Source organism: Dicentrarchus labrax, unplaced genomic scaffold (genome assembly GCF_905237075.1).
Source record: "Dicentrarchus labrax unplaced genomic scaffold, dlabrax2021, whole genome shotgun sequence".
Lineage (NCBI taxonomy): Eukaryota > Metazoa > Chordata > Actinopteri > Moronidae > Dicentrarchus > Dicentrarchus labrax.
In genome coordinates this window covers 25,699,523-25,843,701 of record NW_026136719.1, presented here as the reverse complement: position 1 = coordinate 25,843,701, position 144,179 = coordinate 25,699,523, and the positions used below count along the sequence as shown (strand labels likewise).

At 42.5% G+C, this 144,179-nt stretch overlaps 1 long non-coding RNA gene across 2 annotated transcripts; it reads left to right on the top strand.

The window, feature by feature from the left end:
- The first annotated feature begins 36,460 nt into the window (after positions 1 to 36,460).
- On the top strand, positions 36,461 to 119,277 carry LOC127352141 (uncharacterized). Of its 2 annotated transcripts, none has more exons than XR_007881046.1 (2): positions 36,461 to 36,562; positions 113,453 to 119,277. It is a non-coding gene; the product is annotated as an uncharacterized LOC127352141 (long non-coding RNA). The 2 variants fall into 2 exon arrangements; XR_007881045.1 differs by lacking the exon at positions 36,461 to 36,562 and adding an exon at positions 96,574 to 96,704.
- Positions 119,278 to 144,179: the final 24,902 nt, after the last annotated feature.

Sequence of the window (144,179 nt, the reverse complement as noted above, 5' to 3'; positions counted from 1 at the left end):
GTATGTGTAAATGTAGAAATATTAAAGAACAGCTGGAATCTTTGAACACTTTGGAATCAAACATGGACCTGATTGTGTGTGTGTGTGTGTGTGTGTGTGTGTGTGTGTGTGTGTGTGTGTGTTCTGTAAATGGTAGCTGCTGTATAAGCTCAGGCTTTTAGCCAATTTCCCTACATGAAGAGAGATTTCTCAGGTGCAGAAGTCAACTTTAACCCCCCTCCTCCTGTGGGTTCACCGTCCTTTCCCTCTGAACCTGCATTAGCATAAAGGCATTAAAATGTGAATAGGAATTAATTTGGACTTTCCCCTCCATAGGAATTAATGGAAGTTTGTTCTGCCCGTACCCCTCAGACGGCTTGCGCTCCTCCACAGTCCATAAATATTAATATTAATACGGCATCGCATTTAAAGGTAGCGCTTGGCTGAAGCCATATACAGAATATTATTAGAGATCACGATACGTTTCTCATGAGAAGTACAGCTGAGTGAATGCATTGCCTTGCCGTTGTGATCTGTAAAATCCAATCTTCATACAGCACAAAAAGTTATTTTCAGAGAGACGGAAGATTAGCAGGGCCGAATGGCTGCTGTCTAAAGCCATTAGGCAGGTGGGGATTTTTCTTTCTACGCTGAGTTGAGAGAGAAGGGCCCACATCTTTTGCTCTATCAAGGTACTGATTCACAGTCACACCACTGTAGCGCTATTATCATGCCCGAGCAGATCATCTCGGCAGATAACTATTATCACCGTCTCACCGCATCGCTCCAGTCTACTCACCCACATAATACAGACCACAGAAGTTTTTGACACTCTTCCAAATCACTATATTCACCTTCTTTCTTTTCTTGCATGGTCTTTGTCACTTTCCTGTGTGTGCTGTGTGTGGCTGTATCACAGATCTTCAATAGTAGTGAGGTTACAGCAAAGCTGGGGCACCTTAACCTGGGCTTGTATATACATTTATGAATATCAATTTAAAGGGCAGTTCATAAATATTAACTTATTAATATGCAGTCTTATCATCCTATCACATAATTTCAGCCCCTTCTGTTCATTTCTTTCTCTGCCTGTCTGACTGTTGCATCAGTTTGTGAATACTATTGTTTTGGTCCAATCACTGTTGAGTTGTCTGAAACAAAGAGTGTGTGTGTGTGTGGGGGGGGGGTTGTGTCAAAATATTCAGCAGGTCCTCTCCTCTCCTCTGTTTTCCTGCTTGAGGGGTGCTGATCCTGACAGGTTACAGTGGGCAAGGTGAGACACGTTAGTTCTGAGCCCAGTGAAGGAGGGAGGATAGAGCTGGCTTCAAAGTCCCAGTGTGTGGGTGAAAGCTGCATGCTGCCACCCCGGCAAGCTCAGTCAACAGTACCCGCCTTTAATCTTTGCTCTGTAATCTTTACTCCTCTCACATTTAGTCAATACACTCTCACTTTGTTCTGGGAGGAAGTAGGGTGTGAGGCTGAGAATGTATAATGTAAAAGAAAAGAAAAGCACAACACAATACACAAATCAATTACCAGGGGTAAAATGGGTATGGCCAGCTTGACGTAAGGTCAATACCATTTACATGCTGAATGATAATAGGCCCAAGCATGTTTCTTTAAAATGCTAAGCGTTGTGACATGGTGATAATTCTGTCGACGAGAGCACAATGCAAGTACTTAAAAGACTGCACCGACAGAACCATGAGAATATTGTGTACAGAACTGAGCTGAGATGAAAGACAATATCACAAGTAGTTGAGCTCTCTATCATCATACAATAAATGCACATGAAATCATTGTTTAAATTATTGTGCTTTGCTATTAAAATTTGGAACAATATATTATACAGTAGCTGATAACAATGTAAACCAATCAATAATTGTTTGAACAAAAGTGAACTGCCTTAATCCCTAATACCAGCCTGTGTTATGGAGGCGTGCATGTTGTGGTAAGCTCTGTGAGCTCGGGTTATATTTGTGCATCAGGTCATTCCTGTAGCGGGCTGGTCTGGGTCGGCCCACTCCCCTCTGAGAGCCCTCTCATCAAGCCAGCCTCTCCTCTGCCACCCTCTTCCCCACAATCCCCATAAACTCTCATAATTGCCACATTAAACTTGAGTTTATTATTTTTCTCCAGGTGCAGGTGTGCAGATGATATGAGCCCCAGGTTGCATTTACATACAAATTGAAGGTTTTTATTAATCAGGCAGGCAGCAGGAATCAAACGGCAACACTCCATCAGCCCTTTAAATACATTTGGTGACATTTTTACCCGGCATTAGCATGATAGGGCAAGCGGAGTATAATGTACCAATGATTGCTTTTCCATTGAAAGCACAAACGGTTTCATTTTTCCTGTCATCTCAAATAAGTGTTAAAGAGGGTTTGGAGGCTATTGTGCGAGTGCCGTATGCTGGGGACTTGGGACCGCTGATGGCCATATTAAATAACCATTAGTGCCTGAGCTTAGATCATTGTGGCATCCGCCTCCTCTGAATTTATCCTGTGATTTCAAATGAAGGCAAGCTGTGCCAGCTTTCATAAAGTGCTCCAGCCCTCTCCATTTTTCCTCAAACTAAATGCATTACAACGGTAATTTTGTGACTGTTAAGATAACTAGCGTTAACAAGCACTTAATTAAAATGTACAATAAATAGCCGTCTGCAGCCTTATCTCCCCTCCAGAGCGACGCTGGTAGGAGGCTCCAATGCTCAGGCCGGCTGTTCCCCAGCTCGTTTGCAGATTAATTGCTTTTCTGTCTGGCGAAGCCTGCCTCTTCTGCAGCCAGATCGTAAATAGCCAGATAGGGAGTTTATCAATCAGGGCTCTCTACCTCACTGATCTCCCCCACACAGCCCTGTCTGTCTGTATGTACATCTCCTGCCATCAAACAGACTCTCCATAAATAAATTTCCAGAAGCTTCTGTTACACTAAACCTTCAATTACGGGATGGCTTTTATTTTCAGAGTGGTTTGTATTTATTCTTGTGTACAGCCTACGTCTCTTTAGGTGTTACTGTTTTTATTTTATTGTATATGTACAAGTGATTAAGCATGTACCTATTTCTGTCCATCTTTGCTCTGTATATAAACATAGCACAATTATCTGCATTTGCAATGTAACAAATGGAACTTTGTTGATACTTGACTTATGTTTTTGTAACCTTTAATGACACCATATTTATGTCTGTCTGTCTACAAGCTTATACCTATTTTATGGCAGTGCATTTTGTACCGTTTATGTGTATACTGGGTGCGTACAAATGGGCCTTGAGTGTATCGCGGAGGTTAATCAAACACAAGCTGCACATAAAAGTAGCCAAGGGTTGTGTGAGAGAGGACAGAAGCGAACAGAGAGTATTTACAGTAATAAAAGTTAACAGCGGTCAACCCCTTGGGATCGCATTACTCCTCAGACATGTGGCTACAGCTCTCTCCTCACAGCTTTATGGACTTAGGCCCTCGGTAAGCAACCTGCAAATCCCCTTGTTTTTCAAAGGGAAGAAAAGAAAACATGTAAAAGCAAACCTGCCTGCTCGTAGCCTGCTGCCCCCCTCCCACACTGAAGCTCCCTCGCCTCTGCTGGTGTCCCACCCTTAACCCCTGGATGATAAATCTGCCTACAGAAGCTGTGAGGAGGAAGATCCCCAGGCTGGAAGACCCCCATGTGTCCTCCATGACACATCCTGTTTGTGTAGTCAGGGCTTCAACCAGTGATCTTTACACTCATAATTCACAGAATAACAACACTTGCCCCCTTGCTATTTTTATATCTGTGGATTTTAGTATCGTGAAGGTTTGCTGTGGCCAGAAGGGGCACATTTTTCTTACATTTAAGATAGAAAAACCTGCTAATCTATCCATTAAACATAAGTTAAAAAGAATATTACAAGTAAGTTACACAGTACATGCACTGCACATACAGGTTCTTTAAATATTGCAACTTGCTGCAAAGCTTTTATTTCCATATTTATTTGCTGTTGTCTATTTTGAAAGTTGGAGTTACCCTGCAGTTACCCTGATATCAGTCAGCTGGAAATTAGTAAAGTTATGTGAAAGTGTGCTTTTGCTATGCAGCTCAAGTCTGTTGAATAAACACTGATTTTCTAGGCAGGTTTAAACAAACATGTCCATGCGCTTGTCACATAGATTTCCCACAATGGGAAGTGTAATTGTTGTGTTTCCACAGTTTCTCTTCAATCTTGACTGACTGAAGGAAATTGGAAATGATGATTGTGTAGTGGCTGAAACTCTGTTTTGACAATGTAACATGCTGTCAAGGGCCTGTGGGGGCTTTCAGGGCTCTCTGTTCATATTTTACTGTGTGAAGAGACTGTCAAATCTGTGGGAGCCGGTTATGCTAACAGCTGAATTAGTAGCCACGCAAATGTTCCCACTGTATCTCGGTGGTACCGTGTTAGGGGAGAGTGCGGATGTTCAGGGTGGTCTGAAGGCATGTGGGGCTGTCTGGCATGCATATTATGAGAGCACCCATTTGACAATGATGCTACAGTTATCAGACCCACTTTAGCCAGAATGATTTATAATGTGAGAACATGATAAATGTAGTTCTAAGCAAGGCAGAGGGTGGGTGGGAGCTAGCTGAAAGGAGGGGGCAAGTAGACCGATCTGTCAGTTTTGGCCTATGGGAGGAAAGTGTCCCAACAGCAGAAAAAAAAAGACGCACAACACGGAAGTTGTGATCAGAGAGAGCAGGGCATCCTGCGCCCTCCACCTTGCCTGTCGTAAATCAACTTATACAGGGCTCTCTGCCCTCTGGCCCACGCTTCTCTCTGTCTTAACCTCTGTCTCTCACAAAAGACCCAAATTCTGACCTAATATCTGAAAGTTTTGTATTGTGTTTTCAGATGTTTTTATCTGTAGTTGTACCCATTGTTACTCTGTAAAACACACTCTAAATAAGTCTTCCCTGACCTAATTTCAACTTTATCAACATGTAAGAGAAATGCTGTTGAGAATAGGTATTCATCTTAGGTATTAATTTCCGAGCAGCTAGGATAACTGTATGTGGTGCCTTGATTGGCTTATTCCATCCCAGCTTATCGTGACCCTCTGTTGTGACAGCCACAGCAAATACAATCAATACATATATCAACAGTGGCCTAAGTGGGTCAACAGAGGAAGATAACACACCTTTCAGGGAGCTGCAGTGGCCACAGGAGAGTTTAAGGAAAACAAAGGGCCATTGTAATAGATTTTGCTCAAGTTTTTCTTGTTATTGTTTAGAGCCCAGGAGAGGAAATTAAGTTATGAATGGAAGTTGCATTTCAGTATACATAGACAACCACACACAGGCTCGTACATCCATATCTGCCATACCTCAGAGTGAGTCACCTGTCACTTTGCAGGTGCTGGCTATGCATGATTTGCGTGGTCAGGCTCCTGTATAAATCCCTGTGGTCCCCAGCGACAGTAATTCAACACAGCGTATATTCTCCATAAATAATTTGCTGCTTATTGATTTCCAATGTGGGAGGAGAAATATGCCGGATCCACCTCAAGGGGCTTTGGATGTATCTGGTGCTCACTTTTGTGGTCAAAGTTGTGACAGCTAGAGCCCATATGTTGTGATCAAAAGATCCAGATATATTGTTCTTTGGAGGCCCACTTGTCAGGAATGGAGACATCAAACACAGTTTGGTGTACAGTGGGGCGTGTTTGTTGGGGATATTTTTTATGCTTAGGGATTGACTATAGCAGGATAAACAACTAAATATGCTTGAAGTTGCTCTTGGTATGTTTGGATTTTAGACTGCCACCCAGTTCTGTCCAGGACACATTGCAGACTCAGGGATTTCAATAATACTGACTTCATTATTAAAAAAGATTTGTCAAAGAAAGTTATACATTTTGATTTTTAATAATTGTTCATTTTTCTTCTTGCGAGAGCCAGGGAAGTTGGTGTGCATACACAAAAACACAAAGAAACCACTATAAAGTGCAGATGTTACTACAGGTACAGGTATGGAGATAAAATACAATTTAGGAAGTGCATTTGGAGCAATACATCCGTGAGTTTGAAAGCCAGTGTAATACTATAAGACAGGGAGGGGGGCTATTCTGCTCTTGTTGCAGTACTCTAATAGATGTTCTGAATGACTCTACCAAGGATTTAGGGCAAAGTTATGCTCCAACCAATGTGCTTGTCAGATGATTTAAAAGTGTCTAAAACCTCCAACACCTTTCTGACATTAGGGTTCTCGCGGTAAAGGAATTTTCCCTGCTGTGTTTTAGGGTGACTCAACAGTCTGGTATGTAGTATTACTGCCATTTTTGTTGTTTTTGCTAATTACTTTTTAAAGGGTACATCCAAACAATCTTTCATCTCTACCTGCTTGTACTAATCACCTGGACTCTTCTTCCTTCTGGGTCTGTGACTTAATTTGCACACCAGTCTGTGTTTTATACTACAAAACTATTGGTGTATTCTAACATTGGAATTGGGCAGCAGGCATTAGACAGTTTCAGTAACTTTCCAAAATTGACTGTCCAACATGCCGGGTTTGAACTTCTCTCTTAAGCTATTCTTTATACAACAATATCTGATACATGTCATATGTACAACCAAGTGAAAGTGAAAAATCTTCCAGGAAATACTCCAAAAGTGTGTAATGTTATTCCCATATTTAAATGATTAACTGTGTCTCGCCCCTCTCAGTGATGGCAGGCTCTTAAACACGCCTGAGTGTGGCCATTTGGAACAGCTATAAACACGTTTGACTTCCAACATCGTTGCCCAACACATCCTAAATATAAACCTTTACACTGCTACTTTCATTCCATTCTTTCCCATTTCTTTTTTTTATTTTTTTTATCTTTAGATGTTGATTATTTTATAATGTTTTATTTATTTATTATCAATTTTGTAATTACTTTATTTGTCCAGTCTGGTCAAGGCTATTAAACTGGGAAAAACAATGCAGTTTTCATTGATACCACGATTGGTAGCACAATTCAGTTTTCATGTCACCGATTTGAATCTTCAAATATTTGTATCACGGTTTAACTGTGTTGCGATACATCATTACATTCCTAACACGTCACCAAACGATGAAGCCCCCTCCAGTTCAGGCACGGTGAGCTGTAAGTCTACCACTATTGTTAGGTGATTTTGTGTGGCCATTTTGTTGTAGTGTCACCTATGACTGATCAAGTCGTTGATTGGGGGGTTTGCTGGCAGCTCAGAGAGGGGAACAGGAATTCATGAGGTTTAATTGGTCTGTCTCCTGTCAGCTGTCATTAGTTCCTCATTTAACACTATCTGATGGTGTGAATCTATTGCACCTACCGGGACATGAGTGTGTGTGTGTGTGTGTGTGTGAGGGAAAGAGAGAGCGCGCTACAAAGAGACATTATATATATATATATATATATATATATATATATATATGGATGTGTGTGAAACAGGTGATGTATGTGTGCCAGTGAGAGATAGAGAGGGTGTGTGTGTGTGTGTGTGTGTGTGTGTGGGTGGGGGGGGGGGGGGGTCGTGTTATTGAATTGTTATCTTGGCCTACCTTTGGGTGTGGTGGTGATTTCCTTTGTGATCAATAGGGCTCCCACCAGAGCAAAGCACACTCATTTTACCCTTTTTCCACTAAGGACCCTTGTTCAACCAGTATTTCCCAGCACACTTGGACACTTTTGTATGCCACACAAAACAATGTGTTGCAGAGACTTCATTATGTTAGGCCTGTGTAGTGTAACATATCATAACATGTCAGACACCCCGCTGCTGGGTTCCTTGTTAGAAATGTTCATATTCTCAACAAACATCTTACAAAACTGTAAAAGTATGCTTAGAATACAAACTCAGGGGTGGAATTTAAACATTCTAAGTGTTGACTGTATGCGAGGTTGAAATAAACTCCGTATGGGAGCAATATTTTCTTATGGAAGCCCTAAAGGGCCATGCATTCATACATAATTTTCTCGAGATAACGAAACTTTGTTTTCCCGAGATAACGATATAATTAATTCAAGATCTCGAGATAATGACTGTGATATGATAACTGCGGTCAAGCCAGCCGTTAATCCGATCTCCGTGGTCAAATCAGCTGCACTTAAATTTACAGTGTATTCACTTCCGGTTTTCAAAATAAAGGAATTAAGAACAGTAAGCTATAATTCGAACCTACATTTAAAATAAAATATGTTACACTAAAATGTTTCATGCGCCCATGATGAATAAAAAACATACTTAATATCAAGCATTTCTACTGCACCAATGTGAAGAAATGCCAAAACAAAAGTTCCATATTTGTATCTGTGGCATTTGTATCTCGAGAAAATTAAGTCGTTATCACGGGAAAACGGAGGAAATAAAATGGCCCTTTAGGGCTTCCGTATTTTCTTCTGTATGAGAGAAGTATTTAAACTCCCAGAAGTGTTCTGTTCCAACTCTTGGACAGAGTTCAAAGATCACGTTTCAAAAAAGATCAACTCACAGGGTTGTTTTACCTCTCGGCTAAACTCTATTATGAGTGTAAAAGAGTTTATTCCAAAGACCAGAATTTCCTGTACACTTAAAGTTGATGAGTACTTGAAAGATCATGTTCTCTCCTGTCTGCTTTGAAAGTAGTTCTGTCAGACACTCTAGTTGTTTGAGCATTCAGTGTGATTTTCTTCTAAGAGATCAGACTAAGGGCACAATTATAATAATTAATGATTATGATCATTGCCGTCTTTATTTCGCATCGTTGTTATATATCAAAGATACTGTCAAAACCGCTTGGTAATGATGATGCCATATTGTTAGCACACATTAGCATGTGTGGATACGATACCTCCCATCATGCCTTGCCCTGTGAGTGACAGCTGTTAAGACGCCTTCGACATGGTAGTGAGAATTGGTGTGGACGTGGCGGCGAGCTGTGGAATTCTCCGCTGCTGCTCGCTGATAGCTCTCCGAGGGCTTGGGTGTCACTCCGGTGACGGCCTAAGAGCCATTAATTTTAGCCTCTGGAGTGGCTGTCGTAACAAGATCCCGCAACCCCCCTTCCTCACAGCAAGGCTCCTAAATATACATTTATTTTCAGAGGGAGTCCCCCTCGTCAGGATATGATGGATGTCACTAATCAGATGGCGTGCAAGTGTATGTCCACAGTCAGGCCCCTCTACATTGGTTGAGTGGCTGGTGTAAATCTCCGCATGGGCGCTTTGTTGGGGTCTTGTCTTTGGTAAGGATCTTAGAGATATGATACCCTGTGCTGTTGCTGCCTGAGTGGGTCTATCTTAAGACTCCACATGGAGGTCTGGCATTCAACTAAGTCTCTATGGGTTGGGGGCAGGCAGCAGGAGGGCTGCCTGTGGCCTACAGTTACTCCAAGAGACACGCACCATGTGCCCTCATCTATTCTTGCCTCTGGATGGCGTAGACCCATGCACATATCTAGATAAGCAGTCCCCACACTTGGCTTTGACGCTGGTGCAAAAATTACCCTCGTCATTTACTTGCTGCTGACTGGGGATAGCCACCATTATGACATCTCCAGATACTGTATCTGTTACCAGTACAAATCGGATGTATCTGCTTGTGGACGTATGTATTACTTACATGTGTTTGCGTGTGTGAACATGTCCATATCCGTATAGTACACACACAGTATAGAGAGTTTTCCGGTCCTTGCCTTTCTAAAACACAGATCCCCCCTGACAGGCTGCTTCCTCCTGCGACTGGGTGCTGGGTGCTGGATGCTGGGTGGGTGGGGGAATAAGCAGGGCTGCTACTCAAGGGCTCTGTGGGGGTAAATCCTGGCAGCTCCTGGGGCACAGCAGATGGTTGAGGGGCAGTATGAGGCTTCCTGGCCTGGCTGTCTTTGACCTGCGGTGGGGCAGAAGAAGAAAATGATTGCTGGGAGACCACGGAATGACTCCTTCATCTTTTTCCCTCCATCTCTGCATCCTCTAAACACTCACACATAGTCACTTTTCAATGCATGGCAGACAGAGCCACTAAGTGAAAGAGGTAGACCGGTGATAGCACTGGTGCTGAAATGACTCAAACGTATTGGTATGATAATAGCTTCAATTAGAGTGTTTCACACGCTCACTCCAAGACTCTGATTTCATAAACAATATAGAAACAATGTGACACTGCTGTTCCAGGCCAAGGCCCCATTTTCACCTCCTATCTCCCCCAGCTCTGCCGTGAGATGCAGTTTTAAAGCCTTAGATGGAGGGAGAAAGAAAGAATAGAGAGGAGAGAGAGATGGAAGGGGGGGTAGGTGGTGTTGTTTAAGCGAAGAGCGTGGCGTGTCCTGGAGGATCTAATAAGCAGGTTGAAGCCTGATAAGGATAAGCTGTCCCTCTGGCTCTAGGGAGCCTTGTTTCCACCCCCCTCCTCCTCTTCTCCCCTCCTTCGCCTCCACTTTTCAAGATGTACTTCTCTGAAAACAAGGAGAGCAAAGAGTAATCGAGAGAGAGAAACAGATGGAGCGAGGGAAAGGTGGACATAGTGAATGGGAGAAGGGAGAAAAAGAGAAAGTGAAAAGTGTGAATGAAACTGGGAAGCGGAGGGTGAAAAGGCAGCAATAGAGGAAGAGAAGGAGTAACGATGAAGGCCTGAGACGACAATGGCAATATGGAAAATGGTGAAAGAAAGAAATAAAAGTGGAGGAAAGGGAACGGGGACAGAGAATAAGTGAGAGACAGAAGACAGAGGATTACAGGGGATGGAGAGGACAGAGGGTTCAGATCCAAAATGAAAAATGAAAAGAAAACTCAAAGGAAGAGAAGAGGGAAAACCAACTGTGCCAATGGAAAAGAGTAAGCAAGGGATGAAGTGAAGAAACAGTGGAGATGGGTAGAAAGGAGAGAGCAGAGAGCAGAGATGAAAAGAGGAAGAGAGGAAGTTGAGAGGACAGGGAGCTTATAAATGGGCTGAAAGGGACCTGCTGGTGTGTCAGAGCTTTAGATCCCACCCCCTCCCCTAGGGAAAAAGGAGAGAAAGGAGAGAGGAGAGACATTGACCTTGCATTATTTATGCTTAGCGCTATTGGACCAGGCAGACGCTGCTTCCCATTGTGTCTTCATAATGAGGAACCGGTATGAAGCTAAGGAAGAGGAAACACAACCGGGAGGGCAATCTGTGTGTTGTTAATAGTTAGTGTGTGTGTGTGTGTGTGTGTGTGTGTGTGTGTGTGTGTGTGTGTGTGTGTGTGTGTGTGTGTGTGTGTGTATGTATGTGTGTGCTTTAGAGATGGGAGGTCACTACAGTGTAACGTGCAGACAGTTTAGTGAACAAGCATCAGGGACACAAGAAAAAAACCCTGTATGTAGTGGGCAGGTAAAGCACACACACACACACACACACACAGAGAGACTTGTGTGTTCTGTGTGGTGATACAGGCCTCTATCTGTAAGGTGTTTTCAGTGTGAGTGAATATGAGGGGAAGGGGAGAGCAGAGAGGGTCAGCTGTTATTTCCTGAGCTCCACCCTCATTTCGTACAACAGCCACAGGCCAACAAATGCGAAGAAAGGACAGTGTTCATCTGTATAATGCTTTCTGTGGTCCACGGTCATACAACAAAGCTTTACACACTCAAAATCATCTCTGTACCAATGCAGCATATCAAAGATTTTGTCTTTTTAAGTTTCTTCTTTTTGAATTTTAATATTAATGTGTAGGCCACTGTGCACATGTTAAAGGGTCAGTTCACTAAAATCACGTAAATATATACCGATATTCTCTCATCTCAAGTTAAGATAGTTGACAAGCAATATCTGTAAGATTTCTGCCTCCAATCCTCCCTAATAGAATTTTTTTTGAAACAGTAGTTTGTCAATCATATATATATATATAGCTATATATAAGTCGACGTTTTTTTTTTCTTTTGTCAAAGTAATTAAAGGTCAAAAACCTGTGGAGTCTTAATCACAGATGGATTTTTTTAAACCCCAGAATATTAAAAAAAAACAACAATCGGCTATACCACCAGACGTTAGTAAGAAAATAGTTAATTTTTCATAATTGACTTAACTTTTGTTTAACAGCTGTATATTATCTGTCCACAACATTTCGTCATGATACAAAAATACAAAGTATTCAAGTAGGCAGCTAGCTTGGGTGCAGGGTTTTGAATTCACACATCTCAGTGATCTGTAACAAAGATGATACTCTGCCCCCATTCAAATCCACCATGGCACAGCTCACAGCTCCTCCCACTTACCTTTCACCCCTGCTGCACGTTTGTGTGGTAGTACTGTCAGTTTCAAATTTAATTACATACTACTCAACATACATAGTCCTTACCCTGTCATTACCCCGTCTGGGTCCACCCACTCATCATAGACCCACATTTACACGCCCCTGAGATCTGAGAGCAACCTGCCTCCAGACGACTGGTTATGATAGTGGATGTATGTGTAAGTGTGTTTGTGTGTGCAAGTGTGTCCCCCTCTTTCTGTTTCTCTCTGTGCCTGGGATGTGGAGATTTGTATGGCGTGTTAGTCACACCCTGTGTTATCAGCATCTCTGTGATGAGCATAAGCATAGCCTGAGGGGACTGGGGGTAGTGTCACAGATGGTACAGTGTCAGGGTCCCTGAGTGTGGTTTAGAGGATGGTGAGTAGCTCTTATCCCTTGTCTCCCAAGTCCTGTCACCTTGCTCTGCCAAGGTGCCATCTTTCCTCACACAGGGTAAAGGCCAAGCCCGTCTCACCTCGTAGCTAGCGACCCATGTCGCAACTTCTGTTTTTTTTACCAGCCGCCAAATATGGCAATCGATGCTTCCCAGAAACCCTGACCTAATCCTGTTATCCTTTTCCTTCAACAACCTGGAAGGGACAAGGGGCGGGATCCCAAAAGTCGGCAGCCAAGAGAGCCGTGCAGAGCCTGCTCCTATCGCAGTGAAAGCGGGCTTAGCTGAAACACAATAGGTGTGTAATTTCAGGTTTTTGTTAAGCCAAAATCCAATCACATACATGACTGCAAGATCACAGAGAAACACAACAGGAGAAGGGGCCTCGGAGGTGGAGGTGTCTCTACCTCACACAAACAATCTGCACACAACTGAGACAGCCTGCTAACTAACTAACCCTCAGCAGAGAGATTAGCCTGACTCTCTGTCCTAGATCTCCGCGGTGTAGGGATGGGCTGACACCTGAGTCCTGCCTAACCTGGCATTTTTTGTATCAGAATGAAAAGCAAAAGATATCTCTGGCCCTTAACTGATATCCTTGTACTTTATAAGCAAATAGAATACACATCACACAACTGAAGAATATCAGGAATTTTTTTTCCCAAACTCACCAGTGCTCTTAACTTTTGAGTATAATATTGTCTTTTCATCTTACTAATTACAACTAATATGCTAATTCAATTCCAATTGAAAGGGCATGGTTTTAATATCACTGTATTCATCTCGTAAATGCTTGCATAAGAACTTCAAATTAGTATAAAGTCTATTGTCTTCTCTTGAGACTGACTCGAGCACAATTGAAGATTTGTGATAGTTTGCAGTTTTGTTTTTGCCTCTTGTTTTTGCGGATGATAAATTAAATTAATACATACGTTTAATATTTGAAATGCTGAGATGAATAATTTATGACTCCATGGCAGATTAAAAGTAAAGCAGTAAAGCAAAAAAGTCAGTAATCACGAGTACACATATTCAGGACAAGCGAAAATGAATTTTTAACTGCTCGGGCCCATTGGTCTCTCTGTTCTAGTTTGTGTGTTGGGAGCTGTTGAATTAATGGTGTGCATCTTGACCTCATTCCACCAAATGTAGTCTGAGAGTTTTCCTTTGAAGCTGATTTATAGCAAAACATACTGTAAAGCCTAATGCATCTATTCGGGACGTCTAATGAATGCAATACCTTAATACCAAGTAATGCTAATCCAAGCTTGCTCACAACAGACAGACATGATCATTACCATCATCATAATTATTATTCATGTAAGGCAATTAATGTTGCTGGTACCTCTATTCTGACGACTTCATTAGCATGGTGTTAAGGCGGAAATTGGGCAGATTTGAAAAGTTGCTGGGAGAGCTTTACCAACTCATGTTTATGATATTGATAAAGGTGTTGCGCCCTGTGATGCCATGGAGTTTGTTACCCCAATAACTTGCACAACTCTACAGAAACCCATAAAAGAGAATTACATCCTCCAAGAGTTTTAAATGTGTTAGGTATTAAAGACGCAGGGATTTGTGTCCAGCATAATGGCCCCTAACAAAGATTAAATGGAGCATTTAACTAATAAACTTATAACTCAAATATATAAAAGCAAATCTGTTATTATAATAATCTATTTTTTATTAAGGTAAATAGACAAAGTGCAAATTTTCTATCACAGTTGCTTCAAGCCAAAAAATGTATTCCTGCCATTCATTCAGTGTTTTCAGAGAGGTGTATTTAACAAAGCAATGTGCTTGACTCAAGTTTTTTATGTTAAACTGAATATTTAAGTGAAAAAAGAAAGAGCAAGCTATCAAGTGTATTTATCCATAGGAGTAAATAATTTGGACTGGCTGGCTAAATCCCTTGAAATGTCTAGCCAGTCCTGGCACTGGTTGAAGTCTCCCAGTCAAAATAAGAAGCGAACTAAAGGCAAGATAAACAACCCAACCAACCTGTTTTCACTTAGGATACATATTTGTGGGCATTTACTCTGATTTTCGGCACATGGAAAAGACTCTGAACTTAAAACTTTTAAAACAAAAAAGTAGAGCTCTGGGGCGTATGAGAAATAAAACACGAGAGCTTCCCGTATTGTGATGTAAAAAAGAAGATTTCATGCAATTTCGGTTCAATAAAACGAAGACAAAATGCACTTGACCACATATTAATAGATTTCCTCAGCTAAAGGACACATGGAACCGATATCATTCTTTTAAAACCTCTCCTGAGTTGTTGCTATTCATGCTGACAGATAAAATATCGAGATGGCTCCAGCTTTTAAAGTTACATCCTGCATGTGGAATATCTAATATGAAAAATGTGATGATGATGTATATTCAGAAAGGATGTATGCCAGGCACAGACTGTACAGTAAAGGTAATAGAAAGAGCTTTACTTTGAAGGGGTAATGGGTAATATGTGCCATTAAGTTTTTCAAAAATGGTGGTTATTACTGCACTGCACCGTATAAAGAATATCTTTGCCCACCAATCACAGTGAAGGAGGAAATCTCTCATCGTCAGGCCAACACTCATATGAGCTTTTGATCTGCTGTAGATGAGATTGAGAGACAGCTTGCGATGAAGGGATTGTGTGTTGTGTAATTGTAAATGATTACTGTCACAGGCTCTCTCTTTCTCTCCCTCTCTCTCTCTCTCTCTCTCTCTCTCTCTCTCTCTTTCTTCCTTTTTTTCTGCATCAGCAGCTGGTTGAAATTCTTTTATGGTTTCTGAGGCCAAAAAAGAGCCTAATTCCACCAAATGGTGAGCAAAAGAAAAAAGCTTCCCACTATAGATATTTCCATCCAGAGAAATGAAATATTAAACATGTTCATTATACCCTCAATTTGCAGTTATTTCTCATTGCACACGGCCATTTTCCCATTTTCCCCGCTCCCTTATTGGCACGGCGCTCAGGGCCTTGAGAGAAATCTCTCTTTTATTATTTAAATCCATGCATGGGGGCTGAGCCAGGCGAATCATCTCACGTCTGCTAGCCCACTCCCTAATTCTGATTGGCAGCTTGATACACACTCAACGGATGGAGAGGGTGATAATGCCTGTGACAAAGAAAAAATATCTCCTCCCTGTTATGTTTTTATTGGTAATGGGGAATATGGAGTTCACGCACAATAAAAGTAGCCTTAATAATTGGAAGTGGCAATGGGCTGTGTCCGCGAGTCTGTAGGGCTGTCAGCGCAGCGATGTAAATTTCTTTGACATGTTTTTGTCTGGCTAAAACTTTAATGTTGTGGGTGTGACCAATCGGATGCAAATGTTGTTTTCATCCCTCGCCGATGAGATGACCTCTGTCATTTCCCCAGGGAAATCAAGCTTTTAAAAGTATTTGATAGCTGTAACTCCACACACACACACACACACACACACACACACACACACACACAAACTGACATACTGTATGCACAAACAAACACATATCCACACAGGCAAATATGTAACGGGGTCACACATGCACTAAAGTGTTTGTCAAGTGTGTGGACTACACTCACACATGCACGCACACACTCACTCATGCAGAGATATGCAGATATACAGTCAGTTTTCACACTATAAGCATCAACCCTCTCATATCCTTGCCAACCTCCTCACCCACTCATTGATGCTTGGCTAATACATTCAACATGTGACGGTACTGTATGCCTCCCTGTACTCAAACAGACACTTGATTAGCTTGAAAGCACCCTTTCATGGCAAGTATAATGATTTTGAACACAGAAGGTGGACACAGCAGTTTCTCTGTCAGCCTGTCATAACCTCTGACAGGATAAAGAGGCCACAGCTCTCCTTATGACTATCCAGGCTCTGCTGCATACAGGCATCCGCACCCAAACACAGGCTCACACAACACATAGTTTTCTGTGTACATATTGTGTGTGTGTGTGTGTGTGTGTGTGTGTGTGTGTGTGTGTGTGTGTGGGTGTGGGTGTGAGCGCACTTGTGTATGTGCGTGTCATGTGGATAATGCTGCATGCGAAGGCCAGCTTTAATATTGGTCTGGAATAACGGGCTCTTTTGTACATTGTGAGGCAGCCAGCATCTGAGACCAATAAAATAGTGGCCCTTGGGTCACTGCTCGAAGGATGAAGGAAGAAGATATAATCATACACAGAGGACACAACACCTTTTTTGTGCTTTCTCCGCATATTTGGGTGCGGAGAGAGTGCAGGTCCTTCATAAGTTTAATATTTTCACAGTGTGACCTTGTGTCACTAATAGAGTGGCTCGCCAATAAGCGTATATTGTATCTTTAGGGGGTGCAGCCATATTAGTGCAGCAATTGGCTGTCGAAGAAGGAGGAAGACTAGCCGCACGGAAGACACATGGTGTTAAGACGGATACAGACAGGAAACACGTGTGTGTGCTTATGGGCAAGGATGTGTGCCTGTATTCGTATGATTGTGTGTTGGTGTGAGGTTGCGCATGTGTTAGAGAGATTGTGTTTGCATGCATGTGTGTGTATGACTTATTTTTACAATATATCTCATAATGACATTTGGAATGTCTCTGAAAATGGAGCCTAAGCCAAGGAGGTTGACAGTCAGAAACCACAAGCTGGAGTTAAGCCTCAGCATTGCAGTGAACCATATGCTAAACCCATGTCATGCCCAACTCCAGATCCAGCAGCAGCGATTGACTAAAGCCTTAAGATAAACATTGCAGGGAAAAACAATTTGAGGCTTTTTTTGGACAATTTGTTTGATAAACGGCACTAGTTTCCAATTTGTGGAGATGAGTTGGGCTCATTTTTCTTTTTGTATATGTGCCATGTTGTCTTTGTGGCGATGATGTCTCATTATCTTCTATTAGGCCCATGTGCAGATGTGTTCCTGACTGACGTTTTGTAGGTTGCAATATCCCTCATGGCTTTCCATCTAGTGATGTAATGGAGTCATAACTGCCTCCACCCCTCAGTCATAGTGGCAGTGTGATTGGTCAGCGGGGACTGTAGCCTGTGCTACTAGCACCTGTTGTGAGTGACTCCAGCAGTCTGAGACAAGCACTTTATCCCCTGTCTCCCCAACAATCATTACACCCAGCTTACTGGGTTATTATAGCGCAACCTTAGCACGTTTACACTGACTGCCAGATATCCTTGTGGGTGTATTCTTCATCTGCTTCTTGATGTTATTTTCTTCAACCTATTTTATCCCTGAGGTTGCAAAGACAACTTCTCTTTATTTAGGGCAGGTAATAATTAGAGCAGACGGGTTGTTTGATTTCCACCTTGATAACACCTTCAGAATGTTGTCAGAGAGTGTAAACACGTACCCGCTCTTAGTTTGGCTCCTTTCATTTGAATCATTTGTTCTTGTCTCTTTTTGAAAAACAGATTGTTGTGGAGTTTTTATGTGTTATGTGTTTGTGCCTGTGTGAGTGTGTGTGTGGTGGTGTCAGTGCCTTTCTGTGGCTGTGTATTGTGTTTTTCAACATGTGCATGTGTCAGTGTTCCTCTGTGGTCGTGTGTTTTTTTTCACGTGTAGGTGTGTGTGTCTGTATGTGTGTGCATGTTGCATGGAGGTTAGGTTTTTTGATCTTAGTGGGGAGACGTGAGTTGCCCTGGGCTGTGAGGCTCATTAGGTATGTACTCCTCTGAATGTGAAAGTATTTGTTAAACCACATGACAAGAATACCTCTCTGCTGCAACAGATGTGCTGTAATTAGAGAGGGCTTAAGTTGTCTTAGAGCTGTGTGGAAAGTCATCACCAGCTGATAAGTTTACAACAGCGCTCTACCCCTCCCTCATGTGCACACACACACACACACACGCACGCTTTATGTGCAAACCTAATCAGGCAGGCAAACGCCACACAGACAAATACACATCTGACAAAGGAATGACAAATAAAACTTCACACATGTACAAAAGTTTGCATTGCAGTAAAACAACATAAAAGACATATGTATTTGAAAAAAACAAATATCAAACACACATGTTGGAATTTAATTTACACAATACACATACATGTATCTACCTGTGCACTGTCTAATGTTTTATTTAAAGAAATGAGATTGTGACTTTCTGCCACCAATATTTTACAGGTGAATGATAACAATTGGGTAACAGCTTAAAAACACACTGAACTATACTTTAAGGGTACACGTTTACGCTGTAAACTAATTTCTTGGATGAAATAAAACAAATAGTGTTTTTTATTTCAATTGATAGCAACATTTTTTTTCAAATGCAATGTATAACCATTAATGTTGTTTATCTACTGACTGAATATTTACTGTAAACAGTTTTATGGCTGAAGTGATATGTTAACCCAGCGTTCAGGTCTTTGCCCCTAGAGATAAAGAGGGCAACTGATCAGAGCTATTATCCATTCTGCAGTGAATCAAGAAGATAATGGCCTATCTGTCAGCATGGGGCCTCCATAAAGCCATTAACACCTTTTGTTGTTCCCCTCCTGTTCTCCAAACGTGCTGGGCAGTTCAAAAAGGCAAACGAGCCAATCTGTTAGCTTCACTTAGACCCTTCATTCCCCCTTCTCCCAGCATGCGCACACACACTGACAAGCAGACACACAGCGTATCAACATAAATGATTTGTTCAGACCTACCGTCTTGTATTTAGATCCAGCTGAAATGTATTTGGGATGGATTGCAGGTAATACCTGGCAACTGACTGCTGCTCAAAGGCATCTGAAGTGACCACTTGTGACTTTATTCTACTTGCCAATTCAGTACAATGGATTATACGGAAAACTTGTGAAAACAGACTAAAAGACACATCCGCATACAGCCAAACAGCTACAAAAGATATGCTATTCAAACCGTTGTTGCAAAATGTTTGCCACTGGCATATTATTTTTGAGGGTATCGTACAGTATGTGCTACATGCATACTACAAATATGATAAGGCTTGCCATCACTGTGGTCAAGCATGCGGGCACACTGTGTGCAGTATGTGAATACAATGTACTTGACCTCCTATAAATGTGACCTGGGCAATCAGATCCCAAGGCATCCTCAGTGCATTCACACCTGCTTTTGACAACTCAGGAATAATTTCAAGCACGTATAGAGCTACAGATTCACACAGTAGATCAACACACTCATAAAAATTAAAGAAGTTTCAACCTTAGAGCCTGTCCACACGAATATGCGGCCTCACCCAATACGATGTCATTTCGGAAAAAATCTCCGTAAACACGGTGTCGTTTCCAGAAATATCTGCGTCCACACGGATTCACTGAAAACGACCCAAAAAGCTGCCAGGCCTGTATGTGGCGCTGTGACGCCGCCACACCAATACACTAAAACCGGAAGAGAAGCCATGGAGCATGCGCTGTTTACAAACAAGTAGTAGTAGTCCGCCATTGTTGTTGTTGTTATGACGCGTCTAATGGCCGCGGCTGAGGTTAAAGGCTAGAGAGGCGGGGCTAATACGTCATCGTTTTGGAAAAAATCTGTTTTGGCTGTCCAGACGACTCCGAGCAATCCAGCGGATTTTCCCACTCAGGGACCCATTTTCAAAAAATACCGTTTTCACAACCCGAAAATGCTGTATTCGTCTGGCCGCGAGGCCGATACGATAAAGTATTTATCCAGATTTGAAAAAAACTTATTCGTGTGGACGGCCCCTAATCTGTTGTAGATATTAATGTTGTGAACCTTAAATTCTTGGATCGTTGCAGAAAGCAGGAGGAGCTGTTGAAAGCTATAAAAAATTAGATAAAATTCCCCTAGTTTAGCATCTGAAAGGATCTTTTTACCACTTAACACTGTTTGAACCACACTTCTGAGAGACTATATATTGGCCTGTAAAAGGACTCAGACACATTCACATGGATGCACATACACACACACTTATCTGACATTAGAAGTCTTTATTGTCCTTTGAAGTTTTCAAGCAGTCAAATTAGCATTGATGAAAGAGTCAGCATCGAACGTCTCTGGGATCCAGCCAGGAACCAGAGCTGTGGACAACCTATCTTCATCTCTCTCTCTCTCTCTCTCTCTACTCTCCCATTCCATCTTTCTCTCCTTCCTCTTCAACACCACCCCTGCATCAGTGCCATCCCTCCTCCTCCTCTGATAGCTAGAGCCCCCAGTGGCTCCCTCCTTTGCTCCCCTTTTCTCTCTTTCCTCCCTCTCTTTTTCTCTCTCCTGTCTGTGTTGCCTTTGGCAAATTGGCAAATTGTGTTTTACTAACGTGGGTACATGTGTTAAGTGGGGATCAATTGTTTGTTTAACAGGGTGCCTCTATTAGACTGGGAGGGTGTAATTAGTGGTGAGGCCTTTTCTTAATACAGGCAGCATCAGTGAGAGGGAGAGGGAGGAGTGCAGGCCAATCAATGCCAAATCTCAAGGAAGGATCGGCTGCAGTTTGGTTTAGGGAAATTAAATTTATGATAAATCTCATTGGAGGGGTGGAGGCTCAGCATTCAGTGAAGTTGTCCTCAGCGTCCTACTGTGCATCATTGGTTGCTAGCCTAAAGCCAAAATCAAGTATCCATAATGAACCTGCACAGGGCAGGGATAAAAGCCCTATAATATCTGATTATTCCCACTGCAGTTTTACTGGTTTGCTTTGTTCAGATCAAAAGCACTCTTTGAAACACCTCATACCTACTGTGGGCTGGGGTCCCTACACTTGCCAGCTAGGCGGATCAGCCAGCCTTGCCAAGAAATTGCCAACAACAGAGAAACAAAGCAAATTCTGCCCATACTCCCCCTTTCTGTCTTCCTCGACACAGCAACAATCACACACATACAAAAACACATTACATGGAGGATTTTTAAAGAAACATTACTTGCTCACTCATTTTGATAATCAAACACTCCTTGTATCAAGGGGAGATGTACACCATGTGGGGCCCAATCTGCTCTAAAGACAAACTATTTTTACAGACATCTGGCTTAGACGGAATATATGAGCTGCAGACTGCTTTCCTATTGTTCACAATGGTTGGCTGTTGGTGTGTATGATTTCAAAAACCAACAGAAAAGAGCAGGACAGATAGAATCTGTATGCTTGTGGTCAACACAAAATAAATAGACTAATATGTATAGTCTCGGGCAATGCAGCAAATGGTTTATGTGTACACACTTGTGTATGCACATAATACATGTAGCTTGTACATAGTATGTGAGTGCATGTGAGTGTGTGCATGTCCAATCGCCTCAGGACAGACGACAGCCTATTGGCAGCTCTGTTTGACAGTGTGTCAGTATTCCTGTGGCATGGATGTTAACAGGAAGACTTATGGATATTTTGGACATCTGATTCTCATAGATACTAGGTGCTTAGCAGTTGAATTCTCCAAGGGAATCAGTGTGTATGCACAAGAACTCATTTTCTGGTCGCTTATGTACTGGGCACTTTATTTTCATGCTGCCTGTCACTGTATATAATCAATTTATAAAATGGACACTTGGCTATATGTGGTGTTTTTTGCTGTATAGGAATTTTACCAATATTAGCTTTTCTTTTAGGAGATTGCAAAAGGAGCTGAAGAAGCAGGACTGTAAATGCTAGGTTGGTAGTGTGAATCCCTTCTTGGGGATGAATTACACACATATTCCCCTTTCTCTCAAAAAAAAATGTTTTCATGAGCAAGGCACTCAGGCTAATTGGTTATTCCAAACAAAATCGTTTCTGCCGTGTTCTCAAACTGCTGTCAAACATGGTGCTGCAGGCAAATACAAGTATACTCACTGCAACTCCAGTTATCTTCATTAAATGGCATCCATGTCAGATCAAAGAGTTTGTGAGTCACAGTGAAAGCAGATTCGACTTAAAAGTTCCTTTAAAAACAAGAAGTAAACACACATATCTTAAAACTAGTATGACTATATGAAAATGAAGCAAGCAAAGCATGCCAAACAAATCCTGTGATACTGTTGGCTGGTTGCAGGCGACAGTGTATTTGGAGCCGTGAATGAGTCAAAAACTTGGTAGCCAGCCCACGGCAACATAATTGAAACTAACTTTGGGGCTTTTTTTTGTTGTTGTTCACAAACCCACCATTGTGTGTGTGAAATCATACTAAATTCAGTTGCTATTAAGTTCATTGCAAGTTTTAACCTAAAAAAAACAGTTATGTGCTCAGCAGTGTGAAGATGGGGATGGTCTTTGAATTGTAAAGCCGTGAATTTGTTAATGACAAAAGCAATAGAGTTCAACAGAGCATTAAATTAGAGAAAGTCACAAAACATGCTACATAATTACTACAAGTAGTATTACATAGTTTTAACTTTTGAATGATCAATGAAAATGTGTGTGGCTATGAATACTGCAATTACATAATATTGTGTTATAATGTTTGCTGTTAATGTGTTTTAAATATGAACTGTTTCTCCTCTCATGTGATGATGAAGTATTTCATGTTTAATCCAGCACCTGTAGCAATCAGCTCAACTTTCTGATTGCTTGCGTACCTTCTCCACAATGGTCGTGCAACATAACTGTGGATGCTAGAGGCTCATTGGATACTTCAGCAGGGTGCAGTCTGAGTGTGTATGCTATGTTAACTGGCAGCTGCAGTGTGGCAGCAGACACGGTGCTGAGTGACTGACAGTCTCAGAAGCTGCATGCCAGCTGATCCTGTCTCCTACCAACACCAGCCTGACAATGGCAGCCATTGTTGTCACCCCCAATTTCACACATCAGCTAACTGGCTGCAACTCAGCCAACTTGTCTCTGACACCAACCAACTAACAAACTGCTGGTTATGCTAACATAGGAATAGGGGCAGTGTATTGATGGTCTGCATGTATCTTAAGACACAAGCAGTAAACACAATTTATTTTGCTGCTTCAAATCTCACAGACTGACTTACAATGACAGTATACAAAAATATTAATTGACACTGATAACAGAGATAAGAATGTCCACAAACATCCACACATATTCACTGTCCCTTGCTCTATATTTGAATACAGTGCATTGAATAATAATGTGAAAACAATGCTTACAAATGAATGAGTATTTGTGAATAAATTGTTCCCACAACTATTTATTTGAAAAAGAACCATAGGCAAAGGGGAGAAAGGGGGCATTTCCATAGGAAGCACCAAGCTAGTTTTACTTTCATCACATTACCAATCTAAACAGCCTAGCCATTCTCCAACTAAGCAATAAGTGGCAGAGTGACATTCGAGTGGGGCCGCCCCTTCTCATCTATTGTCGCGGCTTTTGAAGTTCCTTTTCAGGTCATTAAGCTCCATTTCCCATTCACAGAGAGCTTGTGTGGCGGCCGTTTGAGCGCAACAATGGACCCTAATGACTTAACGCTTCTGTTTTCATTCTCCACCTCTCACTCACCCCGCCTCCCCCCTCCACCTCTTTACCCACTCCTCCATTCGCCCCCACAATCGTCCCCTTCACCTCTTTAATGGTGGCTTGCACCCCTCGTTTGGCTGCCTACGTTTTTTATGGGGCATTGTAATGAGCTGCAGCTGTGGGGTAAAATCAGGGTGTAATGTTAACCCAGGCAAAGGAGGGTGACCCAGTGGAGCAGAGGTCAACACATTGTGTTAATGCCAAGCCTAGGGTCTATTAGAGGCTATAAAGGTTATTTTTTGAAGCTACAGCATGCTGCGGAAAAACCCCTCCCACTCCTTCACACACACCCACACTCACACAATCACCCCTTGAGATAGAATATTTTCAAATGCTCCCTGATGAGCTTTTTGAATGGGCTCATCTCTGTTTTGTCATCAAGTGCTAGTTAATTGGTGAAGAATCCACAATTGGTGTGTGTAAGAGGGCTGCTAACTGTGGTGGATTGGAGTGGCTGAGGCATAAGTGGTAACTGGGATAATCAAATACCTGTCCTCATGCCTTCAGCTATAGTGTCTTGACATAGTTTAACACAAAACAAGGATGTTTTGAAAAAGTTGCTGTCGTTACAACCCTGTTTTTAGGCAAGGGGGTAAAAGGAAATACATGGCTGGAGCCATTTGTGCATAACATCATACACACCACACAGGCTTAAAAACAAATAAATGTGACCTATTCCTGCATGTAAAATTTACAGAGGCAAAGAGTGAAACCACACACACACACACACACACACACACACACACTGGAGCATAATCTATCATACCACAGTGAGTAATATATTTACTCATGACTTCAAATAGGTGCGCCAACGTGGCCTTTCTCCAAAGGAGCTGGTCAGGGCACAGACAGTTTATCCTTCTCAGTACGAGTGGCAGGCAAAGCAGTAACCCGAGCTGAAAAAACAAAAGGCACAAAGCCAATCGGCAAAATCAAACTGACCCCTGTCACTCTCTCTCTCTGCAACTGGCGTAATCTTAATTGAATCAGCCTTACAGAAAGATGTTGACACTGAGAGATTGCACAAACCTGGGAGGCCTTGGCAAGCCAGAGGAAGTGCTGTGGAAAAAAAATGAAAAAGAAGTTGCCCCACCTATTCATTAATGTGTCCCTCTATGTCCCACTCTCCCATTTCTCACTGTCTCAGGGAGATAATGCTCCCCCCCTCAACCCCCCGACAGCCAATTTGATCTTTCACTGTGGTCGACTGAGGAGGCCTCCAATTTTTCAGCTATGTCCAGCCAATACAAGCAGACTAAATCCTGTCTATGCTGCATCCCCTGCTTCCACAAAGGCAGCACTGTACAATATGTCCAGGAGAACACACCTAAAGCAACTTGCTGTTGTCCATCCTCCATATATGCTTTAGTCAGGCCTTATTTTTATTATCCAAATTGGTAGGTTGGTTACCTTAATTGACCTTTTTCACAGCAGCCATTTTGACATGAAACATTAGAGTAAACCCATGTGTTACTAATGATAACAATTAAGGATCAGTTCCTTTCAGGTCAAGCAGTGTCAGTGCACTGTTATTGGCATTGGAAATGCTCTGCTACACTGAAGGGAATGGAACCTTAATTAGTATCATTGATAACGTCCGTGTTTACCCTACTACTTCCTGTCAAAATAGTTGCTGTAAAAAAGGTCTATCGAAATTAACTGATGGTGGCTTCGTAACCAACAGCCAACAAAACAATGAGGTCTATGCTTTGGGTTTAATGACATGTTTGTTTTCACATGAAGCATTGATTAGTGGAGTCATCCCCACGAGACCCATCCATCATGGAGCTCTCCATTGTGTCTTTATTGGCACCCCATTGTAACATGTCTAACCTTTCAGAGTCACTAATAATCACTTCTACCCTAAGGACTGTAACAGGAAGGTTGATATTATGTTTCTCATACCTCATTTAATGGTTCATCCATATTGTTGATCATTCATTAAAGCGGCCATAATCGATATCTTTGCTATAACAGTGTATCAAATGACAATGTAAAAACAATGTGACAATGATGCTCATAATGATGATCCCATAGAGACCTATCACCTGCATCTGTAGCTCTCCTCGGTTTTACTTAGCTTTATAGTGAGTTTAAGCTTATTGTTTCTAGCTGTCTGGTCTTCAATGTCTCTATTTTGGTTCAGTCTCACCAGTCCCGTGGTGTCTTTTTCAGCTGCAACAGGCAGTTCTTTTCAGCTCTAAGTTCTGTACACTACCTGCTCAGTATTAAACAGCAGACAGACATATGAGAGTAGCTGATGGACACTAAACAGCGTTTAGCAGCTTAAAGAACCACATATTTCCCTCAGGAGTTTGTAGAGACCAAAAACAGTTAAAAGAGTGTGAATATTTGACTGATATTCATCAGGTGGATGTAAACATGACTCAAAATGAAAGATGTTCCTCTGTAACAGCTGGATTAGTAATAAGCAATTGTTGCTAACAAATTTGCATTAAGTTAAAAAGGAGATATGTCAATGTGGCGTTCACAACTTGTTTCTGCTGCCCCCAAGTGGCCAAACAATTGTAACTAATAAATTATTGCAGGTTTCATTACTGGCCTCTTTTTGTGTATACTGCATCATGTTGTATTAAATCATGCTGTTAGTCACTACTGAATGTTTATATGTGGAGAGCAATATCAATAGCTTACTATCTATAGTGTGTTGTACATTTTCTTGCATTATATTTGAGGTAGGTACTGTAATGTATTTGACTCAACATTTTCTAATGTTTCTAATGTGTAGATTGTCACAATTGCAAATATACTGGATCACTTATCTGTCACATCACATCTGCGTCTAACAATGCCAGGTTTCTGGATTTTAAGAAACGAGATGGGACAGTAGACATCCCAGCAACAAGGTTATCCATGCTAGTGGAAATGTCTAAGGTGCAATGAGAAGTGACAGAGTAGGAAACACCCTAGTCCTGCCTCGGCCAGATCTGCATATGAATGGCAGGCTGCTCCATGCAGGTGGCATGCGATAAGAGCCCTAATCTAGATGAAAGACCCCGGTGCAGGCCTCCCTTATTAGCTCTGATGAAGCAGGGGTGCGGGTAGAATGCTAATACCCAGATCCCTCCCTCCACTTCCAGCCTGGTTTCCCAGGCTTACTCCCAGTTTTGCTGTAAGCAAACCATTGTAAACAAGGCCAGGGCACATTGCCGGGCGGATCACATCAGAAAGTGAGATGGCCAGCTTGGGCTCTGCAGCAGGAAGAAAGGCTAGTGGATGTAAGGCCAGTGTAGTGTGTGCCATCATTTGATCAGACATGTCTCCGCCACCATGTAGAGCCCATGTCCTGGACAAGAGTAGAGATGCCAGATTCCGCCTGGGGGTAACTGTCATGCATTATGCATGTGCATTATTCATATAATTATTGATAAAGCTTTTCACGTTGGTGATTATTAATTCATTAATTATTGCAGTCCCTAATGTGTTAGTATTAAGTATATTGTTATTAATGTCAAGCCATTTGAAGAGTGCTAGTGCTTCTAGCGGCCCGTGTCTTGTTGGTTATTTCAAAGCCTGAGGTGGAAAGAGAGAACAGCGTAGTGGGATTTTGGACAGGGTTCGAGTGGAAAGGAAAGGAATAAGAGCAAGGGAGGGGAAAAAGAACACCAAGAAAAGAGGAGCTGCAAATGTTTGCCAAAACTGTTTTGTGGGATTGAAGTCCCAGTGCTGTAGAGATAGGAGCTGAGTAGGAGTACATTCTTAGAGCTGAGCTATAGCGTAGGATGCTAACAGGGCAGAGGCTGAGGCATACCCTGGAGCACCTCTGATGCCAGGCAGGGTGTCTGATAGCAAGGCTGGCTCCTACTCTCTCTCCTCCTGTCTTACCCTATCTCACCTCCACCCTCACTTATACTACACTCACACACATACATACATACACATACACACACACACACACACACACACACACACACCCCTCCTCTACCCCCTTTTGCCCCAAATCTCTACCACCGTTTTGATAGATCACATCCAAGAACATGGAGGGTAGGTCAATGCATCAATGCTAACCTAAATAATTCATTCTGCATGTGTACATAGTCTTAATTACAGTTAATTATTTATAGACCCTACACTACTGGAGCTGTATTTTTTCTAACAATTGCGGGGTTGATTTTGACTGTTTCCTCATTTGTTGTATTCCAGAAAGAGACATGAAAAATAATCTTTAATAAAGTATTTTTGACAAAACAATCTTCTTTGGATGTACAAAGGACATCTTCATGGTATTCCCTGATTACCTAACTGTATTAATTACTAAACAGTAAAAGTATCTAGCTTCATGTTACGTGACTTCCAAAGCCTCCATGCCCACGTTGCATCTTCTGAATTTAAAACATGCCAAAACAGAAAACAAGACAGTACTCCTGTCCTCACAGTGAAGTTGTGGGGTTCACACACTGCTAGGCCTACTGGGGTTGAATGTAGGCCTAGCAGTGGCCAGCTAGCCAGAAGACACAACATGTCAATTAGACAACTTTGGAGTAATTGCAAGGCACATTTCTCCTCCTTTGACCTCTGACTTCCTCCTCCTTCTACCGTTATCCTGATGTTTGGGACTATTCTCTCCACCTAGCTCCTGTTGAGCTGTTGCTGAATTTTAACTTGCATTACCTTTCATGACTTTACTGGAAAAAGTAACCATTGTAATGTCTTACTCAGTAATGCATTACTGCACAACTATGTGTTTAAATGTCGAGGTGTAATCGAATAACAAATTTAAACCCTGATTGCTGGAACAGCTTTTTCCAGCCATGGCATTCTACAAAATGAATGGGTGGCTCTCACTTTCCATTTCATTGTATCTTCTCCATTTGGTGGGCCAAACAGAGAAAGGCTCCCAGGAATCCAGAACCTCATTTGTCCTTACATACCAAACTGTAATGAGGTTGGACAACGGGATATGTACTAGTGTAGCTAAGCGTGATTACTAGCTTAGTCATGAAGCCAATGGTCTGTGCATAGTGGAAAAGAGAACGAGACAGACAGAGAGAACGAAAATCGCCCACATTCCAGTGTCAGTGTCAGATTGCCCGGGTACTCCTCGGGTTTGATCCCATTCAATAAATAGTAAATCTAGTGTATTTCCAAATCACGACTGTATTGTCTGTGTGGCGCGTGAAAGCTGCTGACCTCCAAGTCAACTATTTAGTGAATCAACATTATCATTCCAAGCTCCTTTGCCCTAGCTGAAACATTAGCCCCTCTCAGGGCTGATTCTTTCTGGGATGTTTCCAGTCTAGCCGCCAGCGGGGCTCGTCCAGGGACTGCTGGAGCCAACACAGCGATCCAGTTACCCTTCTGTGTGTTGCATTACAAAAAGAGCACATTTGGTTCCGCTAATCAGCTGTAATGCTATTGCCATCGATAAATTGTGTGAAACATCATTCTTGAGAGATATTCCTCAAGTCATTTAGCCTGGTAATTGACTTTTAAAGCAGTCTGGGCCGTTGAGTGATACTACAAACCAGGTGGGCTGGATTGGAATATATCTATCATTTCTTTGTGTGTGTTGATGTGATGTGATGGTGCAAAAGATCAAGAGACAATGTTGATGGGAGGTGGAGACAGACATCTTCCATCTCCCCAAATACAGGACCATCTTTGCTCATTCACTTTCTCTCCTCATGTGTTAGTTTAAAGCAGATAATGCAGAAAGCTTCTCTCTTGAGCTGAGGAGGCAGCATATTGATTTTGTCTTAGATGAGGTCTCTGAAACCTCATTTACTCCCGTTGTCATCATGGTGGAACATCAGTGTCTGACAAGCTGCACTTCCCCCCCATATCTATCCAAGCAGCCATCTTGGAAACTGTTGAGGGATGCTAATGTGTGTGAGCATTAGCGCTGTCCTCTTCCAGTAACACTGTTGACAGAGTGCCTTGCATGATAAGATGTATGAGGTCAGATAATGTTGCTGCTGACTAACCATTGTGCTGTCTAAATAAAGCCCTGTGTTTAAGCACTGATCTGCTCTTATTAGGTTACAGTGCAAACACAGAGGAACGTCCCAGGTGGACCTGCCATCTTGGCATGTGGGTCACAGTGAAACACGGCACTCCTATGCCCAGAGCTCTTTGGGTGTTTGATGAACCATGGATGATGCTGTCCAAGTTTCCTTACTTCATAATCTTAAATGATGGATTATTGAATACAGTATTTAATGATTGGGCCATAAAATGATAGCTATCAATTAAATTTAATTTGCCCAGGGGCTTGTACAAATCAAGAATAGACAAGTTATAAAGCTTAAGAGAGGATACATGCTTTTTTTGTTTTAATCTAAGAAAGACTGGCATAATCAAACCAAACATGATACATTGTGTGAGTAAGCTCCTGCTTGGCTCACAGCACCACCCTGCTTTCATCAGCAAACAAAGCCTGATTGACAACAAAAAGCATGTGAAGCAAACCGGCCCACTACTCTGACTCACACTCAGAGCACCTCATAGTACAAGGCCTTCTTAAAAGAAACCCACACAATTACACTCCTCTCAGCCAGAGGGCAGAGATTTCTACCTATACATAAATGGCAGTTGGGACTTTTTTTTTTCACTAAAGAGGGTGAAATTATGCACAAAGACGTGACTCTACGTAATTAAACTAATTAAAGAACATCATTAATAAAATATCAGTGAAGCCAGCTGTTTACAGTGTGTGGTGGGGCCTGGGGATGTGAGGAGATGGGGGGGAGACAGACAGTGTGTTTTTAATATGTGCTTTTAAGGGTTCCCTGTGGTGAAGGTCTTCTCCAGGGACAGGGGCCCCTTTGTAACAGTCCCTATGGAGAAAACAACAGCAAAATCAACAACATCCTCAAACACCAAAAAAGCTTATTGTAGAGAAAAAGCACAGCACTTCTGTTTTCTACAGATATTTATTATTTATTTAGTAGTGTGAGTCTTGGTGCCATGTGGAAATGATGTTGGTGTTATAGTTTTCAAAAATATGTATATGCACATATACACACATATACCTATTGATAATTGATAATAACTAATAATTGACAAATATGGCTTTTGCATATATATTTAAAAAAAAGCATCTATAGATGTTTTTTTTTTACATTTTTGTTAATTATTAATTTTTGGGGGGCAATTTGGTCATCATTTCAATCATTATACCTAGTTTAAATAAAGCTGTTCAGAAAAACTTGAGAATTAAAGTAAAGTACAATAAGCCATTATACTGAAACTAGTACAATAAGTTTAGTTGTGGTATTTATAAAAGCAGTAGTATATAAACTAGTTTTTATCCAGGTCAAATCTTGACATGAGTGCACTCCAAACAGATAACTCAGTGTGATTCACAGTGTTTTTGTGCACGCACGTTTTGTCACATCACTAACAATGAGAATGGGCCTTTTCTAAGCCAATAAATGAGGGATGACTGGTGATAGTCGACATGCTGATAAAGGACCAATGGACATAGTGAAACAGAGCCTAATTAATAATGCATTTGTGTCTGACTGTCTGGCCCCAAGGACGGGGCTGCTGAAAAATGGAGGTCATATGTCCTGCTCAAGTGGTCAGTGATCCCTCTGTGCCACCCACCCAGTGTTCAGTGTCCAGCTCCCTGACCTGTGAAACAGCACACTTGTGCATCCGATGCAAGTGCAATCATTAACTGTATTTAAAGACTGTGAAATATGCCATACAGTCTTACATGTGCAGATGGTATGCTTGTATGTGGCTATGTATGTATGTGTTAATCGTTGTGTATACATTTGTTTAATCCATACATACACACGCATGTAAGCATGCACACACACACACACACACACACACTGACAGGAAGTGTGTAACGGTGTGTCTGTGTGCATCTATGTGACGGATGGTCATGGAGGTGACCTCTCTTAAGAGCAGTCACTGGCAAGGCCTGCTTGTGACCCTGGGCCACTTAGGCACATTAATCACAACCCTTTCCTTCTTGCTTTTATCAGCACTGCTGAAAGCTACTGTCCAGCCGCCACCCCCAACACCCAACCCCCCCCTTCATCACCTCTCTGCTTTAGCCATTCATAAGGATCTCATCAACTTCAGACCACAGGTATCACTCCATCACTACACATTTATCAGGAGCTCCTCTTATCAGCCAGCAGAGCCTGAATATGGAAATGGGATCCCTGCCACTGATAAGAACGGCCTGGATTATCCCTGGCTCTCCTTCATCAGATAGCACTGAGGAATGGTAACAGGCCGAAACATTCTGCCATTGTTTTGCAGCAGTGCTGATTGAAGAAGAGCGAGAGGGGGACACACTGTGGAGATGTCTGTGTGTTTGCGTGCATGCATGTATGTTCATTAATGGGGCAGTGTGGCTGCAATAGAATCAATATGAGTACAGGAATTTTCCCCTAACCACTAAGCTGTTAACACACACACACACACACACACATACCCTACCCCTGAATTTCGACCTAGTCGTACAAGGGGGTGCTAAGCAGTCGAAACTCACAGAAAAATGAAATTAACAACTTTCTACATCAACACATTCACACACAAACAAAATTAAGTTTTTGTGGGGGCGGGGCTATTTATTGCCTTTATTTTGACAAAGCAGCTGAAGAGTGAAAGGAAAGTCGGAGAGAGGGGGGATGACATGCAGTGAAGGGCCACAAGTTGGAATCGAACACGAACTGCTGCAGTAAGGACTCGCACGCTGAACTAGGTGAGCTACTGGGGTGCCTCAAACACAAACAAAATTAATTCAGACAGACATTCCATGTGCACACACATACATACTCACACTATCACACATAAATCTACACAGACAGCATCCTTGTATCAATACAGGATGATAAGCATACACACACAGGCCTACACACAAAACACTCTTTCCTTAGCATGTGTTCAAACTAAAATAGGCCATTCCTAATTAGGACCTCACAACCTGAGCTGTTTCTTCAAAGGCAGCCGCTCCTGTGCTAATCTGAGGCATCGCTTCATTATGAATTCTTCAAAGTCCCACCCAGCTGTCAAGCAAGCTTGTTGAGTGGGCCGTTATTAGTGCGGCTAGTACAGCAGGCACAAAGCTTGGTCTGTTGTTCTGTGTTGTTCCCACCCTCTCACAAACACACACACTGATTTGGGTGAACATGTTGACCCGAGATGAGTTCGTCGGCCTCTGATGTGCTCAGGTGTGTTGACTCGGACACACTCTTTACAAAGGAGTATTGACACGACTAGGAGGGTTCCTGCAAAAATCCCTTGCAGCAAGAGAGAGGCCCGCCACAGCTTATCTTATCAGATGCATTATTAGCTGTGATTGGCAAAACTATCAAAAGAACGTTAGCTGACAAAAGAGGCCCTGTCTAATGCCAGCAATAAAGCACACCTCTATTGGCCGCCAAGTGATTTATATGAGCGTCTTAAAATGGCTTTTGGTTGGGCTTTGATAAGACACAGAGGCATGCCTGTGTGTAGTTGACACACTCAGCTGAGTATGAACTCACCGCTACGCCCAGGGTCAGAATCAACAAGGGCTACTACATGTTATAATGGGCCCATATAACTCATGTTACAGACAACTGATGTCTGCTTTTATCACTCAGTGTGCAGGGAGTGCACAGGAGATCCTCTGTTGACTAGAGCTCTGTCCTTTAATGTGTTATATGGCCAGCATGATGAGTTGTATTCCAAAACACTACATGTTGATTTTGAAAAAAATCTAAAAAATACTCAGTCACTATCCACATAGTCTCTTCCTGTAGATCTATGAAAAGGGATCTATTTTTTTCTTTAAAAAAAAAATCTCTATCTAGTTGACAGGGATAACAGAAATGAAGGGAACCAACACCTCATTTAACTTTTGCACTTACAATGACAGGAACCTATGATCTTCCTCTTTGTATTTCTTCAGAGGTTTGAAGTACACAGAGGTAGGATGGTGATGATGATCTTATTTAAAGAACCCAAAAAACAGAGACTTCAAACTTCTTTACTCAATGTAATTCAATGAAATATTGATCAATCACTAAAAGCAATCACAAAACAATCAAAAACAATCTTCTCTTCATATTATAAAAATAAAATAAAAATCACATTGTGACTGTAGAGATACAATGTCATGTCTTTATTCAAATTTAGACATATATTGAAGGGTCTATATTTCACCAGTACAAACTAGAATCCGAGACATCTAATGTTGTACACTGAGCCAAGGCGCTGCAGTAACAAGAGACTGCCTTGATCATAGTCACCATGATAGGAGTTATTAATTCTGAAATTGGACTTAACCCAACAGTTTTGAAACCATACGCTTGCCTATCTAACCTTAAGGCCGACACTGACCCATGTAGCCTTTTGCCATGGAGACTCGGGCATAATAATAGTATCTGACTTCCCTGACTCCTCAGACAGCCTGGTATGGGTGGGTGCATTCATGCATGCAGACAGCTAAACAGATTTTAATTGCTTCTCCGAATAGCTTTGGTAGTGATATCTAAGTATGTGGCAATGGTCCTCAAGCACACTCAAACAGGCTTGCCTAAGAGATCACTCTCTGTACACACCAATCGCATGCATACACTCATAACACAATGACACATTAAGTCAAACACACAGAAAGGTTAGAGATAAATGTAGTGGAAGCAAGGTCTCTGTAGTATCAGGAGCCACAGAGGAGCGGATGCAGGCATTTGAAATATGACTCTGTGACTTTTTAAGTGAACATTATCTTGTTTCCCTAACCCCAAATCCAAAACTCAGCCCTCTTGAATGACAAGAGCTGGTGTTGGCACGTCTCCGAGCTCTTGCTCCTACATCTTCTTTTTCACTCTGTAAAGATATGATCAAGTCCCCTGCTTGCTTCACAGAAATATCAGAAATATCAGGGACATGAAATCCTTGTTAAGCAGCTCACTGTCACAGGCTGGGTCCTTGATTGGCAAGCTTGACAGTGCACACGCTACTCGCAGTCTTTCACACATTTAGCAAGGCCCATATGCTGAAATGAGACAAGCCACAGCACCATGTGACTGCGCCTATGGAGTGGCTGTATCACGCTCAAATCTCCATTTAATCGCCAATCTCAAGTTACCCCACACTTAATAAACAGCAGATTAGTGCATTCTTTGCTATGCCCGACACACATTTCCGCTTCAGAAAGTCCCACGGGGGCAGGCCTCGTAGCTGGCATAACCAGTCATGTTAAACGGTCGGGGCAAGGCACGTCATCTGCTCCGCATCTAGCCCTCGGCTCCAAAGATTTGCTAGGTCAATCTGCAGTCATTGTTGGGGAGGAAACTCAGTCGCCTCAGCCCTCATGCCAACATGACCCCCTCCTCATTGGAAAAATGATCTCCATAACCTTTTGTCTGGAGTTCAGAGCCACATTTGGCAATATGTGCATTGTTCTCATACATAGTAAAATGACAGTGAGAGAGAGAGAGGAGGAGGAGAGAGTACAAGCGGCAGAGCGTAAATGCATGCTGCATGGTTGAAATTAGTGTGCGGTGTGAATGACAATAGGAAGAGATGTCATATTGAAAGGTTACTTGGGTTACTCCGCCGAGTCTGTCTGTCACCTCAATGCCTTCAGGGATCTCTAATCACTTTACCCTATAATTACCTCCCCACAAAAGGCCCCGTTAAAGTTCCTGTAAAATAAACCTGATGCTATTGTGAAGAAGAGAGGCCCTTGCTTTTAATTAGGGCCATCCATCTTAACCTTGTCTACCTGAGGTGAAGTGAAGGTAGCCCAGGTCAAGCTCCCAAAACGCTCCTCCCTATTGTCTTCTCCTGCCACTGACTAGAGCACAATGTGGGTGCTAGCCTGCTCGCCACGACAGTCCTTTTGTTGCCTTCTCGCTGGCTCCTGGTAGGATTTGCTGCTGAATGGGTTTTTTTTACAGTGACACAATACTTGCAATTCACAATGGGAACCTAACACTGCACGCATCACTGTTGTATGTGAAACATATGCAGTGACTATAAAAAATTAAGTGTAAGCTCATATCATTTAACAGCTGTTGGTGTGACGTAACAGTCTTGCTCTTCAATGGACAACTTGAGGCTTGTGGGAACAATGTTTTTTTAGTGGGTGTTGCTGAAAGTAGTATCCGGGATCACATTTTTTTTTACACCTAATCCCTTGCTTTGCTGCTTGATACACCTCTCTGCATACGCCCTGTGTGTGTGTGTGTGTTTGTCTGCATTTAGTATTTGTGTGGCAGTGTGTCTCACAGCGTGTTATCACCCATGTGTGTTTAGTCAAGCACCAAACAGGGCGATGCTGTGTTTAGAATCTGCGTCTCTTCTCCAAAAGCTCCTAGGTGAGGAGTAGGGCCTGATGATCAAAAGTAGTGTTTGTTTTTTCTTCCCGACCCCGAGAGGGAGAAACGCCATGTCCCTGCAGAGCGTAGACGGGCAAACTGCCTCGCACTGATCAGCTCTCCTGAGAGGAATGCTTTCCCCTGTGTGTGTGTGTGTGTGTGTGTGTGTGTATATATGTATTGTGAGTGTTTGTTATGTGTGCCACTGTTTCATTGTTTCCCTTTCCCTCCTTATCCTCTCATTCTTCCCCCTTCTTCACTCTTTTCAGGTGCCACTGGCTGCTACCTCGAGCTGTCACTGATGTGTGCTGTCACCCTTGCTGCTGGAGGTAGGAATGAAACACACACACACACACACACACACACACACACACACACACACATGCACACAGAGGACCGAAAATCACAGGCCTTTGCATGGTATCTGTATATACTCTCTTCCTCCTCATCATCCTTTCTCCTCCTCACTACCTTCTCAGCCCAGTGTATCCGACCCACAGTGCACTGCGTGCGCTTTCATCTGTGCTGAGGTGGCGTGGTCGTATATTATTCATGGGTCGTGCGATCTGAGGCGCGTGTCATATGGCAGAAGTAATAAGATGGAGTACTGGTGAGGAGATGATGAACACAACACTGGAGAGAGAGCGACACAAGCCTCCCTCTCCCGTTGCCTTACGCGGGTCTCTCCGCTTCCTATACACATGTTGGTGCACAGCAAAGCTTTGATTTATACTGGAATGGATGGCCCAGAGTGGGACAGCACAACAGGTGTTGTTTTGAAACAACAGACACGATTCTAGTAAGTAATATATTTTAGATTTGTTGGAGACAGACAGGACTTATAATGTGCTGTATCCGATATGTATAACATTCATTTGTCTTTCATTTGATCTTTTTTGTGACTCTGGGAGGAGGCAGCAACTTCCTTAACTCTATCTTGCACCTTGGCACTGCAAACAGTCAAGCAGCCATCTTGCTATTCCTATATTCTGCCCCCTCTAGTAGTAACGGTACAGTCCCTGAATCACTGGTAACATTAGCAAATGACAGCAGAAAAGATATCATTCCCTTTGGTTGAGTAGAGGTATGTATTTATGGTGGATTGGGTCGAAAAATTAGTAACTGTTCCATTACATGCAGGAGCAAGACTTTTGACCTCCCGCAATGCCCCTCAGCTTTGCATAGGAAGCAGGGGGGCTTTTTGAGGGTGGAGGGCAGGGCAGAGAGCAGACCAGCTGACCAGTTTCGCCGTATCAGAGACTGAGCCCCGGTGTGCAATGTCTGGAGGCGACATGTGGTTAACCACCTGGCCCCGCTGTTTGACCCACTGGAGTGAGAGAGAGAGAGGGGGAGAGGGAGCAAGGACAGCCTGTACAGCCATTTGCTCATCAATGGAGGGCATCACCGCCACTTAACACGGCTTATTGATCTGCACAGCCTGCAGGGCCTCTGTTGTGTGTCCATTTCCTATTGATTATTTCAAGTCTATTCTTTTCGACCGCTTTCTCTCCCTTCTAACCACTGCTCTCCTCTGTCTGCTCCACCAGGGAATTTTTTAAACAGTCATTTGAAATTATAATCTGTTTGAGTAAATGTCATAATCGCCCCTAAGGCCTGGTGCAGATTGGCTCGAGAGCAGAGGTCTCTGAGGTCAATGACACTGGTCAATACTGATCCATTTGTGTTATGGCCAGTGCAGTGGTCACTCCAACCAAAATGGCTGACCTCAGTTCTCTCTGCTCTGCATTTCAGCTTTTTATGGGCCCCATGCTTTCTTTGTAATTATACTGTACTCACTGAAGATGCAACACTAACTAATATCAGTGACATGTAATTCAATTGTTATTGTTTCAGCAAAGAAGGTCTGAATATGGAGTGTGTTTGTGTGTGAGTGAATGAAGAGTGACGCACTAGCCGACTGCTCATCAATGCTTCATAGGTTAGATCATTAGATCTAAAGTGACAGCGCTACACAAGGATGGGGAGTGGGGGTTGCTTAGATAAAGATTGGCATATTGCTATTGATTCACCATCCCTGGGGCTTCTTCTGTTACCATGGTTATAGCCAGTGGGGGCGGGGTAGGGGTATGAAACTGACACAGGCAGAATGATGTAACCATTATGATTTTGATTTTAAAATCTTATGATCAGGTTTGAATAATCCCCTAATTCCCCTCAACCTTATTGCTTGGTATAAGCCTGATAACACATCATTTGTCTGCAATTTATGGCATTGAATTGCAGAGAATAAGAATTAGTGTGCTTCTGATGTGCATGTCACTGCAGATAACCATCTGTGATCCTATAACCATTACTCTAACCCATAACAACGTCTGTGCTTTGGCTATATAAGTCAGGGTTTTCATTGTGAGTGGATAGGGGTCTGAAAAATTCCTGTTGCAGCTCATGTTGGACTGCCAAACTCCTCAGCTGTCCTTCTAAACCAGGCTGAAATAAGAGCAGGCCTCAAAAGCTCTTTGATCTTTTACTGCCAGGGTCAGGGCTGAAATGACGCGTAAATGAGGGAGGAATGAGTTTTCATTTTGTCAACCTGTTCTGTTATTGTAAAGCTAAGGGGCCTTTGGTGTGACATGACAGGAGATTGTTTTAAGTGCCCACACCAGTGGAACGGCTGAACATGTTTGAGTGTCACAGCCAAAAAGCTGTTCACCTACATTACATGCAGATATTTACTGTGTCTAGTGAACAGCTGTGGGAGCTTACCTAGACAGAATGAGTGTGTGTGTGTGTGTGTGTGTGTGTGTGTGTGTGTGTGTGTGTGTCAGCTGATGCAAGAGAGTCTACATTCTCATTTGCTGATGTGCAGATGTGCAAGTATGCAGTGTAGGGGGGTTATGTGTGAATGTGTATGCTTCCACAAGTCAGTTGTGTACGTATGAGTTCTTCCATTGTGCGTGCATTTCGTCTGCTCCCTGAACACACCTGCTAGCTGCCTGCTGGAGATGAAGAGGAGCCTCCATCAGTATGATATGAGAGCAAAGCAGCGGTAGTAAATACCTGGCTAAAAGGGAGCAGCCTCTGTAGCTGTTTACGGCGCTCAGATTTCCAGAGGAGTGGAACCGGTGCTGGAGGTGCATAAAGGTAACAAAACATGATCATTATGGGATGCATTTGTACTAAATCGCTGTACAGAACATCTCCTTCCGAATGCCGACATCACCCACGCATTGTTCTGACTACAGAGAGAAACCCCCGGAGCTGACAAAGGCAAAGGAGGAAGTGGAGGGGAGGAAAATCGGGTGCCATATCCATCGCTCAAGTCTCGCTTGTGTTCAGTAGTTCAATATTACACCCACTCCACCCATTTTTGATTTGAACCTGACAGTTGTTTCTGAAGCGCTGTACTCCATATCACAGGGAGGAAATGAGAGCGCTGAATTCCACAAGATGTGAAAGGTGAAAAATGGAGAAAAACACCCTCCCACTCCAGAAAAAAAAAAAAAAAAGGAACACACCCAAACACAGAGTGAAAACAAATACATAAATAAATAAATCAACAATAGGATCTGCAGCTGAGAAGGGAAACATTGCAAAAAATTGCAGTGGGGAGATTTTAAATTGCGGTTGTATCAATAATTTAGCTACCTGAGACACTGTGTTTTTGTTCACCATAAGGTTTGATGCGACTGAGAGAAGAGTTAAGATTAGGGAGACTTTTTTATTATTGATGCCGCGGTGCACAGCTCACATCTGGTGTTACACTGCCAACCCCCAAACAGTGCACAGCAATCCCCTTTGCAAAATGACTGCAACACTGTCAATTGTCTACACAGTTGAATTGTTAGTGGCAGAAGCTGTCAAGTCCACGTTACAGAGCCTTGTGAAATTCCAACAGTTTTTCCTCAGAGTAAATACAGACAGTTTATAAGTAAACTCCTGCAGCTATTAAAGGGGAATGTGTCTTTACTGCTAATTAAATTGCTACTGTCAATGTTAAGTTCCTTTAGCTGGTACAAGTCAGCTAGAATGGGAACAATCTAAATTCTAAAGGATATAAGCCAAGGTTTAATGTGTTTGACTTTGGGCTTTGGGCACATTTTTAACAAAAGGCTGGCTGGATAGATGGAGACAAAAAACACTTATAGCTTTATTGTAACCTCAACTAGACCTTGTAGCACACCCCATGATTCAGAGTCTTGTTATGCCTACCTAATGCCATGTCAGTACCAATGCTCACGGTTAGCATCACTCCTCCCTACCTTCATCAGTAACTCGGCCAAGCACAAATGACCCTTGCCAGTGCACTGGGGGCTGGCGTGAACTTAATCACTTGAGCAAATTGAAACCACTCGCTCTGCAGTATTTTTACAGGGGTATAGCATATGACCTCAGTCTATACTGACTGACCTCTGCTTTTGAAAGGACTCAAGGCCTAAAAACACACTAATGTTTTTTTTTGCTTCCATATTAGGTCAAAATTCCTAGTTTAACCCACTTGCTGTGTGATTTATAACACTGTTGTAATCCTCTCAAGGTTTGACATTTAGAGGACATGGTAAAAGTTGTGTCTTCAGTGTGAATGTGTTTTTATCATCGTGGAGATCCACCACCTTTTGAAGGCCTTCCTGAGCCTGTAGTAAAGTTTCTGACCCTGATTACTGGTTCCCAGCTCTGGCTCCTGTCAGCCAGGGGAGAAGGGTCAACAGCCCTCAGCAAAAAAGAACATTAGTCAAAACCACAACTGATCTGACACATTGCTGGAATGATTGATTCTTGGTGTCCGTGGGAAGAAAATTTAGAAAAGAGGAATATACTATCTATTTTTTTTGTCTGAATTTTTTGACACGAGTCATCTGCAGCTATAAGTGGTTAAAGACATGTGGTGGTCAAAAACAAACAAAGCTAAGCCAGGCAAATAAGTAACAGGCTAGCTGTTAGCACATGTTTACCTGTTTCTGTTCTTTTGTTCTTTATCCCAGAGCTCAGAGCTGGCATGTCAGGAGTATGGAAGGACTTACACAGGTTCACCATGATCTGCTTTCACTCAGTCTTTGTCATGTCACAATGTTGCTGCACAAAAGACATACATGTTCGCACAACATGTTTGCAGTGGCTACTCCACAAGCGTTGGAATTCCAGGGCATACAGGGGCTCCCTTATAAAATCCCCAATGAAATCCCCAATGCTCTTTCCCGCCCCCTTCTTAATCGTAAACAGGCTAGCACATAGTACAGCCACTGCACCCTTAATACCTCCTCAAATAATAAGTATTTAGTCTTGATTTACAGAGGCAGTAAAACTCTTCAAAGTGCAGTCTAATCTTTCATTAGGGATCCCGAAGACGGTGTCAGCCATATCTGTTCTTCATTATCTTTAATCACTCAGTGTTTTACCTGTTCATTTTATTGTAACAGAGATCATAAAAACACCCTTGTTAAAAAAACACCCTCCTGACTTTTAGATTATCTTGTTAACACAGCCTTACAAACTGGGCACCATTTAGCTTTTTTTGGAGTGTGCACAAAAGGGTAAATCACTTCCACCTATCTACGTATATTATGAAAAAAGTAGGTCTGTACAACTCAGGGATATTAAGAGGAAAGAGTAAGAGACTGATGATAAGTGAAGTATAACTTTTTAACACAGCACATTAATTGACATATCACTCAGAGTCCCTTTGTATGAGTTTTTCAATAGCCTCCTCACTGAACCATGGTATTGATATCCCAACGTAAGCCCACTCCCTGTGGTCTCAACAGGAACTGGGTTGGGTGTATTCAGGGTCCGGCCCATGACACTGACCACAGCCTGTCACTGTGACATGGGGGTTGGGGATCTCAGCCGAGGTATTTGACCTACGTGACCTATGACCCTTAGATGATTGAAGTGGCGGCTTTCCCTGCTCTGGTGCTCCAGCCTAGAGACAAGGTGACGAGTCCTTTAGGAGCTCTCTGGTTGCAAGATTTTGGAGAGGGTAGAGGCACAGGCAGCATAGGCGCCGGTCTTTGATGGGAGCGTTGTTGCAATATGTCTGCTATAAGTTTGGGCCTGAAGACATGTTGGCCAGTCATGAGAGAAGCTGGGCTGTGACCTTGAGTGGTCTCAACCTGTGTCAATGTGGCTGGTTTGCTCTAAGGCAATTTCTTACTCATGTAACCTGGATGACTCACTTAGTCAGTTCTTGGATAACACATGATGCACTTTGTTACTTTGGGGAGCTTTATAAACACACATTGAAGTGTGTGTAGAGGCCTTAGTGGTTAGTGATATAATGGTAAGCTGTGTACATTTTAGTTTTTTGCTTTGCTTCTCAGTAGCAAGATGACGCAATAGATGTTTCTTTTCTAAAGTACTTGTCTCCTTAGATTCTTGCCATAATATTATTTACAACCACATCACATCGCTCTAAGCATGGATACATCCAGGTGTTATGTTTCACTTCAACTAATCTAATAATCTCTCTTAGTTTTCACCTTGTCCATGCCTCAAGGTCAAACAACTTTTCTCTCCTTAGTGGTCTCAAATGTTGCTATGCTGCTCCCAGGGTCATCCCTACTAATCCCCAGTTACTCCAGTCGTTGTGGATTTCTCCCATGGGCAGGTGAAATCAGATCCCAAACCCCGAAGCTGGGCCAAGATGTCCACAGAGATAAGCATCCTGAGCCCACTCCCAGTCAGGGGTCTTAGGCAAGAATTCAGAGATACATCATCACAAATCCATTAAGACCAGCCCACTACTTTAACCAAAAAGCCCAGCTGCAGCCAGTAGACCTTTTAGCCCCAGTCTGAAGTCCTAGGACCTTGGTTAGAGCCCCAACCTTAAACCCCAGCCATGGTCTCTTCTGGACTGTACTCCTTCATGTCAAATGAAATTCAATGTGACATGACAATTAAACATTGACGTATTATTTTTCAATCACCCTACCATGTGTGGGTTAGATCAAATAAATGCATGTGTGATATCAATATTACTCGAGGTAGTCCTGATCCCGGAAAATCAGGGTTAAGTGTCTGTTAAAACTGATGATGATGATGATAATGATGATAATGATGATGGCACCAGCAAGACACCAGCTGATGATGCACAAATAGTATGTGTTATAATGGTGTAGGTTTTTAAGCAAAATCTCAGAAACACACAATAGAGAAGGACTTAACAAGGTCAAATCATGTAATCTTACCAAGTAGATGCACATTTTGAAGGATACATAAACTCATACATGCTGTCTTGTAGTGCAGTATTTTATTAATATAAGCTTTTAGAAATATCAATTTATGAAGCAGGTTGGAACCAATGTTCAGCGGTATTATAAACAACAGCCTCTCCACTATCAGGCACTTGTCTAACCATCCTGCATGACCTTACTGTGTATTCAGTTACTTGACGAGTTTGGGTTTACGGTGCTGCCTTTGTACTCGCATGGTGCCTGCGGCCAAGCCAACCACATGACGCCTGTATGGGAGGCAGGCGGTGGCCGTTAGCCACAGGGCGGTTGGGTTGACAATCTATAGTGAATGGTGGCAGACTACACTATTGTTTGTGGTGCAGTGTTGTTTGTGCAGCTCTTAAAGACAGCGCTCGTGTATACCAACCATAAGTGGGAGATTTGTCTCCTCGTCTCTCCACATCTATCCCGCATATAGCCACTGTACTGCCTTTCTTGCACCAACAGCATTGTGTTTTTAACTGCTACAGTCGCTCGGCATGTATTTGGCTAGGCTTTGTGTCTACTGAGCGTCAAGGCCGATATACCCTTCAATTAACACAGCTTTTGTGGGAATCTTTGAAACCATGATTGTGATACAAATAAAACAAGCCAAAGCACTTTTAAATACTTCACGTTAGGGTTTTATGGTGGCTGATGGGAACATTTTATTCTGGGGAGCTTTGTTTTATAATTTCTTCAGTCCATGCCTTATGCAGAGCCTCAATGCAATACTTAGTTTATTTGTTATGTTTTTATTTAGCAAGATTCTTTCTATTGGTGCAATCAGCAGCACTGCTTAAACATTATTTCTTACTTAACAGGTGCAAAAGCATTTTTTCCCTTCTTCCTTGTGTGTTCCATACAAAATTTCTTCATAAAACTCCTTAAATCCTGATACTTTCACCCAAAGAAACAATTGCTGTTATAGGAGGTTTGACGTAGGAAACAAAAAAATCTAAAATGCTACTACTACTATTTCTACTACGACTAATAATAATACTAATAATAATAATATCACCCTTAAAGACCCCTCATATGTTAGGTATATCAATTGATAAACTAGAAATTTACTGTATTTTCTCAAAACAAAAAAACACTGAAAAAAAACTCATATGTACACTGTGAGCACACTGTAACTTGAAAAAAAGCTCACTTAATTATTCACAAGTTGGTCTGCAGGTTCTTTTATTCTCCACTACAAGGGCATGTAAATTTGTGATTCTCAGGACAGAGCAAAGACTAGCCTGAACGCAAGTACAGCCCCCATTTGTTATCAAACATATGATTCAGTGTATAGTGTATGCTATCTATTTATACTGCAGCTTTAATTATCCAGTACTTCCTGCCTTTGAAGTGCGATCAATCAGTTCCTACCTGATGCCAGGAGAGGCCTGCACATGTGCACCAGGGGCATGAATCCGCCTATTCCACTTCCACCTTCCCCCTTTCAGCCTTGTTGTTCTTATTGTTCCTTTCAGCCTTGTAACACAGAACAGTATGGATAGCAAGAGTGGAGGCTTAGCATCCTAAACCCCTTCTTTAATGCCAACCAGATTGACAGGGCACTATACGTGAACCAGAGTGTACTAATGTTGTCCATCTTTCTGTTGAATAGGATTGTTCAAACAAAATTACTACTTTAAAGTTACAATTCAGAAAACGTTTCTTATTTTTGTGTGCCAAGTAAGCTCACAGTCATATTTTTTTTGATTGTTATATGTATGTTTGACAAAAATGTCAAAACAAGAAGTTAGTTTGGTTACTTACTTGTGAGCATGTCTATGATTGATAACTTGCTATGTTAATCTAAAACAGGGGAGGCCAAATTTTTTCCCTTAGAGGGCCAAAACGGAAACCTAATGGTGGGGCCACAGGCCAAAAGCTAACACCACAGTGTCCCTCTGGTTGCCTCGCTGAGATTAGGAAAAATAATCAATAGTCAGAATCATACATATTTAAAGACAGTTCTTCAGAAAAAAAGAGCAATTTATTCTATAATTGTTAAAATGATCATTTACATTTTTGCTGCTAGAAACATCTGGCGGGCCAAATTGATCCTAATGGCGGCCCAACTTTGGCTTGTGGGCTCCACTTTTGACAGACCTGATATAAAAGAACAAAGCCCAAAACAAAACAGAGGAGACACAGAGATGGGTGAGCATTGTCAGCACCTCGCCATGTTGTAAGAGCAACTAAACAAGCTTTTTTCTGTGTACTAGCATACTTAAGGACATTCAGACATCTCAAGCTCTAAGTCTAGTTTCCTGCCACAGCATGTTTTCATTTACCAAACGAGGAGCGGAGCCAATGGGAAAATCAATAGCACAGATAAGCAGCCCCTCTGCCCTCGATGTGTGATGGTGAACCCATATGGACACAGCAGGGTGCTGTGGTGAAACAGTAGAGAAAAAGATCCAGTCTGAAACAAATGTTTCTGCTCTTCTCCACAGACAAAGGCTGTTTAGTAAATACCTTAAGGTTGCTGTAATTGTGGTATGAGAATTGTATGGTATAACTTACATAAAAAGAGAGAAAGGCAGAGAGAGGAAAGAAGAGTGCATGCTAGATAGCAGCTGTGAGTAAGTGAATGAGTAAGTGTGCAGGTTTGTAGCTTAAGGTCAGAGGTCCCATGAAAAAGCTGAAAAAAGGTGTATCAAAGAAACCAAGGATGGAGAATGTATACATGTACAGTCTGATCCATCATAGTCCATGCTTAGAGGTTTCTGTGCAATATGTTCTCTATTACATAGCCCAGGTGATTTCTGTCTGTCTCCCCTCAGAACATGATCTCCTCCAGGCCACGGCCCCCGTCTCGTTAAAGCGGCACGGACCCGGCGTGGATTGAGTTTAAAAGTAATAAAGAAGCGGACCTGCTGGCTAGGTGAAAAACCCGCTATCGGATTCCTAAGAGCAACTTTCTTTTCATGTGCAGACTGCATTCAACGAAGCGTTTAATTCAACAAATCCATGGTTGTGATCCACCAGAAACGGAGCTGGGGTTAGTTCAATTTGTACCAAACGATCTCCACATGATCAAAGCGCGGCAAGCTCTCCCCAACATACTGCTTAAATTAGACTAACACCAAAGTCTTTGGCTCTTGGACAGTATTTGGAATGTCTTACCAGCAGAGAAATTCTTTCGCACATATGGTTTCAATAGACCCAAGATGCCAGCTTCACATCTTTAATGGGCTGACAGGGAACTTTGGTGCTAACTCTCTGACTCCCAAAAGTTCTTGGGCTGTCACCCGCAATTTTTTTTTTTTTTTTACTGTTCCTTCCCCTCCTATTACCAGGCGCTGAAGAGGAGCGATTGTGCAGTGGAGAGAAGGAGTTGTTCTCTCCCTCTCACTGCTGCAAACGTCATCCCATGCTGCGAGACTGTCACTTCTCGGAGTGTGTGTCAACCACAGTAAGTCAGGCAGCCCCGCGGTCTGCTAGGAGCAACTAACCAAAGTTACTGAGTTACCCAGACCAGACCCTGTCCTTCTCCACCTCTTTCACTTTTTGCAGATGGAGCCCCACATTGTACTGTACTGAGCCAAGTTTTTGTCACACAGACAGTCTGGGTTTGTGTGTGTACTCATTATGTGAGTGCACATGTACTTCTTTGTAGATAACTGGTGTGCATGTTAGCCAGACTGGGCAGAAACCGTTACTTCTCCCTTTACTCTTGTCTACATCTGCAGGGCATGTGGAGCACAGAAAACACACAAACACACCAGCAGGAGAAAACGGGTGCGGTTCTCGTGTGCCTGCTGGATATCGAGCAACCCCTCGGCATGTTGTAAAAGCCTCTCTAATATCGGTGTTACAACCAGACAGGCTGTGCATAGCGGGATCCAGTTTTTTTGTCACCAAAGTTGGAGATATCACGCCCTGCACATGATTGTGACTTGTTTGGATGAGCGGATGTCACAGGCATTATAGATATAAACGGAATATCACACAGTCCCAGAGACTTCAGACTTCACAGCTGAGTTGACTTAGGACTCTCAGGAGAGTTCAAAATATGACATTTTCACTCTGCGTCTGCACTTTTGCTACAGCAGGCATAAAGAAAATCAGAAAAGTAGAACCGGCGGGGGGTTGGTAGGTGGGTAGTGGGTTGGGGGCGTCTCTCCAGGAGCACATTCAGACTTCTCAGCTCTATTTCTGTTCTAGTGCAATTAGTCTGTTCCCAGAAGACAAGGCTAGGGATTCAATACATGAATACACGCTTGTTGGCATGTCACTCCATGAGCTCTATAGTATAGTGGGATTTCCAAGTGTGTATGTGTGTATTGTTTTTTATTCAAGCACTTGGATTATGTGTTGCATTAACTCATTTTTATTTTGTCATATATCAACACATTTCCAAGCAGAATTTGTGGGTTTGTGGATGTGAAGGGTGAAGTGGCTAACGCCAATATATTGTGAATATGTGGTGTAAAAAATATCTTAAGATTTGCCTATATACTAAATCAAAATTCCTACAGCACACTACATACAGCACGCTGTGAATGTATATTGTGTTGATCAGCTGCGCTGTAGTCTTTATTTGCAGGAGTTTTTTGTATTTATAATTTGGCGTAACAGGTTGTAAAGAGAAAATGCATCATCGCAAATAAGTTTTCTGCACTGCATATTTTTTCCAACCTGACTTTGTCTTTATTGTGTTACTGGTGTTTTTTATAAAGAAGCATATAAACAAATTATAGACATTATATTTGTTAAGAAAGATATTTTTTCCCATCCACGTTACTTGCTTTAGATGTTGCTGATGCAGAATTTTCTTTGTTTTCCACTGCTGCGTTTAATGTGCAGCAAGTCAGACTGTACAAGGGCATCAACCTAATACTTAAAATATAAAATACAACATCTAATCATGACCACATCTTTATATGCATCTCTCTCAGTTTGTAAATCCTTGTTGCCAACTTCAAATGATGTGGACGCTGGCTAAAAGTATTTGTTCACCGCAGTAATTTATGCATAAAGTGGCTTTTGTCAGGCAGCAACAAAGCAACTTTGATAAATGCCCCTTAATTTATTGTCACGTATGTAAAATCAAAGTGAAACATTTACAGGCTGTGCACTGAGCCAGACCAGAGGGGGGGCCTCTTGGGTGAAAGTGAACCCCCACCGTTGTCTTTGGAAACTTTGGCTCCCACCTCCTCTCCTGCCCTCGGGTTAATCAGAGGCATAAAGGTTACGATGTACGTCTAGTGACTAACGACAATATGATGTGCACGGAAACAACATGACAGTTTGCAGCCATTAAACTGGGAGCAAGACATGGTCCATTTTTTAGAGGAGAACAGGTCAGATTCAACACAAGATAAGACTTATTTTTGTACTTGAAAAAATACTTGAAAAAGATATGCTTAATTTTATGTTCCATTTCCTGAGCATACACAGGACCAAAATAGCATTCAGTGAGCTTTGAACTATGTGTTAAAATCCTAAGTGTTGAATGGCAAAGTTTATTTTAGACAAGTTGTTAGACAAGTTACTTTTAGACAGGTTACGTCTGTGTTGTCACAGGCACAATCCAATTTCACCCCCCCAACAAGTGTTGAGCCTGGATGACTTGCTCATAAGGAACTTCTTGAGAAATGCACACCCTCTTGAAAAGAGAGAAAAGCTGGGCTAACACAGCGATTCACAGGCCGACCTCTGACGTGACCTCTTGCCTGTTTGCTGACATTTTCGCAATGGACGCACTTGAACGAAAAATTGGGGGAGGAGAAGGAAGAAGAGAGGAGTAAGAAAAGAGGAGGGGGTAAAGGGAGAATGCCTTTTTCTGATGGATGAGGTCTTCTCCTGTTACATTTGGAGAGAACACAGCTGTGAGGAGCTGTTAAGTACACGCAAACAAGCCGTCTGCTTCAGACAAGCCTGCCGGGCACCCGGCCCCACATCCCACTTGTACAGCTCTGACACATGATCACAGCCAGACAATACATGTGGGACCAGAGCGCGCTCCACTAAAAAGTGAGAAATATTTTCAACTAGAACAAAAAACAATCCCCTCTCAATACCGCTGGGACCCCTCGTCGTATTAATTCATCTTGTTTCTCTTTGTCTTGTGCTGGTTTGTGTGCTGTTGGGTGAGGGAAGAGTGAAAGGAGAGAGTGGGGTTTGGTGGTTTAGTGACTAGGAAATAGGTTAGGAATGGGAAGAAATGTAAAGAACATCTGCTACCGTGACGGTGTCACACTTTGTCTAATGTGTTTTGAATAGGCACGGCTGTCCCAAGTTGTGTGAAGGGAAATCTTTCTGATCCATATGCTGATTAAGGGAATTAATGTGGGATTTTTTTAAAGCAATACCCACCATTACTCAATGGAAGCATTTTCATTTGTTGTGGTTACAATAGAGTGCAAATTATAATATCAAATGACAGTTGCAAAATACATTAAAAATGTTTCTGATACATGCTTTTTAAATGTATTGAACATTTACATGTATTGTATTAAACACTATGAGAACTACATTGTTATGTAGGCAAATTAATACTAATGATTAATTATGTTGTGACAGCCATCATTGCATTTAAAAAAGTAGAGGCCTAACTGAGAAAAAGCCAATATGAGCCTTTGAATTAAGTAATTCTAATGTTTCTTAAGTCACATGTTCCCCAGATGAACATTCCCTACAGATTCTCATACTTTACTAAACACTTTCTCCTCAATAAGCAAAAATTCTATTGGATACATGTGACTGTCATCTCAACAGTGACTACAGAGGGGGCCACATTAGTCAATATGTTCCCATACAAGAACTGCAAGTGATGTGATCTTGATACTTGTGGCAAACCACAAATAAGCTGACAAAGTTTTTAAACTTTTGCACACTTCCAATCGACAAGTAGTGTAAAGTGGTTTAGGTCAGTAGTCTATTGTAGTGTTAGGAACATGTGGCATTGTGCTAGGCTGAGTCATGCTTGTGATTCAAAGGATAATGGAGATGGTTTGCTGACAGATGGATGCTGTGGTGAAATCTGGATCCCAAAGACAAACCCTGTCCTTTGTCAGATTTTTAGTAATAATCTATAAGAGTTTGTGAGTGAAACTTAAAACTGTTTGGGTAATGGGGTAATGGGTTTTGTGTGTGTGTATGTGTGTGTGTGTGTGTGTGTTATGGGTAGTGCTGATGCAGCATTCATCACTACAGCGCCACAGCTGGTTGTGTTTTGGGTATGTGCGCCTTTCTCTCTCACACAGTCTGAACTGTGAACTTCAAATGACTTCTGCTGTGTAAAGTGCTAGTACTATTATTGGCTATATAGTGCTCATTACATACCAAGGACACATGAGGCGTCTGATAGGGAAGTGTTCATGTGTTTGTGCATGTGCATGAGCATGTGTGAAGAAAGCAAAAGAGATGTCATGTAGACATCTGCTTTCTGAATCATAGATGCTGCAACTCTCTCAGGTGTGGATGCACAAAAATAACATTTCATCAAAGCACCAAAGGTCAGCGTGCATTACTGGGAAAGGCCGGGCTAAGTCTCAGCTGCAACCCCCTGCAGCACCAGGATCTCTACATTTGGATTGTTGGCAAAAACTAACCCACATAATGGATCTATCACCATACTATTTGTAGAGTCGAAGAGAGGGTAGAAGACCTCTCCAAAAGAAGAGGACATACACAGCAAGGACAAGCTGCTGTCAGCAGCACCATGTCCAGGTCGCAGGATACACTATTGTTAAGTGTCTCCATTTATCACAAGCCTCAGGTTAAAGAGCAGCCCTACTTCCTGTATCCCAGCACTTCACACTCAGCTGAGCTGTTCTGCAGGACCATCACAAACAAAGGCAACCTTTGCACGGCAAAGGCTGGGGCTCCATAAAGAAAATAAACACACAGATGAATAACTTGGGGGGCCAACTACAGGAGGAAATATATTTATATCAATAGCGCCCGCTGTTATTTTTCCACAATGACGAGTGCTAACAGTAGCTACGTGCTGTTTTGGCTGCTGCCTGAGAGGTTAGGGTGATGAAGGAAATCCAGGTGAAGCATCTCTCCTGCTCTGATGGCGTCACACTGCTGGCTGCCTGCTGACATGACATGAAGCCCGGCCTTCTTGGCAGTGTTCTGTGTGGCCAAACAGACCTGTGACAAATGATGAGGTCTTACATGGAAACACAAAAATGTTTGTGATAAGATTCTAGTGTATAAATGGTATGAGCAGTACTTGAACTATATCTAATATTGTTTGGCACTTATTTACCCATATAACTTACTTAGTAGTAGTAAACATTCAGAAAAAAAGAGAGAGAGTGTGTGTAATATGGCTTTACCCGACTTCAGTCATCACGCAAGATGCTTTTACACTCCACTGTCTCCATCAAGTATCCCAGGCTTAAGTAAAACACCAATCAATACCTTTAACCAAATGATATAATACAAATTTCATTGATAAATTGGAGAAGGATAGTGAGTCCACATTACTTATGGTCTGTGTGTGTGTGCGCGTGTGTGTGTATGTCTGTGTACAGCCTTGAATTACAGCCTTTGTGGACTCCCAGTGATTCTACATCTGTTTTCAGGCTCGGTGAAAGTTTTGTTCCACTCCACATCTCATTAGTCATCTTGTCTTTAACTCTCTGTGAGCCCTGCCAAGCAGATTACCCTGAATGAGGTTTAACTCTGTCTGTCACTCTCTCTCTTTCTCAGCATCTCCGTATCTCTTTCTGTTTGTCTATCCATGCATGCTGATGTGTGTTTACAGACGAGGCTTGTGCTTCTATGAAGTACTTCTGTTTAGAATCATTATGGTTTCATTTCATTTAACAAACTTTTTTTTCTCTATCTCTCAAGTCACTTGAAAAAAAAAAACAAAAAAAAACAGAGTGCCCCCTTACTAGTTCTCCAGATATTAATTTGGCTTAATTTAATTTGGAAAACATCTCTTGCAAGTTTTCCTGGCACAACCTTTAAAGTGACAATATGAAATAATAAACCCTATTAAATATAAATCACAGGGGCAATGTCAGCGTTACTATGATTCCTATTTGATTTTCAAGAGAGAACACATGTGATCACTCTCTTTTCCATTTTCCCCCACCCTCTATCCCACTATTTCACCTTTAATTGAATACGTTTCTGTTGTTGCTGCCAACCAGTCCACCCCCCTATTCTACTTCCTCAAGCACGTAATGCATGCAGTAAATAATTCAAATGAAATTAATTTTACAGCACCTTGTTTCCACTAAGCATGCCAACATCTGTTGTCGAGTCACAAGTTTACATTGTTGGTCATTACTTTCCACAATGAGCAAAATGTTTTATTAAAGCCCCGTGGGAGTCCCTCTTGGATCAGGCAGAGACGACGGTGCTACTGACTGAACCCTCCCTGAACTCTGACAATCAAAGATTGGCTGCAGCTCTATTGGGGCCTGACTACTGTCTCACTTCCCAAAACGGGCTGGGACTTAATGTGATTGAGGTATTGGACAGCCTCAGTCCTTCAGGAAATCGCTGACCATAATGAAACAGAGCTTTGCTGACTTTTGAAGTGACGTAGTGCTTTTGTTCCGCACAACAGAGTAAATCTCACCCTGCTGTTGTTTCACAAAGGCCCATTACACTGTGGATGTATAAATAGGTCTTTTATTCTGTTGCCTCTAATTACCATAGTGCAAATACTAACGGCACAATATGAAATGATAATCCTCAAGTTAAATCATCAACCATTTTATCTACTGTCAACATACAACACACAGTACACATTATATTGCTTTTTAATGATGTTTTCCACACTGTTATTTTGGTTCAATATTAAAGATTGTTTGGTGAAGTTAATGATATTTATTGTGGCAGAGGGAAGGACCCGCATGTATGTATGTAATATGTTAAAAAGATGTGCCTGCACATCCCAGTGCGCAAGAAGAGGAACAGAGTTAAATAGCACATCTCCTTCACTTGCGGCAGGGACAGCTCAGGAAGTAGGATGTTTATTTGCATTGGTCCACATTTAAACAGTTCAGCGCTCACAGCCTTTCAAAGAAAGGCACATTGTGTATTCATCAATTTTAGTACTCATGGGGAGAGAAAAATAAGCAGACTGCTATACATAAATCATTAAGACACAATCAAAAGCAAACACAAAATATATAGAGAGATGTACACAGACTGTGGGTTGAGCTGTGAATGTGGTCTCTAAACCTCAAACCAACGTTGCAGTGGTGGTTATATTAGTTACTGTTGGAAAAAGGGCTTTAAACACTAAAGTCTCCACAGACTGGGGCTTTAACAGAGCAGAAGAACAGGGGGAGAGACAGGCTGTGGGTGTTTCTCAAAGCACCTTTCCTCTGTAGACTTGGCTGTAAAATGTGAGGGGACCCAGGACACACCCCTGAGGAGCTCTGAAGTGGTTGTAGCCACCAAGGGGCCCTGATAGTCCTGCTGCTTCTGCGCTCCATAGGCCCCCGAGCAGGTGACAGCGACTCGTCCATACTCTGGGCCTCTGCCAGTAACAGATGTGCTTAGTCAAATGACTAATTGAAAACCTAAAACAAAATCAGCAGCTTGGCTATTTGGCCTGCATAATAACAGGCCTGTGCTGATAAAGGGAGTGGGAGAAAACACACACACCCCTCTCATCAGCGGCGCCATTAACAATCATGAGCAAAGATGAAAACAACGCTTGGTTTATTCGGCAAATGAAAGCACATAACTAGATGCTGTCCCTGGAGTCCATTTCCAATTTTAATAATACATCAAGGAGCATAGCCGCAGCAAATGCTACTACGCTGAGAGCCAAAGCATACCAAACTACTTACAGCTCCAGCATCGGGAGACAACTCCCAGAGCTAAGAATTTAGCAAATGCATAAAGGTACACAACATGATAGCTATTAGCTAAATTAAAAGAGCCATTACCAGAGTAGTGTGTGGAATCACTTGCCAGTTGAGGACTACAAACCAAAATTTTCCATTTCAGAAAGAAAATGTCTGTTTTGCATGTTTGTTTTTTCCCCACCTCATCTCTTTCCATCTTCATCGTGAAAAGCATGCAGCCTGAGCTCGCCTCAAATTATGTACATGAATAATAAAATACCCTCTAATTAAAAACTGTTGTTAAATATGCAAAAATGTAATGATAATGAGATTGTGCAATACCTTGGAGTAAAGCATATTATAAATTACTTAGAAGTGCAAGTCGGCCTGACCCAAACATTGCATTTTGAAGGCTACTTGCAATATTATGTCTGGGGCATATGGAGTGGGGGTTCAAACTGTGTTTAGGTCTGTCTCAAACTGTTTGTGTACATACATGCACACATATGTCTGTGAATGTGTGTGTCTGGTAGTGTGTATGTGCATGTGAGTGTGTATACGGTAACACATGAGTCTGGGTGTTAGTGGGGGGTTAAATATATGTATGTATGCAAATGCATATAGTATCTGCCTCATTGAGTCTTCGGGGGAAATGTTGGCACTAAAGAGTAGGAAGAAAGTGATATTTTTATATCTTTAAATACATGGTTCAGGTGGCCAAAAAATAGAAGGCGGAGAGTTTCTGGTCTAAAATATGATAATAAAAAATAAATGAATAAATAAAACTGCCCATCCTGTATTACAGGACTGTGGCTAAATTAGAGAATTGTGGAAGCAGTATTGCACATGAAACTGACAAGCTTTGAATCATTATATTTTAATACGCTTTCCACCACTAACTGCAACTAATACTGCAAATAATAATTTTAAAGAAATGCAGGTGTTGTCTTATAGTGTACATTGTATTGTTAAAGTGGCTCTCTAGGTGGCCATTATTTACATGTAGCCTTTCTGGTTTTATTTCATTTTTATTTGCTGTGGCAGCTAAGCAAATAAATCATCACACCACTCAACAAATCTCAGTCTTTTTTTCCCCACTGCTTGCTTTGTGTTCGCTTCACATCATCAATCATAGCACTTTTTCTGTTGTCCTCTGATTGAGTTGTCTTCACAGCTATATGTGACAAAGCCTTTAAGTTCGCAATACAGTAAATAAAAATAGAATTCCTCGACACACATTTACATGAGGTTTTGAAGAGGTAGGCGGAAAATCAAGAAATGAGGGTTGTCAGTTTGCAAGAGACAAGTGTGGATCCATAAACAAGCAACAATGGGAGAAAAAGTGCAAATTTTAAGTTGGCTTATTGTTATTCTGCTACCGACAGTCATGTCCAATTTGGTTTTCCTGTTAAGTAAATAATTAGATGTCTTTGTAGAGAGGTTCAGTGAATATAGTAAATAGGAAAGAAGTATTATTTAAGGTAGATGTCGACAACATGGATTTATGCAGATATTGACATGCGGACATGCGGATACACACACACAAACACACACCACTCTTCGTAGTCATAAGTTTATTGTATTAAGATGCATTATTGAATCATATTTATGGAGATGAGAGTTGCAAGTCAATTGGAGGCAATAATATTCCTTAGCTTTATAAATTCACTTGACACATGCAGAATAGAGCCTGTATTTAATATTCAGCAAAATAAGACTTCACTCTGATTGAAAGGTTTGCACTACACATTGTCAAACATGATTGCTCCATTCTGGGCCAGCCAGCACTGGGAACAATGTGCATATTTCACTTCCAGTCAATAGGCCTCCGCCATGTTTATTAAAATTTTAACAGGACTCTAGGCTTCACAGGTTCATCAGCTATTCAAAGCAACTGAACAAATCAGCTGTCATCTCTCTTTGCATGTTTCTGCCCCCCGTGTCCCTGACCTTCCTGGCATCCGGAGCTCACTGCCGTTTTAGATGACTTTCCACAAAGTCTTTATGGCCAAATAAATAGCAGCATGTGACGCTATCCATCACACATTATAATCCTGATTGTTTTTATGTTTGAACCATAAACAAATACTTGATTATGAGGAAAGGGAATAAATCAGGTGACATTATATTAGAAGGCAATCCAGCCAGTGAAACAGTCATTTAGATTAACGAAGCAATCCCCTCATACACGCACACGCCCATGCACGTGCACACACAGACAAACATACTTTAAGGAGGGAAGGCCAACAATAATAGTTACAACCAGAGGAGCTATGATTTGAGTGATGTAAAGATATAAGTTGCTTAATAAAAACAAAGTAAATCAAAGAACTGTGATGAAACTTGTCCCTTGAATGCAGACAAGACAGTTGCTTACTTTACTGTCCTAACATCTATATGTACACATTGTTTAAGTGTTTATTCCATATCTAACCTCCTTGTTTTCATCGGGGAATCATTGTGGCTTTCTTTAGTTATTCATTATTGTCCTGTCACAGTTGTTCAAGTGTCTTGGCTTGGCTTATCAAACGAGGTAAACTCACCATTGATGTGAAAACTTGACACAACAATGTGGTGACGTCAAACAGGCTCATCCAGAGTCAACTGACTAGACTAGAGGCCCCTTTGATGTCAGAAATGCAAGGCAGCATGGAAAACAACAGCCTTTTGGTGAGGTAGGATGAAATGCTTGCATGTGTATGTACTCTACAGTATATGTACAGAGGTATGTTGTGTATGCTTGTGTCTGTGGGTGTGGGAGAGAGAGCAAGACAAAGAGAAATAAAGAGGGGAACTGGCGTTCCTCTGTGACTGAGTGGGAATGAGTGAAATTGGATGTGTGTGTGCACGCATGAAACTCATTTTACCCAGCTCTCAACTTACATCCTTCATCCAGCGGTTGAAGTGAGTGAGAAAGTAGCAGTTCTTTGGCAAATAAAATCAGCTTCATGCAAAGCCAGTATTAATTTGGCTTTTCCGGTGGAATGAAATGTTTTTGTTTTGGGAGGAAATTGCCCTGAGCAGTAATGAATTTCCCCCCTCTGTGCTGTGTGGCACCATAATTTAGCAGAGCGATAGATCACATAGGCTGACGATTTGAGTGTGCATATATTCTAATAGAAAGCTGATAAATATTAAATGTGCAACATTTAAAAGAGGCTCATTTTCCCAGCTTTTAGTGCAGAGAGAGCAGATTTGTTCATAATGGCTGCTGGCAACATGAGACAGGGAGAAAAAAAAATACAACAAGCATTATTGAGGCCAATATTTATTCACATTTATTTATCCAAATGAGTCTGTTAGCAAAAGAGATATTAGAGAGGCGGTGAGTAGTTAGTTTTGCTAAGCTCAGAGCTCTCTGGCATATGACAATACCCGCTGCTGCATTTCAAAGCATCGATCACCCGTCATCACAAACCCGTGGTGATTCTGCCTTCTTCCTTTTGTGTTGATATGTTTACACGGCCACTCTCGTGTTGTCGTTGTGATCAGTTCTTGCTTTGGTATGAAGTTACAGTCAGAATATGCCAGTGTTTGTCTGCTAAAACAGCTCTCAGTTGTCTATGAGGGAAAGAATTGTCCTTTCAAAACATGTCAGACTCCTTTTTTTGTTGTTTGGAAATTAGTTTTAGACCCCAGGATGTATTTGGAATGCTTTTGTGTGTTGGCATATTCCTTTTTATGTCATCTTCGTGGTTAAACACATTAACAAATCAACGCAGTTACTTTCTGGATGAACAGCTGGAGTGTCAAAAACAAAGTAATCAAAGCAGCTACAGTAGCCTTTTTGTTTCTGTTAGTAATTTCACACATGATTTTGGAATGCTGCTCTACATAGTGGTGTTGAAACACTGATTTAAAGGGGAACGCAGCTCAGTTGAAGACTCAGTGCCGTTACTCAGTGTTATTTTAACAACACAATTAGAATCACAGACCAGACTTTGTTGTACTTTGGCATCCTCATCAGCTCCTACACTGCTGATGGTTGGCATCGCAGGAACCAGAAAAGATCAAGTTTTACCAGTTAGATGTGTGCAAAAGCAGAAATCCACTATTTGTGTTATTTGGTTTTATGTGAATGAATAAAGATAGACACAATATATCACTGCATGTATAGGCACTACACTTGTTCAAGCATTTCCTTCAAATTACTGACTGACACACCCTGCCCTGCTGCCTTCAAATGGCTGTAGGGGTTTAACTAGCTCAAAAGAAAAGACCTTTGTGCAGTACGCAAGCAGTTGTGGATGACAAATTGTAAAAAAACCCAAAAAAAAAACGTTTTAATCTGGGTCTAGGTTTACTGCCTTACTGGCATTTCCCTATAATTACATTAAATTGTATTTTTTTGGTGTTGATCTAAACTACTCTACTGGTTAGAGATTATGCAACTGAAGTGTCCATTGTAATGGCAGGTAAAATGAAGAAAAAATAAGTTTAGGAAACAAAGCTGCCAAGTCTGGAGCGCACTGCACAAGGACTAGGTGCAAAAACATTATATTAAACAAGACATTTACCATAATCAATACTATGCCGAGCACACCTGCCTATGTAAGCAAGATATTGTTAAATCAGATGTGACAATTGAGCTAGGAGAAAGAGATTCAGAAATACCTTTGCAGCATGCGTGGTTTGCATTTCGTTAGCCTGAATACAAGCTAATCACAAGCGCCTATCATCATTATCAGCTATCATTACCTTATTACCATTACCGCAATACTAGATAGAAGAGAATTATTATTTAAAAAAGGTTAACAAAAACAAAACCATTCTTGCTCTTCCTCTTCTTTCTCCTGGCCATGTATTCTTTTATCAACGGTGCTAACATCATTTTAAACGTCTGTGCCACTATTACCACCAAAAATGTTTAAGTAAGAAAAAACTAAACTAAACTAAACAATCTCCAAAACACATACCATACCTTTTATTTCTTTACTCAAGTGGTCCCTCTCTCTTACCTTAAGTATGAGCCATGATGAGTACATTCTGATAAAGCATTTGTCAAACATTACCATGTCCTTTCCTCTCTGTTCCCCATCTCCACCTCTTCAATTTTCATTTACAGCAGCAATGGCCCTCAGCCATACAAACCACTCAGCCTGTGTCGCTTTAAATGGAGCCTAATTCCAGATTACACAAACCTATGGGAGAGATGATATTTCTTTTGTCTGGTCCAAGAATAGAGGCTTGTGAGTTCCTGCAAGCATCATTTAGCCTGGCTAAATTACCATGACAAGGAGATGAGCAAACGGACAGTGCCTTGGCTTATCTGAGCGAGAGTTGCACTTTAAAAGGGCTTTAATGGAACCAATTATTAGGAGGATCTCTTCGCCGTCTGCTCCTGGTGCCACTTGATTGTTCTCGTTATAAATGTCCCTCCTTCCCTTGACAGAGTTGGCCACCATCGCCAGCTCGTCTTCATCTCTCTCTCTTGTGTAGTGATGAGAAGGTCAATAGACTACTCTTCACAGCTCTTGAACCTTTTCCATATTTCTTAATTAGGCCAGGCTGCATGTAAAAATGAAGCTGATAGGCTGGTACTTCCTCCTGCTCTCTTTCTCACACACACACACACACATACACACACACACACACTGAACCCATTCACACCTCATACTGTGTTCACTAGCTTAGTCTGACTGGATATCTGATGTTTCTCACAGGTAAAGGCAGACTGAAGAATAGGTGACATCTACTGCTTAATTTCTTATACTATACACTTGACCAAATCTGTCAATTAATGCTGTCTCCAGTTGGGATGGCAGAAACTTAACACCTGACATACTAGGGAGGTGCTGGACAACACATTCTCACCTTTGGCAGGGGCCACCACCCTTACTGTTGGTGTCAGCGATGGATGGGAGGAAGGATGGAGAGAAACAGGCACCAGTGGAGAACAGAGGAAAAAGGCCATTAGAGCCCTTGACATTTTGTTCATGCTTGAAATCCTCAAGTTGTTCTACTGAGAACCAGTCGATTCAACTACTAATTAGCAATCAGAAGAGTGTCATGGCTCCACCAGTAATTGTGCATGTGCATGTGTGTTATTCCACAGTTGGCCTAATGTGGGTACTGTTCCCCACTTTGCCCCTCCTCAGATTTAATGCAACCACTGCCACAGTAAGCAGTAAACCTCACAAGCTGGAAACTTCTTGACAAAACAAAGTTTGGGAAAAATGTATCATCAAAGTCCATTTAGACTCTGCTGTTTACTTACTTCCATCACCAAACCACTGTGTCTTTTGTATAATACCACGTCTTTGCTTCACTTTCCAAGCTATTGTGTTTTAAGAAGCAGTTTGAAAATAAAATTGTTTTCTCTCAGGTCACAATCTCCAGTCATTTGTCCAAGATGCATTAAGTGGGTAGTGTGAGACAATGCACTGGAGTTTTGACAGTAAGCTTTAATTGATGCTGTCTCCGAGAAGGGGCGGAGACACTGTGAATGTCGGTATGGCTAAAGATGAAAACGCATGACCTAGTATTACCACCACCACACGGTCACCTCTCTGACCTCAGAATGAGCCCTCTGTTTCACTGTGTTGAGCTGGAGAGGTGTTTTATGAGGAATGTTGACTGGTTAATGCACTGACTTCTGCACTCTGTATTCTTTGTCATTTGGTCCTTATACTTGGTCATGACAACACTTGTGAGTGTGTTATAATGAATGTGTTGCAATGTCTTTGGTATACTCAGTCACAGGAAACCTTCCTCATAAAGTGAAACTTGGAACATCTATGAGAGCCCTTGACTCAAAATACAACATGTCTCAAGGTTTCACTGCCTTTTGGTCTTATGAGGCTATTGAGTGTTTACACATTGTCCAATTAGAAAACAGCACTTACACAAAGTTGTGTGTAACATTTAGGAGGATCTATTGGTAGAAATTGAATATTATGTGTATATATTATAATTATAAATAAGTATGTTTTCATTAGTGTATAATCACCTGAAAATAAGAATCATTGTGTTTTCGTCATCTTAGAATGAGGAGTTTTTATCTATCTTTCACAGAGGCCCCCATGTTTCTACAGTAGCCCAGATTAAACAAACCAAACACTAACTCTAGATAGGAACTTTTGCATTTTCTGCTAGTTTCATGGGTGCCATAGTTTCTCCTTTGCACTTGGAATGCTGAGCTGTATTCAAATGGTTGCAGTCTGCAAATCCACTGCTAGATGCCACTAAATCCTACACACTGATTTTCCAAAACAACTGATGTGACAGTGGACAGTGAGTGGACAGTTAATCAAATGGCTGACACACAGACAAACATTCTCGGGACAAAGTGCTAAATTTGTGTTGAGAAAAATAAGGCAGAACTTCCTGAATTGGGTACTACCACCTATTTGGTAGTATTTCCCACCTCCTCTGTCACTATCAAATTAAAATACTTTTCATAAATGTGCAATGGCATGTGTACTTTTTTTTTCACATACATAACATAACTACATAGAGTAGCTGTCAGTCAGACCACTAAGAGCTCTATTGCAGATCAATAGGGTGGTGATAGTAGCAGCACAGGTAGCTAAAATATTAATTTGACTGTTGACTGCTAGCGGTGACAGGACCAGATGAGGAGACAATGTGACGGATAGAGAGTTGATGGAGGATATGCCAGAACTGAGATTGGAGGAGGAGAGAATTTTGGCAATTATAGGTAAGCACACTTTTTTTACCGTTCTGTGCTGTGAGTTAATAATTATTTGGTGATTGGCTGGATGATTTTATGATGAGTAATGATAAGTATTGTGGATCTAATGATCATATTGATGATGTTAGCAATGATAAAGTGTGAAATGAATAGCCATAAATGACCAATGAATTGGGAAATGCAAGCCCTGCATATCTTGGTTCACTATATGTTGGCAAGTAATTTGGTATCTAAAAACGTTGGCACAATAAGCCATAACAACATAAGGGATTTGTGAAAAGCCACTCAAGACTACGGAAGAAAGCTTCATCTTTGATCTCCAGGTTCCCCCAGCACCATGCCACTTATCAAGAGAGCTCAAGTGAGATGGGAGTAAAGTGGTCAGGGTGACAAGAGTGAGGATGTAGCATATGGAAGGAAACTTGGTGCAAACCCCCTGTGTTATCAACATTTGTTTTGTAACCTGAGAAAGGGCCCTAAATGTTTATTCTGCTTGGTATCTTAGGGTTAGAACATGGCAAAAGTACTCAAGAGCTGGCAAGCAGACAGTCAGAGAGGCAGAGCCAGGCACTCACAGTAAGTGCAAGTCAAAGTGACAGCACAAAAGGTTGCTTTACAAAGCGTTTGCTGTTTCAGGCATGTGTGTCTTTTGCTTAATTTATGGACCTGCTGTTTTAGGGCATTTTAGATTAGTCTGTACTGGGGATATCTCATTCCATGTCTCACTGTGTGGGGCTCATTAAAGCTGTGAACGAGCTGCCTCTGTCGCCCTCTCATTGGCCTAAGGTGCAATAACCGCCAATCAGGCGATTTGGAGCTATTTCAGAATTCAGGTACATTAAACTGGCTTTGCATCAAGTTAATACGCAGGGTCTGTTTGGCGACGCTGGCCTGATAGCGTGATTCATCTCTGATGGCTTTTAGAAAACACCATAAAAATATATTCTGGTAATCACTCTGATGTCGTCAAGAGAGTGGGCTGATGGTGTGGTTAAATGCATGAATGCATGCTTGTATTATTTTCAGTATGTGTTGGATCTATGGTGGCAATTATGCTTTCATTTCCACTCAACTGCACTGTGTGTGGTACTAAGCATCAACCAAGTCATTAAGTTGGAGTTTGGACTAAGGAGTAGCTGAGTCCTGTGTGTTTGTTTGTGAGTATTTTTTCCGAGGTTTATGGTCTGTATTTGAATAAGACAGTTGGGTGGGAGCAGAGTATATTACTTGTGTGTATGTCTGTGTGTGTGTGTGTGTGTGTGTGTGTGTGTGTGTGTGTGTGTGTGTGTGTGTGTGTGTGTGTGTGTAGGTGTGTAATCCTATGTTTGTGAGGACCAATTTAAACACTGAAAGTGGGGACATTAGGCTTTCGCAGAGGCTGTTTTTAGGTAAACAGGGTAAGGATTATGATTAGGCATTTGCTTGTACTGGTGAAGATTAGTACTAGGGGGCCAATTTAGTATTCTAATGCTAGAAGTGTCTGTATATGTCTGTGTTATGTGCAAGTTTACATACTGTATGCATTTGTTCTCACATCTGATTCAATGCAAGCTGATGACTTTGCACCTGAAAAGGTGACTAAAATCTGTGTACTTTGTGCTGCAGTGTGTTTATGTATGCATGTACTTTTATGAGATTTTGCGTATGTGCATGTCAGTGTGTTGTGTTTGCGAGCATATGTATTCATGCATTCTGTACGTGCCTTCGTGTAGCTATGTGTGTGTATTGTATTGTGTTGTTTCAGCTCCTTGGAGGACGTGACCTGTGTGGGTAAGGACAGTGTTTGGGGAGGCGATTTGGGAGGAGGCCAGGCTTCTCATTAGCAGGGCAGATGTGAGGTCGCTGTGACCAGATTGCTAGCCACTTCCTTAAAAAAACAGCTCACCAATGGCCTGGCGTGAGACTTGCGGAGGGGGAGCAGGGGCATGGAAATGTTCTGTGTTCCTGACATATTGTGAGTAGCCACCAGACAGGGGAAAGCCAGCAGTCTTAACCCACCTCAGAGGCCACTGAACACTGTCTTCCCTCTCCCCTTATTCACAACAACATCCTTGTACAAGAACGATGGTCAAAAATAACACAAGCGGAAAACTGCAATGAGCTGCTACTTTATCCCTCCTGGACCCCTCCTGGGACGATTAGCAATCCAAACTGAAAGAGAAAGAGACAGAAGGAGAGGGAGGGAGTGAAGGTGGGCGAATGAGAGAAGAAAGGGCAGGCATGGAACCAATTTCACCACAATTTTCATCCCTTTAGAGATGCTTGTTCATGAAACGATGAGGAGGCCATTAGAACAACAGATTAGGTAATTACAAACTGAAGGCCAAATCATAATCTCTAGTTCCTTTTCTTCTCCTTTTCTCTAATGGCAAAGTCAAGATGGCTGCCAGTTTCAGGAGCATGTGAGGTGAGATCTTGATGAGGGTACTGCAACTGGCTTTCAATGAAATATGAAATATATGCAGTGCACTTTTTAAAGTAATTAATTAATCATGTTTTGCACCATCTGTTCTTTAATATTGCATTTATAAAATGGGCATATTTAGCCTGTATGTTAGAATTTAATGTGTTAGATTTAAGGCAATGTAGTGACCAATAATTAAATACAACATCAATGAGTCATTCTGAAGTGGCTGTGGGCAAAATGAAAAATGCCTTTTTTGTCCATGCATTATAACCACTCACTCAAGCAGGGGAGAGTAGGGTTGGTTTCTAACAGTGCTAATGGCTCTGTGTGTGTCTGTATGTGTGTGTGTGTGTGTGTGTGTGTGTGTGTGTGTGTGTGTGTGTGTGTGTGTGTGACACCGGCTAGAATCAGGTAGACAGGTCACACTGTCAAGCAGGGAGCAAGTGCATGGAAAAGAGGGGTCAAGGGCAAATAAATCGTTCGGCCGCTCTTTTTGAGATGACAAACACGTGCTCCTGCCAGAAGGGAACCATTAAAAATAATTTACACAAGCTTTATGTTGGCTGAGCTCTTTTTGATGCAGTGTTTCCCCTGGCAATTATGGCTATGGCGCAGCTCCAGCCATATGGCCAGCCGGGCAGTGGGCCGTGAGGCTCAGGAATACCTGGGTGGTTAATTAAGAGCTGTTGCCAGGGCCATAGGAGGCCAGCCTCAGATCTTCCACACCCCCATCACTACCACCACCATCTCTGCTAACACTCTTGCTTCCTCCTAGAGCAGACCCTCCACTGTGACCTACTGTTGTCTCTACTCGCTCACAAGCAGCAGCCACCAGGGACAGGGAGAGGCCACCGGTAATTATTTGAGATAACATCCCCTGAGTTGAGTTGGGATGTGTGAGAGAGGAGAAAAACTATGTGCTGTGTTGGGTCCGTGTTTTTCTGTTTCTGAATGTGTGTGCATGTGCATGTGTGTGCGTATACTCCAGAGCATAAAGGTCAACATTTCCACTTTCCTTCTTGAGTGAGTGTAATGCTTCTTTAGAATGGAGGACAACGTAGCCACGTTTTTCATAAATACCTCATTCAGTATTCAGACATTTACTGTACTCTGCTCTCGGTCACCAGACCAATTTGAATAAACTATTCTCACTTGTCAGGGAGCACTCGCCTCACTTTGACTGACATGTACATTTTTCAGCAACTGCAAAAAGAAAATGTGAATATAAAGTATTGGGCCATTTAAAAAAAATAAATGAATGGATTGACATAAAAAACAGTACTGTAATAAATAATTATGTCGGGTGTGTGTGTATAATCAGAAAACAGGCCTGCTGCATTCTGGTCCTAAAGAGTGTAGTGATAGCTGATCAGAATACACACTCTGGAACATCACAGTTACAGCCTACAGTCCTTTTATTGTACACGTCACACAATGCCATAATAGTAACTGTCAGTTCAAATGTTTGCAAAATGCAGACTAAACAACAATCCATGAATTTTAACAACCTTTGTAAACCCTGATGACTTTGGATAAAAACGATTTTTGACTCATATCTCTAGTCTTCCACAATCTCTTGACCTTACTGTGTCATCATTGTTCGTGTTGTCATAACATATAGCTTTGACCTTGGCTGAGGTCTTCACAAGCCCCCTGTCTAAACATATTGATATTCATAAAAGCACTATCACTCTATCAATGCTAGACAGAGATCTAATACAGTATAATGAAGCAATAATGAGGAATTTTCTCTTGTTAAAATGTCATTTATGTAATGAATAAAAGATGATGGGTTCAGCTGTCTCTGCTTTGTTCTCAATCAGTCTTTTTTTTTTGCTTTGGCCTGTACACTAACAATGGCGTCATTGGCAGACATTGTCCCGATAATCAGCCAAAATTGCTTCATGTTTCCACTGTATAAACAATCATTAGGATGTTGTTTTGTTCATTCGCTTCGCCTCAGCTTTTCATTTGCGAACAGTGTCTGCGACGAAAACACTGACAGCTTCTAATCTAAATCTGTGATAGTTCAGAGTGTCCTGATTGTGACAGCATAGCAAGGCAAATACATTTGTGACTGTGTCTGTGTGTCAGGAACCCCCTGCTGACTCTCCACCTCATCTCCATATTCCTTTATGGGAAATGTAAATGGATACATGATTATCTTTACACGGACCCAAGCAGGAAATGGGATCCTACCCTTCACTGTGACTAAAGAAGAGAGGGAAATGTTATGGTACACATTATAAATGATTTATGCGTGTAGAGTATGGCATCTTTTCCTTGATAACCTCTCCTGTGTGTTTTACGTGCTCACTTTTCAACCGAGATTCAGCGAGGTCCCAATGGTGCAATGTTCTCTCCCTGTACCTCTCTAAACAATAAACAGCATTATCTGTCCACGTGTCTGCCTTCAGTTTTCAGCCGTTTACACTGACCTGGTATCTTATGGTAATAAATCCCAGTGAGTGAATGAAGGGTGATATACTTGATGCTGAATAATTGGTCATTTTGGTTGCAGGCTCCCCTGCTTCACATTATAGTGATAATGAAGGCCTGCTGAATATGGTGATCAGTGTGTTGTGTGTTGGATATGTGTCTCTGTGTGCATCTGTCATCTGTGTGCATGCGCATGTCTGTGTGTTGCAGAGGTGTCTCCTGAGTCAGGGATTATTGCTGATAGATTATTTCTTCAGCCCCCTCGTTATCACTGGATCAAACAGACATGTGACCCGCACTTCATCACTCTATTCATCCTCCTCTTAAACTGAGCTCTGGAGACCTGCAGAGAAGGCTGCTGGAACCATATATATGCGGCTGGGTTGAGACCAGGGGCCCGTAATACTGCAGCACTGGGACCCTTTTGCATAATTATAAACCCCTGCTAGGACGGTGTGTAGTTTATCTTTACCAGCGTTATGAATTTGGTATTACAGCTGAGAAAACCCTATTTTAGAATGGGGCGTGGATTCTTTTAAATATCTTTTCATTTACCATGATCATTCTGTTTGCAGTGAGGTTGAAACACTGGAAGTTTAAAGAGATAGCTCTTTAAAATATTATTCTCGTCTTTTCCATACTGCTCTGGCCTCCACTGTCCAGACTCATGTTCCAGTCCCTGTTATTATGTGATATTGTCGTCACCTGTCCTCATTACTAGTTGAAGGACAGGCCCTTTGATGCTCATTAGCGAGCGCCCCTGTGTCAGCAGTAGACTAGTCATAGAAAGGTGGCGTGAGCTGCAGCTATGAGAGACTGTGATGTCAGCCAACCTGTGTATACCATGACAGTGGTGACACCCAGTCGGTCCTCCTTTTGTCAGGGGCCCCTAACGAGGTCATCACTGTCCCTGAGACAGGGGTCACCCTTACATTTGACCCCTGTCCCTCGCCATGCTGTAATGTCAACAACTCCTCCCGTCACCTGCCCGGCGGTGTCCCTGTGCCGCGCTCTTTCATTGGTTGGTGGCATGCCGAGCTGTCACGCAAGTGGGCAGTGTGTGTGAAAATCAAGGTGGGCTGATGTCTTTTAATGAGACAGACGTAGAGCCCCGCTAATGTCCCTGCCTTCGTTAGGCAGGACCCAGCTGCAGCCTGTCAGCCCCCTTGTTAAGCTCAGCCCTGGTGGGACGGCCGAGCAGGGCAACGCGGCTGTCGCTCTGTCTATCTGTCTATCAGTTGGTCAGCTTCTCTCCTCCCCTCTCCCCTTGGTGGACCTTAGTCTCCAGGGTGGAAAGCAAGTTCTGTCTGCCTGATGGCATGGTACTGTATGTCAGGGCTGTACTCTCTGCTGCTTTCCCTGGATCCTGGGAGGTGGCTAATGATCCGCCGGCAGGGCTTTGGGGCGCTCCACGGCATTTTGTTTCCTGATTAGAATGCAGCGGCGGCCTTTGTCAACAGCGATGTCAGCCGCTGTAAGGACAAAGCATTGTTACCAGGAGCATAATTAAATCTGTTTCCTGTGAATCTGCCACCTGTGTTGACCAGGCAGTCAGGGATTCAGAGTTTTTTTTCCGCCTCCTACTCTGTGTTTTGTGTTTATTCTCTCCCTCCTCCTACCTCTGTATTTGTCGCTAATATACTTCGTAACAGGAAGCCAGCAGCATAACTGGGAGAGGATAGAATTATATTTTTCTGGGGATAATGCAAACAGTAGCAGACACAAATTAGACATTAAACACATTAACATATTTACATGCTTTTACTTTTTTAAAGCTCTTTTTTCCTCAGTTACAGATCGCAGTAATAATGGAATTTTGTAAAGTAATAACTTCACAAACTGACATCAATTAAATTGCAAATTTTATATTTATATTATTATTATTTTCAATGTGTAGGCCTATACATAGATATAAATATATATGTAAATTTACACATTTATATTAGATTTCATAATTACATGTATATATTTTTTTGTTTCATCTACCCTAACCCTGTTATAAAAGACTACAGTTATCTGTCTCATCAAATACACAGTGACATGTGAGCCAGAGCTAACCAGACCATTAAAAGCAACAGCAGTCCCTGGGATATGGACTGGTCAAAAATTAATTGGCCCCATGGCTGTTTGAAAGCGCAGAGAAAACAACTCCATGGAGTGTATCAGGATTTCCAACATAAAATATGTCAATTTTCCTCGCTCAAGCCAGTCGAGCAATAATGACCCCATGGTGCTGTAGAGTGGTGTGACAACACAAATGACACTACACTGTGTGCTAATGACATGGGATGTAGTTGCTGGGTAAACATGGCAATTAAACAACAGTCTCAGACTGAGTGGGGCACACATAGAACCTTCACAGACCCCATTGTGTCTTTGTCTTATCGTGCTCTCTCTCTTGCTCTCTCTCTCTCTTTCTCTGTTTCTGTCTCTCTCTCTCTGCAAGACATTTGCATGCTGGAGGCATAATTGGCTGGTCTCATGGTGGCGGTGGCAGTATTCCTAGAACGAGGACATCTCAATGCACCTCACACGTCCTCACTGTCACAAGGCTCGCTGCTGAAAGCCTTCCTGACACAAACACAGCAACACAGAACGCTCCCACAATGGCAGCCATGTCTGCTCCCACTCAAACTACACCCCGTGACAAGAAGGAGCTGAACTAAGCACATTTCTCTTCCCCCCCTTGCAGTTTCCAAAGTTCAGGATTACCGTCAGCATGCAGGAGCTCTGCTGGAGAAGTTTTTTGCTGTCTGAGAAGCCTGTATGAGAGAGTTTGGAGGGTGACAGCCTAGCTGTAGCAGTTTGCTGGAGGAAACTCATGTTGAGTTTGGGTATGTAGGCACATTTGAACATGCAGTAACTTATAAGTGGCACATTTTGTATGCATGATGGACTGAACTCAAATATCTTGTCAATTGGAATGTAACACGCCAATGTGTTACATGTTTCCTATTTCAGAAAAGACAAAGTAACAAAAACATGGCCAGCTTGTTACCTCTACAGCCCTCAGTTTTAATATCCATCCATTATTACAATATCTCCAACTTTAAATGAATCATTTAGCAGATACAGAGTATGCATGGTTGCCCACAGGTGACACTGCAGTGTACCACAGTGGCCAAAAACCCGCTCGTCACATTGATAGAGTACCCCTGCCAGAGCCTTATTTCATTCACCCGTGGAACAATTAGCAATGCTGAGCAGTTTTGCAATTAACAGCCTCATAACTGTCACATGCCCCAATTTTAAATCAGCAGGAGTAATATCTGTTTTAGAGCAAAGTTTAATTACAAAGTAAAGCATTTGCATTGCAGCGATTATCATTTTTAAATGACGTTACGATTCCTTTTATTTTTTAATTTTTAATTTTTTTTATTTTAAAACCTCTACAGGCATGTCCCCTTCCTGTGGCAAGAGATTATTTTTGGCAGGTTTGTGTGTGAGTGTCACACTCATACAGAGAAATTACACAAAATCTGATAAGAATGCATTTTTAGGTTGGCTTTACCCCTGAGAAGTGATAGAGAAATAAAGTTTTTAGGTGACTGAATGAATAACTACCATTACCAGAGGAATAGCACTCACTTCAGGCTTGACATTCTCCATCAAACCGCAGCATACTCTTGTGAACAAACAGTCTGTCTAAAACTCTAAATGGGCTCAGTCAAAATGGATGCTAGAGCCCAGTCAAGGCTTAAATCATCTCTCTGTTGAGCTCAAAAGAGAAGCGTCGAAGCCAGAAAATAGAAGAGCCGGGCTGATGGAATCTGGCGCAAACACATTCCCACCTTTCCAATCTTATTTTCGTCTCTCGCCTTCTGCCTGGTTCCCTTGCAGGGGCTTAGTGTACTTTTTGTGTCCCAGTGCGTACAAAGTCTATCAGAATGCATTTGTTTCAGGGAGCCCCCATTCACTTTCAAAGGGTTAAACAGACCATTCACCGGCCTGTCAACATTCCCTGGCCCGCCTCACGGAAAAGTCTGCTCGAGTTTTGTTCCCGATCAACACTTGTCTCCTCGGCCCGTTGTTGCTCGCGTCGTGTAATATCCATGACAATCGTGTTGGGCTTTTCAGGGGCCTCTGTAGCACCCATTCTGTGGGGCCACTTTCAGGCCATAAAGAGCTTTATTTGTGTGGATTTGAAAGAGTCATGTGAAGTGCCCTCAGGCTGGAATCCTCTTCAGCGGGTCACCACTGTCTCAATGGGCTTCACACTCACAGGCGGCCATCAGTACTGCCCTCACGTTCTTATGAAGCAACATCAACGCCACCGCTGCAAGAGTTCTGAAAGTTTTCTGAAAGCTGCACTACAGGCAGAAGTAAAGGGTGGGGGGAAAAGAGGAATGAAGGGTGATACAGGGGGAGAGACAGGCCTTTTGAGGGAGATAACAGTCTGCAGCAGGAGAGGTGAAGAGCAAAAGTTAAGGAAAGGAAAATTTCTGTGGCTTGGACGAGAATGATGAGCGCTGCATTTTAAGCTCTTGACTTGGCTGGGTGTCTAACATAAGCAACACCAGAAACCCTTCTGACCCCTAACCTGTCTCTCTAACCCACCCGCCTGAAGTGTGTGGACATACACAAACCACATAGCAGCCAAAGGAGCTGAAGGCCGGGGCGTGGGAAGTAAGGGAGGTCCAACGGCGTATCCATTTTCATGGACCATATGGAAATTCTGTTGTGTGTGCAGCGGACGCGTTAGATAGCGGTGACCCTAACGGCCATGTGTGTGTATGCTGAATGGTAAGCAGTGTGGAGAGGGGCGTCACCCTGACCCCCAGCATATGGGTATCCATTCTGAAGGAGGGTTTTCACAAACACAGCCATGCTGCCAGGCAGGCCCTTGGGACTTTGATTTGTTAATGAATTGCTCTATTGACTTGCATCTTCGCTTGCTTCATTAGAAGACACCAACAACAATCCCTGTTTTCTTTTTTTCTCCCTCTTTTTATTCCACCCTGATCATATGCACAGAGAGGAAGATGTGGGCAGAAGGGGGGTGGAGGGTATTACAGAATGCTATTGTATGTTTGACTTAAATCTTCAGGCTTGTCATCTGTTTTTCCCCCTCTTCTGTGGCTTCCATTCTTTAGCCCAGCTAATTTGTATTGTGGCAATTTAAGACAACTCTCCAGTGCTCAGTGATGCAAGAGAACAAACCTAATGCCCCGCTCTCCCGCCTCCCTGTCCTACTCCCCCCAACCCCACACCCCCATCTCAGGCAGGCCATGGCCCGGGACCAGCCTCCTCTAAATCTATTTCCCAGTCCCTCCCCGGCCCTCATTACCATGTGGAGACAATAATGGTTTTGTCAGGACGATACCTGCTTTACAAGTAGCAGATTATTGTGTCCCGCCAGTGTTAACACAACAAGTACAAGCCCTCTGTCTGTGGCCATTCCACCGGCTGTCAGCACTCATCCATAATAGCAGTGTCACACCATAACACACGGCGCACAAAGACGTGTGACCCTCCAGCTACATGCACAAAGACATACAGGCTCTATAAGACTTACACAACATATGGCTACAGCATTATGGCCCTTGGTTCTTCCACAACCCACCACTGAGCCAAAAACTTCCTGCCCTTTGTCCAGAAAATGTGTTGCCCCTGGCTGCTAGGCCACACAGTGCCATGGTTGTGCACCAATTACACCATACTTTACCAGGAGTGCCATCTGTATGCCAAATGGGCCATTCTGTCTGGGCATTCTGGCCCAATAGGTGTGAATTTTACAGGCCTTAGAGTGTATTAAAGACAGCAGGGGCCTTGTATGTGTGTATTTTTCTGTTAGCACATTTGTCTTTACGTGTGTCTTTTTGCATGTACTAACAATATTAAACATGAAATACCGCTTTTACATTCCTACTGTGTGGGTCATCGTCACCTAAGGCAAACAAAAGAAAATAAAAGCAAAGAAAGCTGTCCAATATCTAATCTTGTTGAACTTTCAGTGACATCTGGAGACATGGGCAATTTAAAGAGAGTTTTTCATTCCTAAACCAACACAATGGAGAATGTGTGTTTTACTGTAGTTAAGGGCTTTTATCAAGTCCCTGTGTAGATGTCTTAGTGGTTCTATTGACAATGTCTCATGCAAAACCAGTCCTTACACTATCCGAGAACAACATGAGAGGAAATGTAGCAGACTTTGACAGCCTTTTATCACTGTGTAGACAATAGAAGTCATCACTGGAATTGTGATATTGTACTGTTTTATCTATAAAGGAAACTGCTGATATATTTAGAAAAAAAAAATGATGTTCATTTCACGCACGTCAATATATTTCCTTCATTTGGAATATTAGTAGTGCTTAAAAGTACACTAAAAAGACTTTCCTGACTGACTGATGTGAGGCTCTGTATTTAAAAAGCATGTGTCAGCGGCAGTAGAGAGGTGAACTTATTTAACTTGTGAACACCGGCTGGCTGAGGGAACTTCCTGTGACTGTATATGTGAAGAGGCAGTGGGTCAGCTGGAGGAGCTTCCTGCCCTCTGCAGAGTGGTGGACGCCTGCTGTGTGGGTATAACATGGTAGGCCAGGTCTATTGTCTGGAAAGAGGATGTGTTCTGGTGTTGTCTCGGCTCCAGGCTGGGACACACTCGGTATGACGCACGAAAACTCTCACTGGCTCGACCCAAAGAGTCAGGGTGGGGCATGCTGCTCTTGCTCTGAGTTAAAGCATGGCATGCATAAATAATCTCTAGCAACAGGAAAAGGACACTACTGAAATCTGTTTGGGGAGACAGCTTCATATCTGAGTTGCGTATTTTATCCATATTAGGTGTAAGATAATGTGTCTAGCCTAATATTGGCTAAAACATTTAGGTTTTGGGAATTTATTGTTTTTAAATGTAAGTATATTTTTTTCATTACAACTTGCTAAATCAGTCTGCGAATTTTCTGCCATAGCTGCCCTTTGCTGTACCTGTCATAAAATTCCATTTGCCTCCAAATAGTTGTTTGGAAGAGGATGCCAGATGAACCTTGACATTGGTCTTTGATAGTTTTTTTTATTAGTGGGTGGGGGACTGGAACTTTTTTATCGTATAAAGGTTGTTTTTCTCCACCATCCCTACTCTCAGTTTGACACTACCATATGTGCAGGTTGCCACATGGCCCTTGACCTGGGTCTGAGGGTAGTCTGATGAGTACGGTGCTGGGCAGGTGGTGAACTAGGGGCTATAAGGTTTTTTTTTTTTCTAGTTGCCATTTCTTACGGCTTGGCTGATTATATTAGTTTATAGGAAGTGGAGGAACAGGATAACATAATGCTACTTCAACTTCAAAGCATTGAGTCAATAAGTCACTGAAATCTCGGTATAAAAAATATTTTTTTACTTTTAAATATAGCATAGACCAACTGCAGCCAAAACTTGATTTTTTGGAAGTAGAGTATACAAGCAGGTGTTTGCTGTGATGACACATTCCCATAATTTGTGACAACAAGTTGGAACTTAACTCTGTAAAACATCATTTGGAGAATTAATTTGGCCTGGTCAGATATTGAGGAAGTTTTTTAATCAGCTATCATACTATGCTGTCAAAATTCATTTAGAAGAGTTTGGCAAAATTGTAAGCATTTTTAAGAAACACCGATAAGCCTTGTGTAATCATTGCAGCCGAGCCAGAATCAACTAAACTAAATGCAGCTTGCTGACTCAAATTTGACCTTCATTACTCATAAAACAGTCAAACGAAGATGGAAAGTATTAATGACATGCTGTCAGTTGTCAATTGAAAACAAAGCTATTTTTTGATTCCTGAAAAACTGACATTTTGGAGATGTAATGCTTTCACCTTTTGAAGATGGCTTGGTTTTACTATGCAATGCAGGGCCAGTGCAGATTAAAAAGATAATGTATCACATAACTACATTTATAGAGCACATTTAGTCCTGTTGAAAAAGTGCTGACAGCAAAAGCCTGACCGTATTCATACAGTAGATGGAGCCTGTGCGAGTTTGGATGGGCTGGAAACGTTTACCAAACACACAATTAGGCAGACAGAGTGATAGAGGGAGAGACAGAGATAAGCTACCCAACGGGGCCAGTCACTACTACAGAGCTGTATCAGAAACAGTTGGGTTTCATTTTGCATGCTGCTGTGCACGGAGGAATCTCAATATTTATCCAGTTTGTGTGGCCGTGGCACCTGCTGGGGGAGACATTAGTCATTTGTAAGTATTAACATGGGCATCCCCTCCTTCCCTCATCATCCCTGTCTCTCTCTCTCCTTGTCTTCCTCCCCCCTCTGCACTATCACTCCCTCCCTCTGTGAGTACACTGTCAGTCATGTTGTAGCCTTTTAAATGTCATCCACTTACTGCGGAGAGCAGTCGCCCCACTTGACAGTTTTATTGGGAGACGTTGTGATGACGGTGATGAGAGAGAGAGAGAGAGAGAGAGAGAGAGACAGACAGACAGAGACAGAGAGAGAGAGGTAGGACTGGGGGGAGGCATCATTGAGTCAAATCAAATTAGAATAATCAGAGTGATGTGATTAATAGGAGTGCCATTGTGGGGTAATCATGCACAGCGATCATCACTGCGGTGGACTTCAAATTAGCGTGCCCTGCAGTGAGGCTTTGATCTGGCAAGCATCAAATAAAGCTGGGCGTCAGGTTGTCACTTACTTAAAGTACACCTTCGCCTTGACGTCTTTTCGCCACACTAAAAATAGAGACGGAAGACAAAACGTGACAAAAGGCAGAGGTACAGTCGACAAATGATCATGACTGCTCTGTGTGGCACCTGCTACAGTGAGCCACTCAGGAGGATCTACATTTCAATTTCTTTAGGTGGACTTAGAATCCTAAGCACAGAGGTAAGAGAAAAAGACAAAGCTAGAGTGCTAGAAAAGAAGACATCAAAGTGACATTAGCCTGAGTGACTTTTTTCAGGTGTATGTCTGTCAAGCACAGTTGTGGTTGAAACATTGCTGCAGAAATCACCAAGGAATTTATCCAGTTTCTTTCTTTGTAATTGTCCTGACTTTAATTCAAAACATCTGGATGGGATTTGGAATGTGTAAGCTACATCTTTACTATGTCCTTTTGGCTACTGCTATGGGACTACTGAAAATCCATTCTAGACACAGATAAAAAAAATCTGAAGTTTAATCATTTTGACAAGTAGCCAAAAAAGACCTCGCCGTGATGTCAGAAAAAAAACTTGGAGAAATAGAGGCAAAGAAAAAGAGACATTTAGGAGCTGTCATGGAACATGTACTTGAGTTTGTGAAATCTCAAGTGTCATGGAGACCGTGCTTGGTCTCTGAAACACAGAGCTAGCCTCTCCCCCCACTACAGGAATACTGACATTTTCATTAAAAGGTCACCAATCTTTTCATGTATTCACCTCAGCTTTTAATGTGAGTAGAAAGGTGAGCAAGAGAATGAAGAGAAGAGAAGCGGGCGAGAGGAAGAGAGGGAGAGAGACAGGATTTAGACGTGGACAGAGGTGAAGCATGACTCTGAGAGATACAAGATCAAAAAGAGAAAAAGACCAAAGCGATCAGCTCTCAGACCAAGGTCAGAGCTATGAGGTACATATCCCCAGTTCTTATCTCATACAGATACAGAGCTTTGAATGGTTACATAGAAAATGATATGTACAGTATATTTGACTCCCTTTATAGTATGCCTTACACCATGTACTGTTTATAAGGTCCTGGTGTCCTTGCAAAATGTCAGTGTTCATGCTGAAGTTTGTGAAAAAATGTCCCTAAATCACTGTCACCAAAGCAAAGTCCTGTATATTTATTTTGTTAATTAAAGAGATTCTGACTCTCTGCAAGCTAGCCAATACTATTCACGATATCCGTTTTGCTTACTTCGAGGTTGTTTATAATGCTCCTCATGAAAGGATGGACTCAAACAAACAATTTTAATGGTGAGCCAATGAACCGTAAGACTATGCATTTAAACCAGCATTTATATGTAAAATAATTCAGCATTAGTATGTGAGGATATCCATTACTGAGCTAATACTTTGAAATGAATGCCAAAATAAAAGGAGGCCTTTTAGTTCTCTAATTTACTATGTCGACCGCATGAAGTTAAAAGATGCCCCCATTTAGCTGTTTAAATGAGGATGTAGAAATTTTTCCTCTGAAAATGGATTAAAATAATTTGGCGAGAATAATCATTTAAATAGCAATAAGGACCCAGAGTGTATCTATTGAGCATAAAATAATTTCAAGTATAAATTAAATAGCTTATTACTGCCTTTCATTTCCTTCAGGGAATCATCTGCACTGCTTTTTTCTCAGCTCCCTTGGTAGATGGGGTAATTTTCTTTGGAGGCTGGTGGAATAAGCGCAGTGCGGCCGCGTGTTCAGCAGGGAAAGTACATGAAAGTCTCCTGTTTTACACAGTGGATCTCATTCTCCATGCTGTCCATATTTCTGTCTGTCTATCTTGAGACTAGTGCTAAAGCTCCTTAGTCTAACAGTGTTAGAAGAGTAAAAGAGACCTCGTAACAGCGGCTCAATGCGATTCTCAAGAATAAATCCAAGTCTAATCTTTTATGCCTTACCTGTCAGAAATCCTTCACTCAGTGCACCCCTGCATTCCTTTACACATTGTCAATATGTCAGAGAATTGCTGAGATAGGTTAATTTCAACACCTGTCAGCTGATATATACCCCAAAATGAAGTTGTGCAATTGAATGGCCTGGGAATGTTTCAGTGCTGGAATGCAGTGTTCGGTGACTGGAGGGGGTGAAGCAGGGGGTGGACAGGCCTTGGCTCTTGGTGTGTGACGTCAGTGTGGTGGCATGGCAGAAAGCTGAGGGCCCGTTTGGCCCTGACAGCTGCGTTTGCCCACAGTAATGCACCCTGCCGGCCGGGGCCAAGGCCTCTCTCCTGCTGTCAGCACACCGATCGGCTTTCATGGATCATCTCTTATCTGCCGAATCTGTCATTGCAGAGGAGGGTTCCTTTTGGGGAGCTTTAAACCGTGCTGCCATGGTTCACAGGCTCCAAGCCCCCCTTATGGATAGTTTGCTCTCTCTCTCTGTCTCGCTGTCTTTTCCAATCCATGTCCTGCTCTCTTTCTTTCTTTATCACTCCATCTTGCTCTCAGATGCATGCCCTCTCTGTCATTCCATTTTTGTCTCTCGGCTGTTTGTTTACGAGTGAGAGCTAACCTGAGAGGCAGGGTATTGGAGGTAGGGGATGGTGGATGGTCACAGTGTTGCGGAGTAAGGGAGGGTTCTGGGAGGGAAGAGGCTTTTGTTTGTTTGGACAGATGCACAGGCCCATCTCTGAACTTCTGTCAGTGATCAAAGGAGCCGATGATGTAGAACAGATTCATGGGCCATGTCTTATCAGCCCTTGCTCCGGCCCTCATCCATCATCCTGAGCCCTCGTCCGTCTCATTCCGATGACGGCACCCTAAACAAGGTGAATTAATCACTGCCGCTCCCGACTTTGGCCAGGTGGCCTCACACCCTCCAGACATCCACCCAGGCTCAGGGGGCTGAGAGTCTACTAGCACCGACCCCTTGCGCCCCAGGGCAACAGCCTTTGGTGCTCTGTCAACAGGTCCGCAAAGCCCTTCCGGGAATTTAGCTGGTTAAAAGGAGAAGGCCCTTTTGAGTCTCCATGGGGAGACACGTAAGCACATGTAAACTCCCAAATGTACATGTCTGTATGCATGCACATATATACACACTTCCGCAACTTGCATGTGTCATGTGCTGAATGCACCTGGTGGCATTTCGGTGTTGATATCTTTCAGTATACATGCCGTCCTACTGCGGTTACCTTCGGTCACCGGCATCCCCCATTATTGATTTCAAATGGAAAGTGAGTCATTGCGCTTGTAGAGGATGAAGGGGAAAACGGCTTAAGTGGTTCCTTTGTGTCAGCAGGTTAAGCAAAGCGTTTCACACAGGCTTTTACAGCTAGAGATAGTGCCTTTGTGCCTGAAAAGACTCAACTTAAAACAAATGCCAAATGTGACACCAAAGGGTAATGGCTACACACAAAATGAGGTGTTTCTAAGGAAAGGCTTGTTTGTCACAGCACGCTGTACTCTCCTTCAAAAGTTTCAGAGGTGAAAATAAGACTTTGTCGCAGAGTTTCTGGGTTAAATGAGTAAAATTAGATATTTCTTTTTGTAGTCAGTTTCATAATTACTTAACTTGACTAACCTACAATATAGCTGGTAGAATATATACATAATGTTGTAAATAACATTTAAAAAATAAAACTATAATTACATGACTTTTGAAAGGGTTGCTGTTTTTAGTCATAAATGTGACCCCAGTGAACATTGTTTCAGATGTTCTTGGGAGGTTTGTTGTAGTATAGGTTAGCAACAGCGACCTCAGCAAATTACCATTATACTGCTGTCCATGCTGGGTTCCAAGGGGTGGTTATCGCAGTCTGGGAATGAGGTCAGAAGGTCAAGTGCCAAAGCATAGTGTCATGGAATACAGAGTCAAATGATTGAGCATGTGTGCTTGAAGAGCCTAGCAGATGCAGAGGAAAAAAAGCCAGACAGAGACACACACAAAGTCAAAGTCATTTCGAAGGTGAAATCTTAAGCAAACAGATGTTGACAGGCAGACTACAAGTTTATTCCAAGGTGAGGAGACATAAGCACTTGAGGAAGCCATCTCTCTGACGGCTGGACATAGAAGACTTTTAGACAAGGCTGTGTAGTAATGAAACGGGAACACACACAATCACCACCTATCAGCCAACTCAATATTTCTCTCATATTTTCCCATATATGTCAGTAGAGTTGCATAACCTTGCTGTTGTCCTTGGCCTCTGAACTGTTAATAAGCCTATTTGTTAAAATGACATTGGCAGGCAGCATAAGCTTGGTTCCCCAAGAAGTCAGTTATCCCCCCCTCTCAGCTCATCTGGCAGAGGTGAGGGGATATCACTCTGACTGCTGTGACAGCTCTACTTTAGCATATTCATGACGAGTAGAGTCTCATTTCACAGGTGTATTAAAATACCCCTAACCCCTTTCTCATAGGGAGCCTCGTCTCACACCGAAATGGCCAGACGCCATGCATGAAAATCGATGGGGAAAATATGTAGAAATATAAGCATGCATCAGAGGCCGGGTCAAGAACCTAATTTCACAGTGACACCGGGGGTAATTTGGCTCTAGAAATGTTTGTCAATTCGCCATTCATTTGAGCAGGCATGGCATTGTGAGGCCCCCGATGTGAGTGCAAGGTGGCCAACCTGAACGCCTGTATTTATGGTGCACTTTTGTGAATACATTACGCCTGTCACAATGAAATAAGTGACATACTTACATGCTGCGAGGAGTAAGTCCAAAGGGGTGAGCACCGGGCGAGGGAGAGATAAGAGGAGAGGTAATTAGTACATTCATCTTTTTTATGATATCATTTTTCAGACATATATGATCACAATGTAAATTAGAAATAAGGAGGGACCTGCAGAAAATGGAATTCATTTGGAGCGGGTCAATCGCCCTACAATAGCGGTGCTGGGAGGCCAGGTGTAATTTACGGTGGCGCTTGGCCCTCTCTCTCCCCTGCCATGCACCTGGCAGAGCCTGATACCCTGCTGCTCCCCACAGCTGCTGGGCCTCCTCTCCCACAGATAACACTCTCATCTCCAAATGAGATTCATTTACCGCACAGGAAAAGGAGGAAAGGAAAAGAAAAGGGAAAAGACAACCTGCTCTCCCTTTTGAACCATCTTTCTGTCTCTCTCTCTTGTGATTCAAGACTAAGCACTTACTGTAATGACATTCTATGGATTATTGATTTTTGATTTGGTTTTTCTGCTCGGCAGATGCCCCCCGTTTTAGCAGAGCCATTACCTCCGTAACGATTAGAAACAAAAAGTTAATTATGTAATTATAAAGCCAATAACAGCCTGCGCTGGTTTACCCTGCTTTAGTCGGTTTAAACATTATCTCTTGTGTGCACATCATAACAGGCGGAATGTGAGGAGAGGAGATTAACGCCTTGGAAAGCAGATGCGGAATTTAATTCTCCAGTCCATGGCTGCCTGGGAAACCATTAAGTAATCACAACATTCTCCCTCGATTAAATTCACGGCTGCCACTTTGCACACAAAGGGAAGGGGGAAGAAGAGGTGCCTGCAAAGCTCTCCCATTTTTATTGACTGTAACGTCAGTCCCTGCCTGCAGGCACAGATGAATAAAACTGTTAAATAGGGTGCCTCAATCTGTCAGAAAATGAAAAGTTTGAGTGGGCAAAATAAAATCTAAGTAAAATAAAAAAGGAGGGGGTATGTTGCGATGTGTAAGGCCCGATAAAGCTCACTCAGAGCGAGTGGAATAAATGGGGGAGCAAAAAGATGCACTTGATATTTCCCCATTCTTTTCAGTCATTTTACTCCACTGCAAATGATTTTTGTCCCCAGCAGCTACAGATAAGGTTGACGGAGAGAGGAAGTGGCTGAATTGGACTTGGTTTAAATGGATTAAACACACACACAGAGGCACACCAATATGAGCCTACTTTGTGCACACACACACACACACACACACACACACACACACACACACACACACACACACACACACACGTATACATGCATGCAGCTGAGACACACATGTATTGACAACCTAGAATGCATACAGTAAGTGTGACTAATTATTTAAAGATGGGTATGTGAGGAATTAATATGGCCTTGAAATGATATTTATTTAATGTTACGCAGAGAAGCTGGTTGAAACAGCCCTAGAGGGATAGAGGTCAAAGGGGCGGTCTCCTTCTATAAACGAGCACTTAAGGGCAAAGAGAGGGTCCTGCTCTGATTAATTGGGTAATTCATTAGTTTGGTTAAGTCGTTTAGTAAGATGGGTGAAACGAGGGCCTATAACCTGAGGGCTCTGCAGAGCACTAGCTACAGACAAGGAGGAATACTGTGGCTAATGCAAGATAACAACATCAAATGAACTGTGAACAAATACACATCTATAGAGCCATGAGCCATGAGTGGCTGTGCTTCCAGGAAAATGAGCAACAAACAAAAGCAACGCATCTTCACATATACACACAAACGGCCTTTCATATTATATGAATTTAAACTTGTTTAGAATTACAGTGCAGCAATTTGTGATGGGTGTGTTTCCCGAGCTCATATTGACAAGCATTAATCCTACATGGAAGTTCAGGTATGTGTTATTGACTGTTTTGTTGAATGGAGAGCTTGTGTGTTAAAGGGCAGTTCCTTATGCTGTATTTAGATAAGCTTTACTTCAAAGTGCCTGCCATCATCCATCATGTTCTTTGGGTTATCAGGCTGTAAGGGGCTCCAGCTTTGGTCTAAGAGTCTGATTGCCCAGCAGTGTAGATGTGTGTACATGTGTTGTGTGTAAATATGACACTGTTTTTCCATGGCTATATTTACCCATGCTTCTTTAAAAGTACTTCCTTGAATGTTTGAAACCCCACTCAGAAATCCGACACACATTTACAGGCTGGTGCATGCATGCACATGCACACACACCTGCATATACAAACACTAGCACACACACTAAATCACATGCCTAGGTTCTTTTCAGACCCATACAGGGCCCAGTGTTAGTGCCAGCCTGTTGCTATACTCCCCTCTACCCCTGTCCATCAGTTTCTTCCCAGGGGCCCTCAGTCAGACCCCAGGGGCCTGGGGCCTGCACTTCCCCATTCCCTCTTCACTCAGCCCAAATGCCAGGATCAGGTTTGGGAAAGGCAGCAGTTTTTTGTGTACAGTGGACAGCTGGTACATTCCAGATAAGAGCTGAATTTAAAGTGAGTACAAAGGCAGCAAGCATGGGTTTCCTCTTTGTCTATCCTTGCCTATTGATGAGCTTCTCAATCAGGCCCAAATGGTTTGTTTCTACAAGCACCCGCACAATATCATAACAGCACTGGCAGAGAATAGCAGGCACTGTGTCTGGTTCCTGTTCAGACCTGTTAAGCCTTTTCAAGTCTTTCCGTGTTACACCAGACGCTGAATGGACTAAGTGGGAAGATGGATTTGTATACAGAGGTTCAAATCCAAGTACACTTGTCAGTAAAGTCTTTGATTAGAGTCATACAATGGCATAAATGTATGTAAAATGTAAAATCCTATTTGCAAACAGTTGCTCCAGGCAACTTTTAGCAAAATAAAGCAGTAGCTTAACACCCTTCTCCAGAAACACTTTAAATGAAAAGTCTTATATTCATAAATGAACAACTGCTGTCTTCCGTATACTTTATGTATACAAGGTGCACACGAGTAGTCAATATTCTGTGGTGACAAATGTAGTGATGAAAGCAAGTCAGGCTGTTTTTCAGATTTATAGAGCTGTATGATGATCATAGCAGACATTCCCTGTCTTTCAGCAGCTTCTAAATTCCTCCAGGACCCCTGTAGCTCGGTTCAAACACCCCCCACCTGACCCACACCTCTGCTGGAGACCCCTGAAACACTTGGTCCCTTCGCTCCATGTCACAGGAATCTGTCCAGACAAATCAAAATGACACTTCATGAGCTAATTACACTACAAGTAATTAGTCATGTACACACCAAAAAACTAATTATTTTGCTAGTGTATATCTAACATAGAAACATGCCCTCAAGAACACATTTTAGCCACATACAAAAGCAAGAACACTCACAATGCATAATGCACACACACCAAGCATGTGACATCAAGAATTCACTTTCTCTAAAAAGCCCAATTCCTCCCTGAGTCCCTTTTGAACCAGGTCAAAGCCCCCACCCACAAGCCCCAGCAGAAAGGATGGGAAAACTAATGACTACAATAGAGTGTTTGCATTTTTCTTGGGCCCTGAAAAACACAAAGAACAAGGCCTGTGACAAGCTCCATTATTTGGTTGCTCTGCCAGTAAGGAGACAGCTCCTGCTGGAGAGATGAAAGTGGGGGGTGTGGGATAGGGAGGACAGGAGAATGGAGAGTGTGTGGGTGTGGGTGGGGGGTTATGTGTGTGGGATGTCAAGAGGGCCACAGAGATGGCAGGTGATGAGGACGGTCCCGCCCTCGCTGCCATAACCCATGTCGCGTGGAGCTACGGGCCCATCAGCACAAAGACAAATTATCGCAGGGGGAATTTCACGGACAGGAAGAATCTGTCACCTAGTGGAACCCTCCCTCTTAGGGACTTCACACAGCCATTATGAGCTTCTTTAAGGAGGGAAAATTCACTGAGAGGCCGGCGTCCAACAACCCCAGTGCCATGATGGATGGGGAGGAGGAGGTGTGGGTCAGAAGTTAAAGGGGAGTTGTTTTGCTTTTTATACTGTCTGAAACATTCTTTTAAAACCTATTACTTACTTATTACTTTTTTCAAGCAGTTGCTATTCTTTATTTCAGAATGTTGCTGAGCAGCCATGGACAAAATATCAGTGTAATCAATGACTGACAGACAAAATAAAAAAATAAATAAAATGTTTATGCTATTTTAAAGTCAATTGATGAGACTGTAATCCACAGATTTCTTGTTAGCTGCAATGTCGTAATAAGGTAGACCGTAACCCTACAAGGAGTTTAAGATAAAGATCTGCATGTACCGTTTAGCCTCTGTTTGCTTTCAAATTTGTTGTAATGACCTTCCTGTCCAGCAGTGAGTATTAGGATGTCTGCCTTCTCACTGCTTCTGTCGCTGGCATAATCCCTCTCAGAACTTGCACTGTTCCCAGCAAGTGCATGAAGAATCCTGCAATAATAAATAATACCACTCAATTGGGTATTACGTGTACTTAGAGAGTTAGATTTATAAATTAAGGCTTTGTGTTTAATTGGCAACTCCCTGGGAGAGTTAACAGTGTATTGAATGTGCACTTCATGGATAAACTTAACATTAAGCCTCTAGATACACAGGCAACAGTTGTTGGGAAATGCAGGCAAACACATGCTGTCAGGCATTGTAAAGAAAGGCTGTTCCAACAGGAGGGCTGCTAGTGGTGATAAATGTCTTATTTATTCAGAATTTCCACACCTATATCCAACATATACATCATCACTGATGTCAGGAACAAAGTCAGTCAAAGCTACAAAGAAAACAAACATGAAAAACAAACATGTTCAAAGATATTCACCTGAAACAGTTTTAACAGAGGTCAAGCAGCAAAATTGTTTTAATTTTGTTACCTAAGGCGCCAGCCGAGCCTATTATATACAATCACTAAACAAATTTTGTGTTTAAACTGCAAAAAAAAAAAGTGTTGGCAAACATATGTTTGTTGTATGCAGAAAGAAATCACATTGCCATCAAGATATTTGCCCCCTTCCTTTCTCACTGTGCCTGTATCATTCATGAGACCACAACATGTGTAATCATGCTCAATATTTTATAACAGGTTGTATTACAACAACTTATTCTCATTCAGAGTGTACGCATGTATCCAAACATCTCACCCAATAATAGGAACAATGGGGCTTTAAGTTGTTCGTGGAAAGAAGCCACATCTATTGTGTTCAAAGATATCATTCCAATTGAACCATTATGACATCGCCTTTTAAATTTGTCTTGGCCAACACAAAAGACCAGTGGCCCTTTAACAAATGTGAAGGGGATTATTCTATTCCTTCAACTTCGAACCCCACAGCCTTTCTCCTCTCTTTCACACAGGGGCATGAACTTGGATGGGTCCTGCTTTCCCCCCTGCTGAACACCACATTTTAAACACACAGTCACAATTGGCTGGATTAACCCGCTCCCTGCCCCCTCTGCATGGAGCAATCCTATGGACTCGACAACCCCTTCCATGCTAGTAACCAGCAGAGGTGCATGCTAACTGGATCATGTTCTGTGAGAAGAAAAAAAAAAAGACAAGTGTCCCTAACTTTTCTCATGTCACTTTCTCTCACAGCCCCCAATGTGGATGGGTATAGGCCTCACTTAAAAGAGACTCCTTTGAACTGGATTCATGGGCCATTTGCATAAGCAGATTTGGGTGAGGAGAATGGAGGGGTATTGCGGCTGGTCATTAATATGCCAGCTAATTCAGCACATTGTAAGCCCATTGATGCTTCACTAAAGGGCAGTTATCCCATTGCCATTGTTTAGGCCTGAACCAGTCTCAGCAGTTGTTACAAATTACATACTTAATTGATTTAAAATCTGCCATAAACTGCACAATGAGGGGAGATATGGCAATGGTCGGCGACTGAGCAACGCTGAGTGAGATTTTTTTTTTTTAACACCAACGTTAACGTCTGTCTAATATATGAATGGGCATGCAAACAGCTGTCTCTGTGTTTGTGAGATAAACATCATAAGCAGATGCTCTGCAGGTCGACCCTGCTGATTTTACAGTGTCACTAACATAAGCGCACATTACAATCATATTTGCAGACTAATTTTCAACACATTTGTAAAGCGATGCACATCGATCGCGTCTTTGACTACTCGTCTGATTTTCAGCCAAGATACTTTCCAAAGATAACACAGTGCAAGTGATTACTGCGAGACTGTTTGTGCCGTCATGACTCAGCCATGTTAATGCGCACTGCACATTTTCACACTCAGCACCAATTAGTGGCTGCAACAAAGCCTGACCAAAAATAAACATTGCAGTATTGCATACTTATTACTACAATAAGACGTAATCCCTGGGATATGCTGAACAATATTAGCTTTTCAATTACTCCTCAGAGCCATTGAGCGGCAGTCTATTGAAACAGAGAGCAATCCCCCAACACACACACCCACAGTCTGCCTTCCACAGGCTACTCCAGCATAGTACTTGAGATGTGAGAGCCTTAAACATAGCACCCCGCAGTATACACACCAGTGTAAGAGTGGTTCCTCACTCTTCATCCTGTGTTTCTCTCCACCTTATTTATTCTGCTCTCTTTTTTTACTCCATCTCTGAAGAGCACTGATACACTGGATACAAGCAAGTGTGCAATATAGCAGGCTGGGTAGCGAGAGAAAAATGATGCTATAATGTTTTGTGAGTGAGGCAATTATGATCGTGAAGGTGGCACTAATTATTATATGAATGAGAGAAATGGTGACAATGGCAATAAAAATGACAGCAATGATGATGAAAGTGGTGATGGTAGAGGGAGAAGAAGAGGAGGAAGTGGTGCTGTGTGTCTTCTTGAGATGCCCCACCATTTGTGAGGCCCTGACCCGCTCTTCAGCAGTTGCCATTGTCAGCAAGTCCTTCGAGGGGTTTGTATGCTGCGGGGGCCTCTGTGTATTCTTCCCCCACTCTCTTCAATCTCCTGCCCCTGATAGGGCCACATCAAAGCTGGAAGAGCTGTGCTTTGTGGGGCCTGGGTCCCTTGACTCTCAACATGTGGTTTTGTGGCTCTGGACATCGGCACCTTTTAACCCATTCTGTCGAGATTAGGCATCGCCTTCAATTGGGCATTAGTGAAACTATAGTAACCAATAAGAAGCTTGTCGCTGAATGGAAACTATGTATCTTGTCACAGTGGAGCTGTCGGAACATCACGATCCCAGACAAGTTCCTCGGCAGGATTTTGGCTGCCTGGATGGGGGCCCCTTCTTTTCATGCTGACACCAAGTAAACTCCTTCCACACACACTCACAGAGACACACTCACAGAGACACACATTTTTGCAACCCAGGCACTGTAATGGTAATTTATATTCAACACAAAGAGGGGGAAAACATTGTTTTCCACAGGGCACAAGCATTTAATTATCTCAGTTTTTTTCATGTCTTGCCTACAACAGTGAGTGAGAAAATTGGACCGAAATGAATAACCAACAACAGTTTAAGAACGGGGAGGGGAAAAATTGCTGCACACGATGACTAAGGGTGTAGGGTTTGGAAGCCTGGGAAATAAACAGGAACTAATGGAGTGGGTCTCTGCTGCAGTCTTGGCTGGCACAGGGCTAGTCCTGGGGAGAGAGGAAGGGCAGGCGGAGGGCCAGGCAATGTCGTCTGCCCCCAGCTTCATTAAGAGGTGCAAACACAGCTCCACAGTACTCAGGCCTAGGGCTCCATCAGTCAGATCCTGGCCTTAGCCTGGGCTTAACATGAGCTAAAGACTCCAGACATCACACACTCATTAAAGCCAGGCTCCTGGAGCAACTGTCACTGGCTAGCAGCTCTCCGGCAACTGCTCTCTCCAGATTCCTGTTGAGGGGAATCTTCACACATCCCCAGGTCGGCTCCCTCTGCTCCAGCACTAGTCATCAGCTTGGATTAGTGAGGTTACTATAGTCAAAACATTTATTCACTCAACAAAGCCAGTCCGCCCTTTGCTGGCTTTACCCCAATCTCTGCTATCAGATGGTCATTTATGTAAATAACAGTGATGAGAAGCCGGATCCTCGCAATTTTCTGATAGCTCAAACTACTCACTGACGGCTCAATCTGTCTATGTGTACATGATGCGGTATGCAGTTGCATGCAAAGTAGATATTGAATCTGCAAAGCCATGCTAATTCCATCAAATATACACATCATAGCGTTGACACTTGGCTGGTGCTTTTTGTCTATCCGTTTTGTTATAAAGCCCCAGTTACAGTGTTCAATTGATGCTGCTCAATCGACACAAGTCTCACACTGGCTCAGGCAGAGCAGAGAGAATCAGCATGAGGGTGGATTGATTTTTGGCTGGGTGCGGACAGTGAGCGAGGGACAGTGGGCCTCCAGACAGAAGCTTGGCTGGACTCTGTGAAGACTGGAGCCTTCTGTGAGGTTGCCTGCCCCGCCACATGGAGTGCTCCAACAGTGACCCTGCGCAAACTGGCAACTGCCAACCGTCTGCTTCCGTCTGCTTGGCATATTTGGCCATTTAGTGGGCGCTTGTGAAGATCAAATGCGTTAAGATCACCCCTCTTAGTGAGCGGGGAAAAAAGAACATCAAAAAGGTGTAAATTTCACTTCCCCACTTTTGATTAAGTCAAGCATGAAAAGAAATGTAATACTCTCAAGTGGCAAGGGTTTACACTATTGATGCTGTTACTTCTGCTTCAGGAGGCCCAATCAGCCGACAGGGAGCTGAGTAAACTCGCCCTGAGTTTTAGGGGAGGCCAGATGGAGGGCTTTTGCTGTGCCTGAAAAGACAGCTTAAGAGCTCGCCTCCTCAATCCCACTCAATACTGACTGTGTGAAATCCTGGCCCTGGCTAACCCCCCAACCCACCCGCCTTCTCCAAAGCTGGTGGCTACCACCATATGGGCTTGTTTAAAAACTCCCACAGGCTGGTACAAAGCACAACAACACAGTTTTCATATCAAGTACTCTCTCAAAGAGGGCCCCCCTCTGACTCCTTCCCTTCCGATTCCAAAGGCTGTCACGGGTTCTGCTCTGATTAATAGTTGGTGTTGGCCGTCTGTTTTGGCAGATCATTTTGTGCGATGATTAATATGAATTTACTAGCTCAATCCAGATTTCATATGTTACAAAAGGAATTGCTGATTGACTGGATGTTTGCCTTTTCACCTACAAAAAAACCACACTGCCAAATATTGGAGCGATATTAGTGGGGTGACCCTCCAGAGTAACATTGCACCTCCTTGCTATGCTTTGTTGCGACAGCCTCGCACAAAGCAAAAGTGAAGTAGAGCAGTGCCCCTGGTAGTATGTGGTGGACAGCAGAATGGATTGGCTTTTGTAAAGACTTAATAGAATCTTTAACCGTTCCAACAATCCACTCCCATGGAGTTGCATTAAGTAGATATTGTAAAGGGAAAATGACCTAAATAGCTCAACATCAACCTCATTAGGCATGCAGGCAGGGCCTGGGCCATTTCATGGTGGAAGCTATTGTCAAGGCTCACCCCAGGTAAGCATTAAATTGCAAATGATACCCTGAAAGGCAGAGAGGAGAGGGCAAAGAGGGAGAGAGAGTGAATATAGCAAACACAGAGAAAATGGTTCTCAGGACAACAGAGAATGAAAAGGCAGTTGGAGGAGCTGCTCTGACCGTAAAAAATCCAATACATCACAGCTTTTGGGGAGCAAATTCCACTCGTCTCCTAAGTGTCTTATTTGTAAGCAATGCTGAGCACAGGCCTGTGTAGAGAGACAGAGAAAAAAAATAGAGAGGGGGTAAGAGAGAGAACCTAATGACAGACTGATAGCAATTACTTGTGCCCGTCAACGGCTCCTCTCCCTCCCAGCATTCCAGGGGAAAATTAGACGAGTGGGAAAAATAAGGCAGAAAAAAAGGATAAAGGGGTTGAAAACAGTTTAGATTGAGTCTGAAGAAGTAGTCTCTGTAGTCTCCCTCCACTGTCACAAACTTTCCAGCAAAGTCTATCTCTCAGCAAATCAATAGCCACATCCTCTGCACCAAACAATCTTCACCTGATGACCCCTTGGATCAACATGTTAATAAAGAGGTCTCTGAAGAATAGTTTGCAACTGCAAAGTGCTCTTCTGAGTGGCATTAAAAGATGCTCAGAAAAGGGAGGTGTGCTCCCTGGCGGAACTGCTCTCTGTCACCCTTCCTGGTGAGAAATTGTACCTTTGCATATTCCTTGTCACCAGTGGCATAAGTGAAAGGACCCCCGAGGACAGCGTTAGTCACTGCTTGCCTTGTGGAGTGGAGTAAATTAAAGCAGGGATTAGGGCAGGCGAAATTGTGGATGACAAGCAAGGCGGTGGCAGCCACATCAAGTGCTCTTTAGGCCCATATGTCTTCATGAAGTGCCACAGTAGGGGCCACCAATGAGCCCACTGCACAGCAGTTTAGTTTATCAAGCTGAAATAGACAAACGTTCCTCCTCTCTCACTTTATCTTTCTGTTCCTCCTCACATGTGTACCAACACACACCCCTGAAATGTAATGTAAATGTGCATGTACAGTATGCTTATAAGGCAAAGTAGAGAAATAACATGCATCTCTCACTTAAGTTTCATCATGCTCTAAACAACTGAATGGATCTATGCAGACCTTCTCCTCCTGCCATTTCAATCAACTTATCAATCAATCGGTCAATTAATCAATCAACCAAAACAAACCAAACAAAGTGACATAAAATATAGGGTGAATATGGGTGGCAATTTTTGCAAAAGCACAACACTAAAATTTTTTTTCTTCAACAGCAACCAAGTGGTTGTTTTGTTATCTTTTCCTGGATGAGACTTTTACCCTCAGCTTTATTATCTACTCATTTTTATGCTCGAGTCATGTGAAATTGTATCCTAGAACAAACAATAAACCAAAACAAATTTAACACATGAAGTTGTGAAGAAGCTAAGAGAATATTTTGACACTAGTTAATCCTTATTCTCCATGGAGAAACAATCTCCGACCTTAATCTGCTACCAGGAGCAGTGTGCAGTATACCTACCTTTAGGGCTGAAAAGAGGTCTGCGTCTGTGTATGTGCTTTAGATGTGGAATTACCATGCAATTACAATATAATGACACACATTAATCGTTTGAGTTTCTCCAGCACAACTGCGGGACCTTGTTGGATGCATTAATTAGTGAGCTCCTCATGTTGCGGCCCGGTAATTGTTAGCATTTGAAAGAGGCTCTCCAGCCACTACGCTCCCGCAGATAAATATCCTCTGGCTAGTAGATGAAAATATCAAAAACAACTGTGACCGCGTATGAAAGAGAATGTGACGATACCATCCGGGCAGGAGGCAATAGTGAGCATGCTGGGAAATCCAGAGGCATTCAAAATGTGTGTGTGCATTTAGCTTATATTAAATGTGTGTTGTGTGCGCACAAATGTTTACTCAGAAAACCCTCAGTGCCACATTGTTCATTTGCACAGTGGGTCCTGTCAGCCATCCAGGATACAAAGGTGATGCTTGCATTTTCCACACAATAACTACTGCAGTTTGTGTTGTGCTATGTGCAAAACACCTGACGTACCTGACCCTATTTCTATCAACAAAAATAAGGCAATATAAAAGGTAGTGCAATATCAAAATGGAACGTTTTTGCATTGAGTTATTTTAAATGTCCTTGTTTACATCTCTCCTTAATGTTTCTTATTGGATTATGTTAACTCTCCCTCTCATCTTGTGTGCAGGCTCAGTGCTAAATCTATGAGTGCGCTCAGTGGGAAGCAGCCAGTGGGTGCTCTAATGAAAGTCACTCTGCTGCCCTACAGAGAGGTCAAGCTTTTACACCTGGCCATAACCACATGGGGCCACACTGCATGCATGGCCTTGGAAATGACTGTCAGATAAGGAACTGCATAATTTAGATGCAGGGATCACACCAGCAGCAAAGTAAGAGGAAGGCGACAACAGGGAAAAGTCAGGTTATGGACAAACTTGAAGCGATTTAAGTATTATTTCTCACAGATTTATACTCCAGCTATCCAAGCAACTTTAGTCAGGTCAGGGTCAAAGATTTGTTGCAAATGATTATTTGATTTGACCATGTTAGAGTAATAGAAAACTGGAGAACAATATGTTGGAGGTCAGCTGTCAATCAAATCAAATTGCATTAATCTGACTGTTTTTGACAACAAAAAAATGTTTTACATTTACATAATGTGTTATTGTTTAATTTTTCTGTGACAACCCTACAATTCTGGTAGAGAGAGCCAAGATTATATTTCATTAACTATGATCAATTTTGCAATGCCCTTGCATACCTGTTTAATAATTTTGAATGCAGGTTTCTGGTAATGTGTGTGTATGTATTGCCACTATCACACCAGAGGATGGCAGAGTGGTTGATGAGACTTGGCTTCATGGAGCTTGGCTCCTGACTGTGGCTGCTTTGGATGCAGGGGAGGGCTTAAACAGTGAGCTTTGGGCCCCATTAAGTACTACAAAGCCTGCTTATTTTCTCAATTCCACACCTTCCTTTAAATCATCCTGCATTCTATGAATTGTAAGAAAGAAAAGCAGAGGCAGATAAAACCAAAACTCCGAGTGGCATCTGGCATCACATTTCAAAGGTATCTCAAAACATACCCAGAGGATGTAAGTGACAGTTTTGACACTAATTCTGAGAACCTAATAAATAAGAGTATGTATATATACATATAAGAAATATCCTTCCATTCCTTTCAGATGATCAGATTGGACAACCATGCAGGAGCAATGGACAGGTATAATGACAATCACAGTATATTTTTCTGGGGATGTATTGAAGTAACACTGCTAAGGACAAATGGGTCCTTTAAAATGTGTTCGCTGGCTACATGGAGCCTTCCAACAGCGCAAAGATCTATAGGCTGCTAACTTGCGTTTCCAGTAGCATGCATCCGTCCATCTGGCTGCCGTGTCCAGGTCTCTGGCCCCCACAAGCAGTCTGTGCAGCTAGACTCCACGCATGGTCTGATCCTCTTGGCAGCCAACGATGCAGCACGCTAATGAAGAGGTAATGAGCCAGCAGATCCCTGCGATCTGCACGGGGGCCACAGTGCAAAAGTTTACGTTCCCAGGACATGGAGGGAGAGCATGCCGAACAAGCTGCAGGATGAAAGCTGGGCCTGAGTCGGCCGCATAGATCTACAGCCACAGAGGGGATTACAGACACCTACTTCCAGCTTAGGCTGGAGTTTTTGAAGTTTGGGCATAGGAGGGGAGGGATCCCTTTGGCAGAGTCCTGTTTGATTCTGGTGGGAGTCCGTCTCTAATCCCCCCTTCCAGTTCTCACCTTCTGCCTGATCCACTGCAGCCTCTCATCCCCGTGGTCCAGGATCATTATCCACCTTGGCCAAGGGGGCTCCCCCTCATTAATTTCCCTAAGCAGATTACAGAGTGTGCGTTTGTTGTTGTTGTTTGAGCCATCTGATTTGCCTAAGCCCTTTGTTTTTTCATCTGGTTTACACTTTAATGCCCCCCGAATGAGTTTCAATGACGGGGGGATCAACCTGACCCACTGGCAATGCAGCAGAGAACTTAAGAGAAGCAAGGCTAGCCCGAGGGGGTGGATGAAGGGAGGAGCATATCTCACTTCTCTCCACTGCAGATTTAGATGTTCAGAAGGAGGAGACAAGCGTTGATTTAACCTCAACTCATCTCCTCAGAGTGGAGCTAAAGACTAAATGGGAGACTGGATCACTGGCTCCACTCAGCAGACCAATAAGGACCACAGGCCCACCGTTAGCTTCTCTGGACTACAAATGGCGCAGCTGCTGGGTGAAACCGGACCTAGCTGTCTCCCCACAGCCAAATATCCCTCTGAAAAATGAACCCTCAGAGTAATGTGGTCAGTTGGCAGGCCATGCAAGCTCCTCTCTGAATTTAGGGTGTTTGTACAATCCAAAGCTGGAGGGGAATTAGTTTGCAATGACCGCTTGGTCGCTCTGGTCGCTCCATCTTCTCCGTGTGACATCTCATTAGTAAGATGAACGCAGCCTGACCTGGGTCCAACAGCACTTGGCAGTCCAGTATGCTCCCCCGTCTGACACACCTCTCACACATCATTATCAGCTATTAGCCACAGTGAGCTGAACATTACGTAATTAATCCCGCTTTTATAACCAAAGAAGGTAGAGGGGTGCATTCACTGGCATGGGACTGACTCCCTCACCCAGAAGTTAAATATCTATATTCAAAGTGTGCCATCTTTGTGGACACAAACCAGCTAGCTTTGTTAAAACTACTCTCAAAATCTACTTTTATATGAAAGTATACATTTTTGTCCAAAACCATAGTTTAGAGGTACAAACAGAGGCATAGCTACAAAGAAGCAAGGGTAGAAAAGGGCACACAATAACAATGCACCAACAATCACACAGGCATCCTGCCCAACCCCCATCCAGAATCTACCTGGTTCCTATCTGCAGCAAACAATTCCATACAATTAATTTGACAAAGCTAAATGTAATTGATTGATAAGAGGCAGAAGGGCCAGCACTAACCTTCCTGGGTTGCATTTGTCTGGGAGCACAGACGGACAGTGCAGATGTCATCAGGCCCATCCACGGGCCAGACTTTATCAGGCCCTGGGATCGAAACATAGTCCTTTTGGAGTATGGCCAGCATCACCCATAGAGGAAGAGCAGTGAAAACGTAGAGCTAATGGGACACTCTTGTACACCTCATCTCCATCTAGATCTAACAGCCTGGGCCCATGCGCTCTTTAAGGTCACAACTGACTCTACATTTGTCCTCTTTTCAAAAGATTGCCCTTTCACACACGGGATAGCTAGAAAATATGCTAGTTACACGATGAGGAATTGTTTTTCTTCTCTAACCTCATCCCAACTAGTAATTTTTCATTACCTGCAAAAGCGCATAGAGAACCAGACAATGGTTGTGACTAAAATTCCTGTGTGAGAATGATGAAAGATGTTGGTTGAATAAACACAGCCTTGTTTAACCTACAATGATGTCCACAGTTCAACGCTGATCTGCACCTGGAAAATGTTGTGGCCTGTTTTTTTCCTGACGTGCAATCATAGAATGGCTGTCTGTGTATATCTTTTCATTGCAGGGTCAAAGCAGTGTGCTGAATCACACAGAGGCTGTCCCCTAAACGGCAACAGAACCTAGGTATTTGGTCTTGGTTTAGACTAGGACATAAAAGACACAACAACATGGGAATAAACTGTTATTTATGCACACACAAGCAAAGTATTTGTATATGGCTGCCACTTGCCGTAATTGACCGTCTGCAGCTGACTCTGCATTGACCACATCCTCACTGCATACAGTCTCGTTTGTTAAACCTGAGTTGTCTGTCGCATGAGTAATACGCACAGTTGTCATCTATCTAAAAACTAGGGAAAACATTTTTTAGATTGTATATACCTAGGAGAGGTTTGTTTTGCATTTGCATTTTGAGAATTGCCTTGCTTGACATTCATTTGCATTTATATTGCATAAACTGGAATTTATCATACTTATAATGAATTATCCAATACAAACAGTCTAATTAAAATGATGTAATTGCATGGCATTGATTAAAAGCACATATGAATATTACTGAATATAATTTTCCATTAAATTATTCAATAATTGTCGACTTAAAGGTGGTTGCACTAACTGTCCTATGTCAATTCAAAATGACAAATCTACAAGCAACTGTGTATGGGTGCGAAAGTGTGCTCACAGAATAATAGCTATCTTTAAAGCAGCAAAGTGTAATAAAAACAAAAACTTAAAGATCTCCTCCAAACATGTATTAAGCTACATAAAATAAGATTTTTGGTTTTTTTTTCACAAAGGTTCCACATTAAAATCCTTAAAAAAGACTTCTACTCCTTACACCTCATCAAAAATTACATCACACTTATATATGTTGCATACTGGACCAGGATTGACTTCCAAACTATTTGTGATGTCACAAATTATGCTCACAGGCCCGCCCCTTAAAATCAGAAGCTCAAACATTCAATTGTAGGAACAAGAAGAAAAACATATTTCGAGTGCAGGGGGACTTCAATCTTAAGAACTTATTTGGTTTCATATTCAGCCCTCAATACTCATTTCCCAAGACAGTTCAAAATAACAATTTTACTAATGGATTGAAATAATTCCACTCTGCAGTTTTGTTTACTCAGTGTCTAGACATGAGTGTCAGAGAGACAAAAGAGAATTTTCTTAGACAAGTCGATTAGCATAGGAAATGTGGAATAATTCTGTGGGAATTTTAGTTCTTGTTTTAAGAAAATTTCATTTTGGGATTTAATAATAGACAGAATGAGAGTGGAGTGAGTAAAGTCCAATCATTTGCTGTGGAGATGGACAAAGCACATTGTAATCATAAGGCACAGTGCTGTGGTCGGCTAAGTGAAGAGTGTTGACCCACTACTGTCAACCATGAAGAAAATGGAGACTTTCAGTCGACACTTGGGAAATGCAACTCAATTGTATCCAAATGTGAAACACACAAAGCTCTGTCTCAATTAAAAAAAAAGTAAACTAAACGTTAAACATCACGCTAAAAATGACCTTTATAGCGTACATTCAAATAGACAGTGCATACAAGTTAACTTACATACTTGACAATTTTACAAGTTGGCCTCTCTGAACTTAGAACATAACTAACCAAACCTTATCCATATGTACAGTCTCTCTCTGCTTACCCAGGTGATCTTCTTCACTAACTTGTTCCACATCTGGAAGAGTCCTGGCCCTGATGAATGGCCCGCTGTGAGCATTTACTACCCATGACATGCAGGGGATTCTCTACCAACATTTCTGGGGTTTGTTATTACGTGCCTTCCATTTCTTACTGGATAAAGTAAAATACATTCTCTGAACAATATTTTTTATTATTTTCAGTCTTGTTACTATAAAGCACCAAGACCATTTTGACTATAACTCTGTGCATGCGTAGTATATGTTTGTTCTTATCTTTTGTGTAAATATAATTTATGGATGCACAGCAAATCAGCAGCCATGTGTCTATTTGCTTTTATACCGTTATTTTCCACCTGCTACAACCATGCCCTCTGGGGCCCCTGTAGGATGTGGGCAGCAAGTTCTGCAGGGTGCAAGCCCAAGCCTGTAGAAATCCTCCTCCAATGTTAGGCTAGCTAGGGAGGAGAGACACAGGCGGAAGGTGGAGATGGAGAGGGAGGGTGAGGCCCACAACCACACTGGGCTTCAGTGGCAGAGGGAAGCTGCAGGCTGTGGCATGGGTTCCCTAAAGGCCTCACCCCACTGATCCCGCAAATTCGGTAAACTTCATGGAAATTTAATAAGTGCCGCTGCTTTGTGTTCACCCGCAGAGCCCAGGCCTGGTGCTGGGAGGCACATGTGTGATGGTTTACCCGCAGACACTCGCCAGCCTGTTTCTGAGGCAGACAGAGGAAAGTCCCTCTTAGTGCTGCAGCTCTATGAGGAGGAGAAGGAGCTGTGACCCTAGGGGCCGTGCTGCTTCAGCCAATATAGACTCTGTACATCCTGAGGGGGAATAATATGTGGGGCTGGCCCGGGCCTGTTTCATTTCCCCTCCCCTCCCTCTCTCTCTCTCTCTTTCCCTTCAAAGACCCTGCTCAGCTGCTCCTGCCAGGCTACAGAGCTCTTTGAGTTAAAAGGACAGCGATTCTCATTTGAAATCGCTGCCTTTGCTCCCTCGTCTCTCCTTTTTCATGGGCTGGCTTCTGCTGGCTGCACCACACTGAGCAGTGCTCTGCCATGACAACTAAATAGCCCCCTAATACCACTTCATAAAGCCAAGGAGTATCCTCCAGGCAAGGAGCTGTAAATTAAAGACATAAATGTTGCCTTCATGGAAAGCGCAAAGAGTGAACCTTCCACTAAAATGACAGGAGTGGCTTAACAGTCCAGGCTAAATGATACCTTAACCAGGCATAATTTATAGGCACGTCCTACGGTGAGAAATAAATGGATCTTCTGGTTATGAGGACTGAGAACATGTTGCTCTGTGTATGAGATTTTGTGTGTGTGGCCGTGGGGGCTTATCAACAAGTGTGGCTAAACAGGATGATATTAGCTATTACGTGAGATTATTTTATTATTTTGTTGCTCAACCAGAAACTAACAATGACTTCTGTTAGCAAACTAGAGATAAACCAAGATAAAAAAACAAAACAAATATGCATTCATAAGACTGTAAAGTACAGTACCCACCAGGTGATATATAGTCTAACTTGAATGCAGCAGGTAGACATGAAGAATGTATTTCATTTCCAACTGTCATCACTCAGCCCTGTCCATCACAGCCACATAAACAGTTTTTGTCAGTCTCATAAACAGCTCAGCTGTCCCCCCAATGGTTTACCTTGTCATCGTTCATTTTCCAAGAGAGGGATCCCACAAGAATGACAGATGAGGAGGAGAAGAAAAAGACAACATGAAAAAGGATTTCTTCATGGCTTTCCCAAACACACAGAGAAAAAAAGATGTTATTCTCCTGTTTATTTAGTCTCACTCCCTTACCGGTCGACAGGCAACAGTGCAGGCCCCTATTGCAGGGAGATGACAAGAGATGAAGATGAGTGAAGAAGCAGTCTGAGAGATAAGAGGTTTCCTTTACTCTGTTTCTCTGTCCCTCTTTCTGTCTGTCTGTACCTCTCCCTCTCTTTCCTATGATGATGTGACAGGGCTGCTAAGCAGATATACGCACCCATCATTTACACACCAGGCTGTCTGTAACAGAACAATTCCTCAATTCATTTTTCACATCATTGTTTCCCCCTTTTTAGCGTGTCACCGGGGTCTTGCGTTGTGGGTGTTGTGACGGCGGGGGTGAGATAGGAGGGCAGACAGGCGCAAAGTGGAAGGATGCTGGGCTTCTCCAAGGGGATGTTTGGCTTTGTAATTTCACCCTTGAAATTCGTGATTACAAACGGGACAACTTTTTTAATTTTCTCTTTTGTCTGGATTCAGCTGGCTGACAGTCTGCCCCAGCAGCCAGGCCTTTTAATCAATCACCTAGATAATCAAATGTCACTGGCTATCTGCTCCATGTAATTACTTTTGCAATTAAAAATCAATCTCCAGTCACCCCGTCTAATTAGAGGGATGGGCAGATCTTCATCTAGATTGATTTTATAATACATATTGACTTCAAATGCCATAACATTGCCATATTCCCTCATTTTCATGCTGTGGAGCATCAAAACAAAATGCCAGGGATTATAGGGAGGTGCAGCGAGGGGTTGTTCTGATTCTGCGTACCAGGAAAAGGTCCCCAATCTAGGAAAGGTTCACCTTGCTTGCTTGTCTGTAATGACAACACTCATCCTTTCTGCCCCCACTGGAAGAGAGAGGAGGGACAAATGGAGGTCCAATAATCTATGTGACAAGTTACAGCCAGTCAAAAAAACATTTGTTCTGGAGCATAAGCCTATACAGTTGGATAAAAATAGACCCCTCTCCACAATAGAAATCAAATATATTGCCATTCTAATAATGATGTAGAGGGACAGAGGAGAACATTGAGTTCTAAGACAATATTGACATCTTAACACGTGTTATCTGAGGGATCTAACGTAGCTCTAGAGGTGTCTCCGGAGGTGTCTCCTCACGCCATACATCATGACATTCAGACAGCCTGCTATGGCAGATATAAACAAATAAAACTCCACCAGAGAGGGCTTGTTCGTGACTCTCGCCCCGCTTTTAGCAGATTTGTTCCCAGGGAAACAGACAGATGTGTCCATCTGGAAGACATCATAATGGCCTGTATGCCCACCGTTGGGGACAGCCGTGTGACAGGCGTGTGTGCACGGTGCCCTACCGTGTGTCTTTCTGTCTCTCATCTCCACCTCGTTGCCTTCGGGGAGACTTACAGCACTGACAGGTCCAATAATGAAGCTTTCCAATGTAGGCTTATTTAAAACACACACACACACACACACACACACACACACACACACACACACACACACACACACTCACACTCACACACAGAAACACATATGCAGAAACATACACAAAAACACATGCACAGACACACACACACACACAGACACACACACACACACACACACACACACACACACACACACACACACAGACACACAGGCACAGCCTCAGGGAATGTGCCACTCATACACACAAGCCAAAGAGTGGAGCCTACAGGGAGACATGAAGCTCAAGGACCAGCTGTGTGCAGAACCTTGAGAACCACAGAATGCAAATAACAGTGGAAAAGGCTGCCACAGGCTTGTAATACAAATATGTACACAGCTAAGTGCTTAACTATATTGAGGTCTCTTTTGGTTGATTGAAGCTACTTCCCCTGTGTGATTACACTGGTTATAATAGATGGCTTCTCCTGTATGATGTCCATAAGTGATTAATTCTGTCCATCAGACATGTGATGAGGAGTGTCCTTCTTCCCCTTGGCTGATGATAATAGAGAGCTCTACAGTCTGTAGTTCCCATCCAGTCTGGTGCAGTGATTAAAGAAGAGATCAAAACCCCTTATAACCCTGGAGGGAGGGAGAGAGTGAGGGATAGATGGAAAGAGAGATTGAAGAGCAGAGGAGGTTATTTAACCCAACATCTCAAACAGAGTTGGCAGCACTCTACCTTTCTATTACGCACTAAAGAGTAAACAAAGGGCATGTATCTTGCAAGCTCTCCCGGCCCCATGTGGCGCACGGTGTGTGATTGGCTTGCGTTAGCCCAGTGCTGCCTAGGCCTTTTCCCAGTGAGACCAGTAATAAGGGCAGCACTTATCATGTGTTGCCTCCAGCCACCACCACCACAACTGCAGCAGCAGGCAGAGAGAGAGGGGAGAGAAGGGCCCACCACAGTCGAGAAGTAATTAATCACCATGGAGTGGGAGCTGTCAAATCCCCAGGTCTTTTGAACTGATAATGCTGCCCACCACAATTTAGCCTGATGGAGATGAGATTTTCGTTTCACCTCTGGCAAGAAAGAGCCAAATAAAGTGGAAAAAAGAAAAGAGAAGGGGGAGGGAAGAGAGGCGAAGCAGCAAATATATTTTTTGAACAACAGCGGCCAGTGGTGTACTTAATGATTACCTTGCTCCTCTTAAACCTGACGTCCTTATCAAGTCTAAGTGTCCCGATCAATACGTTTCCTCTCCGGCATTCCTGAAATAGCTCACACATCAACTCTCTCCAGCAACCCCCCACCCCCCCTTTCTCTCTCTGTTACAGCACCATCTGTTATTATAGCCTGATCACTGAGTGTCTCTGCCAGTCAAACATATGAACAAGTCAATATTTGTTCTGATACAGAAGTTATGCTTATTGCTATGCACTTTTAACCTTAATGTTAGTGCATGAGTCCTGATTTGTCAGTTTACTGCTGCATTTAACAGCTGGGGACGTCAATAATAACTGTCACACTGCATTCTTTAACAAAGAAAGTCCATACAGAATCAAATTATGGCTTGTATTTGTTATGTGAGCATCAGTGTTGTGCAATAAGTAAATAAAATACATGAATAGTGATTGTGTGAGAGCAGGCTTTCTAACGCATTTTGTACAATGTATCAATTTGTTATGGTTTCGGATGGAAAGAAAGCAAAGTCTTGAATAAAAGTGAGAGTGCAAAAAACAAATGTAGAACATAATTAGAAAATAAATAAAAAAAATTTGGGGACTATTTGAAATTAAATTTTTTTTTTTATATGTGACCAGTTTGGACACTGACCAGAATGCATAAAACCAGCCGTCTAAATATGGAATTTGAGCAACAGAATGTCTTGGTGTTTGATTTGCATCTCTTGTTGTTTTGGCTTTAACACTGCTATTCCCATGGTCAAAGTGCTCTCTGAGTGCCATAGTTCATGACCTCTGATGGTGTGTTTTGCGACACGGGATGGATGCGCTAAGCACTGGCTTTAGCAAAGGCCTGGTGGGACTCTGGACCTGCCTCAAAGCCAGACTGTGGAATGTTTTCTTACACTCTTTTAAAAGCACATTTCCAAGCAGGTTTATTAGCGGATTGGGTGTCAGGAACAAATACGCATGATGTCTCTCCAGAATCCACACTTGATAAGCGAAGTGAGGGGGCCACAAATAGAGGAAGGAGCTGCCATCCAGTGAAGGCAAAGATGAAAGAGAGACAGCTGCCCTGGACAGGTCTGGGTCCTTATCGGGCTGGTTGGGTCCTGTGTCAGACTAGGACTATTATAAGTGGGCCATGCTGTGTAGAAAGTTCAAAGTCCTTTCCTCCCTCTTTCCTCCTTCTTTTGTCTTTATCTTCTCTTACTTATGCATCTGTAAGTGGATAATGCAATCAAAAACCACTCAGTCTAGTCTTCTAGTGAAGTGAACCTAAAAATATAAATGTAAGCATTGAATAACAGCAACATTCTCCTTCTTTATTCAACCTTTATTATGTGATACAAGTTAAAATGCCCTGAATTACATGTTTTCATACAATCTGAAAGGTCGTGCGAATGAGATCTAGAGGTTACTACTATATGTGCCAGTGTCAGTAATGCAGCAATTTTTTCCTGGCAAAGTGAAAGAGTCACTCATTGTTTGATGTACAAAGAAGAAAAAGGGAAAAATGCAGCAATTCTTAAATCCATTTTTTTTATATTTAAGAGGAATTCAGAGTTGCAGTCTTAAAAAGACATTAATGTTTCCCCTTCTGCAGCAAAATTAGCATGTCAACATGATGGTCTTATTGACATTGAAGGTATTTTTACCTTTTGTCCTGACTTCACACTCTTTGGAAGTAGAACATTCGCCAATGGAGAACAGGTTTCCTTTTTATTGCTGTGACATATAGTCAATACTCAATATAGTTCTTGACACCCTGAGGCACAATAGCAGTCACTTGTGTATAAAGAGTGTCAGCGAGTTATTTTGACCCCCTACTGTAATCATGACCTTTCCAATAACACGACTCCCCCACAGAGTCTCATTCCCTAAAGGCTCTTCCAACTAAGGGCTAAACTGCATTACTCCCAGCCAGCATTCACAGCTCAGCAGCTTCTAAACAAGCTACTGTTGACACACACTGAAGCACACATCCACACATGTATGGATGTGATGGCCAAGGACAATAAATGCCTGAACAGTGCACAAACACACACATGCATGCATGCACTCACACACAGACCAGAAAAAGACATAGACACACATGTACACATACTTGTACATGAACAAGGCTTGCATATTTAGCTTGAGGGAACATTACATGTAACCAGCGATATCATGCATAAATGAAAGGGAAAATGATATGGCATGCATTTCATTCCTTTGTAAGATTGCGTCCCCAGGTCATTGACTAAATAATTAGGCGATTGAAGTGACAGATTAAAGGCAGATTGGAAGTGACTGTGAAAGCAGGATAATGTTTCTCTAATCAGCTTGGTCGGAGAAATGCAGATTGTGAAATTTTCCAGCTACTTCCTTAGAAAAATGCATTTCACTTCTGATTAGGGATGATTAGTGTGTTGGCAGAAGAGGAGGGGGGTCAGGGCCTTATGCTCCTGGGTTCCTGGGGCCAGTGAGAGAGAGAGAGAGAGAGAAGGAGGGAGGGAGGAATGGAGCAGGATTTGGGGGCATAGGTGGAGTGCCAGCACACATAAGCAAAGAGCAAAGCCTCAGAGCATGACTGGAAATGATAGGGCTGGAAATAGTTAGAGAAAATACAAAAAATACACTGTCCTCCCAATTCAAAGAGGATGATTTAGGAGTAGATAAGCTTTTGAAAGAAGAGAAAATCACGTAAGAGGAAGCACAGGATCTCTCTGAGTCCTGTCCCATAAGGCAGGAAATGGCAGGGGGAGATCTGCCTATCGCAACGTTTCAACTGGTGGATCATTTATTCACCAGGACATGACAAATAAACCAGATTTACACTGGCTAAAAAGTCACCAGGTAGACTCTTCCCCCTGTTATGCCAAGGTAATAGTTCCTGAGCAACAGCATTACAGAAGGTTAAATGTAGAACAGATGTAAAGTATAAAATACAACATGATCAAAGCTAAGGCACTCAAGACAGATACGCCAGCAAATGATGATGAATGACTCTCTGCAGAATTGTAAGCTGCACACAAATGTAGCGAATTGCAAAGGTTGAAGTGGGGGGTGGGGGACAGCGAGAGAGGAGAGCGGACACCAGGGAGCAAAAACAGTGTCCAAACTCATTGGGATGATCCTCTGCAGAAGGCCCCCACGATTAAGTTCCTACAGCAGGAATCACAGTTCGGACAATGTGTAATTGATTTCCCCAAAGGCTCAGAGAGCACCCTTAGTGATCCCTGGGATAGCCTCGCCTGTGAAAGTTTGCTTTTCTCCCAGGCTTGCGGCCACAACTGCATGACATCATCACCTAGCACACATTTTTACTTTTATCTCTGAAAGATATATTATCCATGTGCTGGGCTCTGCTAGTGGAGATCAAAGGCAGCACTCTGTTCAGGCACCATATTAAAGTGAAACATGATTTTGCTACAGAAAAATAATCTGTTTATTTCAAGATAGATTCTGTTACATACCTGGCTGGCACAGGCATACACACAATTCAACTTGACTCGGGTGCTTTTCCACCAAGAAATATCTGTTCCAGGTGATGAACTGAAGAAAGGAAGACAACATATGTTTGCTATAATTTCTGTGGGCTGTTGGTAACAATACAAACTTTTACAATCAATAATTAACAAAGACACTGTACAAATACTTTTTCTTCAATTGCATTGCAGTGTCATTGGACTTACCAGTATGCTATGCATACAAGCAAGTATATTGCCTATACACATCAGAAGCGCAAACGCAAACACACACACACACACACACACACACACACACACACACACACACACACACACACACACACACACACATACACCTTTATCAGCACACACACAATTGCAGACATTCACATCCTCTTTAATCTCTTGACGCTCTGTCTAGGATGATCACTGGCTGGTGTGAGGCGTCACGCTCAGAGGGAAACCAGACAGAGGGACACATGTTTGTGCACTCCTAAATGAAGTGTGACCATGGTGCACCTCTGAAGCAGGGGCTGGGCTGGGGGCTATTATGGGGCCTGACAGCAGGGGGGCGCTGTGATAATTTGATGTGAACTGGCTTGATAAATCACTGTGTTGTTACCTTGGCTTTAGTATCTGTTTATGTCTCTACAAATTGAAACCCCACTGGCACAGGGCTGAGGTAGAGCCACACTCTGGCCCCCAACGATTAGTTCAAGGTGGGGAGAGTTTAGATGGCTGGCCCCTATTGGCCATCTCCCTCTTGCTGTTTTGTCTCTCCATGCTGAGGGAGAAAGCCATGGACATGTGTAAGCAATAAAGCCAAAGGTCTGCCTTCCACCACAGTCAGAGTGAAAGGAATGCAGAACCAAACTATAAAATAATAATGGGCACTGGGGCAGGGAAGAGCCAAGGGAGGGCAGAGGGCGGTGGAGAGGGGGGCATCAGAGACAGACACATCTGCAAAGGAGGTGGGAGGTGGTAGTGGTTTTGGACTGGGGTGGGGCGGGAGGGTGTTAAGGTGGGGTGGGGTCCTGAAGCAGAGCCCTCCTCTGACCCCTGGACGTGCTGTTAAAGGCAGAGCGTAGCAAGCAGCCCAGGCTGGCACCACATCAAAAGGCTGACAGATGAAGGGCAAAGGTCAGTTTGACCTGGGCGCTAAGCTGCTGCTAAGCCTCTTAAAGCCAGAGGAGAGGTGCAGTAACAGGAAGAGAGAGGCAGAGAGAGAGGGGGGAGAGACTGAGAAGGAAGGAAGGGAGTAAGTGAGACTAAGAGCAAGGAATACCATTCACAACTCCCTCCTCCTCTGTGATAATCAAAGCAATGATAAAAAAGCCAGTCATGTAGACAGTAAATACAGATGCACAGAAGTCAGAAGAGATAACATTAGGTACCTTGTGCGGAATCGTCGCGCAAGGGGCATACTTCATCTTAAGCTAATAAACCAACATCCCCAAAGCCTGTTTGAAGCAGGTTTTCATAATCACCGAAAATAAACTACAATCAGGACAATGAGACAGACAGATGGAGTCCTGAGGCATTTATCTGCTTTAAACATTTTCCCTTAGAAGCCACCAACTTATCATGAGCTTGTCAACACAGTGACACCATTCTTTCAAATGAAACGCTAATGCGCTGATCTGAGCACACAGCGCCAGTATCTGTTCACGAAATCTGAGGCTTGATCAAAAGGTTCGGTACATCCAGTTCAGTGTATACCTCGACAAATAAGTGGAAATCATCACAAGTACTCACATAACAAGGATACAAACACAGCGGAGCGGCTTCCAACCAGAGGAGGTATGACAAAGCAAAGCAAATAACACCATGAGGGGGGAAACGGCAGATAGGTATGAAGCAGAGATGAAAAAGAGGGAGAAAAACACAACAAGAGAAGAAGTAAAACTTTGAAAAAGTCCAACTGATCTCCTGAAAGGAAGTGGACATGTTCCACAATGCAACAAGACAGGAAATGCCTACTGTGGGGAAAGGCCTCCCCCCTGGACGCCATTAAGGGAATGCATGAAATTAATAGTGACATCATGTTGCTTTGTCAACAAACGCAGGTTGATTGATGAAGACAAACGGTCAGGGTGATAGCCAGTTGTTGGCTTTCCCTAGGAGATGCCATTTTCAGCCAGCCTCTACTTACAGCTTGTGAAAGGGATATGGGCTGTCTAGCCGGCTCTGTTCCAATGCCACTCCTGTCACTCAAACTCACTCTGGGGTTGTTTTCGACACATGTGTAAGGTGGCTGTAAGGATTTCAACTGAAGAGCTGAAAAGATAATATATTTCACGTGTAGCCTAATGATAGCATTCTGACATTTATCATCGTGACGGAAAAAATGGTAAATGCAACTATGTTGTATTTGAATGCTGAGTCTGTTTTTGCTACTGTACATCTAGCAGTGAAATTGCAGATCAGCTAAATACTACTTGCGTCACTCTATCCTTCCAAGCGTGTAGGAAAAACTACGGTGACTGCAAAACATGAGAAAAACGTGACAGGCCCTATCTAAGGCCAGTGCCCAGCATTGTGGGCTACTGTAGAAACATGGAGGAACATGGTGGACTCGTTGAGTTCCAGATGAAACCCAGGGAGTTTCTTAAAAGCCCCTGCAAACATGTAATCAGACATATACAATAGTCTGCTTGGAGAAATAGTGTTTGTCTGATATGTTTTTTTTCTGCAAAAGTACAATTTCCACATTAAAATCCTTAGAGGATCTGCTGCTTCCACCTCATTGAAAATTCCAGAATCTATGAATATGCTAATTTCATGTTCATTTCTGAAGTTGCTGGACATAAGATGTCTCCTACTTCATTGTAAATCCCATTTTCAGTGTGGCTTCAAGTTAACATCACAGTTGTATAAGTTGCATACTGGACCAGAATTGACTTCCAAACTATTTGACTATTTGTCATAAGAAGTGCTCACAGGCCCCAGTTAAAATCAGATTTTCAGTAAGCACAGAAAAACTTCAGCTTTCAACTTTCAGCAAATGAATGTGAAAACATCCTTCTAGTGTCAAGCTCTGCACACACACACCTTTCTGCACAGTGAAGCTCAAACATCCAACTGTAGGAACAAGAACAAAAACATATTTTTGACTGGAGGGGGACTTTAAGCCAGGTAGGATGTATAATACCACCAGACACATTCTTAAGGCATACTGACCAGCAGCCTGAACCATCTCAACTGCTCAGCTCCTTTTACCAAATAAGTACCGTGGCTCTACTCCAAACTCCTTGCAGATATCTACACTCATAACCCTGTCCATAAGGGTTAGTTCAGACACCCTGCACAGGAAGTACATTTTTCAGTCATTACCCCGAGCTTATGACCATAGGTGAGAGCTGGACTTTAGACTGACTCATATATTAAAGGCCTGCATTAGTGTGGACCCCGCACCAATCCACCCGTCTATCAAGCTTTTGAACTACCTCAGTGACCTCTGCCAGAGAGATGCAGAGGATTCCACCTAATCTTCCAGCTCTACCTCCACTTTGGTTGTGTCTATCAGATTCAGGAGTTCCTCAAATATCTCCTTCCACTGCTGGACTATAGACGCAGGTGGGTTCAGCAGTTTCTTCATACTGAAAACAGCCCTGGGTTAGGCCCAGTATCATCTCCCTGAGTCATCTGATTGTTTCCCATTGACTCTTTGAGCTAATATAAAAGTCCTTCATGGCCTTCACAAATTGTCAGCTGATTTAGGAGTTCCTTGGGTTTTATCTTGAGGCTCCCCACAATGTCTGTGCCCACCAGAAGGTTTATCAGTTGCTACGACATCAGGCTCTGACAACCTTCTGCTTACAGTTGTTATTAGTGGAGGGTTTAAACATGACCCCTTTGTATTCTATATCCCCAACTTCCTGCAGGATTTAGGAAAGGTTTCTGAACGTGAGAGTCAAGGAGATTATAGACAGAGGCCTCTGCCAGGAGTTCACCTTAACTACATTGTCATTGGGTTCATCATGTGAACCCCAGTCTTTCCGGCATCTTCCCCAGCATCTGATCCAGCTTACCATGAAATGGTAATTTGACAATTAAGGTGTCAGCTTTGCTCATTTGTTCATCTCTGTGTCCAAGACAGCCGATCTGACATTACTACAAAGTTAATCATCAGATTTGTTTTATTGTGTTCTATTACTACGTGCGTTCTTACATAACCTTGAGATCATACTTGTATAATACATATCTAATCCTTCTTTATAGCATTGCCAATGCTACTGAATTCTAAACCCTTCAACTTACTTTTAATGGCTTACCTTAGTACTGTGACTGCTGCAGTAATAACACAACTTGCACAAGCTGTGTTAAAAGAAAACCTCTTTCATTTTATAACATTTAACTTTTATTTCACTTCTTCCCCTCACACACTAAATACAAGCCACATTTTGGGTATTGCATTTCACCAGACATGGAAACATCACTTTTTCCTCAAGGTGCTGTTGTTACTGAGTTTCAGTGATATACAACTGTTTCCATTCATCTCAAATTCTATGCAGCTGTTGAAAGAACTTTACTTTGATTTAGTAAATATCTCTGCACATCTAGTGTTGTGAGCATCAAAGGTACGTAAGCAGATATCAAAGCGTCCTCCTGGATCATCTATCCTTGGCAGCTAGACTGTACTTTCCATATCAAGTGTGAAGCAGAGTTACAATGTAGAAATAAGACTGCGAACCTTTTACTAGGGCTACAACAACTTCAAACTGAGACGGCCATTCTGGGCCTCACTTGCAAGATGTGCTGGAATGTTAGACATATTACACTACAGCGATAAAAGGCTCACACATTATTCTGGTATATAATATGAAAAGAGAAAAATGTTGGAAAAACATTTGAAAGAGAAATATACATAAAGTGGAACCAAGTCTATCAAGTCGAGGGGCAACTGTCAACTGTGGAAGATGGTGAGTGTTAACTTACTAATTATGGGAAAGAGTTGTGACAATGACCTAGTGGAGAAATAGGACTGAAGGGCCTGCACTTTACTAGATGCCTTCTGATAGTGAAATTGGTGCCACCAGTGTGTTGCACATGCTAAACTGTGCCACCATCTGCTTTGAGACCTGCGACCAGCCCAAACCACAGGACAGTGGCTGAAACACACAACTCAAGATGGCAGCCGGTCCGCAAACACAAGCCACAAAGCTACTCTGACTCTTAAGGATGTAGGGCTGAAATATGGAGCCGCCAAAGGTGTGACATGGTGACACAAACATTTGAGCTTTTGGGATAATGCCAGCGAGCCTCAGCCAAGCAGGATATTGCCCGTATGGCCATCCTACTAAGACTTTGCAACTGCATTTGATATTTCAAAGACAGCTAAAGGAAGAAGCTGGCTGCAAGTTAATAACAATATAGGATGGCAAAGGAGCAAACTGCTCCATTTTTGTTCATGTCCACATGCTGGTATGGAGGAGATCACTCAGCCGGTCCCACAGGTATAAGATGTTCTCAGTTGTAGTTTCATGGACAAATAACAAAGATCCAACATCAGATAAAGGCATTTGGCTCTTCGGAACAGAGTGGGAAGCCCAGTGCAGCACGAGAGCCTGTCCTTCACTAGCGGAACCATTCTCCACACTTGGCACTGACATAAAAGCAGCTTCTACTCCACTGAAGTACTCACACATACATAGACACAAAGACAGACATGCACGCACACATATATGCATGCCCGCACACACATGCACACAACCTCACGCACACACAATGCAGGAAGTATGCCTGTCACGGACAAGCAGGGAAGGGAGGCAGCAAAAACAACTTTCTGTCGACAGGAATAAGAAAAACAACAGTTGAAAGGGGGTCTGCATGAGAGAGAGCGCGAGACAAAGGCATTCACTCCGTCAGAACTCATCAGTCTGCAGAGGGAAAATATGTAAGGGAGATGCAACCATATGAGCGCTGTCACTGTCCTCCTGAACACAAGACAGAGGGGACAGGCTGGTGGAGAGCGAACCGAGAGCCATGGAAACCATCTTCCACATCAACAGAGACACTGGCAGGTTGCTGAGGTTTAAACATGTCTGGGATACAGGTATACACAACGGTCTGTGGACTTGATAGAGGTGTAAACACAAGACTTAAACAAACTTTCTTTAGTAAATGAGCAGGCATTATGAAATGGGGGTTTTTAAAGCTTGGTAATGATGTTTCTTTGCCCAAAGGCACAGGCTTTGCTAAAGAGAAACAGACAGAAGAGAAACACATTGGAGAGCTAGTCAGTGAGGGCCAGATTACCCTAAGGCCTCCAGGGCCACTCTCCAGAAGAGAAGATAAAAGAGCTTATTAATAGCCCTTAGATTTACATGCACTAAGTGGATGTTTATGTTGGAACTTGCTGCTTATGTGTGAACATCCAACAACTGTAAACAGTGCCATTCAGGTCCCATTTCCTTTACATCATTGATATTGTTTCAACTCACAAAATAGGCGGCCAGAGTTCAAAAAACATCATTCGGGCTTTATCTTTTAAGTGGTTCCACAGTTTGGTCTCCCCAAGGCGGTAATCAAGAAGCTTCATTGTGCACTTCCTCTTCTGCCTCTTCACGTTACGCTGACTTCAGTATAAACAGCTGAAAAGGACCAACCGACAGAAGCACTGTTGTGTTAGTTTGGCAGCTTGGCCTACAGGACGTAGCGCTACTAATTCATACAATTCTTATTTGCACCACTAGAGGTGACAACCTCTCTTTTTCCCCAAACCTTTATTTGTACAAAGAAACAGCCACTTGGTTCAACTGAAAACCTGATGTGACTTGCTTAACGCCATTGTGAGAATTCCACTATGTATGCTGTGTGCCGTCTGAATGTAACTACAGTCAGACAAACATTTCCATTAAATAGTGGATTACAATACTCCGGAATAAATAGAAACCTATTTGATTTTATCCACCCCTTGCAACGGTTATGTAAAGGAAAGGTTAAAGTAAAGGTTATGACCAAAAACATTATACCGTTATATTAAAACACTGGGAAGCCCCTCATCAACCACATGAAAGAGAGGCACTCAGGAGGAGTGGGGTTCATTGGGAAGCATACCGCGCATGTCCGTAACCCCCACTGCCTTTTATTGGACAAATATAAAATTAACAACAGTCAAGAGCTGTAATGGTGAGCCAGGCTGCTTCCAACACAAATTTCCAATTTGAGGTCAGCTGTATGGTCCTATAAAAGTTTACAGGACTACTTAAAGAAGAGCTGTCACTTTACAAGAAACAAACTTTTCTAATTAATCATCACACTAATAACCCCTGGTCTTTTAATGCGCTTCAAGTCTAATGCATGGCCCTATTAAAGGTAGAGAGAAGGCAAAGCCCAAACTAATGGCTATTGACATAAATCAATAAAAACGCTGCTGTTAAATGTTCCTTTCTGGGGCAACTAATAATAAGACTGTAAAAGTACAATGCACACCAAAGAGAAGTGACCTAGCTTTTAGCATTAAATTTTATACTACCCTTCCACTCATGTTAAAATCTGTAACTTGTCAAAATGTACAATGGGGGCAACAGCACAGGGAGTGCCAATAGTAGAGCTGGCTGCAGACTATTAAGACCATTAAAAGAGAGAGAAAAACTTTGGCAAACAAAAGTTAAACATGGCAAAAATGTGGACTGGGCTAACAGAAAATTGGGGGATATTGAAAGATAAGATCTGTCAAAATTTTGTTAGATATTAGCACATTCGTTTACAAAACTGTTTCAATTTTTTCATCTGTCTTTTTAAAATTTTAATTTAATTTCAAATTTTTCCTTGTAATGTAAACAAAGGATTTTGGAATTAAACCTGTCATATGTAACAGATCCATTTAACATCTAGAACACGTGGACAGGGAGCGTGGAGGTGTTAATGGACTGGTTGACACAAGCATCATGTTCGGGATTCCAGGCTGGAGTGTTCTCTAAGTGTGTAAGGACATTGCAGCTTTGTTCTGCCAGGACTTCAAAGGGACAACCCGAGCTATTTGAACAATGACTCCCATCTATATATAGAGGAAGTGATGGACGAAGAGAGACGGACATGTATGAGGTCACCGTCAGAATGCAAGGAGCATTCATGCCAACATCCATCAGGTGATGAAAGAAGTGCAAATACTTCTTCCCTGCCAGTGTAGGGTCAGTGACTGTCTTCTGAATATGCCCTCCGCCAAACCACTAAGAGGACTAAGTCACCTTTAAATACGGACTCAGTCATACCTCACCTTCCCAAACAAAGAAAGCAGGGCAGCTTTTACCTGCTTAAGCCCTGTCCATGGAGCCACAGCAGGGTCGGGTCCTGTAACATGTGGGACCTCTCCTAGATAAGATCACAGGGAGATTAAGCTCCTGTATCAGGGATTAGGCTAAGTTTGTTTTCTCTCATTTGAACTTGGGTGGGGATAGTCCCTGGGCCTGCACCCCCAGGCCTGGGCATAATGCCATTAGTGGTGTTTTGTTGACAGCAGGCAACGGTAAATGAGGCCCCGCTTTAATCAGCGGCATGCCGGGCTGGTGTCAGAGTTCCCCCATGTCTCCCAGGTGAAAGATGAGCAGGGAGAGAGGTGTTGTCTCCACGTTAATTAAAACTGCTCCCCTCACGCGAGGACTCAGCGCTGCTAACGCCAACCCGCCCCCTGAAACCACGGCTGTACTCTCAGCATAAACACTAGCCATTAGCCAGAAGAGCAGAGAGGGGGCAAGCAGCAAGGGGTGTAATTAATCAGACTAAGATCATGTTCTAACCACTTAAAAGCAAGAGGGGGGCATTTATCTGCAGGGAAAACAGGTCTGTTTTGGTTTACATGGCAAATGAAATGTATAGGAGGTGGTTATTTCAGAAAGTCCCTCATGTTAACAATGGATAACAGGAGGGGAGAGTGAAATACTTTTCTTTCTTATGTAAGGCCTTGTTTTTGGGCTAATGATATTTGCTTAATACTAATGATGTAAGATTTCAGATGCCATTTGCATCTCCATTTTTAGCCAACTCTCAGCACAATGTGAGCTTTAATTGCCTCATCCTCTCTCTTTTTCTATTTCTTTCTCATAACAGTACAGCACAGTCCATGTCGGAGGGACAGGAGACATTGTCCCAGCAGCTTTGCTATTTACCCAGAAATCCCATCCTCCACAGCGGCTTCCTGTTCCCTTGAAGTGAGACATCCTTTCCTGGGGGATCAACTGGATGAACCAGACACAGAGATGCGGATGCTGCTTTAGCCTGGCCATGCCCAGTTACAATAACACCTTCATGCTGTTGTCCCAGCAGCCCGCCCTGATACACCAGCCCCATCTCAGCCAGGAGCACCAGGCAGGAGGCCTGCTGCGCCCTCGATCTGGCCTGGGCGGATGAGACAAAGAGTGCTTGCTGTAGGGTGGGTAGGTGGGATGGAGGGGGTTAGATGGGGGAGTCCCTCGCTTCCCTCCCATACACTATGAAACCTCCCAGCCTCTGATGCAAATGAGGTGGTGGGGGCAAAGAGAGAAAAACAACATGAAGGGAAAACGGACACAAAAGGAGGGATGGGAGGGGAGAAGGCCTCCTAAAGCAGCACAGCACTGTGGGCCTTTTCAAATCACAGCAGCAGTGAGTGTCAATCAAGCGGTCAACGTTAACAATGTTAGGCCAGAACAAGCAGGGCTAATGTCCTCTTTGCTCTGCCCAACCCCCACCACCAGCACCTCCCCAACTCCCCACCTTCCACAAACCCCTTGTGACCACATGAATCTGACTAGTGACAGCTCGCCATCCTGTAATTTGCCAATTTGCACGCGTGTCAAAAAGCCAGACCATAGTGAATTATAGCCACAAAGTGGGGATAGGCCGAAAGAAGTGCAAGAGATCTGCGACACAGGGGAGGATAATGGAGATGACGGGGGAAACAGCAGGATGAAATAGATTTGAGTGAAGGCTGCTTTCATAGTGTGTGTGCCTCCTTCATAGTGAACATTTGACTCTTGATTTTTGCATAACACAGCCTGGTGGGCCTTGTTCACATGCCTTGTGTATTTGAATGTGTACGAGATTGCGTGGGGACGATTGTGATGTATGCATTTGTTTATGTGTGTGTATGAGTGAGCAAGACTGTCTTCTCTGACAAGACCATGTGTGCCATTTGTCTTATGAGCACCGGTGTGAGAAGTTGAACGAGTCTATCTGCAACTGCTGCGCAGAAAAGTGGGGGATAAGGGTGATTATCCATGGCTGAGCCATTAATCTTGAGCATTATCAACACCTTGCTGGTGCAATCTGTGTTTCAATCCAACAGTCCATTAATACTTCTCCACCAGTGTTTAGCTGTGGTTTACAGTGAAGACCATACAGGGCTATAGCAACTAAAACACTACTCACATAAAAGATATCCCTAACACAGTCAACTGCTTACAGATAACCAAGACATATAAGGGAACAGAGCCAAAGACCTCATATTTTTCCCAGTGGAAAAGGAAATATACCTTTAATGTTCACATGTGCATGTCCAAATACATCCCCGCACACATTCACGCTCTAACACAAGAAAGAACCATGAAGCCTTTATAAATCTCTATCAGGAAGCCAGCCAACCTCTCTGCCCATTGCTGGTGAAAACCATATAATAGTCTAAGGAACCAGAAACACATTTTCTGGATAGTTGGCAGCAAATGTCCCATAATGGTTTGGGCTGGGTAACTTTCTAAATGTTATTTTTATTGTTGGGTCTTAAAGGTAGAAGGGGAAAAAATGGCTGACAAATGCACATACACCCTGAAAAGCCTTCAATTGTGTTCTCTGTTATGTATGTAAAACAGAACAGATGAGAGCAGTTGTGGTGCCACGAAACCCCAGCCCACACAAACATATGCTGACAACCAAAATAAACAAAACTGTTTTGTACTTATACCCAAAAATAACAAGTCAGCATCGTCACATTCACATGAAGTCATGTCTTACAAAGCCCCCAAAATTACAAGTTATCATTGCAACATGTTATTTGGCAATGCAGTGGCTGAGTCTGCCCTTTACACTTGTTTAACAATATTTTACGTCTCCAAAACAATCCCGATCACTGATTAACATCTGACAAAGGGGTACTCTCAACTGCAGGAGATCCTCAAACCATCCGTGAAAGTGAAAATGAGAAGCAATTCTGTTAAACACTCCACATTATGATGGCTATTTACCACACCATTGTAACTCTAAAGGGTGGACCTTTAAATGTCTTACAAAGTAATCTTGCCTCGGGTACAGTTCACTGAATTCTCTACTGCTGGCCCTACAATCTGTCTTGCGTTACTTGCCTTCCCAAGTGTGTGTTAGAGGGCTGAGAGGAGGACAAAGCTGACATTGCGCGTGGCTTTTCAAAGTAGTGTCATTTACTCATGGGTTAGGACGTCACATGACCACTGAGCATGATGGTTCAGAGTGTTTGTGCTGAGTGTAGTTAAAGCGGGCCTGTGTCTTTGGGGGCTTGAGCCCTGTGTTGTGCACAGCCCTTAATATTTTAATAGTGTACAGTATGTGCAGGCCAGAACTGTGTGTTGGCTTAAGAAGACAGAAGGTGAAGGATGACTGTAAAATTACTGATCGGTGTCACAGGTAGCAGTAAGCGAGGCTTTGAGTGGTCAGCACCAGGTCAGCACGAAGTCACTCAAGTGTTGCAGGAGGATCTCCACTTGACAGAGATGCAGTAACACTACTGACATTTTCATCCTGAGAAGGTAGGTTTAGTTTATTAGTTCTTTTAATTTTCAAATAAGGAGAAATAAAAAATAATAAAGAAATAAGAAATAAGTAAATTACCAGTGGAATCTTTAGCTACGATAATATTCCCTGGTGGCAAGGGTAAGTCATCGTAGAACTGTTTGATAGCACTGTGCAGTTTAATCGATGAGGTTTGAGACTTCAGAGGCCTGACCAAATGCTGATGGTTTTTTATTTATTTATAACCTGTGTGCACCTCTCAAGGATGCTAATGTACCCCATAATATTAGAACAGGTACCCAAAAATATTATTAATACTTTAAATTCCTCATAAACATAAGATTGTCGCTCAGATTGTCATACTGTACTCCATAATAACAAATTAGGTACCTGTAAACTTACTTAGTCCACTTATTCCCTTGTAACTACATGTATGTGTCAGTACATACTGTCCTGGTACACTGTTAGTACTTAAATGGCACTGTACATTGTTAAGAGTTATGCTGTGTGTTGCAAGCATTACCTTATTGTTTTAAATTCTCCAATATTGTTGTAATTATTTCAAACAAAAGTCAGGTATGGAGAAGTAATAGACTAATAATGAGCTACTGTGACAGACAGAGAAAGCCTGCACAAACATAGTTATGAGAAAGTTTCACGTTGAAGTGCATAGAAAGTCTACATTTAACTGTTGAAATAAAAGAAAAAAACACAAACAGGGAGCTAGTTATCCTCATATCACGCACACTTTGACACACATAAAACAGCATTACCAACCGTAGCTCTGCCCCTCATATATTTTTTACTCTTACTGCATGTCCTAACAATAAATATCTCCCTTCACCCACAATGTCAGGCTGCAGGTTGGTTTCCTTCGGTGTAATTGATGTGAAGGTTCTGCTGAAACCAACCCTGCACGCATTTCGAAGAGGTGAGCAGGAAATCGGGCCATCAGAGGCGGAACGCATTCCTATCACGCAGCTCAGGTCAGAACCTCTGGTAGAGTCAGGATTTGTAGCTTAAAGGCTGTCAGAAATGATCACTTTGCTCTGCAACTGCACCCACACCCTGACACAGCCCCTTCTTTTGTTAAGTTAAAGGATGTACCCCAACAGATTTGGTGACCTGCTGTCTCCCTCGCTCGGCCAGTTCTGGTCTAGGCTAAACACAGTTCAGCTTGTGGAGGCAGTGCATTGCTGTTGTACAGGGGGAAAGAAAGGCAGAGTTACTGGATATTTCCCAGGGAACCAGGGTGGAGAATCAGTTTCCATTTCACCGTGACCTTTCTCTGGTCCCAATGGTGGTCAGCTCCACCACTACCTCCTTCCTCTCACATCCCCACTGAGCAGCCTCCGCTCCACTGCTGTCTCTCTTTTTTTCGTTTGTCAACCTATCCATCTCACATTTTTTGCTCAGATAGGACAGAACAGCACCCCCCTAGACCCCCACCAACAAAGAGATCAAATTCCCATAGCTCATCTGTCTTCTCATCAGCTGTTTACACCGATTTAAATGTTAGCATTGCACACAGTGCAAATGCGTAACTAATATGCAACTGATGAATACTAGGAAAATTACATCTAAACAACTCCATATCAAATTAAGGACCACCAACTACATCTAAATAAAGCTGTAATTGCAGTGAATTTTTCCCCTCAGGATGGGAGTCATCCATTTCCAACACCCAAGCTATTCTTAGTGTCTGTTAGTATTGTTTTCAGCCACCAAATGATACTTTCATATTAAAACGTGTGTGATGACTTTCTCTTATGCCAACAATGCTGGGAAGCTGTTTGTCACCCGGCTGACCGCACAAAGTCTGACACACTCTGGACACACCCTTACTCTTACCACTCCTACAGTAACCATTTATATTTACCTTTTCCACTTATATTTTAGGTACACACAGCAGTTTGCAGTCATATCCTGTGAGAGGCAGATATTAAATGTATGCAAGTGTCAAAACCACCCTGGCAATAAGTAACACATAACTATAATCTAAAACTTTCTTAAAATGGTTCTCCTAACACTTTTGCATCTCACTAAAGACATTTTCCTGTCATAGGAAGGGATGCACAAAAACAAAAGCAATCCAATTAGGCTCAGTGGAAATCCCTGATTAAAATCTGGCAAGAGGAAACATAAAAAAAATACACAATAAAACTGAGAAAATGAGTCAGAGTGCTTGAACAGTCAGGTGTGGGATAGCAATGCCAGCTCAGTCCCAACCTTCAGGGTATCACCAGAATGTTACCCTGTTCATGACATTCATGACAGTGATATCAGTAGAGTTGTGGAGTGACCAGTCACAGACATAATCCATAATTAAGCACTTTTCTTTTCAAAACATTGTCACAAATAAAAAACATATTCCTTAAAGTTTGAGCAGGTTAAAAGAAAAGCAAAGTTTCAACAAACAATAACCCCTTTTCAGTCAACCTGGATGAGAAGTCCCAAAGAATCATGGAAAGTTTGAATGTCCAACATGGAAACTGACTGACTGAATCAATCAGCTGAGGAGGACTGTGTGATCTGGTTCAAAAGCTCTAGAGCATCTTCCAAAATGGACCTACGGGTGAGGTTGTTTTCTCAATTTCCAAGGTCAAGAATGAATTTTGAACTTAAGCAAAATACAACTTGGCAAGTTCAACTGTTAAATCAAACGACATTTCTGTCCATTTCTATTTTGTGATTTTGCTGATTTCTCATTTTTCAAATATGTTGACGTGATGGACACAGGGGGATATATGTACTAAAATAAATGCTGTTTGTGTGTCATCTGAGACACATTCTGCTTTCTGTCAGTGTATTGCACCTCACCTCTTTCTGCTTATGAATGTAAGGAAAGATCACACAAATGGGAGGTGGGGGGGGCATAACGAGTGTGGTTAATTGCAAATTCCACTGGATTTACTAAGGTCTGCTCAATTTGTAAGGTCACTTTTGCGTGAAGCAGGTGCAAATTTAAACATCTATATTAAAGGACTGCTGTGGCCCGTCCTATTGAAATCTCAGTGACAGCAGACAAAGACTAGGTGTATCATGAAATGTGTGTGCACACTCGATCAGTTTAGGAAAATAAATAGTAGTTTAAATAAATTTAAAAGACAGAGAGCAGAACCCACAAATACATCAAACATAAAGGAGGTGACGATTTGTAACTGCATATGTGGTCATTAAACTTTCTTGTTCACTGAGCTGCTGTAGTAATTAGACTCTTTGAAGACATTTACATTGAACTCACTTGTAATCTTTGATAAGCATTCTTTTCTTTTGTACACACAGTACTTTTATATAGTGGTATCTTTTGTCATTTCTTTAGAGGTTTAACTCCCACTGCAATAATTGTACAAACTTTTCTATGAATTAATTTGGCTATCGTTATACTTTTATTAATTCTATACACTCAAGTCAGTTAATGTTGAATTGTGGCTCTCGTAAATCGTTGTGAATATAATTATCTATGGATTACTACATTTCATTTCTTTGCTTACTGATCGTAGACACATTTTAGAATAGTAAAACATGCATGCAAAATGTGTGCTATTGTAGCTGGACATTTTTCTTTAAGGGATAATATCTTTTCATTATTACAAACTGGCAGGGCTCAAGTCTCTGTTGGTATGGACTGCTAAAAAGGACATGCTCTTTAGTTGTCAGAGATGGTACAAAAAAGCAGGGGGCACACACAGACAGCTGAAGAGTCACCTGTGACATCATTCTGCAGACAGGCCTGTTCGACACTCTCGGAAAAACAAACCTTCACAACAGAAAATAGAGAGGCAGCCTAATCGCCCCAACGTTTGTGCTCCTCATACATTGATAAATGAAGCCATTGTGCAGTGATTATCACAGTTATTCATAGCCTCTTTGCTATGGGGATGGGACATTTGTTGCATTACATAGGAGCAGACACTACTGGGCCTAGCGCATGTTTCCCTGTCACTGTGTATTACAGGCTAGCCAATGACATTTATAAATACTTGGTAATCTGCCCTGCTATATGCGTCACGTTATTAAATTGCCATTATTTTGGCGGCAACTGGGCCCAGCCTGTGATTAATTGAATACTATTAAGTTGAGGTGGATCATGCATGTTTATAAATGCTGCTTTTGCGCTACAAATTAATCAAAGACAAATTACAATAAATTACAATTTGGTGGCGCTAAGCTTTTGCATTAGTAGGATTCTCTTTAATAGAAACATGAGAAATATGGAAAGCTTATTTCTTCATTATTTCTGTTGACACTGTAATAAAGAATGATTTAAAGAATTGGCCGATGTCGGACTGGACACATAAGCATTATGCAGTGTGTCTCTGTGCTGTATGACTGTGTGTGTGTGTGTGTGTGTGTGTGTGTGTGTGCAGGCTTCAGACATGGGAGAAACAACAGACCATGCTCTGGTAAGCATCAGGCCGAGACATTTGGCTTTTCCTTAGTCTTGGAGTGGGAAGAGTTGTTTCTACTCTACCACGTAACCTCAAACAGAAACCCCAGCCTGCAGGCAGCCCTGTTAGCTGCAGTACACATCAGCATTTGCTTTTATCTACATGGAGCACAAGATGGATGCGTTTTCATGAATCAAAACAATTAAGATAGTAGCAAACACATTACTTTGAAATTATCTTTACTTTCTGACATTGATTATAAGGTCTGTGTTCTAAGCCCTGACCATCCCCTCCCTTGATTTATCTGTAAATATTACATGAGCAGGCTGAAGTCCTTAATCTTTAGAGGACAGAGTAGATGATTTAATATTTTCGCAACCTGGTTTTCCATTGATTCTGGTGAGCTATTAAGTCTATAGCGAAGTCTATAGACTGTTCCAATAACTTGTACACTTTTATCTGCACTTTTCATAGCACATGGCAATACAAGAGAGCATTTAATTCAAATTATGATACTGGTATTCAGGAGCAGTATGGTGTGGTCTTGCTATAAGTACAGAGAAAGGATAAACACAGACACTACATCTAGTGAGAAGACATGAAGGCACTGTAACCACAGCTCATCTACCTTTTTTTTATTTTAATCTGCTCTTCGTGGGCGACTTGGCGAATGTCTACAGAGTTCTGTTCGTCTGTAGAATGGCATCTCCACTTGCACAGCCTGGCATGCTGCACTGAACTCAAGGCCTTTTCACAACTCTTTAATGAGAGCACAGGATTTTGTGTTTACATTCCTTTCTCCCACCCCTCTCACCACCTCCCTGTACCCACTCCCAGCTCTGCCATTTTGGCAATTCCCACTCCTGCCTCATGATGGCCGCCTGTCTTTGGTGGTTTGCAATTAGCATCTTTCATGATGTTCTGCTTTGTTGGCTCTGCAAAGCTAAAACTAGACTGGGCGCAAGCTACGCCATGTCACCATTAGTCAGCGGGGGTGGCGGTAGGAGAGATTTCACTAGGATTTACTGTGTCAGTTCACAGGCGGTGGCCTCTGGGCCCCTCTCTTCTTCTGTACATTCAAACAAACTCTAGTTATTTCAGCTTCAGTGAAAGCTGACTTGGATCTGAGGAGAAAGCCTGCCTGCCACTGAAGCCCGAGGGAATGGGCGACCGGTAGCCTTAAACACCTCTCCCTCACTTCTTTCCCTCCCTCCCACCTTTGCTGCCTTCCATCCACCCTCTATCCCCGAGCTTTGACAGAAGGTATGTATTTTAGGAGAGACCCCTGGTGTTGTGATGGACATGAGAGCCCTGTTTGAAATGGAAACCCACACATTCTGCCCTGCCAGGGAGCACCAGGAATATCCCAACAGAGATGGCGAAAGGAAATGGAACAAGTGAAAAAAATAGCCATCTTTATTGAGGTTTTCCTTTCAAAAACACAAGTAAATATAGGAATGACACTTCCCATTCAGGATATGATGCTCTGTAATGCTATAACTTCAATAGAGTACCCACTGACCACCACAGGCAGAGATCATTTCTTTTTCTCATATCAACTTTCACTCTTGTATACACTCACAACACATGCTGGCTCAGATAACCAAGAAAAAAAACATGATAACAGAAATGAATGTAATTCATGAAAGGAGATAAACTGGGCCACACACAAGCTTATCCTCTAGTGTGTAAAGCTCTGCCTTGTATTCACCATCTACCGTCTCTTTTCCCTTCAACCTCCATTTATGTCTAACAGAAGAAGAATAGCATGCATTTATGCTTGTGTGTGTGCATACTGGTGTACATAAGTGTTTATGTACATGTTGGTCTGTTATTTTGTGTGTGTGTGTGTGTGTGTGTGTGTGTGTGTGTGTGTGTGTGTGTGTGCATGTCTGGGTGTGCAAAGAAAATGATGTGGCACACTCCATCCTCCCTATAACTCACCTGGACTGATAAAGAGAGCAAAGGAACCGTTTCCTGCGCCTGCTACTCATTCAAATGGGCTGGCGTCTGTAAACAAGAGCTGCAGTTATCCATGTAGCGGTCAGATAAGAGGGGAAGGAGACCTCCGGAGTGATGGATCACGAAGGGGCTCCCAGTCCTCTTCTCTTCCCAGCACCACCCTGCCACCTTAGGATAATAAACAGCCGCGGAGCAGGGGGCCAGATAAGAGCCATCACTCACATTGGCCAGGCTGATAAGACACAGACGCTCTCTGTCACCCTCCATGACATTTGTTTTTCATTCCACTTCAGACCAAGGGAGAAGTCAACCTGTTTCATCTCATCAATGGGCTCCACTCAGGATCCCCCGCTGAGTGTGTGCCACCTTTTGACACTGATGGCAGTCAGGTGACTGACTGTGTCATGCTGCACAGAAGAAGAATGGACTGCAGCCTAAGTGCTTCCACTGTTTCATTCACAACTACAGTACCGTACCACAAGCAAACAAACACTCTAGTAAAGGATGAAACTATCAAATTAATTTGACAACGCTGAAAGAGGATGTAATTTCAACTCCTCCCTCCTCCTATGCGCTCATTGTCGTTACGGATATAGCAGAGCTCCACTGAGGGCGTGTACAAAACATGCCCACTATGATGAATTGTGGCTTTATTTCTGAAGATGTGGTCACAGTTAAACAAAAGGCCTTGTACACCCACCACTAAGTCTCTAGAGAAAACGACCTGATACTGCAGAGTTCTCTGAACAGTCTGTTAATTTTGAATACCTTTACCTGGGTTATTTTTACACCTCATATGTCATCTTAATGGACGGCCTGGGTGAGGCTTTAGAGTAAGAAACAACCAGGAAAACAGAGGTGGGTTTCTGTCCTTCCCTGGCTGGCTATAAAACCAAAGTTAGACATGAATCAATGTGAAATCTCCTTGAACAAAAAACTCAAGTTACAAGTTGTAAATTATGCTTTGGAGACTAATATTTCTGATGGGGGTACATAAAATTATTATTTAAGTCATTTTGTATTTTGGCACCTCTAATTCCCTAAAAACGCAGAGGCCTATCAGAGGGAATATGCAGTCATTGTAAATCTGCCTGCCCTAACATTGCCTCTACCAGGGTCACCTACAAGTCACAGATTTGAGAAGGTATAAAATGGTTACTTTATAGCCATCCCAATTGTTATACGTTAGAGTTATGTGCATTGTATTACCACTAATGAAGGGCGTAAATTCTCAGTTTACAACCGGACCTTTACAGGGGGGGTTGTAAAACACACGCTTTTTGCGTTACTTGTGTTTGTCACTAGAGTTCTGGGGTTCAGACTGTGCACACACTGTTTCCATTAGTCAGGGACTGCTCCTCTGAGAGGCCTCCGTCTGCAGTAATGGGTCCGGGCCGTGAGAGAGCGGCATCCCGTCCGTCGGTCACGGATGACATTTAACAGACAGGGCCCAACTTCCTGTGATCATAACAGCAGTAACTATGAAGCTAATCCATGGCTCTCACAAATCCCTCATCGTCATCCTCTGGATGTCAAGAGATTGGCAGTGCCTGATAGTTGTGGGACAACGATCACCTGCGCTGACCCACGGATCTCAACTCATGTCCATGGGCTGTCCATCTTAAACTAGGGATCTGTTTAATGCACCTCGCAGTTCAAAATACTATGCTATTTGGTCAATGTTTTAATTCAGCGCAACTCAGGAATACAAGTGGATAGATTTGTTAAAATTAAAAAAAAAAAAACCCGAAACCACTGAAGTGTTAGGGACATGACACATCCAGAGAGCTGCACTGGGTGAAAAGTCGATATAAATAAGAGGTTTAGCCAGGGAAAAGCTGTCAATTTTTTTTTTTTTTACTGATGCAAACCTGATGTCTGAGAATAAAGATAAAGTTAAATATCAAAGTCACAAAGGCTCTTTGTTTGATTTAACCTGCATCAGTTGGCTTTGGATAGATGACTTATGTGACTAGTGTTGGTTTTACTTGCCATCTTGTATTCTTTACTGATAGAGGTTCACCATAATTATGTCAATCACATTTATGGGAGTTGCACCCTGTGCTTCAGCAAGACAGGGTAATAAACACTGGAGCACTGAAAGGGAATCTCAGTTTTCTCCACCTCAGCTCTGCAGTTTCCTCGCAGCGTTAAGAATAAAATAGCTGCTGTTGATACCTCCCCCACGTAAACACCCTTCTGTGGATGTGGGGTCACCAACACTTTTTACTGCTTTCTGCATGTCACTGTATTGCCACTCTCTAGGGTTGATTAGGTTCAAGTCATAAAGTACAGGGAGCTAACTGAGCCCTTTTATATGTGCATTTTAAGTGCTTTAATTTGGCACATTTTTGCATGTGTTGTATCTAATGCAGACTCTAACATCAACATAATTCAGAACTATGCAAATGCCAGGCCTTGCTCTGTCACTGAGGGTAATATTTGACAGTACAGGAGACGTACGGTACAGCGGCACAGGATTGGGAGGGATTGACAAATCAAGCAATTAAAGGGGAGGTGATTATGTCATCATTTTCTTGGGCTGGCTCAAAAAAGGTCCTGCTATATTTCATATTCACTATGAATGAATGAATAAGGAATGTAGGGGGGGGATGAGGATTGAAATATCTCACAGGGACATTCTGCTTACTTTTTTAGACAGGCCTTATCTCCCCACGTTCAGCCCTGTTAATATGATGATGAACAATATTTCATGAAGGGCAGCTGAATATGTCTCTCCTGGAGAGAGCCCAGGCTCACTCTGTCTCCTCCCCATGTCCTCTTCTTTCCTTTGTACCACTCTTTTCTCTGAGAGAGGGGATAAGAGGGGGGCAGGTAAGAAAAGGGAAAAGCGAGGTAGATAATCGCTGCCACCGCACACACATACTGCAGAAACACACCAGTGCGGGACCCTCCACCTCTCCTTCAACCCCCCCAAAATATTTTCATATCAATAATCAAGCAATTTTTCTACATGCTAATCCATCAAAGCCTGCTGGGGCTAATCTGCAGGCGTGGGGCTGGGTGGTGTGTGCCGCTTCCTCTTTTCAGGTGTGCCCCACTCCCTAGCAGACATTTGTCCCGCTATGTGGCACACAAAGCCCCTGCCCTGTCAGCACTGATTGATCAGAGGCCGGCTGTGAAGGAGGAAAGCCGCACACCCTATCAATGATGCTCTACATCTGCACCTGAAAAGAGCCTTCGTCTCCTTCCACAACATGCTCAATGCCGCAGATAATGAGAGTCGTGCTGTTAACAGCTCCTGCAGCTCTGGTTTTTGTCATGTGTATATAGGCAAAGTGCTTACCTTTTAGATGGAGGGAAGAGACAGTTAAAAAAAACAGGGCCCTTGGTAGGAAGATTATCATAATGTCTACAAACGCTGACAGGGTTGAATTTCAGTGACTCTTTTCCAGATTAGCGGGGCTTTTAAAAAGGGTGCATTTGCAGAACAATGTGATTGCGTGTTTGATTTTAATTTTCTGACAATCTTTCACAGCATGTAAGCGATACGTGTGGATGTTTTTTTCTGTACTCTGCATTGTTGGGATTTAGTCAGGCTAAGGGTGCTTTTAGAAGCATGTGAAGGCATAGCAGGCGCCTCTAAGAGCCTGGGAGATCCTGCAGGAGGGAGAGTGAGAGATAAAATGCAGAGGCCTCATTAGTAGCACATTTATCATCTCCTGTCTGTGATTTAAAAGAATGACTGGGTCAAATCACTTTAAATACCTCGGGGGAAATCAACATTTGTCATTGCAAAGCAAACCTGCCTCTCCCTTCTCTTCTGGCATTAATTTATTCTGGTAAAGCAGCCCTATTCGCCACTGCGCTGATTTTAATTTCATCCTTGCAAAAACCTTGGCTGACTGTCTATTTCAATTCATTGCCTTAACACACAATTGTCCCCTTCAATTCATTGAAGTAATACTCACCACCAGCAAGGCTAAGCCCTATCCATAGATGCTGGGCAGGTGATGCAAATGGTCTTTAGTGAAACACTAAAGCGTGTGAGACATTGCAAATTATTCTTCTGATGTCCACAATTAAAAACGAATGCCATCAGTGCTGAACAGAAAAATGTACACGCTAAGAACAAGAAAGAGATTATGTATTATAAATGTGTTATTAATGCGAAACTCGGCAAGGTCGGGGAAGTCAAGATAGGTGTTGAAATATGGATGTCACCCTCAAAGAGCCCGCTAACATTGCTGCAAGTGGACCCTCTGGACACACTGCCTGACAGAATATTTATGTGTTTGCCAGCACACCGGCTTACATTTCTGTGAGCATTATCGGAGGACAGTGCAGTGCTGGTCATGCTACCATTCAGGAGTGAACAAAATACGGGCCATGAGATTTTTCTTCAACGCCAATGGCTGTGACTCTGCTCCAAACATGTGAAAAACTTTGCACTTTTCATCCAATGTCAGTTTTTCAATTAATCTGTGTAAGTAGCTTTATTTTGCTATATTCAACCAAAGGGCAAACAGGAAAAAACATTTCAACCCTTTGATTTCACATTTTTACAATAAAACTATTCTCAGCAGCTACTTTCATTTTAGTTACGATAATCTTTTTGCTACAACTCCTTCTCACACACTGTGTGACTGTTGTCTGGATCAAATATGTTGAGTTGTAGTTGCGGTACGGTCACTCTTACCATTGCACCACCCAGCCTCTTTTCGTTAGTTCTGCTGATGGGACATTTAAGATGTCGATGCTAGAGATGTATTGTAGGCCACTGCAGAAATATTTCAAAGTCAGGAGCAAGTAGGCAAAAGGGACAGATGCTGAGCAAGTCCTGAAAGAAGTGCGGAATGGCGTAAAGCAGCACCAGAATTAACGCATATCTATTTTATTCCAGTTCAGACAGAATAGTCTGCCATATGTAAATAGAGGTTCAATAATGAATGCACTTCCCCTGCTTTTATTTGCTTTAAACCCTCACAGTCACACACACATTGGCACCGTGCGAGACACAAATTAGAGAGCGTTTTAAAGGAAATATTCAAAGAGCAGGCTGCCGCCGGAATATCAGTTATTATTTTTGATGTTGCAATTTCTGACACTTTGATGCAATCAGTGAGTAGCCCCAGCATTCAGCCCTCTCCAGGGAGAGAGCTGTCAGGAGTGAGGAGCCGGTGGGTAGATAATTATGGGAGATCAAACCTCGCTAGTTAGTAGGCAGGAACGGGAGGCAAATGCCAAAAACCAGCCAATGTTTCGCAAACGCTTGTTCAAGGATATCCTAATTGCTATAAGTGGTTCCTTCAGGACTGGCACTTCAAACACTGCCTGCTGCATGATGTCATCTCCCTGGCTCCCCTTCACACTCACAATAGGCAAATTAAGGAAGAGGGCACAGCAAAACATACCAGAGGACAATGTCCGTCCTCCGTCGCGACATGTGACCCACATTGGTAGCAGACACGCACACATACTGCATAGGTATATGTATGCATTTGCATTCACAGAGAAACAAGAGACCCACTTCTGAACCCTGATTCTTCTTTCGGGATATAAATAGTTGCTGCTTTTCAACTTTGTATGCTGATATCAATGTAAATACATAACGTAACATCACATAACATAATTAATAGAGAAAGCAGGCTAATTTATATGCACAACACAACAAGTACACCCATACTGTTCGTAAATATTAGAGTTGTATGATCTCAAAAGCGATACATTCTGACATCCAACTGTGTGCTCCATAATTCAAAGTGAGAACACAGTCCTATCTGTCAGTACTGTTTCAAGCCTACCTCTCCGATTCCCTTCTTACCTTTACAGTTCAAAGGGAAGGAGAGGGGAAGGTGAGTACAATTAGTTGAAATCAGTCAGAACAAATTGTCCGACAGCATTGCACTATGCTAAGGCATCCGAGTCCATTTGCTGTTGGTGGAATGACCCTCTCACTGTGACCCTTGTACAGCAGCAACATGCATAAAAACCGCTGTCATCTAATCAGTCTCACATACTTATCATTGACCAATGTCTCAGCTAATACAAAAACTAACTTGAAAAAGAATCCTAGACCTGTTTCTGTCTGCCTCAGCTACATCAAAGGAAACCCAACCCTCGGCAATCAAAAAGAAGGATTTCATGTTTCAAAAACAATTCACATTTTCAAAGGGGGACCACAGCTGACATACAATCGCAGTAAACCTATTGAGTCTTCAGCTCCCTCATTCTTTTTCTTTCCCTGTTGTGAATGTGAATCTTGAGGGTCATTGATCATCTCATTAAATTCAGCCCCAAAGAAAGCGATCCTTTTCACACAGCTCAGGAATTCAGACGTGAAACACCCCCGCCTCTCTTCAGGCACACACAAACACGCTCGCACCATCAAACATCACCAAATGACTGCCTTTCGCAGACAAGAAAGACGGCAATAAAATGATAAAATAAAGTCTATTTTGTTCAAAAAGGGTAAAAAGGGGTCATTTTCTGCATAGAGTGCTGAACTGTTAGCATAACAAAGAATTGGCTGGTGAGCTAATGGCTCTTCATCTCTGACAAGGGGCTCACTAGCTTTTCACTGCTGTGCTCCACATAAAGTGGCCTGAAACAACACCTTACTTCTGCTCCTGACCTTCCTACACTTAAACACAGGAAATCCCAATGTCAAGCTCAAAGTCTATCACACACAGACAGACACAAAGTGAGCTAAAATAATAAACATGCTGCAATAAGTATTAGCATTATGAAGCAGACACTGGCACTAGGCAGGCAGGACAGCCTTGTGAGCGCTCCGCAGCCCTAGAGTGGCTTGGCTCAGTCTAATTGTCTCTCTAATTGGCGATGTCTAAAGGGGGTCTTCTTTTCATTTTTGAACAGAGCGGCATGCCATCACGCAAGGCAAATTACATAGACAGACAGGCTGAAACACGGCAGAGGAGACACAAATGACAGTGAGAGTGGAAAAAGTGAGAGCAGAGAGCAGAGGGAGGAAGATGATTATCATTATTATTATTTTATTCACCATGGGGAAAAGACATGTTTAGAAAACTGAGTTTCAGGTGGCTAAACATCCAAATTGCTCCCCTCCCAATGGCCCCTTGGTCCCCTCTATCATCTCAAGTCTGGCTGAGTATGTTAGGGATGAGGTCATGCTGCACTCATCCAGGCAGTGGTGAGAGGCCTCATTCTCCACTCCTCAACCCCAACGCTTTATCTGGGAGGCCTGCCTTTGATGTGCTCGTAATATGAAGGACGCAGGGCTATCAGCTAGCTGTCAACTCGGTAACTACCCTGCATCGCTCCCAGGGGCAGCAGAGCCAACCGAGCCAACATGGCCGTCCAGCGCCCAGCAGCCCTGCTGCTGATGGACCTGATTAATTCCCCGGAACGCTGGTTTGTCTTCCTGCAGTTCAGTCAATGACTTCATTCAGCAGGGTGAGGTCACCAGAGGCCTGGTAATAAAGGGGCTGCACTTCACAGTAAAGACAGCACGTCTGTGTGCAACTCTCAAAAAAAAAAGAAGAAAAAGAAGAGGGTAAAAAAGAGGAAAACATCCAAGTGTCTTTGGCTCCAAAGTGGCAGTCCTTGAGCAAGAGGCGAGCCAAGCATACTTCCTCTCACTCCTGGCTTCTCTTCTCTTTCCTGTCTCCCATTGTGGGAGAAATAATAATTGGCAGGCCAATGAATTATTAGCACACACAGTAGCTACAGCAAGAACAATGTCCCTTATTGGTGGAGGCTCCATTAAATGTGACTTTCCTTTAAAAGAACAGAGGTTCACACGAGTAAATGGATTTCTTAAATAAAAAATAAAATGGGTGTTTCGTTCCTCTGACTCCGACCACCTTCTATTCTATTTGAAAACTTTCATGGCTTTTATAGAGAATAATGTGTCAATGTGATGAATGAGCGTTCAATAAAACCAGTGATAATGATAGAAGTTGTCCTCTCCTCTCCTTGAGTCATAACTGATGTGGCACAGTGGTTTAGAGCAGTAGTCTCATATAACAATGCTTATTATGAGGCAAAGGCCTTTAAACAAGTCAAATAAAATTGATGTCATTCACTTTTTGAAACTCAATGATAATCTGGGGAATATCACTCCAACAAACGGCATGGGAAAACGACACAACTTACGAGTTCGAGTAACTCACTCCCGCGCTTATGGGATTGTAAAAAATGACAATTTCTTGAAATGTGCCATAAATTTGCTGAATTGCTCTTGCCATCCCCAGGATGATGGTTGCTTTCCCTTCGTGGGCCATGCAACTCTAGTCACTTCATATAATCTGGAGTCACAAATCACAAAGGGCCTCCCAGTCTCCGAGGAGTAATATGGGACTTTGGAGGCTTTTTTGGTGGCTCAGGTTAGCCCAGCAGACGGGGACAAATAGATGGCAGTCTGCGGCCCGCTTATCCATCCGTCCTGCCTCTGGGATGGAGAGTGGATGGGGAGGGGGTGTGAATGAAACGGCGGCCCAGCAGTGATGCACGGCGCTCCGAGCTCATAAAGCAGGCCATCAGCTGACCTCTGAGGCACGGGGGAACAGGCAGGGCCTTTACGACCATCACCAGATTTAACAGCCAATAATGACTGGAATAACCGCTTAAACCTTTACAGACCTGCACAGTCGCATGGTAGCAGTGACAGCAGAGCCAGGCAGGAATACAGAGACAGAGAGCTACACAGAGAGAGAGAGAGAGAGAGAGAGAGAGAGAGAGAGAGAGAGAGAGAGAGAGAGTGATATATTCAGCCAGTGCACTGACAGGGGCCATGTTTCAACCGAAGGGAAAATGACAGATGCAAAGGGAGAGCACCCTGATATGTGTGTCTCTTTAAGTGGAGCCAACTGGCTTGTCCATTCTCATCTTGATGGGAGAGCTGGAGAGAGAAGTGGACGAAGGAGAAGACGGAAGTGACGCATGGGGCTTGAGACATAAGAGGAGGACGATGAAAAATGGCAAGAGACGGGTGCAGTTGGATGAGTTTTTTCCTGTAAGTAAAAACGCCACTAAAAATCAGATCAGAAATGAAAAAAGAAACACAAAACTCTCAAAAACTGTTCTATTTTAAAGATAGTTTGCCAATGTACCTGTGCAGTTTCCTGATATTTCCTCAGACTGTATCTGTGCCAATTTCATTGTTGTGAACTACGTATATGTATATATACATATATATACATATATATTGTGTAATTTATGACTTAAATGACATTATCTGAATTGCTTGATTTAACATCCATCTAGTAAACTATACACTAAAATAATATACAGACACAATATTACATTTAGTGAAACATACTGTACAGTATATTTGAAGCTGCAGTATATAAATTTCTTTACTGGAGGAAAGTAAGAATCTTAATTTACAATCTTTGTTTAGCAGACTTCTCCTTTATTCTGACGTCAAGTCTAACTTATAGCACACTAGCATCCCTTGGACCAAGATCATAACACCAATTCATTAACTGTTGGCAGCGAACTAATTCTGATTTTCAATAAACTCTCTAAACCTAATACAGTGCTCATGAAAGAAGGCCCATTTCACAGGCTGGCACATGTTCAAGCAACATATGCTCACATAATCTCTTAAAAAGCATGATCCAAGTCCAAATTTAATTATGTAATAGCACAAACGAAATCAGAGTGCCGACACAGCAGAGCTCTGATACACAACGTTCTGCCACTCCACTCCCATTCTCCTCATTTGTTTATTGCTCTCACCAGTCCCAGCAGCCTCGGGGGCCGTGGCGTCCAGAGTCCACTCAATGGTCTACAGATGGCTCTGAGGCTCCAGGCCCATTTCACATGGTTGTTTGTCTTTTTAATAAGGTCTGCTTGAGATATATGACTATTGTTATATGATCATAATGCTTTTTCATGGTCTCTCAAGCCATTCCTTTTAGTGCATTGTGTTTTTACATACTAAGTTCAAAGTCTTTTAACTTGATTTTCTTTAGTTCATACGGATTTACAGCACCATGACTCAGTCCGGGCAGTAGCGCTGGTGGTGGCAGTCAGATGAGGTTTAGCAGTTTCAGGGACTAAATGGTTGGGGAGCTGAGGGATGTTCATGGTTCCCTGAGCCCTGCACTTCCTCTGGCAGCAGCACTCAACTTGCAAAGCACTGAGCTGAGGCTCCTGATCTCTGTAGAATACAGATAAACTTTAACCAGTGAACAGTGTCAGGCCTTCGTCGAATATGATACTGTCCCCAAACATTGCTGAGGAGGAGTAAAAATATATATATGAGCATAAAAACCACAAAGGGGCTCTACTGAAGACTATATTCAAGATACCAGGTCACCTTTCTTCCTGTAACAGTATCAATAAATCCTGAGACAAAACTGCATATCTTAAGCACCTTACTGGCGACTTTTACAGTGCACAGTCGGCGCTTGGCACGCAGACGATAACATTCCCCCCACACAATGGTCTAATCTTCATGGCACAGGTAGCACTGGGATTGTCTTGGATGTGCACTCTGCCGATGCCTGGGTTTGTCCCGGCATTAGAGCCCTCTGCATTCCTTTGTGCTTTTTAACCAATGAATTAAAGAGGATTTCAACAGGGGAATATTTATCTGAAAAAAATTACCCCCTTTACTCAGAGATAAACAAATCAGACTAAATAAGTTGGAAAGAGTTTCCAAAACTCATTCTGTAATCAGGAAGAGCTGCTTAAGATTACAACGCCTGATTTAGACATTTTCTTACACAAAGAGTGAGGAAAAGTGAACCTTTAAGCTATATGGGACAGGGTTCATTTTGAGCAGCTGCCATTGCTGTGTAAAGTAGTTTACTTTACAATTTGTATTTATAGAAGCCAATCAGATTCTTGTGTTGTGAGTAAATAAATGAAATTGTTGGGAAGTATTGTTTGTAGATTATATATTCAGGTCACTTCTCCCAAGAAATCTTTTAATTTTTTAATCCATGCAGATGTTTGTTTTCCGAAAACTTTCTGAAGTGCATCCCCAGATGAACACTGAAAGCATTCTTAAGTAGCTAAGTTGCTCTTATACAAAATACCTCAAAGCGTCTAAGATAATACATGTGGATTGAAATGCAATCTGCCTCTCACTTCTTCCCAAGATAAGTACAGCCATTGACAAGACCTGGCTTCCTCCTCTTATCTCACAAACACTTGATACCAGAAACTCGGTGCATAAATAAGTCTTTCAAGATTGTGATGTAAATATATCCGATTAATCACAACAAGGAAAACTGCAACAACTCGTGCTCCCACCCCCCAAACATCATTGTAAAAATGTTCCTTTGGTTGCAGTTGTATCAAAAATATTTTTTCTTATCCTTACTTCACAAGTCTGTGATCACACAGCCCTCAGTCATATACCCATTACACTGACGTGTTATAATCTATGCTAATCTATTGTAATATTTTCATTTTCATTTTTAAAGATTATTATTAACATTAATTTAAAGCAAGACAATATTAAAAAAATAGAGACAAAACTGCATTTGGATAATCTATGCAAAAGCTCTAAGCCCATTTCCATTCCTGATGGATTTAGTGACATACCCCCCCTAACCCCTCAGCACTAAAATATTTAATTTTACTGAGTAGATCCCCAGGACATGAAGGAAAACCATCAGGTCCATGTTCAAGTTTAATTACTGATTACTGATTTAAACCTATTCTCAACCCTCCAGCCCCATATCTGCCTCTGCTGTTAGAGTGAGAGAGAGAGAGAGAGAGAGAGAGAGAGAGAGAGAGAGAGAGAGGTGCAGAGAATGAGAGAGAAATTAAGACAACGGTAAAGTGCATGTGTGTGTTGGGATTTCTTCTAAGCTACATTTTCAGCATTACCTCTGAAGCAAATTATATTGCTTTGCATACAGTATTTGTTGAACTCTCACAATGACGTGATTGTGTGATTTGTAAGATTACCAAATTCATCAATGTTTTTCGATTTCCTCTGCTTCCCGTAATATCCCTCCGGTCCACAGTGTGGCGCTCATCTCTCTTCCTGTTGCACAGAGTCAAAGCAGATTGAGATGGGCCTCGTTTTGGCACCTACCATCTGTCCCCCCACTTTTCACACTATTAAACGTCTGTGCATGTGAGCATGTGTGTGTTTGTGTGTGAGAGCGAGCCTGTGTGTGCATGTGTTTGATTAAGGTCTGTCTAGCTACCCTCATTGCTGTGGAAGCCTCTGAATCCATTACAGTCTCTCCATCACAGACACTACTTCATTTACATTCCTTGGGCCTTGTTTGAAGAATATCTCAGGTGGGGGAATATATTTTCGAAGTGTCCCTCTTATAGGTTTACCCAGACTCCAATGGGCTTGAAAAGTTGCTGTTGTACACCGGGGGAGGCATTTTCACCTAATGAAACCCAAGATCAATAGAACTGTTCTCTCTTCTCATATATAGTGCATGTACACAAGGGAAATAAAGTATTATTTTTCATCCTCAAATGTATAATGGATATCATTCTTTATTTAATACTTAGTTCAATTCAGCATGTGCCGCAGTGGGGAAATATTTCCTCTGATGATGTCCCTATATTACAGAAAGAAGATATAAAAGTGGAAACATTAAGTTGGAAGGTATGAGAAAAATTTAGCATTACATACCTGAGTAATGACAATAGACTTTGTTAAATTCACCATCTCACTCAAGTATTATACCACAATATAGTTAATCTTATGTAATTAAAAAGCTTACAGACATTTACATATTAATCTGCTCTGCCTACCGCAATTGACATATTTTAAATCAAGAGCTCAGGTTTTAAAGGGAAAAGAGAGAGACAGTACCGGAACGAGGAGAGGAGAAAAGAGCAGATAAGCGTAGAGAGGAAGGAAGATGAGGGAGAAGAAGATGAGAGGAGAGCGGTGAGAGCAGTCACTTCAGGTGCAGCCCTTATCGGCAGCAGAGAGAGGACCTTTCTTATGTAATCTGTGATTTCATTCAGCCTCCGTATCAGATGATTGTCTGGGAGAAGAAAAAGCCATTTTGAGGGGAACGGGCTGCGTGAAAAGGATCGTCTCCCCGGCAGCTCACCCTTCCATGTCGAACCAGCCGCATGGCACCGAAGGTCAGCAGAATTATTGGAGGCGGGGGTGGCTCCGCCAGAGAAGACAATGATATGGCCTTAACCCTCATTTAGAGGTGCCATTTCCCCACCTGACCCCCCTGCTAAAGTGTTATTTTTCCATGTTATGAAATGTGATAGCTCTCTGGTGAAACAGGAGTCTCCAGTTAAGGAGGTAATACTTTGGCGTGCAGCGACAGCAAGACAGGCTCAGCCTCCCCTCTAAATAGGCTGGCTGTGCGGCCTTACTGCTCCATGCTACGCAGACAGTTCAATCAGGGTAAAACAACGTTCATTTAACCGCTTGGCTAACAACAGCCAGTGGCACACAGTGGTGCACACAGGAGCCCCAAGATTGCACAGTTAGGGGAGATGATGATAATGTCTTTGTGAATTTCACCCAAACATGTCATTTTAAACCAAGGCTCTGCACAGGGCTGTGTTAAGTGTCATAACCTGTTGTTTTCAGTTCCTGCTCTCTTTCTCTCTCCCCCACATGATGAGGGAGTGGATTTTATATTGGTGGAAATATTGTCATTTAATACAGCAATCAATAATTGATGAGGACTAGAATGCAGCAGTGATTAAAAGGTCTATTTCTGCATGAGCTGAAGATCATGTTTGAAATACTTGTCCGGCAATTACAAAGTCAACTTTTACATATGGTGTAGTATTAATAGGTAAGGTGGAAAAATCATAAATGGCTAATGCTTCATTAATTTCGTATTATATTTTCATTAATGTAAAATGATGTGAGCAGGGCTCTGAATAATTCCGTTTCAAAGCGAACCAGGTGCAATATCATATGTAAATCAAATGTCAAGGAGATAAAGCGTCTAATCGCTTCATAGAAAAGGTTGCATATGATTATGGTTCTATTAATATAAGTTCAAATTACTTTGTTAAAAAAAAATAAGTTCATTGTGAAATTCACTGTTGTCTCTCTTTGCTGTGATGGTGAAACATTTTTGTGACTTAAGTAAAGAGAAGAAGGTATCATCTGCACTAACATATTGATTGCTGTGTGTCTTATGATGTGAGTGAGCTGCTATCAGAGGAGGAGATTGGAGGCAGAGGAGGGGGATCGACAGAGGGATGTACATCTTGGTCTACTCTCAGCAGCTCCACCTAGAGGAGCGGAGAGGAGCCTGACTGCCTCTATACTCAGACCTATAATATTTTATCCCTCCCGGTGCGGATCTAAACAAAAATGTGTCCTGGTTTGCAGTGACTTGCTATATCTCCAGCAAATCATCCCTGCATATTTGTCACTAATCATTCCTTTGATGTGAGGCGAAAGGACACATGGCTACAGGGTCCAGTCTGACACAGGGCCTTGGTTTTAGATAATGGTGCCCAGAGGGCCATAGCACAGGGTAGCGCCGGGGGTCAGAGGAACAGGCAGATTAAGGAGGAGAGGTGTTGAGGTTGTCACCTCAGGGGCCTCCACCCACACAAGGAGAAGACGCTGAGACTAGGCATTGTCATCATTCAAAGCAGATGGCATTTTTCTTAATGTGTCAGGGCTTATTTTTGGGATGCAGCCTCTGGCAGGCCCCGGATAGACTAGTTATTAGGCATGTACGCTTATAATTTAGCCAGACCACGGAGGGTTTGGACACAGACCCCGAAGCCTCAAACTGAAAGTCTTCCCCTCTCTGCTCCTTCTTTTCTCTGCCTGCCTGTCACAGCATTGAGCAAAAGCAAAGGAAACAGAGACTGTGAGAATGGCTTTACAAGAAAAAGCTAATGTAGTTTTGCCAAGCACAGGGCAGCATGCTGACAACTGTGTAGTTCAAGTGCACTATTGTTATCGAAGTGTAGAATCCCTACTGGGGCTACACATGAAAAACTACCATCCTTAGCACTTGAGGAATAAAAGCATTTAGCAAATGCTTACATCATACATGCTATGATTTGTAAGATTAATAAAAAGAAAAAACTACTTAAGTTTGACACAACTTCCATAGATAATGCAAGTTTTGATATAACACACAGTCATTGATCCAAAACAACCTGACAAATGCACAAGGCATGTGCAGAGCAAGTAGACCTGCTGCACTGGAATCTAAATCCACACACTCACATGTCACAACAGCACTCACACAAACACACACAGGCATCAGGACTGCAAAGAGATAATTAGCAAGCACAGCTGACTCCTTGAATTGTCCTCCGTCCTCCCCCCATCGTTTCCCTGCTAATAGGGGCGTGAGTCCCACTTATTAGATGTGATTATCCACCCAGGGCTGTATGTAGATTAGCTTTATTACATCCCTCAACCAGCTTCTCTGCTATTTAGACAGAAAATGTAATTCAATGATGTAACTTAGATATAAATCTGCATTTACAGGGCAAAGTCCCACTCCAGCACTGGTTATGACAGGTTGGCTGATTAAACTATCAGGCTGACAAGCCCAGCAGCCACACAAGAGGACAGGCAAAAGTACAAAGGCCCTCTTATTATAGAAAATCCCCCAGAATAGCCAACGGTGGGGATATGGTAATGATGTAGTACCTCTCCATCAGGTCTACAGCACGCACACACACACACACACACACACACACACACACTGCAACACTTATAAATGTGCACACATTTGTGGACTCAAGTACATACATATAACAAACACAATCATACACACACACATACACAGACATTTATATATATATACTATACAGCATATACGTATGCAGACACATACGCACAGACCTATGCACGCGCACAGACACACACACAGACACACACACACTTATCTCTCCAATTCCCTTATCCAGCTGAATATGATGACTGGCTTTTGGAATGACCTACAGGCAGAGGACAAGGCCTTGTTCTGTGGCTCCCTCCCCTTCCCCTCCTCTCTTTCTTCCTCCCACAGAATGAATCTAAAAGATTGGTGACCTTGCTGTGGGTCTGTGAGGGAAATGAGCTACATCTTGTCACAGACTGAACAGGCCATTTGAAACCTGGTTTGTTGGCTTTGAAAGGGCCAGCGATTGTGGAGCTGATAAGTGGAAGGGGTGTGAAGGGGTGGCTTTTATTCAGAAAATTAAAAGGCAGGCCTGATGGAAATATGTCTGCGTTTGTGTTAAGCATATCGTTGCAGGACGCTTATCAAGTGAGCATCTCTGCAGCAAGAGAGAAAGCGCAGACAGTCGCTGTGAATCCATACTCTGCTGCTGGCAAGCTGTAGGCACGAAACAAAAACAACCAGTGAAGCTTCTCAACAGACCTTATGCCAATAAGTAGGAATATGTTAATGATTTTCAGGAATCAAATTAACTTTAAGGGTTTCTTACCAATGTGCCATCTCTGGGATAGGATTTAAAATTCATTATCTGCACAGTTATCCAAATCCATGCTATGGTTCAGACAGACACACAACACACACAAAGTCTGGAAACAAGCACAAATGAGCAAACTCGCCCATTTCTCCAGCGAGACTGTGTGTGTATGTGTGTAAGTAAGTCTCCAAACAAAAGCTGGCATCTCCCATGGCCTGCACAAATGTTTGTCTAATGTAAACCGCCATATAGGAGCATCTAATTAGGGGTGTCAGGCTGCATGTGGCTGAGAAATCTCAACCAACTGTCAGCCAATTCAGATCACTCCCAATCAGCGGGGAGACGAAAAGGGAAGAAAAGGCAGTAGAGGATCCGGCAACTGGGAGGCAGGGACCCAAGCGGGGGGCAATTAACAGCCAAGGTGAAGCCACTCATTGTCGTCAAAGAGACTATGCTAGCCATGCATGTTAGACTCCTACCCTCCCTGTTACTTTGCCGGCATCCGATGGCACTTTAGTAATTAGGCTCGGAATGTGGCGCAGTGCTGCATGGCGGTGGCACTGCCTTAAATGACACACGAAGGAAAGCATGCTGGGTAGGCGGCGACACATCCAGAGAGAAAAGTAGGTCTACAGTTTTTAAGGGAGTGGGTAAGTGAGCAGGGCTGGCTGGAATGCCACAGTGGGTGAAACCCAGAGAAAGGTCATCGTAACCCAGCATGGGTCTAGTGTCCTCCTCATTAAAACCCCAAGCTTTACAGAGAGGAGAAGATGTTCTTGCCCTCGGCACTGTGCCTTTAAGACCACACCAAGTAAGAGTCCTACCTCTTAGAAGGCCATGGAAACACATGGTAACACACGTTAAACATGAAGACCTGCAGAAAGAGGCGAATACTACTTGAAAGGTTGTGGGCAAACACAGGGCATGAAAGGTATGAGTTAAAAAAAAAAAAAAAAAATCACAGGCCAAGGTGTTTCCTACTAACCATCTCCCTTGGCGTTGATGATTAGTGTGTGAAAACTGTGAGGAATGCAGTGTTTTTTTTCCTACCTAAAGCCATGATTTGCTTTGCATAAACAACAACAACAACAATAGCAGGCAGGTTCTTCTGTAGAAGCCACACAATGAGCTCAAGGGTTCCTCATAACATCTCATTATAGTTAATGAGCGCTGTGTGTTTACAATGTGTAGCTCTATAGAGCTAGCAGTGTTTACCCATCCCCTCCTCTCAATGGAGATCACTCAGCACACCCCAAAACAAAGGAGGATTTGTTTAGCCATGGGCTGTGTTTCTTCCCCTCTGGATCATAGGGCTCAATCTAGCAGGCACAGGCTGTTAGCACTATCTCCCAAATTCATCACAGCTACCATGGAATCCCCAAATATATGCTGAGTTACACTAACACATCATTAAGTTAGATTAAACATTAAACATATGTCTACCTCCTACATAAATACATATCACGTGCCATCCACACCGAAATGTCCATGTTGTCTTGAAAACAACAAGTTTAGTTTAGTTTAGTTTTTTTTTTTGTTTTTGCTATATTAAGTCAGCCATAGCAAGACCAACAGAGGTCTGGAGGCCTGCATGGCCCACACCTGGATGCCCTGTCAAAAGCTTGCTGTGACTACACTCTCTGAGAGAAGTGTGAAAAGATGTAACACTATCCACATCCGTCTCTTACTGGATAATCTGACAATCAACAGAGGCTAGGACGACCAAACTGGTGCAGATTACGTTTTTAGTCTGATTATCTATTTCTTTGACTTTGGGAGTCAGAACAGCAAATATAGCTCATCTGCCTCGCTTCCATACACCTCCATAATTAAAAAAGTAAAAAAATACCAGAAGGGGAGAAAATTAAACATATAAAATGTTTCCGGAACATCACATCTGCATCAGTACAACACATACCTCACTGCATCATACGCCTATCCACTAATTAAGAAAATAATTATCAGCACCTAAGATCCTTGAGTAAAATGCTACAGGAGAGTTCCGCATGGTAGGCTCTTCTCTTAATCAGTGTGTTAGGAAGCATGGCAATTCAGAGGCTGATTGAGTCCTGTGTTGAGTGTGTGTTAATCTCTGATTAACATCTGCGTGTGATCTTGTGGAAGTATGGCACCAGTGAGCCCTATGTGCACACAGGGCATGAAATATCCAGGCGTGTAATAACATTTTATTTACAAAGGGCCCACTGGGCACAATGCATGCCAGCACTGCCAAACTGAGCCCAATGCAATTCACTTGAATGCGTTATATTACCCTGGCAATCCAACTGGGGAAAGGAAAGGGAATGGCTTTAGTCACACTGGGTTATTAGGAGCCGAGAGATGATGGATACCTGTAAGGCAAACCTAATTCAACACTCATCGGCAGCAGCAAAGAACAGCAGGGTACCTATAAAAGCGGGAGGATGAGGCATGATGAGGACCATACGCGAGGGTCAGTCTACTCTAACCTGCGTGACCCAAATCCTTCAGTTTATCTCCACTAAGAACTGTATCGCCTCCCCAGTGTGGACCGAAGCGGGACTGTATTTCAGGAAGGAATGTGAGGCATGCAGACCGCAACACCCATCCACTCCTCTTAAATCAATGATGCATTTAGCCAGGAACCCCTTGGATCAAAATCAATAAAACACACTATTTCTGCACACAGTGGGAAAAACATAAATGCATACCAAACATTAAATCATTAGCATGTGGAGTGACAGCAGCGTATGGAAAAGTAAGTTCTCATGCAGGGTGATAACATGTTGGGGAATGTTATCAAAGTGCAGTGCATATGGAGGGCAGAAGTGTGTCTATGCATATGTGTTGTAACAAGAAAATAATTGTCTTCTCATTAAATTGTATGACTTAAAGTTAAGTTTCTTGGACTGACATTCAAGCAATGCCAACACTGACATCCAATGCACAGTCAAAATAGAAGGTTCAAGGTATAGCATTACTTACATATGGAATGCAATGAATGAACAATCACACAATATATGAAAATATATGGCTCAATTCATATTCATTGTTGCTATGAACTGACAGCTTATCTGAATAATCTCCACTTTATGCAAGTGTGAAAATGTCACCTATGGGCTGACCTATTGCACCCTTGGGGCTCAGAAGAACCACATCATTCATCGTGTATTGTGAATATCCCACATGATAATACCAGAGGAATATTCTTGGTCCAAATTACCCTTTTTTCCACTACTTTCTTCATTTTAATGGAATATTGTGTTAACAAACAAACACATATAGCAGATGTATTACATACTGTATTAAATTAGATTTTTGAAAATAAATCAGACAAATACTAAGCATGCACACACCATAGAGCTTTACAAAGGACTTGACTTCTTGTTTATAATATATATGTGTCAATAAATCAGGCTAAACAGATTTCCATTATTACTCGTCTTTACTTATTACTTGTTTCTTAAATGACCAGAATCATAAAACATTAGCTCTATCCATATAACGTTCATATGGTATAGTGTAAATTTATATTTTCCAAGTATCAACAATGGACAGATATAAACAAACCCTTTCAACCATGCATCCACGGGTAGCAAAAGCCCAGTAATTTTAGGCATTTTATGCTGTCTTTCCCTCTTTAAAGATTCTCTTATAATGAATATATGCAAAAGTCCATTAGAGCATAAAAACACAGACACCAAGCCCTCGCTTCCCCTTTCCACAACATGAAAAAAAAAAAAAAAAAACAAGCTACCGGCATCGCTTTCAATGAGAGCTACGCCTTTCAAACTGCTTTGGTGTCCTACAAAATTACCATATGAGAAGCTATTTACGACTCGACAAAATTTCTGTGTGTTTCCATGAGAGTTCAGTCCGTTCCTGTGATGGAACAAAATGAAAAGCCTGCCTTACTTGTTGCACGCAATTAAGCCCCTGCAAAAAGACAGTCGGGGCAGTTTAACATTTCATAGGGCTGTAATTATTCTTTAACTGTTAGAAAGTGTTGTCCCCTAGGAGCCAATTACTTGAAAAGCGCTCATCACACACAAGATATATACAAACAAATCCTTCAAGCACAAAGTAAATGTTTAAACATTAAAAGGGATGAGCGGAGGAACCCATACCAATCAGTTTTGGTAGGAGCTAATTACTAATAAGAGCAGCAACCCCGTTGTGTTAGATAATTATGACACCAACTTGCACCTCAAACACACAGAGCACCTAGCTGGCTGGTGTATCATGGGTATGATCATGAGGGAAGAGAGGAATCCAGCTACCAGAGACACTAAGTGGATGGACACGGAAAGTTATTGCCATCCGGATCTCTGGGAGAATATTAATGTTTACAATGCAGCCGCACTTTAAAATCAGATTCCGATCTCTAAATAAAGAACAATATAATCTGCCAACTAGATAATCTCACTTGTTTTCAAAATGTATCACGTCTTTGAAGAATTCTCCTGTCGCAAAAATTTTTTTCCCAAGCAAACTCAAATCTGTACTTTTTATTTGTTTCAGTAATTTGTCAGAAACACAAGTGAAAGAGTCTTTGGATGAGGAAAGTTACAACAGTAGAATCAAGTTCATATCACTTTATGAAAAACTAAATCCGTTTAAAAAACAATTCCAGAAGCCGAACTGGGCTGGACGCCACCCTGAGTGAATTACACCACTTATTTTTAACTAAAATAAAAACTTAAGAGTCAATATTAGCTTAAGTGACTTAGATGGATAATTCTTCAGTTCAGCAATCATATTAACCTCCACTTACTCTCTACATCTGCTTGGCCCGTTGTTTGCTCATCTAATCAATCTCCTTCAGCCTTGTTCTTTAATGTCCTACCACGTTTGGCCATCTCTAAATATCCGCTAATGCCTGGGAAACATCAGGCCCTCAATGATAGCACTGTAAATGTAATTTATTTCTCACTCATGCAAGCACTTGAGCTAAACGATTATGGCTACTGAGGAGCGGCACACTATATAAGATAAATATTGATTGACTGGAGGGTTTGTTAGCTACAGTGAAGAATAAGGTCTGAGTGAGAAGAGGCGTCTATAAAGAGGAGAGGGAGAGGAGCGTTGAGTTGTCTCGTGCCAACTAGGCTTGTTCCAAATAAAGAATAGACTGGCTCAACCTGGCTCGGCCACAGTCGACCATTTCACAGGAATTTCAGTCTTTGAGATCCAAAACTAAACAGACTGGGTCTCTCTCACTCTGTCTTTCTCTATACAGAAGCGTCATTTGCTGTGAATTTTCCTCCTGTCCATTTAGCAACAATGTGCTGCCGGCTGACATGCGTGTTTGTCCTCTGCGTGGACAGGGCCAGGTTCATTAGTAACACATGACATGGAACTGAACTGCACTGAGTATGAGAATCTGGTAATTAAAAGAACAACATTTTAATCATCATATCACTTTCATATTAAGCATGTTTAAAGTAAAGTCAATT